Genomic DNA, 144,179 nt, shown 5'->3' with positions numbered 1-144,179 from the left:
GAAACATCTTGGACAAATAATCACTATGTAAACACTAACACTAGGAATAATTTCTAGAGAGAAGTGGTTCTCAAGCTTGGCTCTCATTGGAAGCACCTGGAGAGTGGAGCCAAACGCTGATGCCGACCCCTCCCCAGATACTCCAGTTCTGGGGCATCAGGACATCGAAAGCTCTGCAGCTGATTTTGATGTGTTGCCAAGCTTAGAAACCACGTCTATGTATAGAATGATCTAAAGTAAAATGTTGCTATTATACAAATATCTGGTTTTTTAATTCCCAATCATTAACTTTGCCCTTTGATGTTTTTTAAACCTTCATTTTAAAGAAAAAATATTTTTAAACATATATTCCTTCTTAGTGTCCAAAACCAGTCCTTCATTTATTCAACAAGTGTTTTCTAAACAGTGTTATGTGCTAAATGTACTTACTGGTCTGGCTACTCAGGATGCAGCAATGAATACAACATGTTACCGCCTAACCTGCAGGAAGTTTTCTCTGTTTGACAGTAAAGTTTGTAGGATTTGTCTAGGGTTGGACATTGTTTGGGAGGGAGGAGCCAGGATGGAGCCCGGGCACACCGAATGGTGGAGTTGCCATTAACTCCATCCAAAAGGTTCCAGAAGAGCAATTCGAGAGGGGGACTAGGAGCTCACCTTGGATCCTGTAAAGCTGGGGTGTCCAGCCCATGGCCCATGCATGCGGCCCATGATGGCTGTGAATGCAGCCCGACACAAAATTGTAAATTTACTTAAAACTTTTTTTTTTGCTCATCAGTTTTTATTAGTGTTTGTGTATTTAATGTGTGGCTCGAGACAACTCTTCTTTTTCCACTGTGGCCCAGAGATGCCAAAAGGTAAAACCTGGCATACCCATTAAACTCCAAGAGAAAAGGTTAAGTAGGCAGATGAATGTGAGTCCCCCAAGTTTAGGCAGGAAGTTTGACCTGAGAAATAAATTAGTGGTAGTTAAAGCCATAAGGCCAGATTGTGACACCATAGTGAAAAAGTAGGGAAAGTTCTGGGCAAACAGAGTAGGAAAACTGAGACAAGAACATTAAACAAAGCCAAACTGTTTAGACAACTTACAGCCAGCTAGTGAATCACAAGAACTTATCTTCTCTAAACAAGGACACTTGAGAGCAAGTGGTTTATACCTCTCCTCCCTAACCAGAGAATCACCCTGGGGGGGATGGAGAACAGAGACCGAATTAATGCTATTTATGCCAGCTAAACTCAGGACAGACGAAGTCAGAGAAACAAATAACAAACTCCCCTTTAGAGGTAGACAGACCCAAGATAAAAGTAAAACAATAAAGCAGGCCACAGAATAATCAAAAACTCCCTTAAATGCTCATTCTGATGCATCAACATATTAAAAATGCACCTAGAAAGCTGATGAATATTCTGCCAAACACCTTCCCTAACATTCTCACCTGCAAAACACACACACACACACACACACACACACACACACACAAACCCTCAAAATAAACACACTCCAGTGCAGACTCACTCTAGAGCAAGCTCATGCCCCTTGTTTGGCATGAACTTGTATTCCTTCCTAAACTCTCAGGGTCCCAAGGAGACTTGCAGCCAGGGGAGCAGTGGGCAGCGGCAGCTTCACCCAGGCTGACCCCCGATCCTGTTTCTAAGGCCCCTTTTTTCTCTGACTTCCCAGGGAGCTAAAAGCAGCCCCGCCTCAGCTCCCTGCTGTCACTGTGACCTTCACTTGGCAGTGAGCTGATAGCTGCCTAGCCTTGCCTCACCTTTTTCCTGTAAATATCCCTGGTCAGTCAAAGCAGAGCACAGCCTAGGCTTTCTCCTGTTGCTTCTTCTACTAAAAGTCCTTCCTTTGTTGCACAGTGCCAGCTCTAACAAATGTACTCTCAAAATTACCTGGACTTGAATTGTGAAATCTTTCCTACATGAAGTCAAGAACCCACACACTACAGGCCAGCCTGAGGCAGATGGCTCAAGAAGGCTGTAGAGATACAAAAAATGACCTTCAGGGGGTGAGCCCTAGGCAGGGTTAACAAAAGCAAAGAAATAAGGGGAAGAAAACTATCTGTACCAGAAAGGAGTGATCAACTGTATCGGATTCTGCTGCTTGCTCAAGTAAGATGAGGGCTAAAAACTAACCATTGGATTTAGCAACATTTAGGTTTGTTTTCTATTCCACAATCATCTTGCTAACTGACAGGCTTCCTTTCAGTAGTTGCCCATCTTTTTCCCCTCTGCCTTGCTTCTCAATATGAGGAAGAGAGAGATATAATGTTCCTGGGTTTAGTTCAGGGGTGCCCAACCTCCAGACCACATCTGGTACCAGTCAGTGCCCCGTCAGGAACCTGGCTGCCCAGCAGGAGGTGAGCAGTGAGGGAGGGGGCAAAGCTTCTCCTGCATCACCACCGAGCTCCCCCTCCCGTCTACCGCCCACACCCATCTTGGAAAGATCGTCTTCCACAAAACCAGTCCCTGGTGCCAAAAAGGTTGGGGGCCACTGATTTAGGGTCCCCTAAACTTCCTAAATTTAGGGAACAACTTCCCTAAGTCTAGAAATGTTACTTCCTTTTCTATGCCTTTTTTCTTTGAAGTTTCTCCTGGCTCGTTTTGTTTTTTCTCATTTTGTGAATAACAGCTACCAATTTGTAAAAATCAGTTGTTTTAAAGTTTATATTAACAATCATTTTAGAATAAAAAGAATATCGTGTAACAGACACTGAAGTAGAATTTGAAATTGTTCTATAATTTCTCAGAATACCATTACACACACAACCACGGGAAGTGGCTTGGGTGGAGGGCAGGACCATGGCGTGGTAATGCCCGTCAGAAAGGGCTGCGGGAGCAGTTTAGGACTGTCCCGCCATCCACGGGCCTCAGTCCCAGCTTCTCCCTAGGGGACTCGCTTTCTCGTGTTATCATGTGACATAAGATCAACAGAAAGTGCCGAGAAACACTCTTACCTCTCTGTACCCTCCGTGTCTCAGCTGAAATATCAAAATTAGGTCTGGATTAGATGAACTCTGATTTCTCTCTCAAATTTAAGAATCTACAAATGCTATCTATCATTTCATGTTTTATGGTCTAAAAATCCCTTCTTTTTAAAGTTTCAGATTCTGCTTAACTATTTCTGTCGTTGATGCTTGCCATCTCTTTGCCTTATGTCTTAAAGTTTAAAAGGGACTCACAGATTAATCATTTTTTGTTATCCTCGCTACTCTTTTGAGAGAGAGAGAAACATCGATGTGAGAGAGAAACATTGTTTTTGGTTGCCTTCTCTTACGTGCCCTGACCGGGGATCGAACCCACAACTTAGTTACATACCCTTGTAAGGGAAAAAGCCAAATGCCATTTTCTTAAAGCTGAAGCAATAACCCCTACTCTCGCTTCTGTGAGCCCGCTTGGTGTGCCGAAACCACAAACATCCACCTGCTCCCGCAGCCTTGGGCAGGAAACCCTGCAAAGGGGGCTGCTGAGCAAGCTAAAAACTGTTAGCCCCTCGTCACTCACCCTGCTTGTCCAGATGTATAAAAGGGAAATGAAACAGAAGCTTGGGGCACAGACTTTGGGAGCCTATTCCTCTGGGCCTGCCTGCATAATAAAGCTCCCTCCCTTACTCTCTGCCTCACTAAGTCATTCTGGCGCCTGGTTTTCTGCAACACCCCCGACTGGGAACAGAACCCATGACCTTTTGGTTTATGGGACTATATTCCAACCAACTGAGTCACATGGCCAGCGCTAATAAATTAATTTTTAAGTAAGACTTACACAGTTTTTTCACAATCCTCAGTTTTTTCTGACCAACACCAATGAGGTGTATTCTCCTTTGAATAGAACTCTATTTATTTATTGGCCAAGCATGAAATTATTAGCTACTATGTGCCAGATACAATGATAATATCAAACGAGGCAATTCTTATTCCCAGGGAGACCAAGATGGTGGAGGAGTCAGTGGAAGCTACACTAACCTCCTCACAGGACCAACTTGGAATTACAACTGAAGCGTAGAAAAAGCTTCCTGAAAAACCAACTGAACACTAGAAACCTTATAACCATGGACAGATAGGAGAAGCCACATCCCCACAACGTGATGTTAGGCCTGGAATTAGATAAAAGTAGCCAAGAGGAACCCGAGGCAGGCTCCAGACTGTCTCAGCAAAGAAGATAGAAAGTACAGAGAGTACAAAGAGTGCTGAACAAGATAAACTGCCTTGCGCATGACCTTGTCCTTGCAGAAAAGTATCCATTGTTGCAAGCAGAGAACATAGCCATGTGTGTTCTCTCGAGATAGCCAATTGCTAATAGCTACGTCTGCTTCTGTATTTGCTTGCTTGCTCACCCCAGTAAAAACCCCAGGCTGTAAGCGCCAGGCATGACTCTCATTTGCAGCCATTTTGGCACTATGTCTCCGGACACCCCGAGAGTTCACCCCTGCGCAGGTAAAACTTTGGCCAATAAAGTTCCATCTTAAACTCCTGAAAGCTTCCGACCATTTGTTGCTCGCATTGGTGGATGCTACAGTGACAGGTAGGGAGTGTGGAGGGACCAGGAGAGGGCTGGCTGGGCTTTTATGGGCAGCAGCTGAAGTTCCAGAAGGATATTTCAGCAGCCGCAGAGTGTCCCCTGAGAAGAGTTAAGTCCAGCCTCAAGCTGGGCTCCCCACCCTATATAGCACTAGAATCAGGACAGGAACCCAAATAACATCCAGGTGTGAAAAGAAGCAGGGTTTCTGTCCACCAGGAAGAGATGGCTAGAGAGACAGAAAGCTTCTTAAAGGGCCAATGCACAAAATTTCATTTGCAGCCACCCACCCTGGGTTCCAGCAGAGGGAGGGTAGAGTGGACTGGATACTCTTGAAGAGAACCTGGAGTGAGTGGCTCTGGGGAGAGAACTGAAGGAACAGTCACCAGGATGCCAGTGCTCAGTCATTCCTCGCACTGCAGGAGCCATCTTTCTCAGGCAGAGCACTCTCAGCAAGTGTCGTCGGTCTGAGGGGGAGCAATAGCCCTGCCCACAGAAATTGCATACACAACCACAGCTGAGAATAGCTGGAAGACTTCACCCTTTAAGCCTAATAGAAAGCTTGCAGGCAGAGGCAGATCTCTGGGAGCTCTTGAAACATTAGCAAACCCTCTTCTGGGCCCCATGCTGGTGACAGCCAGCCTTGGTGCACAGCCTGGTCTTTCTGCACACACCCAGTCCCAGCAGAGGGAGCCACAGGCTGTGGATCTCTCTGATAGCTCCAAACAGGTTGCCCAGGGCCAGTAACAGCATCTGACATAGGCCAGCACCAGAGTCTTTGCAGATCTACCTGGTACATAGACACAAACACAAAGAGGCAACCAAAATGGGAAGGCAAAGAAACAGGCCCCAAATGAAAGACCAAGAGAATTCTCCAGAAGATCTAAATGAAATAGAAGCAAGCAATTTATCAGATAGAGACTTTAGAGTAATGATTATAACGACACTCAACAGCATGAAAAAAAGACATAGAAATCATTTAAAAAAAGGATGAGTCAGAAATAAGGAATGCAATATATGAAATAAATAATACACCAGAAGGAATAGACAGTAGGTTAGATGAAGCAGAGGATCAAGTCAGTGATTTAGAAGACAAGGTAGAAAAAACACCCAGGCAAAGCAACAAAAAGAAAAACATTTTTAAATGAGGAGAGCTTAAGAAATATTTTGGACAACATGAAGCATAACAATATCCACACCATGGGAATCCCAGAAGGAGAAGAGAGTAAGCAAAGGATCAATAATCTACTTGAAGAACTAATGACTGAAAACTTCCCTAATCTGGTGAAGGAAAAAGACGCCCCAGTACAGGAAGCTCAGAGCCCCAAACAAGTTGGACCCAAGTAGGCCTCAAGAGGCTGACGCTGAGACACATCATAATTAAACTGACAAGACTTACAGACAAGAAGAGAATCCTAGAAGCCACAGAGAAAAGCAGGTATTTATATACAAGGGAGCACCAGTTATACTGTCATCTGATCTCTCAACAGAAACATTTCAGGCCAGAAAGGAGTGACATGAAATATTCAAGGATCTACAACTTAGGCTAATTAACCCAGCAAGGCTATCATTTAAAAGTGAAGGAGAAACAAAGAGCTTTCTCAGACAAGAAAAACCTAAAGGTGTTTGATAACGCCAAAACCAGTACTGCAACAAATGCTAAAGCGCTTGCTAGAAGGAGGAGGAGGGCAAGGAGAAAAAGAAAGAGAAGTGTTGTAGACCGCTCTGCCTAGTTTTAGGAATTGTATCTCGATCCCTTGTGGCTAAGGGCAAGAGACAACCTTTGGAATGCCAGCTACAGGAGACAAAGCCTGTCTCTGGTAGCAAACACTGCCTCAGTTCCTCTCCCTGCCCCCAAAGCTTGGTCGGAAGTCAATGACAGGTAAGACCCCTCACAGTGTGGGGGGGGGCAACCTAAGCCTGACTCGATCACTTGAGAGGCCTTCATAGAAGGCCTGGGGGGCTGCAACAAAAAGCAATGGATTCTCGCCCCCTGGCCTTGACATACCCCGAGTGCCCATGTTCTCTGGGAGAAGCGCTTCCTGGCTCTAATCCCCTAAAGCCTGAATGGGAAGAAGTGTAGCTCCTTGCCTTGCTAGAGCATGTCCAGGGGGAAAATCTGGCATCACAAAGATTTCCTGATAAACCTGTGAAATCTGCTCTGCTAAGAGTGCTTTCGTTCATATGATAAGGGTCCAAGAGGAAATGAGTATGTCTCCCAAAGTTTCTGCAACTCTCTTCCTGACAGACACTGACTTAGACTCTGAAGCCCTCAGATATCTTTGAAGTGTTATCTACTGTTTGATCTTTTGCCGCCCTGTGTTCCTGTGTATTGCAACCCAATAAAAGGCTATGGAAGAAGGTGCTGGGGGCCTTTGTCTCCCCTGAGAAACTGGCCACAGCCCACTCCTCCTCCCCAAGCAGATCACCACCATGTCTCAACCATACTTATTCACTTGTGTCCATGGCACCAGGGGGACTTGCTAAGAAGTTGCTCCCACAGAGAAGGAAAAGAAGAACAGAGGAATATAGTCTAACAATCAAACAGCACTAAATACGTATCTGTCAATAATCACCTTAAATGTAAGTGGCTTAAATGCTCCAACCAAAGAATATAGGGCAGCTGAATGGATAAGAAAACAAGACCCATATATATGCTGCCTCCAAGAGACCCACCTCAGATAGAAAGAGAAACACAGACTAAAAGTAAAGGGTTGGAAAAAGATATTTCATGAAAATGGAAAGGAAAAAAAGCCAGGGTAGCAATACTTACATCTGACAAAATCGACTTTAAAACCAAGGTCATAGTACAGACAAAGAAAACAGTACATAGTGACAAAGAGAACAATCCAACAAGAGGATATAACCCTAGTAAACATTTACACACCCAACAAAGAAGCACCTAAATATGTAAAGCAATACTTGATGGACATAAAGAGAGAGATTGATGGGAATACAGTCGTAGCTGGGGATTTTACACACATTCGACTTCAAGAAATAGATCTTCCAGACGGAAAATCAGCAAGAAGATAGTGGCCTTACATGACACCCTAGATCAAATGGACTTAACTTTATTTATGATATCTATAGTGTATTTCACTTCAAAGAGGCAGAATATACATACTTTTCAAGTGCACATGGAACATTTTCTAAGACAAACCACATGTTAGGACACAAAACAAGTCTCAATAAATTTAAGAAGATTGAAATCACATCAAGCATCTTTTCTGACCACTGTGCTATGAAACTAGAAATCAATCACAAGAAGAACATTGAAAAAACACACAAGGACATAGAAGTTTAATAGCTTGTTATTAAACATCGAATGAGTCAACAATGAGATCAGGGAAGAAATCAAAGGATACCTTGAAACAAATAAAAATGAGGACACAACAATACAAAATCTGTGAGACACTGGGAAAGAAATACTAAGAGGGAAATTCATAGCATTACATGCCTATCCCTATAAACAAGAAAAAGCTCAAATGAATGATCTAACTTCACACTTAAAAAAGAATAACAAAGTCCAAAGTGAGTAGAAGAAAGGAAATAATAAAGATCAGAACAGATAAATGAAATAGAGTTTAAAAAGACAATACAAAAAAATCAGTGAATCCAAGAGTTGGTTCTTTGAAAAGATAAAATTGATAAACCTTTAACCAGCTCATCAAGAAAAAAAGAGAGAAAACCCAAATAAAAAAAACTAGAAATGAAAGAGGAGCAACAACAACTGACACCAAAGAAATACAAAGGATTGTAAGACAGTATTATGAACCACTACATACCAACAAACTGGACAATCTGGATGAACTAGATAAATTCCTAGAAATGTACAAACTTCTGAAACTAACTCAGGAAGAAATCAGAGAATCTGAACAGGAAGAAGCAGTCATCGAAAAGCTCCCCAAAACAAAAGTCCTGGACTGGATGACTTCACAGATGACTTTTACCAAACATTTTGAGAAGAACTAACACCTCTCTTTCACAGACTATTTCAAAAAATTCAAGAGGAAGACAGTCTCCCAATTTCATTTTTCGAGGTCAGTATTAACTCCAAAACCAGATAAAGACACTACAAAGAAGGAAATTCCAGGCCAATACCCCTGAGGAACACAGATGCTAAAATTCCTCAACAAAATATTAGCAAACCAAATACAGCGATGCATCAGAAAGCTCATACACCATGATCAAGCAGGATTTATTCCAGGAATGTAAGGTTGGTACAACATTTGCTAATCAATAAATGAGATTCACCACATAAGAAATATGAAAAATAAAAACCACACGACCATATTAATAGATGCAGAAAAAGCATATGATAAAATCCAGATTCCATTTTTGATAAAAAAACTCCCAGCAAAGTGGAAATAGAGGGAACATACCTAAAGGTCGCGTATATGACAGCATCATACTCAGTGGGCAAAAACTGCAAGCCATGAAAGTTCTTAAGATCAGGAACGAGACAGGGATGTCTGCTTTCACCTCTGTCATTCAACATAGCACTGGAAGTCCTAGCACAGTAATCAGACAAGAAGAAGAAATAAAAAGGCATCCAAATTTGAAAGGAAGAAATAAAACTGTCTTTATATGCAGATGACTTGATACTGTACATGGAGAATCCCAAAGATTCCATCAGAAAGTACTAGAACTGATAAATGAATTCAGTAAAGTAACAGAATAAAAAAGTAATATCCAGAAATCAGTTGCATTTTTATATGTCAGTAGTGAACTAATAGAAAGGGAAATTAAGAAAATGATCCCATTCACAATTGCTACAAAAAAATACCTAGGAGTAAACCTGTCCAAGGATATTAAAACACTTGTATTTGGAAAATTGTAAGAAACTCAGGAAAGAAATTGAAGAAGATACAAGTAAGTGGAAGTACATACTATGTTCATGGATAGAAAGAATTAACATCATTAAAATGTCCATACTACCCAAAGCAATTTACAGATTCAGTGCAATTCCCATCAAGATTCCAGTGACATATTGCACAGAACTAGAACAAATATTTCAAAAATGTATATGGAACCACGAAATGCCTCACATAGCAACAGGGATCCTGAGAAAGAAGAACAAAGTTGGAGGAATCGCACCATTTAATATTAAACTATACTATAAAACCATCATGATTAAAATAGCATGGTACTGGCATAAAAACAGACTCATAGACGAATGGAACAGAATAGAGAACCCAGAAATAAACCCACAGCTTTATAGTCAATTAATTGCTTGATAGAGGAACAAGTGCATACAACAGGCTAAAGACAGCTTGTTCAATAAATTGTGTAGGGAAAACTGGAGAGATAAATGCAGAAAAATGTAACTAGACCATCTTCTTATGCCACACACAAGAATAAAGTCACTGGAATAAAGACTTAAATGTTAGACCTAAAACTATCGAAATCCTAGAAGAGAACATAGGCAGCAAAATTTCAGACATTGCTCATAGGGTTTTTTTTTTAATCAAATATACCTCCCCAGGGAAGGGAAACAAAAGAAAAATAAACAAACGGGACCTCATCAACTAAAAAGTTTTTGCACGGCAAAGGAAAACATCAATAATATAAAAAGACAACCCAAAACTACACTTTCAGGGATCATTCTATAGTTCAGTGAAAAGACAACCCACAGAATGGGAGAACATATTCACCAATATATCTGATAATAGGTTAATATCCAAAATTTATAAAGAACTTACAAAACTCAACACCAAAGGAACAAACAATTTAATTAAAAATGAGCAAAAGACCTGAACAGACACTTCCCCAAACAGGACATATCGATGGCCAATAGACATATGAAAAGATGCTCAACCTCACTAATCATCAGAGAAATGAACATTAAAACCACAGTGAGATAATATCTCACATCTGTCAGAATGGCTATGATCAGTAAATCAATGAACAACAGTGCTGGCAAGGATGCGGAGAAATTCTTTTGCACTGTTAGTGGGAACACAGATTGGTGTAGTCACTGTGGAAAACAGTATGGAGATACCTCAAAAATTAAAAATGGATCTCCCTGTTGACTCAGTGATCCCACTTCTGGGAATATATTCGAAGGAACCCAAACCCCAATTCAAAAGAGCATAGTCACCCCTATGTTTATTGCAGCATTATTTACAATCACTGATAAGAAAGCAGCCCAAGTGTCCCTCAGTAAATGAGTGGATAAAACAACTACGGGACATTTATACAATGGAATACTGCTCAGCCATAAAAAAGAAAAAAATTTACCCTTTCTGATAGTATGGATAGACCTGGAGATTATTATGCTAAGTGAAATAAGCCAGTCTGAGAAAGACAAATACCATATGATTTCACTCATATGTGGAATCTAATGAACAAACTGAACTAACAAGCAAAACAGAGACAGACTCACAGACAGAGAGCAGGCTGACAGCAAAAGCAGTTGAGGGGGTGGAGGGATTGGGCAAAAAGGAAAAACGACTCTTGCACATGGACCACAGAGTGATGATTGTGGCAGGGAGAGGTGTATAGGAAACTAAATGGTAATGGAAAAATACGATGAAAAAACTAGTCAAAAATAAAAAGAAAGTTCTTATTCTCAGTGGAGGCTATGAAGAGATGACCAGAAGGGGGTGATAGTCAGCCTTCAGGAGAGTGTGAGAAAGGGTGTGCCACAGAGAAGATAAAGGCATGGGCTGGGGGATGATGAGGACTTTTCTGAGTAGTCTAAAAAGGGACAGGCATTCCAGGCAGGGGACATGCATGTTGGTGTGAAGGAAAACAGCACATGCAGGGAAATTACGGACACTCACTATGGCTCGTCATGGCATGCACGGGGGGCCTGAAGTCAATAAGCAGGAGATTGAGGCAGGAGTGGAATATGGAGGACATTGTACACTGATCTAGGGAATTCGGGCTTTTGTTTCTTACTATAGGGCAGTGAAGATGAGAAGCAGCCTTCTCCCTGGCGTGAGTTAGGGTAGTGGTGTCTCTACCTTCAGAATCTCTAACGGCTGTGTGTATCGGCTAAACATTTGTAATACATTCTCCCTTTAGGTATTCAAATGTCCCCCCACCTCTCGCGCTCACACATCCATCCTTCTTTCCACAAGGACATAATCTTCAAAGACTGTAAAATGAGTCTTGTCCCTCACATGTCCTGCATCTGAGAACCACCGCAGGAGGCAAGAGGAAGCCACAGGCGCACTTCAGGAAGGAAAACATGATCCATTTAACCAATTTTTCTTCTCTTTCATCATTTTGCAGCCATTATACCATTAAAACTGAGATGCAGGTTTTGATCCATGTTAACTGAAGGAGGAGTAGCACAGTTGCTGCCCCCGTACTGCCCAGAATGCATTTCTGGGCAGACAAAAGGCTCTTTACAGTGTGTTAATCAGTCTATTTATTTTACCTAAAAACTTCATTTAAATGTGTTAAATGGTTCGCAGAAGTCTTTTAAAAAGTTACCCTGGAGATTTCATATGTTCTCTTCAAAGTGTGAAAGGGTGAAAATTTGCAAATGTATATATATGCTATATGAACAATTGGACTTAAATAGCAGTAACAGAAAATTTTCATTTTATAAGAAATTTATTATCTTCATAATTTGATGTATATAAGTTTAATTAAAAGACTTCTTTGAAACCTAGTCTTTGTGTAGGAAAGCTCTCAAATCCTTTAGAACCAGATAAGTAAAAAAAGATAAAAATAGAAATAATGAAAATATAGCCTTAGGAGTTCAGTTGGACAACAGAATCTTCTTCCTTTGGCATGAAGATGAGGTGCCTGGAAAATAACTTTTTACAACCACACAGTTGGACTATCCTGTCCTGCCTCCTTGCTCACACAGTAACAAGGCCAAAAGTGGTCAAACAGTAAAATGATGCTGCTGTTTGTTAAATTTATTATTGGTGATATTCTGGTTTTGAATTCCACATGCCAGGAAGTTAATGGAGTTTCTAGTTGAGAATCGTTTCTGGAGTAGTGTGTAAATACATGTGCAGCAATTGTGCTCTGGGGAGGAGATACACCTCCTCTCCAAGGAAAAGCTGAAGACGGCCTCCGGGTGACAGACACCATCTGGCTATGGATTGAGGTATTAGTAAATAAAAGTCAGGTCAGTTCTGCCTGAACAAGCTGAAGCTTTGCCTACACGAAAGACAGCACCACCTAGTGGGAGGAGAGTCACACAGGAATGGACGCCCATCAGGTTGCTTTCCAATTCTGCATTGTGATTTCTTTTCTAAGACTTAGGTGTGCATTGTGAATATATTGCTCTCTTTTCATAACAAACTTAACCAGATTTCTACTCTGAGCCTCAGCGCTGTGTTTTAGAGTGGTTTGTTGCCTAATCATTATAACGATGGCCAATGTTTATTGAGTTCTTTTTATAACCATGCTTTATGTTAAGCCCTTTCCGTTGGGCTTCTATGTACAGTTGCGCAGGTTCCGCCCTGCACAGGGATGCTTGGGTGAAGGGGCAGGGGGACTGAAATTCACTTTGCCTCCTCTCACTAATGTGAGTGCCCTGGTGAAGGGTTGTATCACCTGCAGGGGGTCAAAATTTTCTAAATTGCACAAAGATGCTGTCTAATGCAGTCTTGGTCATGTACATGCATTCAGTCGCATTTGATCCTCACAACATTACTAGGAAGTAGATGTGATGTTATCACAGCCTTTTTTTACAGGGTTAAATAAATCCCCCTAGGTGACTTGGCTAGTGAGAGACAGAGTCAGGATGTTAAACCATCCAGGTCTGACCATATGCTAGTGGCCTCCCAGAAGCGTGTGAGTGGATTTGCTTGTGGAATCACTGCCCTCCCCTCGTCTGTGCTGAAGTGAGACATGTTGCACAGTGTCTCCCCACTACAGAGTAGCCCCTGTTCAAATGCTCAAAGCAGAAGCAAGCTCAGCACCTCCCCTGTGCCTGGCAAGTTTGACTGTAATGCCTGCTCTGTTCTTTGATGTAAGCAACTCAACCAGGAGCCAAACAAAAAGCACATCAAGCACTGCATTGGGTGATCGGGGATCGCTGTGCACCTCAAGACTTCACCTGCTATCTCGGCTTAACCTGTCAGCTTTCTGAACAGGCTGTGCATGTTCTTCCTTCTGGGTCCTTTTCATCTGTCTCCTGCCGAAGATGCCTTCCTTGCCACCCCCATTTCTGCCTGTCCAAGTCCTTCTGCTTTTTTTAAAAGACTCTGCTTAAACTCTCCTTCTCCATCTCTGTGAAGTTTCCTTTTTCTCCTTTATTAAGTATATATTTTCTGTTTGCTTTGTATTGTAATTATTCCTATGCACTTCTGACATCAAATTTTATCTGGCACCTCTGAGCACACAAGGTATAACCCTCGGGGTTTGCACAATGCGGGCATTCAACAAATGTGAGTTGAACTGAGGGCCTGGGGACCTAAATGGAGAAACCTGCTGCTTCTCCATATGTTCGATGTTCTCGCTTGAACTAAATGTCTAAATAAGGATTTCATAACAGAGAGACAAGCTGGGATCTGAAGGCAAATTCAAAATGCATTCTATAACATAATACTTTTGTTTTTAATAAAGACCCAGCGAGTAATTTAATTAGTGTGATTTGCCATAATTAGTTCCCAGGAGCTGAGCGAGTGAGTTACAGATTTGCAAATCCCTTGGTACCAGGAAGGTTGTAAACTGGTTCTGAGTTAATTTTTAACTTTCATTTTGTCTGTGCTTATCTATTAAGCCTGCAGGTTCAAGTCCAGCAGATATTAAATAGAAGAAAAAAGAAATAGAGAAGCCATTCAGGATACTTCTGAAAATATTATAGGGTTTATTTTGCATAGAAGCAAATTAGTAATAAAAAAACTGAGAACAAATGTAACTATTATAACCTCTGCAAGGACTGTACAACAATCTTGAAATTTAACAATAGATATTCATTTAAAAAATAAATTTAAAATTCTATTCTTCAATCCTAAGAAGGCATTTTTTATCTAGAATTTTTCCCCATTATACTTCAAAATTATCAAGGGATAACTGTTGTTACTATAAAGTCATTGTATTTAAAGATAATTGGTAAAATAAATATGACCCACATTTACTATCGATGCTTGTACTTGATTTTACCTTTTCATATAAAATATTATGAACATAATTCTATCGTGGCTTTAAATTAACTAAGAAGCACAGGCCCTGGCTGGTGTGTCCAGTGGGATGGAGTGTCCCTGGAACGCTGGCAGGTCCAGGCCTGGATTCCCAGTCAGAGCCCAGACCTACATGGTGGGTGTGACCCTCAGGCAGGGAAAATACGGGAGGCAACCTACCAATGTTCCTCCCTCACATCAATGTTTCTCGCTCTAAAATCAATAAGCATATTTTTTAAAATTCAAAAAAGTAAAACAAGACTGACTATTTCACAGAGAAAATAGGAGATACAAAACTTCATAAAGCTTACAGATGGCAATGATTCAGTTGCTGGAATATCTACAACAAAGGAAGGGGTAGGTTCCAGGACATAAAATTCTAGCCACACATGCATAAGTTTCACTGAGAATAAAAGGGTGACTCACTAAATAAAATAACTGTGGTTTACATGTGATCATGGGCTCAGATGTTAGAAGGGCATAAATAAAAGATGGCAAAGGTCCCTATCTTAGGAATAAATGTAAAGACTAGAGAATATAGTGATAGGAAAGCTAAAGCCTCAAATTAACTGAGTTTCGCAAATGAATGAATGAATAAACAAGCAAGAACTAAAAATAGAGAGAAAAAATTGTAAAGGTCAAGAGAAATAGAAGGAGGAAAGAGCAGTACGTTAACAGTTTAGGCGAATTCCAAAGAGCACCTAGGTCAAGGCAAGGTACTTCCTTTTCTGTGACACATTTCTGATCACAGAAAGACTGTGGGTAGCAATTGAAGAAGATGGTGTGAAGGAGGCTTTGGATGGGTAAAAGATGACACGTTTTTTTTTCACCTGATGCAAAACATAAATGCGTAGTCATGGCCAGTGTGGCTCAGTTCCTTGGAGTGTCACTCTGTGAACTGAAAGTTCACGGATCGGACTCACATTCAAGGGCACATGCCTACCTTACGGGTTCAGTGCCCCATCAGGACAGATATAAGAGGCAACTGATTGACCCTTCCTCTTTCTCTGCCCCCCCCCACTTCATTTCTCTCTAAAAGCAATGAAAATATTGTCCTTGGGTGAAGATTAAAAAAATCATAAGCACATACTTTGTGAGCAAGCTTGTGAATAACTTTTATCATTTGAACCTTACTTTATTATTTAGATATCCTTTAATTCATTCAATATTTTAAAGGTAGTTTCCATGTGCAAGGTACTGTGCTTAGTACTTTTTTTTCACAAGCAACATTAGTCTAGTAAGTAGAGATAATGATTTCTACAGTGCCTTTGGCAGAAGCTCTCCTAGAAACCGTGGGGATAAGATAAAAAAAGAATGAAGAATAGTTCATGGGCGTAAGACTGAATAAGCACACCCATAGAAAATCTTAATAAAGGATTAACATCAATTTCACTCTGTATTGTTCAAGAAGTTAAACATGTTTATTAGCATTTTAAATCAATTGCTCTGAACATCAAATTTTAGGGTTTTCAGAACCTGGGAAGGAGAGAACTATTGCAGAAAGAATTACAGTTGATGTATGGTGATAAAAATGACTAAATTACATAAATTGGAATGTACCTGAATAAAAAAGTAGAGATAAAATTAAAGTGCATAGCATTGTGATGAGTTCACCTATCTGAAGTGAATAAAAAATTGGGTTTTAAGTTTTCTAAATAGCTTTCAAGAGAAGGGAAGGAAGGCCAGTTGCAGAAATACTTAATGTAAAACATAGTACAGGGTTCTAGAGGAGAAACAGTTCTTCTTGGTGTCAAAGTAATAATGACAAAGGCATCCACACAAATAACAGAACACAAGAGCTAATGCTTTATCAAAAGACATAGTCATGTCAATATGCTAAAATTCAACAATGGAATTTATCAAGGATATACTAAAATTCTACATTCCTCAATATATCAGTCATGCAAGTATATGAAGTAAAGATCTGGAGTAATAGTCAATAATATGAAACAGTCAGTGATTTCAGTTGTTGAATTAAATATGAGCTAGTCATGCAATAGCTAGTTTTACAACTACGACTACAATCTTATGAAATATTAATAAAAAATAGTTTTTGTGCCAGAATAGATAATAGAAAGTTTTCTGGTTTGAACATGAGTATTTCAATTTACATCTTTCTCTTTCTGGAAAATGTGCAAAAGCAACATGAAGAATTTTAACCAAAACACAGGCTCAGCTGCCTATCACAACAGAAGACAAACTTGTGAGGCAGGTGCTAACACAAAGGGTAAGATGTTTATTCAGGTGCTGTGACCTGGGAGAATTGTGAACTCGTGTCTTAAAGACCCTTCCTGCCCAAGCCTGTGGTTCTTACAGAATGGGGGTGGGGGGGAAGCTTTTTATTTTCTGTTCAATTATCTTGGTAGCTTTTGACACACTCAGGTCCTATTCATTTGTTTTTCTAGCTATCGATGTGCTTGGCTGTTATCCATTTATCTTTCTAAGCTCTCGGGGTGCTTGGGTCATGTCCATTCATCTTTCTAGTGTTTGGCATGCTCAGTGTAAGAACCTTCCACTGCACCATCTTGGCCAATTGGGAGACTCCCTCCCTGTCTATGGCAGTGGAGGGGGCGGGCTGCAGGACCCATCATCAGGCAGCCTAAGAATGTACAGCCCTCCACTGACCTCCTGACACTGAAAATGGAACCCATTAATCTGGGGGAGCTGGGTGCAATCCACGGACAGCCCTGGGTCCTGGTGCACTGATGTCTTCTGTGTGGCCCTTGCCTGGCCTGCACCCCTAAAGTGGCCAGCCAGGCCTGAAGTCCAACTGACAGCTGTCTGTGGTAATAATTCCCCCCTTCAAAACTCTGGACCCTTATAATCTCACAGGGGTAAATGAATGGAAGTCACATCTTCTGTAGTTTCTCCCTGCTGTCAAGGAATGTAGTCTTACCTATACCCAGGTCCAGAGATTATACTGCTCTCTACTAAAGGAAGAAGTGGGTCAAGAACGGAGGGAAGCCCTCGCGTGAGGGAGGAGTATTGCTGTCTTCAGACAGCAGCATACACAGTGTCTGGAGGATGGCCCTGCTGAACGAGCGAAGCTGGTAGACTGCTTCATGTTTCAAGAGACGGTGTTACAGATGGGCTTCCAATGTGAGACTCTGGGAGGTGCTGTTCCTTTCCAAAAGGGGATTTTTAAATTTCTTTCAGGAGTGTAGGTACATCTTTCCCTTGTAGTATAAACAGCAGCACAAGATCCGAGTCTTCCTCATATGGCACTCACTTTATATGTGTGTGGTAGACCCAAGGTTTGATTCCTGTGAGCTTTAGGGAAGAGTGATGTCAGCAGGACATCATAGGGACTGGCTCATTGTTTGGCTAACTGCTGTTCAGAACCTTGAGTCTTCCAAGTCTTTAGTAAGACTTGGTCTCCAGGCTGGAATGGGTGTAAGAGCTCCTAAAATGGATAGACAGACTTGCAATGAGCAAACTTGTGCAAAGTTGCTAGTGTTTGGTCTAAATGTTGTACATAACGATTTTTAATTCATGTTCTAAATTTAAAGGGAGTATTCCCAAAACAGAAACTTGCAAGGGTCTCCCATAACTATTTTACAGGGCTTAATTTCAGCCTGCTTCAGACATTAGACTAATCCGGAACAAGGCAAAATAATACTAATTTTGAGTTTCTTCAGTACTAATAGAATTCCCTCTATAGCTTCCTTTTTAAGGAAGTGCAATTTTTTCCCCCTGGGAACTGTGCCTCTTCTTTTAAGTGAATTTTTATGGGTTGGATGTTAACCGCCATACCTCAGGTTCCATTAGGCCAAAAGCTTAATCGACTGCTCATAGATCTTAGGTGGGAAAAGTTCACCTCTGGGTCATTCTGGGCAAGTCAAGAGCATCTGAAGCTGAACAGCATGTTCTGGTGAAACTCCTAAACATAACTGCTGCTCTCAGAGGAAAAAGTTATTTGTGCAGGCAATTTACAAAGTATATCTCAGCTCAACAATAAAATGGAGAGGTCTAGCACATAGAGAAAACTGTGTGTAAGGTTTTAGTCCTCAAGCTGGCAATCTAGAGGTTGACGGAATGCTTGCTTTTGCACTTGTCCAGTCACTCAGTAACTAACAATGCAGCTGAACTTTTCCTGGTTAGTTTTGATCTTAATACTAAGCATGCAGCTCCCATGTCTACAAGGAAGTCAATTAGCTTGCTCCCCACAGATGATTGTGCCCAGGGCTCCTATGAGTAAATAGTAATAGGCTGGGAGGTGTCTAGGAGAGCCCCTGGGCCTCCTCACTCATCATCAGAGTCATCACTCCTTTCTCACATTTGTCAGCGAGGGTTTCTATCTTTTTTGTTTTTCTTTTTTAATTTCAGGCAGCCCTTTCTCCAACAGCCTTCCTCTGCAGTAAGCACACTGATGGGTGCCCAGTGGGTTTTCCCTTTTCCTTTCAGGCACCCCTCCTTCTCGTGACCCTGCCCTGTTCCTAACAAAACAGCAGCTGGCTTTAGTCTCATTGTTTCCTGGGCCTGCCAAACTTTAAAGACTAGGTCCACCGGCTAGAAGGGATCCATTCCCAGCACCCCATCTAAACTTTGGAGCTTTCTTCTGACATCTGGGGTACTTTGCCCAATAAAAGTAAAAAATCCAGATATTTTGATAGATCTATAAATTCAGAAGGATCTTCATTTGGTTTCTGTCGTATGGCCTGTATCATCATATTCAGGCTCTTTTGTTTATGTATCCCTATCTTAAGCCCTTCTTATATGGACCTTTTGTAATGTTCAATGTTCTAGAAAGGCTAGGTCCCCACTATTCAGGTCCCAGTCGGACTCTGTCAAGGAAATTGCCCCAGCTGGGTTGGGGGAGGGTCCTGTTGGGATTCTCTTGATGGAGGTGATGAGCTAATCTTCCTTAGGCTAATCTATAACTACCCTCATCTTACCTGCCATTAGCAAGATGTTAAGGAGAGCCTATACATCTGCCCGGTTTAGATGGTGAGTGGCAAAAATGGAGATGAGAACATCTGTCATTTTTTCAATTGTTCATCTGCCATTTTTTGAGGATCTCCCTATATGAGGGGTTAGATTTCTTCTAGTTAGTAAATCTGAAGTGGAGTATGGAGTATGGGCACAACAGTAGCCAGTAGACTGGTTTTCCTGGTTTATTCTGCCTATAGAGTAGTGACTCAAAGGGAATTGTGCTGCTCCAGATAGGAAAGCTCCCTGGCCAAATTGGGAGCCCTACCATGTTTTAAGGGGGAAATGATTCCTTCATCATACAGATTGGGGCTATTACCCTCCTGGGCCCTATTTCAGGGGTATGTAGCAGTGGGGGTGGTGATGGAGGAAATCTTCCTGCTGCTAATCCTATGTCCTCCTGGTTCAGGACATTGGAGGGACTCATTTCTTCATTTTCCTTTTCTTCCTGTGTTTTACTATCAGGGAGGGGTTTTGAAGCCACTTTCCTTATCTCTCTCTTTTTTAAAAATATGTATTTTTATTTTATTGATTATGCCATTACATTTGTTCTATTCCCCCCTTCATTCCCCTCCACCCTGCACACCCCTCCCCTACCATTCCCCCCCTTTAGTTCATGAACTTGTGTCTCAAGTTCTTTAGATTCTATATTTCCCCTACTATTCTTACCCTCCCCCTATCTACTTTCTATCTACTGTCTATGCTACTTATTTTCTGTACCTTCTCCCCCCTTCTCCTTCTCCCACTCCCCTGTTGCTAACTCTCCATGTGATGATCTTCATTTCTATGGTTCACTCCTGATCTAGCTGTCCTCTTAGATTGCTTTTGTTTTAGGTGTGGTTGTTAATAACTTTGAGTTTGCTGTCCTTTCACTGTTCATATTTTTTATCTTCTTTTTCTTAGATAAGTCCCTTTAACATTTCATATAATAAGGGCTTGGTGATGAGGAACTCCTTGAATTTGATCTCAACTGAGAAGCACTTTCTTTATCTGTCCTTCCATTCTAAATGAAAGCTTTGCTGGATAGAGCAATCTTGGTTGTAGGTCTTTGGTTTTCATGACTTGGAATACTTCTTTCCAGCCCCTTCTTGCCTGGAAGGTCTCTTTTGAGAAATCAGCTGACAGTCTGATGGGAACTCCTTTGTAGGCGACTGTCCCCTTATCTCTTGCTGCTTCTAGGATTCTCTCCTTCATTTTAATCTTGGCTAATGTAATTATGATGTGCTTTGGTGTGTTCCTTCTTGGGTCCAAGTTCTTTGGGACTCTCTGAGCTTCCTGGATTTCCTGGAAGTCTATTTCCTTTTCCAGAATGGGGAAGTTTTCTTTTATTATTTGTTCAAATGAGGTTTCCACTCGTGGCTGTTTCTCTTCCCCTTCTGGTACTCCTATAATTCAGATGTTGGAGCATTTAAAGATGTCCTGGAGGTTCCTAAGCCTCTCCTCATTTTTTTGAATTCTTGTTTCTTCACCCTTTTCTGTTTGGTCACTTTTTCCTTCCTTCTGGTCTGCTCACTTGATTTTAGTCCCAGTTTCCTTTTCATTACTATTGGTTTCCTGTGCATTTCCCTTAATTTCAATTAGGTTAGCCTTCATATGTTCCTCTAATTTGTGACTAAAATCAACCAGTTCTGTGAGCATCCTGATCACCAGTGTTTTGAACTGTGCATCTGAAAGTTTGGCTATTTCTTCTTCGCTTAGATTTATGGGCTGTGGGGCTCTGAGTTGTTCTTGAGCCATGTTTTGATCTGTTTGTGCCTATTACATATGAGGAGAGGCGCCTTAGGCGTTCACCAGGGCAGGGCCACAGAGGGCGCTGGTTTGTGTCACTGAATGTGGGGGTGGGGTCAGAGAGGGAGCAATGGCGGTCCTCTTTGCTCATCCAGTCCGCCTCACTGCTTGCCCCTGCCTGTTTATCTGAGCACAAATGTGTGAGCCCACCACCCTGCACAGGGGTCTGCGCGGTCTGTCTCAGTGCTCGCCTCTTCACTGTTTTATCTGTGCTCAATTGCATGACCGCAGACAGCCAGCCTCGCTGTGCCTCCCCTGGGTCCGCCCGTAGTTACCCCGCACCTGGGATCCACACCCTCCGCTGCCTGTGTGCCGAAGGGGGGGGGGGCGGATCTTATTTGCCCAACCTGCTCCACTGATGGCTTTGCCCTTCTCACTGGTTTAGCTGAGCTGTTCGTTATTTTCGGACTCCATATTGTTCGATTTTCTGTGGTTTGATTGCATTTATTGTTGTTAAAACTTTATTGTTTTTAGATTTGGTTGTGGAGGAAGCAAAGTGTTTCCACCTATGCCTCCATCTTGGCGGAAGTCCTCTCTTTCCTTCTCTTTATCATTAGTTTGTTTCCTTTTCTTTGCTGAATCCTGATTGTGTAAAGATATAAATGTCTGGACATTAAGGATTTTGCTCCATTTCCCTGACTGTTGGCAAAACCGTACCAACTGTATGATGGTGTAGTAATTTAGGAAACCATTTAGGGGCCCTTTTTCATGTAGTCTAAAGTATACATAGGCCATCTGTGTTACAATAGAAAACCAATTTCTTCTTTGTCACTGGGTCATAGCTGTAGGATCAATCTGCTAAAATTTGGCCCAGTGGGCTCCCTTCAAAAATCAAAACAAAATAATCCCTGATAACACAAGAGTACAAACCCAAAACTATAATAACAGAAAGACCCTAGACAAAGTGGGAACATATGAACAAAACGTGGATCCATAATTCCATTAGTCCAAATGAGCACTCACGAGCAAGTCCTATCACCTTACTTCCTGCAAACTGATGCCACAAGCAGGCCTAACTAGACCCAAATGGCATGAAGTCCAAGTGGCACAAAGCCCAAGCAGCAGACATAGCCTACCAATCAGCAATGCAAATGGTCCCAACTGGACCCAAGTGACACCAAACCCACGTGGCAGAGACAGAAGACCCCCGGTATGCAGACCAGTTCAACTTACCCAGTCTTTCTGTGCCTCTGCTTCCCAGAAACCCATTTCCTTTCACCAGTCAAGCATTTCAGACAGCTGACACCTGGAGAAGGAATGCAGGGAAATTCCCTGAGAAAAGCTCAGCAGCTCCTGGGAAGTCCCCACAGTCCTGCTCCAGGGTTGGCCTTCCACAGGCAGCTGGGACCCCAGCCCGGTCCTGCTGGGAGTTACCAAGGTCCATGCTAGCCCATCAGCATTGCCAAAAACTGTAACTGAAACACAGTTTTGGCTACCTGCCACTACAAAAGCTAAAGGTGTGAGGCAGGTGCTGGTGCAAAAGGAAAGAGGTTTATTCAGGTGTGGTGACCTGGGAGAATGATGTACTCCCACCTCAGAGACACGTACCTTCTCCTCGCTCAAGCCACTGGTTCTTACAGAAATAGGGAGGGGAGGACATTTTTTCCTATCTAATTAGATTTCTAGCTTTTTGATATGCATGGGTCCTGTCCATTCATCTTCCTTTTTAAAATTTTTTTATTTATTTTTATAGAGAGGGGAAGGAAAGGAGAGAGGGAGAGAAACATGAATGGTGATGGTGGCTGTGTCTCCCACATCCCCTACTGGGGACTAGCCCACAACCCGGGCTTGTGCCCTGACTGGCAATTGAACTAGCAACACTTTGGTTAGAATGCCTGCACTCAATCCACTGAGCTACACCAGCCAGGGCCATTCATCTTTCTAGTTTTAGCACTCTTAGTGCAAGAACCTCCCCTTGCACCATCCTGACCAATGGGAGACTCCCTGGTGCTCCCTGGCTCTGTACAGTAGTGTGGAGGGTTGGGGCAGCAGGACCCACCGTCAGGAAGCCTGGAGATGATGCAGCCTCGACCCGCCTCCTGACACTGTCCATGGCACACACACATCCTGGGGAGCTGATTGGAGTACGCAGGACACTCCCTCCTGGATCCAGGCACACCTGTGCCCTCTATGCAGCCCCCAAGTCCACCCCTCCAGAGTGGCCAGTCAGGCCCAAGCTCCAACAACTGCCTATGGTAACAGAATGACAAACAATACAAAACAAAACATAAATTGCATTTTCATCAAAACTAGACTACTATAATCTGTAAACTCCTTACAAAAATAGCAAGGGCTACTAAAAACAGAAAGGTTAGAAATATTCGCAGGAGGATGTAAAAAGTAGTAAGTACAGAGTGATGAGAAGGCCTGGTGGTAGCAGATTTTTAAATACCAGCTAGTGTACAGAGTGAGGCAAAAGTAGGTTTACAGTTGTTCGTATGGACAATAATACAATAATTAATAAATAACACTACAGAATAAACCCTGTTTCAAGTCCTCACAACTGCAAACCTACTTTTGCCTCACCCCGTACACTTTCTAAAGGTGAAGAACTTGTGTTTAAAGTGAATTCTATAGGAAAAGCTATTACCTTTGATTGCAACGATCTGTGCAGCAACTGAAAAGAGCAAGGTGGCAGCACAAATGCTCTGGGATCTGCTGTGGTTTAGGATAATGGAAAAGAAGCTACACAAAAAATCCATATGACTTGTAGAAGCTATAAGAAGACTCTGTTCTATTCTGGACATAGTTGGCTCAGGAGAATTCAACTTATTTATGTGATTAATAAACATGAAATTCTTATAGCATAAAATACAAGTATGATGAAAGAAAAGAAGAGCAAACATTTCCAACAGATGGATTACAGTTAACTGGAAAATGCTGCCATTGAGCAGATAAAAATTATGATCATATATTTTGTCACTAGGTAAAACAGTGACATAAGTTCACCTATGAAGGAAGACTGCAAAGTAGAAATGCAAGCACTTAGTTGAAGAGATAAAAATAGGAGAAGATGAAATAAAAGCTTTCAGATTTCAGGGAAGAAGGGAGAAATATATAAGCTGTCACAGAGAGGAAGATCAAATTTTAAAGACTTATCAAGAGAGAATAGACCCTGAAGAGGGTACAGTAAAAAACCTTGGGATGAAAATGAGAAAAGCAAACAAAATGGAATGAAAATGAATAGAGCATAAAAAAGGATAGTAGAGTATATACCTACATGTCTACATATCTGTTTATAAAACAGTCAGATAAGCCCCAACAAATGCAGTGTGGGACCCTTAAAAAGGAAGCTAAAGATAGATGCAAGCATTGAAAGACATTTTTAAAAGATTTCTGAAATATAAGAAGATTTAAATATAAATTGCTACAGGACACGTGATTTAGCAGAGACATAACCTAGTCATATCACTGGATTTTTAACTACAAAGAAGGAAAACTTTGTGCTGCCATAGTAAAAATAAAATAATAAAATAAAATGATAAGCCATCTGACATAATATTTCTCTAAAGCAAAACATACAAGATATTCAAGGAAAGAAAATAAATTCGATTTTTTTAAAAACTAAAAGTGGGTGGGGAAATGCCAAGGAAATGAAAAGGAAGAAGAATTTTATCAACTTTCCTGGCAGAAAACTAACAGGTACTGTATAGAAAAATTGGAAATCAAGAAAGTTATGCAATGTTATGAATTTGAAGTTAAACATTAAATAAAAATGAAAAGCCTTCCTAAATATGTAAAGAGCTACATAAAAAAGTAAAAACAGACTGTGTAGAAAAAGGTGTTTTTAAAACTTCAAAAACCTGAATGTCATATCATTAAACATAAGTAAGCCTAACTAATTAAGAAAAAGAATCAATTTTATATATTCATGGTGGATTCTTACCTTTCTTTTCACATTTTTCTCCTTTGTGTGTCTTACAAAGAGATGCAAGGGAGCTGCAAGTCAGTAGAGTAGAATGTATATCCAATAAAGTCTTCAAAACTGAAATAAAAATCAAAGTAAAACAAAGAGTATATGGAGGAAAATGAGACTGAAAGAATTGTCTGTTGCTGAATAAAAAATAAGCTCATTCTTCAAGAAAAAATTGGTACAAGATTTTTTTGAAGAAAGTACAGTGGGTTAAAGAATTATCAGCATAAGTGTGAGAATGAGTTGCTAAAGTAAATAGACATTACTTAAAATTAAATAGTATATTTAATTTTAATGAATATTTAATAGTATATTTATTTCTAGCTCTGTAGAAAGTGCTATGGGAAAGTACAAGAAGTATACATTATGTTTTCTGCTCTCCAAATTAGCAAAGAGGAAGCAGAAATTAAACTATTTCTAAGTTGCATATAGTACTAAATTTGAATACAAAGGAAATCAGAAAAAATGAGAAATGAATGAGCTAAAGTTAGGGGTGTGCTGGTAATGCTGTTTCTCTTGGCTTGTTTTATTGAGATATGATTGACACAATTTTTATATTTAAATTGTACAATATGATGATTTGATATATTGTAAAATAATTACCACCATTAATCACCCATCATTTCATATTGTTTACTTTTTTGTTTGTATTTTGGTGAAAAAGCATATACAAATGTTAAATAAATGTGTGAAAAGATGCTCAACATCAGTAATCCCTTAGGGCAGTGATTTTCAGCTGGTGTGCCACAATAATTAAAAAACCATTTTTTTTTATCCTCACCCAAGGATATGTTTTGTTTAGTTTTTTTAACTGATTTTAGAGGTAGAGGAAGGGAGAGAGACATAGATGTGAGCGAGAAACATCAATCAGTTGCATCCTGAATGCACCCTTACTGCAGACTGAAGCCCCAACCTAGGTATGTTCTGTTTCCAGGAGTTGAACTCATAACCTTTTAGAGTATGGAGTAACTCTCCAACAAACTGAGTCACCAGTTAGGGCCTGCAAGAATTTTTAAAACATGCATAAACTCCCTGACTATTTAGTAAAGGGCACTGACCTCTTTTCCTTTAGACTGTCAAATAAAAAAATGACAATAGCCAACACAACAATAGCTGTCTGGTGTAATTGAATTAAAATTATATATATTTTTTGTCAGATTGTGAGAAATTATAATATATTTTTTGGTGTGCCACAGAATTTTTGTAATTAGTTTAATGTGCCATGAGATGAAAATGGTTAAAAATTGCTGCATTAGGGAGATGCAAACTACAACCATGAAGAGACATAGCTATTCACCTATCAGAATGACTAAAATTAAAAAAAATAGAGAAAACCCCAACTTCTGGCAAGGACATGGAAAACTCTATCATTCATTCATTGCTGGTAGGAATGTAAAATGATACCGCCATCAGGATATCAGTTTGATAGTTTTTTAAACACTTAAACATGAAACTACCATACAACCTAGCAATTACACTCCTAAACATTTATACCGGAGAAATGAAAACTTATGTTCACTCAAAAATCTGAACATGGATGTTCATAACAGCTTTGTTAGTGATAGCCAAAAACTGAAAACAACCCAGATGTCCTTCCATGGATGCTTGGTTAAACAAACTGTGCTATATCCAAACCATAGAATAATACTCAGCCATAGAGAAGAATAAACTATTGGTATATTCAATAATCTGGATGACCCTCCAGCGACTTTGCTGAGTGAAAAAAGTGAATCCCGATGGTTTCATACTATGTGATTCCATTTACAGAACATTCTTGAAATGGAGAACAGAGTTGTTGCTAGGGGTGAACAGAAGAGTGAATGATAGGGAAGTGGGAATAGTCATGAAAAGGCAATATGACAGATCCTATGATAAGGAGAGTGTTCTCCATCTTCACTGTATGAAGGTTAATCTCCTGACCAAAATTAAAAACAACTTAACATTAAATAATAGTCAAAAGAGCTGATGCTTTCTATGTACAGCTATGATAAACTGCTTCTAATTCATTTTACCTCCACTAACCACATTACATATTTATACCTGCTATGCAGTTGGAGGCTCTATATTTTTGTCTTAATGGAAAATTTCAAATATTTTTATTTATTACCTAAAACATAAATTAAAACAAATATATTGATCTGAACGCCCTGGAACACTATCCTGAACAGCTAGGGGTTCTTGAGCCACCAGTCCAATCATTGTGAGCTTTACAGATGGAGATATTGGCCAAGATCCAGAGAATTTGTAAGAGCCTCCCAAGCTATAAAGCTGGTAAATTGTGGAGCAATATCCCTGCTGACAGCTATATCTCTGCTGAAAAGCCATACAGGTGGGTATATATGTTAGCAGAAGGAATATATATATATATATTAGTGGGAATGAGAACTGGATAGGGCTGAGGAAGCAATGATATATAAGGCTAGTTGACTCTTCCAAATTATGAACAGAGAGACAAAAATTTCTCAGTGTGTTCCTTGCAACATGTCACTTGCTACTAATAGCTGTTTACCAAAGGACTCTTTAGGGTCAATGCCCTCAAGCCATATCTATCAAGGTCAGTGAATTCAAGCCTATGGAAAGAGATGAGCAGGCATAATTGCTGGAGTAAGTAAGGACACTGGAAGCCCATTTATTACTATTTTTGACTTTCCTTGCTCCTGCCAAGAATATCGCAGAAATAAAGAAGAGACCATTTAAGGAGGCATCACATGAGTGCTGCTGACTTGAGGGTGATCCCAGCAGCAGCCCCTACAGCCCTCTGTGGAAGGGACAATCAGGGAATGTGAGGGAACTGAGGTGGTCTAAAGAAAGGTGCTATGGCCCACCACGTGGCATAAGTTGTAAGCTTTCAGTATTGTTGATATGGATTTAATCATACCCATCATACTTCAGTTTTCTTAGACAAAATATAATCATAGCTATCATTATTTGCTTCTAATTTCTAATTGTCTAAATTATACTAAGGCATTTCTATCATACTGTAGTTCTCCACCCTCTTTCTTGTAATGTATCAGAGAAATGAATTGTGTTTAATATGTTTGCCTCTCAGTTTCCTCAAGTCTCCCCAGCATGTCCCATACAACCATCGCAGCTATGCTATGCTTTTAGGACATTATGTGAATTCCATTTAGCTTCTCTGTTTTACCCTGTTGACTGGTCCTGAGCTCCTGTGGGTGAGCTGGTTCTACTTCTTGTTCAGCTGAATTTTTAACTATATCTACCTTTCTCTAGCATTTTACTTTCCCCCGTCTACTCTTCTTCCTCCAGCTGCTGACAGCAACATACTGACTCCACCCACCCCATTCCTTTTTTTGCTGCCCTTTAAGTAAGTCTAATACATCCTTCAACTATTAAAAATGTATTCAATAGCATTTTATGTCAAATAAGGCCACATAATCAAAGTTTCCATATGCTGCTATTCCCTGATGTTAATAATGCCTTTTTACATGGCAGGTTGGCTCTTTTGGGTTCTAGCCACTCCTGGACTAGATATTTTTCCCTCTTGCATACACATATATGAGGTATTCTAGCTGAAACTCCTCTACATTTTACCCTTTATTATGTTTCTTACCAAATGAACTTGCCAGAACACCTAAAATAATACAGTTCTTCATCCCCTCCCTGGGATAATGTAGCCAAGATTACATTAACATCTCTTTATCACCACCTCCTGGTGACCTGACTGCATGGTTTATGAAGTCACCTTACCCAGCTTTTTATGGAAAACAGAGGCAATTTGGGATATTTTATGTATCTCTGTATTCTAGGATTACATTGTAATGGAGAAAGGGCAAAGTGAATGTATAAGATCCCCAGGAATATTTGTTACTACATTATATACTGCATGTTATATATATTGCATATAAAGGACTTCTTGGGAATTAAAGCTGTGCTAAGCATGAAATTTAGATGATGACTTCCGGCCAAGATGGAGACGTAGGTGGAAACACTGTACCTCCTTGCACAACCAAGTTTATGAACAACAAATATTTAAAAACCAGAACACAACCAAAACAGAGAGAAAATTAAACTGTACTGAAGTCCGACAACAAAGAATCATTCATCCAGATCGGTAAAAGGGGTGGAGTCAGTGGCTGGTGGAGAGGGGTCTCGCAGGAAAAAGCGACCAGACCGACCCAGGCATGCAGGGGGCAGTTGGCAGACCCCAGGTGTGGGGTGGCAACGGGCGGGCCCAGTAAGGGCACAAGGCAGCTGGCTGACCTTGGTCACACATTCGCTTGCAGATAAACCAGGCAAAGGAGTGAGCGCTGGGATAGAACACAGGCTAGGGCCCCAGTGATGGGAATTAAAGCCTAAAAGCACCAACTGGAAAAACTTTCGGGGGTTGAGGTGCTGGGAGAAGCTCCCAGGCTCACACAGAATTAGAGAGACCCACAGGGTTCTGGAGGGTGCACAAGCCCAGACATCTGGGAACCAGCACCAGAAGGGCCCTATTTGCTTGCGGGAAGCAGCAAAAGGGACCAAAATCCGAGAGAGCAGACAAAAGATGCCATTGCCCCTCTCTGACCCCGACCCCACATACAGCGTCACAACCCAGCAACTGGGTTGCCCGTCCCTGGTGAACACCTAAGGCTCCGCCCCTCACACCTAACAGGTGCGAACAGACCAAAACATTATGGCTCAAGAAGAAGAACAGCTCAAAGCCCCAGAGCCAATACTTCTAAGTGACTGAGAGATAGCCAACCTATCAGATGCACAGTTCAAAACACTGATCAGGATGCTCACAGAACTGGTTGACTTTAGTCACAAATTAGATGAAAAAATAAAGGCTTCACTAAGTGAAATGAAGCAAAATGCACAGGAACCAATAGTGATGGGAAGGAAACTGGGACTAAAATCAATTGAGTGGACCAGAAGAAGAAAGAAATGACCAAACAGAAATGAATGAAGAAACAAGAATTCAAAAAAAATGAGGAGAGGCTTAGGAACCTCCAGGACAGCTTTAAATGCTCCAACATCCAAATTATAGGGGTATCAGAAAGGGGAGAGGAACAGCAACAAGTGGAAAACCTATTTGAACAAATAATAAAGCAGAATTTCCCCAACCTGGCAAAGGAAATAGACTTCCAGGAAATCCAGGAAGCTCAGAGAGTCCCAAAGAAGTTGGACCCAAGGAAGAACACACCAAGGTACATCATAATTCTATTAGCCAAGATTAAAATGAAGGAAAGAATCCTAGAAGCAGCAAGAAATAAGGGGACAGTCATTTACAAAGGAGTTCCCATCAGACTGTCAGCACATTTCTCAAAAGAGACCTTACAGGCAAGAAGGGGCTGGAAAGAAGTATTCCAAGTCATGAAATCCAATGACCTCCATCCAAGATTGCTCTATCCAGCAAAGCTTTCATTTAGAATAGAAGGGCAGATAAAGTGCTTCTCAGATAAGATCAAATTCAAGGAGTTCATCACCACCAAGTCCTTATTATATTAAATGTTAAAGAGACTTATCTAAGAAAAAAAAGATAAAAAAGATGAACAGTGAAAGGACAGCAAACTCACAGTTAGTAACAACCACACCTAAAACAAAAGCAAACTAAGAGGACGAGAGGTCTAGATCAGGAGTGAACCATAGAAATGAAGAGCTCATGGAGGGTTAGCAACAGGGGAGTGGGGGAAAGAGAGGGGGAGAGAAGGTACAGAGAGTAAGTAGCATAGACAGTAGGTAGAAAATAGACAGGGGGAAGTCAAGAATAGTATGGGAAATGTAGAAGCTAAAGAACTTATAACACATGAACATGAACTGAAGAGGGGAATGGGGGGAGGGGATGTGCAGGGTGGAGGGGAATAAAGGGAGGGAATGGGACACCTGTAATAACATAAACAATAAAGCATATTAAAAAAGAAATTTAGATGAAAAGCTTCCATGATTCTAGTATTTTTCTCAGTTTTTAAAGCATATCAGTTCATATGTATAGCCCTAATAGAATATAAAAAGGAAGGTTTGAAATTTATAAACTAAAAGACATTTTAAAAATCTTACTGTAGTACATTTATAATAACTTCTATAGTGTTAATTAAAAATTTTTGCAGGTCCCTGCCCATCTTTCTTTCTGTATAGTCATTACTATAGTTGTTCAGGTTCATTTCCTCTTCTATCACTCCTGAGTGTAAGCAACTCTTTAAATTTATTCTTTCCTTACTCTCTTTCATTTTTCTTTGGGAGTCTTGCCCAGTGCTTATAGTAAAACATGACTTTTTCCCAGTTTGCTTTCTTCTGGAGGTGTCTTCTGTATAAGTGGGATTCGCCAAATTCCAGGGTAGGAGGGAAAAGCCACTGAAACAACCTAGTGGTCTTTTGTTTTTTAATTATCAAAACGGGCCCTGGTCCTGGCTCGAGGGGCTCAGTTAATTGGGTGTCATTTTATGAAGCGAAGGGTCACTGGTTCAATTCCCAGTCCAGGCACAAGCCTGCTGGTTTGGTCCCAGGTCAGAGAAGAGGCAACAAATGGATATTTCTTTCACACATCAATGTTTTTCTCCCTCTCCTTCTCCCTACCTTCTCCTCTCTCTAAATAAATATTTAAAAAAAAAACAGAAGCTGTATGGTCATATGCTTTTAGTCCTGAAATTACCCACACACCTTAGGTTCCCATGCATCTTAACACAGTGCATGCTAACTTCGGGAAGACTACAGATGGAATATCTGTTGGGTACTGAGAGCTGTTTTGGCCCAAAGACCTTTGTTTCAGCTTATGTGAGGATGTTAAATATTGGGCTCTGTGACTTCTGGTATTCTTTTCTATTTTTAAACACATTTTTTAAAAATATTTTATTTATTTATTTTTCGAGAGAGGGGAGGGGAAGGAGAAAGAGTGGGAGAGAAACATCAATGTATGGTTGCCTCTCATGCATCCCCTGCTGGGAACTGGCCTGCAACCCAGGCATGTGCCCTGACTGGGAATCGAACCTCGATACTGTGGTTCGCAGGCCCGCGCTCAATCCACTGAGCTATGCCAGCCAGGGCTCAAACACATTTTTTATTTGCTAATGTATTTCTCTAGTCTATAATTTGGTTAATATTTTACATTTACTTTAAACTTTGAAACTCATATTTTTAAATTCTTCTAAATGAATTTTTACCTGCCTTGTTGCTAAAGCCAGAGACCTGGGAGCCGCTCCTTCATTCTATCGTTTCCTTATCTTCTCACTTCAAATCTAACTGTGGATCTTGTTGGTTTTATTTTCAAATTACACAGTGAATCAGCCCACTTCCCTGCTGACCATTTAATTCAAATGATTATCTTTCTTGATCAGATTACTGCACTGGTTTCCAAAACATTTCTTTCTTCTATTCTTTTCCTGCCCCAATTTATTCTCCCAATACCAGCTAGAGTAGTCTTCTTTTTTAAAAAAAAGTTTATTTATTTATTTTTAGAGAGAGGGGAAGAGAGGTAGAAAGAGAGGGAGAGAAACATCAAGGTGGTTGCTTCCCACAAGCCCCCACTGGGGACCTGGCCTGTAAGCCAAGCATGTGTTCTGACTGGGATTCAAACCAGCGACCCTTTGGTTTGCAGCCCGAGCTCAATCTACTGAGCCACACCAGCCAGGGCTGGAGTAGTCTTTTGAAAGTGTGTTGCAGATCATGTCATGCCATACTTAAACCATCCCCATCGCATGATCTGTTCAACTCAGTCCTTGCCACCCTCCTATTCACCCTTCTACCTTAGCCACACTCTTATCACAAAACTTTCCCTCCTCATACTTTCACCCTCACTGTTCCCTTTGCCTTAGACAGTTTTTATGTGACTGGATCCTTCCTCCATATCTCAGAATAAATGCCACCTTTTCAGAATGTGTTCCTGCACTGTTAACCAGGTACCCATCTATCACATAGAATATTGCTCATTCTTTTTAGAAAAAAATCACATTTGGTCATTTTATTTATGAATTGGTTTACTTGTTTACTGCATGTCAAGCCACTAGAACAAAGCTCTTTAATGGCTGGGCCCTGTCAATCTGGTTTACTGACAGACCCTAGTACCTATTGCAGTTTCTGATGCAAAGTAGGCAACCAATATACATATGCTTAATGAATGATTATTTTAGTTTTTTTCTGCTCTTTATCCAGTTATTTAAAATGATTACATACTTCGCCTCCAAATTCTGAAGTTCCTTCTTTAATTTAGTTATTGTTTTCTTCTCCCATTTTATCTTGGTCATTTTATTTTACTTAATTTGGTTTTTTAACAGTGGATAAAACTAGTTGAATTACAATATCAACATTTATGATATTTTTTTAGCATTTTCAACTTTTTTCTTATACATAATTTTATCTATTTCTAAACTCTGTTATTTTTAAAATATTATTTTCCATTTTGTTAGTATATTATTACCATTTGTATAAATAAATGCTTATTTATTAGTCTCATAAAATAGTTTTCATCCCCTCAAAGAAACTACGTTATAGCCTAGTTTCGAATGAGGTTCTAAACCCCATAGGAGAAACATGGGGTTTAGAACCTCATGGGGTTTAGAACATTCGTCTGGTTATGGACATTTTTTGGAAGTATTCACAGCACACAGAGAGAAGACAGGGGAAAAAATCCAAATTGTTTTAAACATGCCTGAAACGAATGGAGGCACAATAGTTGGATAATAATCAAAGTATTTGAATTCTAATATATCAGTCTGTTCTAAGAGCTAACTTGAGCAAATTGATTTTCTTTGTTGCCAAGTTTGGGAGAGAAGAGAATACTCCCTGAGTGGAGATTATTTTCACCTCTGCTTCCTGATCATGAAAACTAAGGGAAAACTGGCCAAGGCAGTACTGTCCCCTCTAGATTTCCAGAAATGAGACCCTCATGTCCTGAAAATGGAATGCTTACTTCTTTTTCAGTCATTTGGTCTCATGCCACTTTCATTAAAGACTCCCTGAGAATAGCTGCAGAGCAATACATTCCAGGGAAACATTTTAACGGCTGACTTTGGTAAGATCCAGCCCTTCACAAAAGAGCCTTGTACAATTAAAAAAACAATGTAAGAGGTCTTAACTCTTCTAGGTACTCAGTTTTGGAGAAACAAGCTCTTTTTAATTGGATATGCTAGAAGTCCTGCAGAACAAAGTGTGTAAAAGATGAAATCCAGATTTTAGCTCTAAGTCACCTGGCTTGCTAACTGTATTAACAGAACTTCCAAAGATCTGTCTCCTTCCTGATGATTCAAACATTTACTCCTCTGGGAACTCTCTTCCAACTGAAAATATGGTACATTTGATGCTTCTGCTACTTACATTAAAACATTCCCAAAGCCCCTTCCAATAGCACAGATTCAAGGTTGATTTCCCTCGGAAGCTAATTCTACTGTCACCAGCCATTAGGACTATCTAGTCCCCTTCATACCAAGTCCCACCCCTCTGCATAGGAATTGGCTCAGAAAACCTACATATTTTCCCACCACATAGAACTGTTTAGCTATACAGTACCTTAGCCAGGATTAGCTAGGTCTGTTAGCTGTCATGTCTTTAGCAAATATAGTGCAGCAAAAGCCTGAACTCAAAGTTCCACCAAATGAAAGCACATGCTTCTTTTATAATCACATGATTCTGCATTCTAGAACACCCCCTACAATGACGAAAATTCTTAGAATGTGGAGGGACAGGGAACAAGGATTGTGACCTCATAAATTTCTATTCATCTAAATTCCAGAAATGATTTCAGCATTATCTGGCTTGAAAAATAGGATATTGCCCTAACTAGTGTGGCTCAGTAGGTTGAGCATCATACCACAAAGTGAAAGACTGCAGGTTCAATTCCCATTCAGGGCACATGGCTGGGTTGCAGACCAGGTCTCCAGTAGGGGAAGGGTGAGAGTTATGCCAAACAATTGATGTTTCTCTTGCACGTTGATGTTTCTCTCTTTCTCCTGCCTGTTCCCTCTCTCTAAAAATAAACAAGTAAAATCTTTCAAAGAAGAAAAAAATGAAAAATAGGATATTTTCTCTCAATCCTAATGTAGTTTCTTCTAGCTAATCTAGTGTGTCCAGATAAGTATGTCAACTTTGTAGAAGCAAATGGTGTATCAGACAGTTTGTTCTAATTCCATAGTTTCTTTAAATTTATATATATATACACATATATATGTATATATTACATTTATATATTATATATATATATATATATATATACCCATGCATATGCATACCTTTAAAATGCCATTAATAGATGGACATCTGTTAATACCCTTTTGTTCAGAATTGTCATTGTGGATGATTTAAATACTAGAAGTTGAAAATTATAATGGAAGTCATGGTAAAGTCTAATCCTTGGGTAATCTGAACTGGAAAGATTATATCCCATGGCTCGTGTTTCTAACTAAGGATGGCTATCCTAAATGAAGAAGAGGTGAGTACAGTGCAACTAATCTATTACTCAATGTTGTTTTATAGGGTTACCATAACAAAATACCACAAACTGAGTGGCTTCAATAGCATAAAAGTATTACTTCACCTGTTGAAGGCTAGAAGTTCGACATTAAGGTGTCAGCAGGGTTGAGAGAATTTGATCTGGGCCTTCCCCCTAATCTCTAGTGGTTTTCTGGCAATCTTTGCTGTTCCTTGGCTTGTAAAAGCATCATCCTGATCTCTGCCTTCAACCTTGCAGGCATTCTCCCTGAGTGCATGTCTCTGTGTCCAAATTTCCCGTTTTATGAGGACATCAGTCATATTGCACAGGCCCACTCTGATGACATCACTTCAGTGAATTACATTTGGAATGACCCGATTTTCTGTTAGAGTCATTTTCTGAGGTAGTGGGGGTTAGGACTTTATCATGTGAATTTTGGGGGAAACATAATTCAATCCATAGCACTCAGTTATAGGTTTTACATGTATTCAACTAACTATTGTAAAAAGTGATAATACCAATTCACTTCCACTGGTGTATGAGTGTATGAGTGTTCTTGTTCCTCCACGTCCTGGCTAACACTTGGTATTGTCAGTCCTTAGATTTTTTTGTCCATAAGATGGAAGTAAATTTACAATTAATCTCCATTTACTTAATTATTTGGGAGGGTAAGTCCTTTTCATATTTATTGAGTGCTCCTGTTTCCATTTTTGTCAATTGCCTGTTAGTTTCTTTTGCCTTTTTTCTATCATTTTCACTAAAAACAAATGTCCTGAGTGCCTGTTATGCACCATGTACTATTTTAGGCACTGGAGATATGGTAGGACATAATTTCCATTCACATATGGCTTATATCTGGAAAGAATTATACAAAAAAAACCCAACATGAGCTAATTGGCATATTAGAAGATAATAAGGGCTGTGAAGAAAACTGAAGCAGAGAAGAGGGTAAAGAGTGCCATTGTGGTGACTTGCAATTTGAAATCTTATGACCAAGGTGGGCTACATTAAGCAGGCAATCTTTGCAGAAATTCTTGTATGACATGAGAGAGCCAGCCATGTGTGCCCAGCTGGTGGAAGGGTTTTTCCATAAAAGGGTTAGAGGAAAACAGCTATCTGAGCTGGGGAAGGGGACAGGAGATTAGGTCTGAGAAGAAAGGGCAGTCTTGTGAACAATCATGGGATAATTTTGAGCGAAGCACTTGCTAAAAAATTAGTCCAGCTATTAGGTTGAGATAATAATTAAAAATTAATAATAATCATGTGTGTGGTGCTTTGTTCCCTGCACTGAGCCAGGCACTTTACATGTTAACTCACTTAAGATATTCCAATTAGGAAGGAAGGAATGGAAGCAGGGAGGCCTGTTCTGGTTATTCTTTTTTTTTTTTCTGTTTTGTAGAATTTCCTTATATATTCTAGGTACCACTTACCTTTGGTGATTGATTATATGTGCTTTCAAATACCTTCTTCCATTTTGTGGGTTGTTTTACTATTTAAATTATGAATGTTGCTATTTAGAATATATATTTCTTTGTACATGCGTTCTCTCTTGTTCAGGTTTTCCCTCATTAACTTTTTTAGTGAATGCCTTCTTTAACTCCAGTCACCCACAATTTCTGGTTAGTCGTTTCTTCTTCTCTGCTACCGTTACACTTGATAGAAACCTTTCGGAAAACTAAAATTGCCTATTAAATCATGTCTTCATCCTTGTTCTGAGAATTCCAGGATGTGATACCCTGTCTTACAAATGACGTCCCAGTCATTTGTGACTAACGTGCTCAATGTTTGTGTAGGCAGGTGGGGAAAAGTGGTCCGATATCACTTCGACTGGGAAAATGCGAAAATGGATGAAATTCAGTGAGCGAAACGGAAAAGAAAGGTGTCGCGATGGGAAATGCAATTGCATACTGATAATGCTTTGGCTCAATATACCGAGAATACGAACCTTTGCAGTTAAGAGCTCACCTAGACAACAGCTCCACCACCACTTTCATTGTACTGCGACTACACTGTGTAAAGCACATCAAGGAGTTCGCCACAGTTTAAACAAAGTGCAGGTTCCTAGAACGACTACGGCTAAGATTTGGGCAACTTGGAGTATTTCCGTCAAACTGTGGACAACCTGTCAGCGGTGGAAGGTATAGGAACGTAACAGAAGATACCTAACACGCAACCCCCTCCCCCAGTGTCCGGCTAGACACTGGTGTACTTATTGCGCGTGCGTCAATTTTCCCTTTTTTGGAATGGGCGGGGCAAAGGCCGGCAGTGCGGCGATCCTGAGGGGGAGGAGCCAAGCTGTTTCCAAGGTGATGTAGTGGCGGCCTCGGTGGTGGATTGAGCGAGTCTGAGCGAGGTTCCCAGAGGGCTTCGCGTACTCAGCTCTTCGGCGTTGTCATGGCGGGCTTGCTGAAGAAGGTGAGGGTAATGGAGGTCATCGGAATTTAGACTGTGGGGTAGAGACAGCCCGATAGCCTCTCGTCCCGCGGGTGGTGGCTAGAACCAGCGCGGCTTGGCGGTGCTTTGGGCGCTCGTTCTTTTCTGCTCTCAGCGGTAGAAAAAAGCTCCGAGCTAGCGGCATTGAAAGACCGGGAACTGGTTTCTGGCCACTGTTACCTGGGGTTTTGCTTTTTCTTTGCATGGTGGACGCGCCGAATTGTAAACAGCGTGATCGTTTTTGTTTTTGAACAGACTACTGGCCTTGTGGGGTTGGCGGTATGTGAGAGTCCGCACGAGGTAAGTGCCTCCTTTCTTCATTCCAGAGTTTCCAAGGAAGAATAGAACCCCGCGACCTTGTTCGTCGACAGGTCAAAGGAATACGGACATTTCTAGCCCAGAATTATCCCTAATTGTGAGCTCTAGACAAGGGTAGTCTACTTTGTTGATCCGGTGCCACATTTATTTTTCTTTTACTGCAGCCCCTTTTTTTGTTGACCTTTTCTGTGGCAGTTCTCGTGGCTTCACTGGTACTTCTGTTAGTGTCCCAACACTGTATTTTAACTTATCTCCCAAATCCGTATCTTAATTTTTCACCTTTTCACCTGCCTCGTCGCTTTTGCCTAGGGGCCCGAGATTCCACTTTGCCTTACCAAAGGTATCGCTCTAGCATTTGCCTTTTCTATCATCACTTTTCCTTTATAGTAGGTCTTTCCCTTCAGTATTGACGTGCTTCCACGTTTAAAAAACAAAACAAAACCCCTCAAAACAAAAATATCTCTGTCGATCCATTTCCTCCCTCCAGTTACCACACCATTGTTTTCGTTCCGTTTACGAATAACGCGTTATCTGTACTCCACAGTTTCCATTTTTTTAGTTTTACTTCAAATTTTAAAAAAATTGAGTTACAGTTTATAGTCAGTATTATTTTGTATTAATTTCTGGTGTGCAGCATAGGGGTTAGAAAATACACTTTACAAAGTGTTCTTCGCGATATATTACCCAATACTCACCTGGCATCATACCTATGGTATTTCCTATGACTATTCTGTAACTACCCATCCGTACTTCTTAATCCCTTCACCTTTTTCACCCAGTCCCCCAGCTCCCCTCCCCTCTGGCAACCATCATAAATTTAACCAAGGAGGTAAAAGACCTGTACTGAGAAAATTGTAAGACAGTGAAGAAAAATGGAAGATGCAAGTAAATGGAAGCATATACCATTTTATGACTAGAAAAAAATAACATTGTTAAAATGTCCATGCTATCCAATTTCTCTTATTCCCCTTTGAACACACTCCAGTCAGGCTTGGCCATAGTGCTGTTTTCTTTTCAAGGTCACCATGCTCTCGGTACTGCTAAATTCAGTGGTCATCTCACATTTCTCATCTTACTTGACCCAGTAGCAGCAGTAGACACATGTGGCATCTTCTCCCTCAAGCACTTTTTATACTGTGCTTCAGGACTCTCCCTGTTTTTTACCCCTGTTCTTTTTCCCTTCTCCCCTTTTGGTTATTCTTCATATTCCCACTTCTAAGTTTTGGTGTTCTAAGACTTAGCTTTTTTACCCTTTCTCTACTTTTATTTACTCTCGTGGTATCTGGATCTAGTTTAGTGGTTTTAAGTACTACCTTGAACACTAATAACTCTTAGATTTCCATATCAAGCACTGACCTCTCCTGTTGTGAGGGTGTTGTGTATTTAATTGCTTAGTGGACATTTCACTTGGCAACTCAAGCAGGCAACTCAAACTTAACATGTCCAAAATTGGGTTCCTAATCTCCTTAAAACTTGCTCCTCTCTCAGGCTTACTCATCTCAGTGAATGGCAGTTCCATTCTTCCAACCATTTAGGTCAAAAACCTTGAAATTGTCTTTAATTTCTTTTTCTCACACACACCACATTTGGTACTTCAGTAAATCTTCTGTGTTTTCCCTTTAATATATATTTGTATTTTGACCACTCACTACCACCTGTGCTACTAACCTGTTCTCAGCCACCATCACCACTGCTAAAGATAATTGCATTTGCTTTCTAACGGTCTCTCTGTTTGTCACTGCCTCCGTTTGGTCATTTTTCAATGACAGTAGAATCAACCTGCTAAAATGTAAGTTAAGACATATTACACCTTTCCTCAAAACCCTCCGGTGGTATTCACTATGGATAAGAGTACTTACTATGGCCCTCCATCTCACTAGTCAATAGACTGTCTCTTGTTTTTTGCCTGTCTGTGTTTTGAATGTAGGTTTTCATGAAGCCAGCAATTTTTTATTCTGTTCACTGCTAGAACACTGACTGGCACACGGTGTGTGCTCAGTAAATGTTTGTTGAGCTATTGTCATGTACTCATTATGAGTTCATAATGACTTTAGATTCATTACAGTTTAGATTCAGAAACCGAAGTCATGGTTTTTCATTTCTAAATGTTTCGTGCACTGTGGATTCTATTTTTCTTTCTTTTTTTTTTTTAAATTTAATCTTCCTTGTAATTTTTTCCATTACCATTTAGTCCCCTTATACCCTCCTCCCCTAGAAGTCATCATACTGTTGTCAGCATCCATGAGTCCTATTTGCTCAATCCCTCACCTGCCTCCCCCGCCACTAGCTGTCATCCTTTTCTCCATCTATGAGTCTGTCCCCATTTTCCTTGAGAATTATAGTCTTTTTACTCCCCAGGCTGAGAATTTGGACATCATAGTAGACATTTCTCTTACTCTTGAATCTTTGTCCATTCCAGTCATGAGTCCTGTTGATCTTTTTCTCTAACACCTCTCCAGTCTCACCTCTCTCTCCTTTCCCTACTATTATTACCACAGTTAAGTCCCTTGCTCTTGTTTAGAGAATTGCAGCAACCTTGCTATTGGCCTTTCTGTTGTTCCTTCATTTAATCCTTTTTACTCACTACTGCCAGATTATTTTCTGGAAGCACAGATCTAATCATAAACTATCCCTAAATGTTTTTATTGCCCACAGAATAAAGCTCAAATGCATTAACTTGGCATGCCAAACCACTTAAAATCTTTTTCCCCAGCCTTACCTTCTAAGCATTTCCTATGTGTCCTATATTGTATTCATGTGCTGTCCTATAAAGATACAAGTCATAAATATAAGAAATGTTATTTTCTAGGGGTCATGTTTTCCAATAAGAATAAGGTAAATTTAATATATTTTAATCGAACACACCGAGAATATTATCATTTAAATATATACTTAATATAAAATTTGATATTTTGTACTTTTTCTCATACTAAGTATTCAAGGTGCAGTGTGTATTTACACTTCTACCACATCTCTGTTCTGATTAGCCACATTTCAAGTGCTCAATTACCATATTTGGCTGGTAGCTACTCCATTGGACAACACAGATCAAGGAAAACAACTACATACTGATTACTTTATGTTCCCTGTATTTTCTATCAATTCAATCCTATATATATGTAGTTTGTGTGTAAAATCGCCTTTTTCAACATCTTTAGTTGTCCAAGGTCTATCTGCATTCTGCCTTTTCTGTGACCCCCTTCTCTGATACACGCCGAAGTGACTACTTCCCCTGTGGAATAACAATGCTAACATTTAATGAAACCTAATGAGTGCCAGGTACTGTTGTAAGTTAGAAAGAGTATATTAATGAAAGAGTATATTAATAACCTCATTTTAACCCTCAGGTCTCTTAAGAGGCCTTTCTTTTGTCATACCCTATGCTAAAATTAAGAAGAAATGTGGCTAAAAAAACCCAACACAATTCAGGTTATATGTTCTTCGTGACAGGCCCCACCTTAGTATAGTAAAACACCCTCTATTATGGAATATCATATTCAAATATAAAAATAATGTCTAAATATGCAGACCACCTTTTAAGTAAAATAATTCTTACAGGTCTTTAGGGTTACTTTGTGTGTGTATGTGTGTATGCACCTATTGATTTTATACAATTAAACTAAAACATTTCAAATAAAAAATAAACAATAAGGAAAAGTTTATTTTTCCTAAATTGTAAAAGAGATATGGCATAGACATGAAGAAATTACAGCAAAAGTTAAATGCTTTTTTAAAAAAACACTTGTCTTTTTTTTTTTAACCTGTAAGACTTTTTAAAGTGTTCCATTTAACCTTTGGTGGTATTTTAAAATGGAAATTTGTACGATTTATCTTTTCAGAGGCTAAGAATATTGTACACAAAAATACTTGATGTTCTTGAGCAAATCCCTAAAAATGCAGCATATAGAAAGTACACAGAACAGATCACAAATGAGAGGCTGGATATGGTTAAAGCGGTAAGTACCTGACTTAATTTTATTTTCTTGGATTTATGGTATCCAATGAAACTTTAACAGAATTCAGTTGCACTTTTTTTTTTGCATATTCTACATTTTCTTCTTATTTGTATTCTCCTTTCTTCTAAGCTTTTCTTTCATCCTTTTTCCCTTTCATTTTTCAAAGTCCTGTTTACTGAGTGCTTTCTGTGAGCAAGAGCCTGTTAAATACTGCTGTAAAAGAATAAGATCAAGTGCATTTCCTTCTCAGATACCCTTGAAGTATATTTAACTTGTTTCTATTTTAAAAGAAAAAGAAAACTGTATTTTTATATTTTTCTTTACTTTTGCCCTTTTTCTCTCTCTTCTCACAGCAATGTCAAATGAAGAATAGTTCACTGTCATTACTTTCACTTAATAGTCCTAAAATTCCTTTTTCTGACCTGTGCTATTTCAGTTGCCTTTGAACTGATTGGTCTATGTATAGTTCCATTCCACATCATTATGTCCTATACTGCTAATAGATGATTTTTTTTCAGTATGTAAATCATGGTGTCTTTCAGCTTTAAAATTTTACTGTGGTTTCCTATCTAGTGTTTTTCAAAGACCGAGTTTATAGATTTATGCTGAGCTGGCAGTAAAAAACTCACCTAGCTATCCTTACCTACATGACTTTGATGTACAATCAGGATTAGGAACCACTGGCTTACATGACAGAGTCAGCATGGATGGGGGGCTCTCCATGTTCTGGCTCTAGGTTATCTTCCCAATTTTGCCACTTCCTATTTTGTACCTTATACTCAGCAATATATGGAACTGATGACAGTTATGTGAATTCCACGTAATTTTTGTGTTCTTTTTTTTTTCCTCTCCTCTTCCTGGAATGCCCTTCCCTTATTTATGTATCTGGCAGTTTTTACTCAGTCCTCAAGATCCATTACCTTTTCTGTGAAATCTTTTCTTACATCCCTAAGTAAAGATTGACAGCTTCCATGCTTGTAATGTACCTATCACACTTTATTGTGTTTTATTTATGTCTCCTCTGGTAGTACGCAAGCTGCTAATGAATGATGATTGCATCCATCTTGTATCCCAAGAATTTAGAATAGTACCTAGCACTTATATAAGGTCTCTCAGAAATGTTTGATTATCCAAAAGGCTAAAAACAAATTGTTTTTAATAATCCCTTACACTTCATAATAATTATATTGCTTATTTCTGTTTTGGGTTAAATTATTACAGATTTTTAACCCTCCTTAGAGCTACACAGAGTTTTAGTGAATATTATTAATGATTGCAAAGTATCTATTGACTAAGCCTAAAATGGAAATGAAAAAATTTTTTTTCAGATTAATCTAGGGAGACAGTAATAGCATTATTATAAAGCACTGGTTTGTAGCCTGTCCAAAGTTTTCATCTCAGTTCTTACACTTATTTGCTAAATTACTGTTGGCATTATCGCCCATTTCTCTTTCTCAATTTCCTTATCTATAACTTGGGGGTACTGATACCTATCTTGAACATTTATTGTTATGACCAAATGAGGTGATTTATGTGAAATGCTTAACACAGTTGCAAGCATATATTGAGCATTCAGTACATGGTACCTTGTTTAGCTTAATGGCATTATGCCATTGGTAAATAAAAGTCACATTATTGACTTACCTTCAGTAAGAGAAATTTTGAATTGTTTTTCTAACACTGACTTTTCTTGAGTTGAAAATATTTTGAACATTCTTTGGATTCATAACCTTCACCCTCCTGGGTCTCTTATAACAGTGACCAGCTTCCCTCTTTTGTTTTTGATTTGGCTTCATAGCTCAGTTAATTTCTGAATTAAACAGTCTTTCTCAAACATGTTTATCTTCTTTTTCCCCCCTTTCTCTATAACTCTTTATTTATTCCAGAAATACTGAATGTTGGTTGTATGCCACATGTTCTAGGCATGAAAGCTAGTGCTTACATGACAATGAACCAAATATCAAAATCCCTGCCTTCTCATTAATGATGGGAGACAAAAATAAATAAATAAAATAAGTAAGTGAATAAAGAAGTACATTACATAATATGTCAGAAAATAATAAATATCGTGAAGGAAAATTTAAAAAGGAAGAAGATTTTGTTCCAGGGTAATGAGGGATGTTATAATTTATATGTTTCCTATGGCTGCTGTAACAAATGAGCACAAACTTCGTTGCTTAAAACAATAGAAATTTATTCTTTTACATTTCTGGAAGCCAGAAGTCTAAAATCAGTATCAGAGGCCCAAATCAAGGTGTTGGCAGGGTTGTGTTCCTTTTGGAGGCTCTAGGGTAGAATTCATTTCTTGTCTGGGCCAGCTCTGGTGGTTTTTGGCTTGTGGCTGCATCACTCCAAACTCTGCCTCTGTGGTCACATTACTTTCTCCTCTTCTCGGTGTAGTTTACCTCTGCCTTTGTCTTATAAGGACACCTATAATCATATTTAGGGTTCACTCAGATAATCTAGGAAAATCTCCCAATCTCAGGATTCTTAATCATACCTACAAAGTCTTTGCCATCTAAGGTAACCTTCACAGGTTCCAGGGATTAGTTCAGGTACAACCCGTGGGGCAGTATTCAGTTTACCACAATACAAGTAGTCCTCCCTAAGGAGATGATATATATACAAGGGAAGACTCGGATAGAAGTGAAGGAACAACAAGCCATGCAGATATTCTGGGTCAGCCAGCAGATGCCTTGAGGCAGTAGCATACCAATTCCTGTAGAGAATATCTTTTTTTTTTCCTCCCTCTTTTTTATTTCATTTATGGGCCCAAAACCCACCCTACTTACATATATTTATATATATCTATATATAGGATATGGTTTTGGCTTTCAAAAACTCGGTCTACTGGAAAATAGGTAAATATATGTCATTGGATCTTCTAGGTACTATATTAGCATTTTTTCTTTTAAAAATAGCCATTTATTGAAGAATAATATACACAAAGAAATGTGCAGAAATCATAAGTATAGAGCTTGATGAATTTTCACAAACTTATAGCACTTGTGTTAACAGCAAATCAAAAGAGAGGACATATCCAGAATGCCAAGTCCTTGTTTCCTTCTGAGTTACTACCTCCTAAGATAACAGCTCTTCTGACCTCTGACGGTTTTGAGTGGAACCATCTGTATCTACTCTCTTCTATGTGGTTTCTTTCGTTTAATATTACATTCGAAAGAATCATCTATGCTATTGTTTATAGTTATAGTTTGCTGATTCTCATTGCTTTATAGTATTTTACTATATTCAAATACTGTAGTTCATTCTATTAAATGTGGTCATTTGGACAGTTTGTAATTTGAGGCTGATTTGTGCTGCTTGGAACATTCTTGAACATGTCATTTGGTTAACATATAATGCATTTCTGTTTGGTATATACCTAGGAGTGGAATTCTGGGTCATAGAGTAGTTATTATTTTTAATGCTGATGGTATCAGAAGGAAATATAAGTAATACTAAGAAAATAAAGTGGTATTTTAAAATCTGTATTTTAGACTGAATTAGGCATCGTATTTCTTCTCTTAATAAGCATGTAAATATATGTTTAAATTTTTTAAAATATTTTGTTTATTTGTTTTTAGAGAGAGGAAAACAGGGAGAGAAAGGGAGAGAAACAGTGATATTCGAGAGAAACACCGATTGGTTGCCTTTCTCATGCCCCCAAGTAGGACCCAGCTGTAAGCTGGGGCATGTGCCCCAACTAGGAATCAAATTGGCAACCCTGTGGTTTGTGGGATGATGCCCAACCCACTGAGCCATACCAGTCATGGCTATGTTTAATACTTTTTAGTATTAAGATAGAAAAGCAATGAAATATACAGATTGAATGGGTTTCTACCAAATACCTGGTAAAAATTAATAAGGATATGATGAAAGAAAAATTAATTATGTTTGTTGTAGCAAGTGTATTTTTTGTATATGAGTTTTTAAATTATAGGATATTAAAACATTCAGATACTGTGTTTCTTTGTTTAAATATTTTCTGTTGTTTTTTTTCCCCCTTAAATTATAGGAACCAGATGTTAAAAAATTAGAAGACCAACTTCAGGGTGGCCAAATAGAAGAGGTGATTCTTCAGGTAAAAAAACTGAATAATTAGACAGTTAGCTTCAAAAGTTCAGAGACACAGTGAATACAGGCACAAAACTGACATTCCAGAAAGAAAAGAAAACTAAATTTCTTATATCAACTCACCAAATGTAGTCTAATCACATGTAGAAAGTATTCCTAATGTGTATGTAAGTTAAATATCATTGATTATAATTTGAATTTACAAGGCTTCTGTTAGAAGTTTGGAGTTTGATATTCTTTGACTATACGGGGCATGTTCTTATTAGCCTTACCTTAGTTAAAATGAATAACAATATTACTGTTATTTCAATAATTTTATCTTTTTAGATAATTTAAGTTTTAATGGCTTGGTAAGAATGCTACAATTTTTCATTAAATTGCGGGGAATGATGCTCCCCCTTTTTTTAGTTGTGCATTTGTTTCCCCAATTATGAGTAAGGTTACACTTTAAAATGTGTTCTTATAAATTAATATTTCTATTCTATTAATTTGTTTTTAATGTATTTCTTATATATTTCTTTGAGTGTTTTTTTTAATAATCAAAGTAGTGCTAATCTTAATCTTTTGCCATATTGCCTAAACATTTTTTTTAGTGTGTTCTTTGCTTTTTGACTTAAATTAAATTTTTTTATAATAAATTTTATTTAGTTACTTTTCAAGTACATTTTTTTATCTATTTCTCTCACCCACCCCCGCCCTGTCTCCCCCCTCCCTCCAATTTCCCCTCCCCCAGTCCTCATCCCTGTGTCTTTCATACTTGTTCCTCAATTGACTTAAATTAAATATTTTGTCCCATATGTAGAGGTTTTTAGATTTTTTATTTGGTCAAATAATTCACCCTCTGTGTACCCCTATGTCTTCCTTTTATACAAATATGACATATGTTTAGTTGTATTTCATTTGATTTTTACATGTTTTTGTATTTTTCAAAAATGCATCATTTTTTCTTGCCTTTTTTCAAAGCACAAATAAAAGGAACTATTATAAATTATCGTAGATGAGGGAGTTATTTCACCAATAGATGTGATGTTCAAAAGAATTGAGAGGTGGCTCTGTTAAAAGAGGAATAGGGCGTTTAGACAGCTTTTGAGGAATGTAGACTGTTTCGGTCATTCAGAGGCCCGTTTTCTTGGTCTTGCTGTTCATTTGCCATATTGACTATGGTATTGGATACAGTGTTATGGGAACTTATTGCAAACTTCTTATTATTGTCCTCTTATTACTCCTTTTTCATTTCTACCTGGTTTCACTTTGATTATGCTTTAGTTGGTAATTTATTACAAATTGTAGACTCAGGGTTCATTAAGCATTTTTAACTCAGCCATTCAGTTCTGTACCTTTTTATGGGCAAGATAAGGGCAAAATATACAATAATGTTTTATATAACCCAACATATCTAAATTATTATTGGAACATAATCAGTATAAAAATTGAGATATTTTACATTCTTTTTTACACTAAATCTTTAAAATTTGGTGTGTGTTTTATACTTGTAGCACATCTGAATTTGAGCTAGGTACATTTCAAGTGATCACCCAGTAGTCATATTTAGATAGTGGCTACCATGATGGATGGTCCATTTCTAGAGGGAAAGTAAGAGAGGAATGAGGAAAGGATGGTGTGTTAGAAGCTAGAGATGAGGGAGGTAGTGGGCTACAAGGGCCACATGTGATAGGATCCAGCTCCCTGAAATAGGGCTGGTTTCATTTATTTTCAGTACTAGAACCCTCCCCACCCAGTACAATGCTTTGGGCATAGAAAAAGCATGAGTGTTCAAGAGACCCAGACCAGAAGGCTGGCAAATGGTCATCCTAAGGGATATTTTTATTTAGTATTGCTACTGTTTTCTCATTAGCCTTAGTAAATACCTCTGCCTCCAGATTTCCTTCAGTCTACTCTTCAACTCGTTGTTGATGCACATTTTAGATTGTTGCTGCTAAACGTAGATTGCCTATTTTGAACCACTGGCATAAATGGGACGTTGTCTTTTAATTCTAAGTTTATAATTACAGCTTTTGATGAAATCTAAGCACTTACTTTGCGTTTGAATTCCTTTTCTGATATCCTGACAAATGTTCAACAGCATTCTTCTAAGTTGGCCAGAGTTGTATGTCTCTTTGTTCAAGGAAAAATGTGAAATGATAAGATAACCTAAAATATATTTGTTAAATGTGTTATCAGTTGCGTTTGAAAGGAAAATAAATGTGTAACAGTCTGATTAAGGAAATGAATTGAATCAATAAATCATCTTTTGCAGCTATTGTAGTCCTACATTCCATAGATCACTGTTTAATAAAGGGGTCTCAGATGATTATGGACATGAAATCAGAGAGGTGGCTTGTGACTAGCACTTAAAAAAATACAATAGAAAACAGAGTGCATTGTAGTAAAGGTAATTTTTTTTGTTTGAGTTATATTTGTATATTATGGATCCCTTAGTAAAATGTTTTTTTTTTTCTTTTACTGTGGGCCATGGTAAAATAAAGTTTGAAGGCCATTGACATCAATGAGGAGACATACTTTTCATCCTCAAAGAATTTGTAATCTAACGGTGAAATAGATGATTAAGATCGAACTCACCAATTAAACAATTTAATAGCAAAATTTAACCAAACAGAAGAAATCAAAATCTTTGTTACTCATGATAATTGCATAGCTGTGACAATTAAGGTAATTCAATTAATATTCAGTATTTGGTGGTAGAACAGTTTATTAGGTATTAATACAAAATTAGTAGCTCCAATTAGTTATATTTTACTTATTAACTATGATAAATATCTATTACACAGTATAATCAAATGATTTTTTAAAAAATTTTATTAACAGGCTGAAAATGAACTAAGTCTGGCCAGAAAAATGGTACGATGGAAACCGTGGGAGCCGTTAGTGGAAGAGCCTCCTGCTGACCAGTGGAAATGGCCAATATAATCATCATCAAATGACTTGTGTGTTGAAGGGAAACTGATGTAATTAAATGTTCTGTTATGTCAAAAATATGTCCATATTATTGATATCTAATCAAGAAAACTGATGCAGAATATATTTAGGAGACTTGTTAAAACTGATGATTATGATAATAGGGACTTAAGAATTAGTTTTTGTTAAAGCATTCATTCAAATTATTTCAAAGTTTGGTATTTTATAAAGTAGAGGTTCTATAAGTTTTGAAAATTAATAGGAAAAATTTCTATGTTGCAATGCACAGGCCATATATTTGATAGGTTAAATATTTTTAGTAGTATCTCTGACACATTTGATTGTTTATTCTGACAAGATCAGGAAGAAATCTATTATTGCTTAAACAAATGTATAGGTCTTTGTTTGAAGTGAAGTAAGAGAAAAACCATTAAATTACAATTCATTTTATAGTTGAGGGAATTGATTTTTGTATTTGAAAGAAAGATTTCGTATTTACAGTGGTAATTGGGAAACTTAAACTTTTTTCAAGTTTAAGGAAGTTAGCTTTCTGGCCCTTAATTGAACTATACCAGGAGAGAGAGTATCTGTGAAAGAAGACATGATAAGAGTTCCTAAAGTTTATCCGGCGTATGGATAGGCTTTTATTCAAAACATCCTACTTGTGTGGTTAAAACTTCCAGGTGGAGCCACTAAGTAGTTTTCACTAAGTTTTCAGTGAGTGTAACTGGGTATCAAGATAAAGCTGTTAAAGGAAAGAAACAATTGACAAGTTTAAGGTTAAACAAAAATAAAATTAATTTTCAGGTGTCCTCACCTTTCTAGCCCATATCATTTCTAAAAACTTAGTTAAATTTGGTATTTCTTCAAAGACAGTATTTCAGGGTTTGTGTGTTCTGCTGTCTCTGTGACAAAGCAGAATCAGAATGAGAAAGCAAATTGTATTTTTCTTTTTCCCGATGAATTTCTCCCATTATAGACCTGTAAATTGAATGCTAAATGATTATGTAAATGAAGTGGATTGAGTTACATTTTAGCAGCCAGACTGTAAAGAGAAAGCTTCTGTGGGGGAAGTAGGAAAGACATTAGAGAGTCAGAAGTCCAGGGGTTCTCATTGCCATGGTTCTGGCGCCATCATGAACTCAGTGACTTAACCACAGGCAAGTTGTCAGCCTCTCAGAATGGCCGAATCCCTGCTCTGTAAGAGTAGAATTTGTGATTTATAACTTTCTTTTCAATTCTAAACATTTGCTTTAGTATATATTTGTTGATAATGAAAATATATGGTGTATCCTAAAGCATGCTTATATAGATGCATTTAAGATAACCTTTTAACCAAGCAGAGAAACAGAAAGTTGGCTTGATGAGCCTTTGTCATATTTTCAGCCTCACTTCTCCCATGATTCTTGGACATCTTATATATTGCACCAATAGAGCTCCAGTGGCAGTTGATAAAAGGGGACTTTATTGATGTTTGCATTAGAAATGCAAGTTGTAGTTTAATAGTAGTTGTAATAAAAATAGCTAATTTGTTAATGTTTGCTAGGCACCAAGTACTTGACTGATTTCACTCATTAAATCTGCGCAACTCTCAAGAATGAAATCCTGAATATTATCTCCATTTTCCAGACAAGGAATCCAGAATTCAGTGCAAGTAGTGCTCCCCTGCACTTGGGCAACATGGGGATCCTGGAAAAATTGAGGCAAAGAGACGGTGTAATAACATACCCATGGTCACATACTAGTAAGATATGGAGCTACATTTTGAATGTAGACAGTCTTGCTGCCATGCTCCTAACCATTATATTATTCCTTATGAATGCTTGAGGTGTCACTCTTGCTTGTACTATATGGGCTGTACCAGAAGAACATAGATCCTGGTTTCTTGACTTTGGGGAAGTATAATCCATGTAAAGAATAAATATGAACAGAAGTAGTACACTGGATTTTATGCAAAAATCTTCATAGATCATAGGCTGATAACTGGTAGGTATCTAAAAGGCATTGTGGTGTGAGCCGTCATGTCTTTTTTATGTTTCATAACTGCCATTCTAACTGCCTGTACAACCTTATGCCTCATTGTTTTTACTCTTTCAGGTGTTTTCCAGTTTCTTCTTACATACTTTCAGATTAAGATTTCTGGAAGCGCTGACCAGTTGGAAATCATTTCTTCTATTTAAAGACATTCATGCTTGCTTAGGGGCAACTAAACTAGTTTGAGTAATTTTTAGAATGGCCCATTTCAGTTCTTAGACTTCTCATGTGTTATTTAATTACTATACTCCAGACACTTCATAAGAAGCTAATCAATTTGAGCTTTGCAAACAAGAAAATGGCAGCAAAATCCATTTCCCCTTCTATCTGTGGACTGAATGCAGAATGTTAAATACATAGGCATGCTTTCCTTGGGGTGAAAATGGCTTCTGATATCTGCATCACCATATGATTTTTCATTGAACCTGTAATGCTTTTGAGTGAAAGGAAGTTATAAGGATGATAGATATAAATCATTATTGCCCTGGACAAACAGGATAATGCAGTACCCACATAGAGTAAGGATTAGTGCTCAGAGTTGCTATATTTGCTACACCAGGAGAAGCTGGAGTAGTTTGTCATCTGAATAGGAAGAATATAACTGGCAACCATCATGTGTCACGGCTACCAGGCTTCACTCTTCATTATTCTCCTTCTACCTTTCTCTCAGAAGTGGGGGATAGAAGGAGCTTATTTTGATTGTATTTCTTTTTCTAGTTCTAAACTGTAGTTAGGTGAAGCTATGGGAGTTTGTTTTGTTTTTTATAATGCAAAGCAGGCTTATTGGCAGGCACAAAAATGAGTATTAGGACTATAAACAAATAGGAAAGAAAGCAGTCAAGTGGAGATCAGCATTTTTAAGTAGATGACTTTGGGACTTCTATTACAACGGGAAGACTTGCTGAATTGCTTTTATGATTTCACTGATACGTGGTCTAATGAACAAAACAAAATAAAAACAAAGTCATAGATGCAGCAAACTGACGTAACAGCTGTCAGGTGGAGAGCTGGGTGAAAACGCTCAAGGGATTAAAGTAACTACAAAAGGGGAAGGAGGGTGGAGGGAGGTAGAAGAGGGTACAGGAGGGGTAAATAGTTCAGAAAGACTGGATGTTGAACACACAAGACAGTATACAGATGACACTACGGAATTTACAGTTAAAACCTATATAATTTTATTAACCAATGTCACTCCAGTAAGTTTAATGAAAAAAAGTTGTCTCTTGCCCTGGCTGGTGCGGCTCAATGGGTTGAACGCTGGCCTGTGAAGTGAAAGGTCGCCAGTTCAATTCCTGGTCAGGACACATGCCATGGCAGAGTCCCCAGTTGGGGGCAGGTGAGAGGCAACTGATCGATGTTTCTCTCCCTCTCTAAAAAATAATTATAACCTTAAAAAAAAAAGTCTCTCTACCTGATGCTTGAGCAGGCTTTTCAAATAGGCCTTCCCAGCTATAATTCCTTTTGACAGCCAAGATGATATATTTCTGTTTATTCAGAAACTCCCAAGAAATCTAGTTTGGTTTGACTACTCTCAGAAGCCAAGGATTCAGGTCTTACAAGGCATTGCTTAACATGTTATCCAACTGTAGAGTGGACTTTTGTGCTCCTGTGCCATTTCTCCAGTCTTCTATATCGGGCCTCATATTTTCTTTTTTGAAGAGAGACAATCAACAATGTTGTGTTTAAGAAAATTTTCACATGTAGGTAAATAATGAGCTTTTTTTTCCCCCAGTCTCTATAGTTACAAAAAGAAACATACTCCCTCTGCAAGGGTATTCTGGGGTGTAGGGTAAAGTACTATTCGCTGAATGTACCATGAGTATTTTGCATCTGTGTGCAGAATTTCTGTTAAAACTTGATAATGGAATTGCAGCCTATGCTACAATAATAGTAACACTCAAAGAAAAAAGTAAAGAAGATTGGAGTCTCACTTAGAGTATAAATAGGTTTATTTTAAGTAGAATTAACAAGAATCAAAATGGGAATATGATATGAGATTTTGTTACCGAACAAGAGGTCCGAGGGAGGGTCAATACAATATTTGGCCCACCTAGGGATGTCTAAAACTGCTATACAACAGGGGCCCCTCCCAAAAACAAGATACTAATATCTACTGGGCTCTTCTGTCCGCCGCCAATTGGAAAGACATCTCTCAATGCCAGAGATTTGTGAAAAGGAAACAACATGTTTATTTAATGCTATTCAGGCCTAATACCTCCACTAAAATATCAAAGTCCTTTAGGGTATACACCTACACCCACACAGCGCTGCCTTCTCCCACTGTCCCAACTCCGGGTACTGTAAATCAGGAAAAGAGCACACGTCTGTGTTGCAGGCCGCTGGCACCATCAGCTGTGTCACTGTGCAGGCAGGATCTCTCTCTAGTTAATCCAAAGTACTGTGGTACCCTCTCATGGCAAGAGTCCTTTGTACCCAGTTCCAGTCAAAGTCTCTCTTGCTTTTCAGGCCCTGCAGCCAAAGGGGGCACCCCAAAGCCGCGTGGGCCTCTTCTACCAAAGCTGCAGGGTTTCTCACTCCACCAAAAGCATGTGGCTTTCTTCTTTACCTGGCTGCAGGTATCTCCATTCTGGCAAAGCTGCGTGGTTTTTCCCTTTCACCTGGGAAAGGGGGTCCGCACCCTGCCAAAACCACGTGGCTCCCTCTTTCACCTCACCAAGAGGGGGTCCTCACTCTGCTGAAACCGTGTGGCTCTCTCTTCATCTGGCCAAGCGGGGACCCTTCATGTCTCGGAGCCAGTCTTTTCCAAGCTCTCACACAGGCCTTCTCACTCAGGAGTGCAGACCCTAGTTACATCCTGAGTCCCAGCCACTACCTTCTCCCCGGCTCCAAACTTGGCCACAGCTATTTAACATATCTATGAAACCAGTAAAAGGTTATAGATATGTTAAATAACTATTCCAGAGGTTAGCTGCAAAACTGTTGCTATGCAAAACAGCTCTCAATGGCCTTGGCTCTATTCATCCCTTCCCCCTGGAGGGGGGGGCGGCGGTGAGGACATCCTATATGTCTCTCCAATATTCCTATACACTGAATTCTGGATACCATTCCAAATCCCTTTTTTTGCCTGCCCCCTTGGCTGCGCCGTTACAATATCAGCAGCTAATTTTTTGCAGTGTGCCCAAATACAATTGGTGGATTAGCCTCTTTCTGTATATAACTCTGTAAATGAAAAGCATTTCAGAGATTCTTTTGGAGGGGATTCTCATGATCACAAATACGGGTGGGGTTTTTTTAGGTGAAACTTTTAGGCATTTTTTTCTGTAGTGGAAGGGCTTATTATTTTTCTCAAGGTAAATTAGTTCCAAAATTCCCTATCTAAATTCCAAACTCCAAAAATTTTATAATTTATTGGAAGCCATATCTGACTGGTATTGACATAAGGCTATTTGTGGGCTTAATCTCTCTTTAATGTGAATAAGAATATATTTTTCTACAGAAGTATTAATGTATTTGATTCTGTCTCTCTGATTCTATATCTCCAGACCCATTGAATTGTCACAGATTATACAGTACATGCCCATATTACCTTTCAAAAACAGGAAAAATCCTGAATTTCTAACATATCTGCCCCTTATTAGAAAAGGGACTGGAAATACTATGTGTATTTCTAGCCTCTTCACTAGCTCACAGAGGTGTTATGACCCAGATTTAGTCCATATAGGTGATTTCTAAAGCATAATTTTAAGACATGGGTATTCTTCTAATTTTTTTTCTAGTTCAATCACTTGTATTAAAATACATTTTAGCCTGAAGTACCAGTGGTAAATACTTTGAAATGCTGGATTTCATAAAGCCACTAGGTGGCATCTTTGTAAAAATAAAGCCCCTTTTAAAATGTTTTATTGTATAATAAATGCTGAGATAAATAAAGGTAGGTGTTTCATGAAAAATAAAGATAAGTCATTAGGGGCAATAAATTCCCCCGAAGTATAGGTTTATTGTGGAAAGTAAATGGAAAATAGTGTAAAATTATTTTTCTACTTTTAGAATTGAGTCCCATTGCTTATTTTCACTTTGCATTTACATTTATTTTACACAACCAAATAATTACTGTGTGTGTGTGGTTTTGATGTGCTTATAACCTTTCCAACCTGAATAGAATGGAGTTGCCTGGGAAGCCTGCCAATTATGTTAGACTCATGTGGTTGTGTAAGATCATCTCTACAGTAAAATACTAATAGAATATGTACATAAAGTGACTATCCAGTCACATTTAACACTGTGAAGTACTCGATCTTCTCTACTACCAGGTTTTCTTCCCTCCATATCCTACCTCTATGATTAAACCTAGTTTTTTTCTTACACTGAATGATACATTTTAAAGAGGAGAGCCAGAAAGGTGAGTGTTTAGAACCAGTGGAATTCTCATTATTAGTAAAATTAAGATATACTATGATTTTGGAGGTGGAAGTGGGGGAGTATTTGGAAGCACTTGTCTGCACACCTCCAATTACCCTGGTTTACCCATGAAAGACTAACTAGTGGTTTATGAGTGCTCCTTCTCCCCTTTGCTCTTCATGAATATGTGGATTCGTGTAGTTAGTGGTTTAAATGCATTTGCTTTTATTGAAAACCATTATTAAAGCAATTTTAATCTGAGAATATAATACATATTTTATATTGCACTAGTAATAAATATATATTTTAAAATAGGGTGAGGACTAAAAATGACATTGGACATTAGGAAGTTATTAGGAGATGAGAATGCAATTTCAGTAGAATTATATAAAGGAATGAAAACATTGAACATTATGAAGGAGGAATGAAGTGTACTATATATAACAAACATTTTATTACTTCATTTTATATCCTTTTAAAATAGCAAAGCGTGTTAAATCAAATAGTACCATAGATGATTGGTTTAAAGTACAGGCTCTGGACTGATACTTGCTGGGTTTAATCCTGGCTCCCTCATTAAACCTCTCTAAACCTTAGTTTCTTCACTAGTGAAGTGGAGCTAGTCACTGCTCTTCCTTAATTAAATCATTGCAAGAATTAAATTAGAAATATAAAGTACTTAGTAACAAATAATAACGTTAGCTATTATAAGGCAGCCACATTATTACATTTGCAATAGTAATGTAAATGATCCTTTCCTCTAATTCTTTAAAACTTTCTCAGTTTAAAGAATTTACAGTGATAGACACACATACACACACACAAAACCCTTTACAATTTAGTGATTAACAAAAGCTTTGCTTCTTCTGACCTAAAAAGGGTATTATGTAATAGCTTCTGTCTCCTTTTACTCTGGTTGCCAGGAAGCTAAGAGCCAAGTTCTAAATTTAACAAAAGCAACTAGGCACCTACTGTTGAACAACTGTGTTCTCCTTTGGTAAGTTCTTCATTCTCGTCTCATATTTATAGTTTCTATAATCCTGATTTTTGTGTTTATAAGCGTACATTGCTTCCAGTATTTGGTTTGGAGAACGGTGCTCTTCCACGAGTGTAAAAGGGACTTGGAAGAGTGGTTAGAGTCTGATTCACTTTCAAATCTAACCAGCAGGTAACCACTGTCCCGCCCTTGCCCCGCCTCTGGTGCCCCTCCTCTCGCCCCGCCCCCGCCCCACCCCCGCCCCGCCCCCGCCCCGCCCCTCAGCCCTGCCGCCGCTCCGCCCCTCCGCTGCCATCTTTTCCCGCTCCAGAACTTCTTCCCGCGGGAACTGTGCGCAGGCGAGAGGAGGTGGTGCGAGCGTTGTTGCTAGGATACTGCGGGCAACAGACTCCAGCTTGGGTTGCTGCCTGTAAGGATCGTGAGGAACCACCTGGACCTGAGTAGCCAAGTGTCTTAGGTAGGAGGACAGGTTCTGGTTGCCCTCTCCAGGCCCAACCCTTAGACCGCCCCTGAGTCAGGTACTCAACCGGCGCCGGACTCAGGACTGTGTGCCGGGCGCTTGTGCGGACCCGGCTCTGGGTCTGATGGGCCCGTCTGGAATGTTACACCCTTACTTCAGAAACTGTGCAAAGCGGCCCTTTTTCTTGGGTTCCTTTTCTGGGTCCGAGTCTGTGATGTAGGATTCAGAAGCAGCAGCATCTATCTAGGAGGTGTATTTCACCTCCCAACCCAAATGTCTTTTTATATTTTTTTAACGGTAATAGTATAGACACAAGATGGAATAACATCTAGTTATCCATGGTGACCACTTTCAGTCTTTAGTAAATAGAGGGCTTACAGACCGTTCTCTCTGGCACTCTCACTCCTTTCCACCCATGCTTTTTCTGTGCCTTTAAAAAAAAACTTTAATACTCAAGTCTATTTGGTAGAAATCAAAACTGGATTCCTGCCTTACTACTTACACTGCATTCTAGATCTGTCATGCCTTGTAGGTGAAAGGTGGACTTTTTTTGTATATAATCATAATAGAGATTGTGTTTTTCTTTTAAACAGTTTTTAAGATTAAAATATTTACTTCTGAATAGATAGTACATAAAAATGACAAACATTTAAACAGTAAAAAGAATAAACAGTGAAAACTGCCTGGTCCTCCATTGCCCCTTCTAGAGGTACTCTCTGCATATACAAATATGTAGTTATAAATGTAAATTGTACCTACCAGTCTGTGCTCTTGTAGGAGGTCATCAAGAGGACATGACTGTCGGTTGACCCTTGAATTGGACAGGGCAGTGGCAGTTTCTTACCCCCTCCACTATCCTTGAAGGTTCTGCCCACTGGTCCCTTACTGTTCTAGGAGCTGCTTCTAGGAGGAAGCCTTTAGAGCAGGGTGTCAAACTCATTTTCACTGGGGGCCACATCAGCCTTGTGGTTGCCTTCAAAGGGCTGAAATAATTTTAGACTGTATAAATGTTGAAATTACATTTGGCCCTTTGAAGGCAACCTGGAGGCTGATGTGGCCCCCAGTGAAAATGTGTGTGACACCCCTTCTTGAGAGATATATGTGTTGTTGAGACCATCTGGTCTGTATATATGACTCAGCTGGATTAAAGCCTTTCTACAAACTCCTAAATTTTGGTGGGTGATTGGAAAGATCTACCCCTCTTTTCAGCTGTCCAAGACAAACCTTCTATGTAAGTTCTCTTGCTTATTAAAACTGCCCTCAACTGCCCTGGCCCAGTAGCTCAATTGGTTACAGCATCATCCTGATACACCGAGGTTGTGGAGTCCACCCCTGGTCAAGGCCTACGGGGAAGAATCAACCAGTGAATGCATGAGTAAGTGAAACAACAAATCAAAGTTCCTTTCTCTCAAAAAAAATTAATAAAAACCCCTGCCACCTACCATACCAACTGGTGAGGTTTGCCTCTTGTTTCTGTTTGTTGCAGTTTTGGACTTCACCTGGGAAACTCTTCAGGTTGTTAACCAAGAGCTTTACTTTGCCCTTAAGTAAATCATACAGTATGTAGCCTTTCAAACTCTCTTCTTGCTTAGATAAAATAAATTTGATATTTATTCATATTATTGTATGTACCAATAGTTTATTCCTTCTTATTTATAAGTAGTATTCCATTTATGAATATATTACAATATATGTATCCATCAGCTAAGGAACATTTGTGTTGTGTCTAGTCTTTGGTGATTAAAAATAAAGCATCTATAAACTTTTGTGTACCAGTTTTGCGTTTTATTCTACTTGGGTACAGGACATAGATTTCTGAGTTATATGATAAGTATGTGTTTAATTTTATAAGAAAACTGACAAATTATCCCAAATGTTCCAATGTGTCTTTTTACCATCAAGTTATAAAACCCACTTGTCTTCATACTCACTAACCCTTGATATTGTTGGGCTAAAAAACCTAAACAAACATATATTAATACTTTAAGGTGTGCAGTGAATTTTCATTGTGATCTGAAGTTGCATTTCTCCATTGACTAATGAATGACATTGAGCATCTTTTCATGTGCTTGTTCTCAGGGCCAGAAGTAGAAGGAGGTGATTGAGGCAACTAAGTCCAAAATTTAATTCTCAGGCTTAAGTGCAAGTGTAGAGCAGTGCAGACACCACACTGTTGTGGACCGCTCTGCCTGGTTTCAGGAATTGTAACTCGACCCCCTGTGGCTAAGGGTGAGCAATGACCTTTGGTATGGGTTCCGTGGGAGCCACAGGAGACAAAGCTTGTCTCTGATAGCAAACGCTGCCTCAATTTCCTCTGCCTGCCCCCAAAGCTTGGTTGGAAGTCAGTGATGGGTAAGACCCCTCACAGAGGAGGGGCAACCTAGGCCAGACACGACCACTTGGGAGGCCTTCATGGAAGGACTTGGGAGGCTGCAACAAAGAGCAATGGACTCTCACCCCCATCCCCAGTCCCCATGACCTCAGGGAAGAGCGCTTACTGGCTCTAATCCCCTTAAGCCTAAATACCTGTTGGGGAGGGATGCAGCTCTTTGCCTAGCTAGAGTGAGTCCAGGGGAAGAATCTGGCATCACAAAGACTTCCTGATAAACCTGTAAAATCTGCTCTGCTAAGAGTGCTTTCATTCATATGTTAAGGGTTTGAGCAGGAAACTCTAAAACTCTGTTCTTGACAGACACTGACTCAGACTAAGCCCTTAGATTTTTTTGAAATGTTATCTACTGTTTGATCCTTGCCGCCCTGTATTCCTGTGTATTACAACCCAATAAAAGCACTTGGAGGAAGGGGCTCCATCCCTTTTTCCCCTGAGTAACTGGCCACTGCTCAAGGCCTTTTTCCTCTGGGAATCTGGCCACCTCTCCTCCCCAAGCAGATCACATCATGTCTCAGTCATGTTTACTCTCATCTGTGGCACACTGGGGGACTTGCAAGGAAAGTTGCCCCCACACCACACTTGGCTTCACCCTAGTTCTGGCCCTGCTTATTTGCCTTCTGTGTGTATTCTTTGGTGATATATCTATTTAATTGTTTACTCTTTTGTTTTTTACTGTTATTATTATCTTACTGAGTTTTGAGAGTTCTCTATATATTTTGAATATAAGTCCTTTATTGGATAAGGGTTTTGCAAAAAAGATATCTCCCAGTTTATGGTTTGCCTTTTTATTACTTTAGTTGTGGTTTGTGGAGAGCAGCTCTTGGTTTTGTTGTTGTTCCTGATTTAGAAGGTGCCACAATTAGGGGATGACCCACCAGATAGAAACAAGAGTCTCTAAAACAGTGGATGAGTATGCTGCTAGGAGTTAGAGTTGGTTTAGATGATCTCTTTCTAAGCAGGACATTAAGCTCTGTTATGGGAGAAAATGATCAAAAGGAAGACTTTTTTTTTGTGGGTGAGAGCCTAAAGAGGTTTGTTAAATTTTTTAAAAATTCAGTTTTTGTTCAGTTTGACCTCAGTTTATGCTTTTCCCTCTTTGTTGTTTTGAAATTTTAAAACTTTGTTATAGTTATTTTATTTCTATCCTGGAAGCTTAACCAGGTATATTTAATTTAACAACATCTAGGATTAATAATATCAGATCCCTCAATTTTTAAACAGTAGAAGGATTCAGGAACAGTTTATTCTTATCTTTCTCTTCCCAATACCGTATTTTGTTGTCTAATATTTCAAGGTTTTGCTATTTGTTTGTGTTGACTGTATTTGTTTGGGTTTACCCATGTTTATTATTTATTTGCTCATCTTTCCTTCTTGAACTTTGTGCTTCCATTGGGTCCATTTTCCTCCTTTTTCAAGTGTATACTTTAGATACAAATTTTTTTGAAGATTTTATTTATTTATCTTTAGAGGGGAAGAGAAGGAGAGAGGGAGATAAATATCAATGTATGGTTGCCTCTTGTGCATCCCCTGCTGGAAACTGGCCTGCAACCCAGGCATGTGCCTTGACTGGGAATCGAACTGCAATCCTTTGGTTTGCAGGCTTGCACTCAATCCACAGCTACACGAGCCAGGCCTAGATAAAATTTTTTTAGAGCGGGTATCTTGTGATGGTAACTTATTTGTAAATAAACCTATTTTCTTTCTGGAGAGATAGTTTTGCTGGATACACAATTCTAGGTTGATTGCTCTCTTATTTTAATTAGTACATTGTTGACTTGGCTTCTATTTTTCTGATGAGCAATCTGCAGTGATTTTACTTTTCTTTCCTCTTTATTAATGTCAGCAAATTAATATGATTCAAAACAGTAGGTGATATGTCCTATATGTCATCACTGTTTGCTTTCTGGACCTTCCTTGTTTCTCTGTAATTTAATTACGGTGTGTGGCTATCAACTATTTTTCTTTATCCTGTTAAGTATATATTTATGTTGTGCTTCTTGGATCCATTATATATGGATCTATACTCATCACTTTTAAAAATTCTGTCAACAATTTTTAAGATCCTACATTTTTTTCTATATTTCTTCATTTTTTTTTTTTCTGGGACTTCAATTTGACATATGCTAGATCAGGGCCTGGCAAACTTTCTGCAAAGGGCTTCATAGGCCACATACAGTCTCTTTGTATATTCTTTGTGTTTGTTTTTTTTTTTATGTTAGCAATGCAAACCTATTCTTAGCTCACAACAAGGTATATACTTAGCAGAAAATACTAGACTTTCTTTTTCTTTTTTCCATGGCTCCTAAACTCTCATATTTTTTATACCCTTATCTCTTTGCAGCACTTTGTGTGTAAAATCTCTTTATTTATCTTCCTTAATTCCCTCTTCAATTCTAATACTATATTCACTGGATTCGAGAAATACACAGTTTTATTCCAGATATTTGATTTTTTAAAAAATTTGTCAGCTAGTAGCCAGACAATTTAGCTGACTCAGGTTAATTCCTCTCTTTATAAGGATTTCTGCTTCAAATGGAAAGCCCTATCTCAGACTTCCCATGTCACTACTGTTCCCTATTTTAATCTTCCCTCCTCTGGGAAGATTAGCCTCAGGGTCACCTCCTCCGTCTCTCCTTCCTGACTGCCAGCCTCTGTAGGTAGGCTCACTGCTGACTGGCCCCTTACTACTCTGAACCAGCTCTTGTCTCTGTTGCTTGGCTCTGGGCTGCCCTCCTCCACCCTGACCCAGCTCCTGGATGCTATCAAACTGTTTTCTAGGCCAAAGCTTGTGGTTGCAGTAAGGAGCTCAGGCCCCTACTTCTTTGTTGATATGTTTGTTTTGGGAGTGAGTAGAGGTCTTTGGAGACCTCGGCTACAACTTTTGAGATCAAAGCTGCCACCATGAGTGTACTATCCAGGTTATAGTTGCCTTGTGAGTTGGCAGGTTTCTTAGAGTGTCTAACCAATTGTAATGCCAGAGCATAAATCCTATGTTAGTTTTGTATTTAGGAAAAAAGTTATTCAGAAAGTCCTTTCACAAACATTGATTATTGAATGAGGAAGAGATGATAATGTATTTCAAAATATTTTTCAATATATTCTTCAAAGATTTCTTTTAAATTAATTGTGCTTGGAGTTTCTTTTTAATAATACATTTTTACTTTCTGTGGTGTTTTTATTAAAAATTCACTGATGTTTCACCTGATGTCATTACCAAGATAATCATTTTTTTTTAAAAAAAAAGCTAATGAGCAACATTTGAGTATATTATGAACATTACTGTATACTAGCAATGAATTTGATATTTGGTAGATAAATTTTTATGTATAGTAAATGTATTAATTTTCCTGAATTCAGGAAGATGTCTGAACAGGAAGAAGAATTGGATGCTCAGGATGTTCTTAATGCAGCAGAACAAAGTGACAACACTTATGAGGCTATCAGTATTCCAGTTACATTAGAAGACCTTCCGGAGTCAGAAGACAATGAATTAGAACCACAGCCATCTGCTGGTGGCCATGTTAGGGAGCAGAGTGCTCAGAGTTCTTCAAGCCCACCATCGACCGATGAAGAGCAGCTCATGGAAAAGGCTGTGTCACCTGAACAGGTTTCACAGTCTCTAAGACATGAAGAGCACTATTTAACTGAATTTGATAATGCAACACAGTCAGCCAATGAGCATTCGAATGATTATGTAGCATTTCTGGAAAAAATAAAGGGCGTAAAGGAATCTCTGAAAACACCAGTGATCGATTCTTCAGCAACAGGTATTACCTAAGGAAGATAGGACATTTCCTATCTTCATTTTGAAGAATCGTTACTTTTTCTTGTTTTTGCTTAAAGATTCGTTTTATGTTTGATGTTAGTTCCCTTTTCCTGTCCACTGAACTTCTCTAGCTACACCGCTGGAATGGCTTAACTGTGTGTGAAGCTTCTCTATTCTGCAATATCTACTTTCCCCAAATAAATGAACATCTTTAAACTTTAAAGATATTTTTCCCAAATACAGTATATTTTTTTAATGTTTAGAAATCTTGAAAAATAGTAGACAAATTCTTGAATATAATTGTAATTTTTTTGCATGCCAATTTGGAATTAATTGTATGTAGATAGCAAGAGGTAGGATGGGAACTTGACCCAGATTTCTTAGTTTCCTATTCAATGCTCACATTATGTTGCTTTTAAGTATGCCCAAATTTCTGTGTAGTTTTAACATTATATTGAGCTTTAGAAAAATTGTCTTTCACTATAGTTTAATTTTAAAGATATAATATTGGTGGCATATAGGAGATATTATTACATTGTTGATAACAAAGCAGAGGGGGGTAGCAAGAAAGTGGTTACACAGAGAACCTTTCTACTGGTGTGGTTCACTGACCGCTGCTTCTCCCCTTAGTCCACAAGTTTTGAGAGTTTTCATCCATAGGGTGGAAAACACCTGCTGTCACTTAATAATAACTACAGCGGTGTAGGGTGGCTGGTGACATTTAGCTTTTGCATCTGGCGGTGTAGTTCACTCTTATGTGGCGTGTCCACATAAGCATAAGCTAAGAATGGAAAGGAAGAGGAAATTAACTGAGTCCAATTACACCTAATTGAAGGTGTTACTCTTCAATGTTGTGATTTCATTGTAAATTTGGGGTCCATTTTTTAATATTTTTTGTGATTCCCTGATATTGTAGCTTATAACAAACACATGGTGACTTTAATAAAATGTTTTCTTAGTCCCAAGGCTCACAAATTCCTTAACATACCTCCTTTCCCAGAATTTAGGAAGTTACTACTAAGAAAATTTTTAAATAAATTTATCATCGAATTTTCAATCCATAAAACAATTAAAATATCCTTCTGAGAATTTAACATCTGTGGAAATGTTCTCTTTGCTAGCAGATAACTGTGAAAACAAGTTTTAACAGGCTCGAACAACCTTAGCATCAACAATGCCTAGTTGAATTTCATCCTGGGATTACTGATGTCTCATTTAGAGTATGAAAACTGTCATTTCAGACACCTAGAAATACACAAGGCTTTTGTTGGCTTACAGTATGCACTCTGTCTTCCATCTTATTACATGTTCTTCATTAAAATTTAAAATCTGTATATGTAAAAGAAAAAAGTTTACCCGATAATGGTTTTTAAATACTGTATTTCCTTCCTGTAATTGGTAAACAGATAATCCTTTTATAATAACTTTTTTAACATGTCTTGATTTTCTGTTTATAAAGTGGAAAATGAGCCACATAATGTCTGTTTTTGTGAAAAGTAGGTTTGTGCAGTTATTTCAGATATTTGTGTAGTTATTTCAGATATTTATAAAGCCGTGATTTTCTGTTTTGTGTTTTGGCAACTATAGACATAAATTGTGGGAAGAAAAATGGACTTAGTATGAGATACCTTTTGTAGTTGCAAGGTCAATGAAAATTTTCTTTGAAAATATATTAGTTTTTTTTTAATTTCATAAATATGCACTGATTTAGTGATGTATGATACCAATATCTAGTCAAAGCATTGGGACATTCTGTGAATCTGTCAGGGTCTCTTTCCAATACTACACAAAAATGCTTAATTTTCCAAGCTTTTTATATCTATAGCTGAGTAACATAGAGCAGATGCTGGGAATTTTCAAAGCAGTTTAGTTTTATTTTCTGTTTCTTGTGGTATTCTGAGCAAGGAGGTAATCCTGAATGGGCACTAACCTCCTGCCAGGGAATGGAAGAGAGATATGAACTTTGAGCTGGTATTGAGGGAGCAGGTATTCATCACTGACACTAATTTTTGAGATTCTAAATTGAGTTTCAAAGGAAAAGGTTGCAATTAAATGTCACTTCTCATTATTGAAAATGTAAAGTAACTTATTATGGAAGTGTAGTGGGGGAACATGACAGACGCAACTGCATCTATGTGATTTAAAATTGTTCCATGATTTTCTGTCTGCTTGTAGACTGTAGGTTGCTGACCTTACTTTTGACTATTAATTCTTTCTTTTTTTATAATCTACAGTAAAAATTGTACTTCTTCCTGTGGGCCAGGAAATTATAATATCTTTTAATATTGACAGCACTTTAAAGTACCTCCGGGATCATTTTTCGTACTTACTAAATGTGCCATCTGATGTACTGCAGCTAAGATGTGCAGGTAAGCTTGGAAGTTAATAAAATTTATCAAGACTTCTTTAGTGTTAATAATTTAATTTTTTACATGTAAATATCAAGATCTTTGGTTTGTTAAACTAAGTATCTTGATATTTACTCTTTGGGCATTATATTGTGATTAGGTATTCATTCAACACATTTGTATTGAGGACATACTTTATTCTTGATACTTTACCAAGAACTGAATATATAAACATGAAACAAAATCCCTGTACTCCAGTTGTTTATGGACTAGTAAGAAAGATGCATGCAGTAGTTACCATATAATGTATAAATGTTTGAATGGAGATATGCACAAAAAGCTGTGAATACAGAGAGGAAAGAAACTGGGAGATTCTAGAAGGCTTCTTTTAATAAAAATGATAATGGTAATATGCTGAGTGAAATAAGCCAGGTGGTGAAAGACAAATGCCATATGATCTCACCTATAAATGGAACCTAATCAACAAAACAAACAAGTAAGCAAAATATAACCAGAGACACTGAAATAAAGAACAGTCTGATAATAACCAGAGGGGAGGAGTAAGGAAGATAATGGGGTAAAAAAGGGGGAAGGGATGTGAAGAAACATATAGAAAGGACACATGGACAAAGCCAAAAAGGGGTAGGATCCAGGGCTGGAGGTGAGCATGGGTGGGGCTGGGAAGAGTGGTGAGGAGAAAATGAAGATGACTGAAGAACAATAAATTTTTTTAAAAGTCATAATACTTGTGCTAAGTCCCCATGTGGTGAGAAAAAAACTAGGACTTTTGGAAAGTGGCTTACCACTTTTTAAATTGGTAACTTAAGTTTCCAAACTTCTTAAGTTTAGTGTGGCAGGGGAGTGGGAAGAAATGATGTTGAAAAAAATTGAGGAGGAATGAGCATGTATAGAATAAGAAGAGAGCTAAATGTGGTTTATCTGTCTGTCTTCCATATATTGAGGTCAATTCACAATCCCTTGATTTTCAAGTTTATTTATATTTTGTGGGCAATACTGAGCAACCCGCTTTACATTAGCTTTGTGTCAGGAGAGGATGTGGTCTTTGTGGTGCAGTTAACCAGACCCACATATCTAAATACGTGGGTCTGGTTAACTGCAATAAGGAAATGCTTGTGTAGATATGTCTGCACAAATAATATTTTAGCTTAAAAAGTTCTGCATTAACTTATAAAGGGGCTGCAATAACATTTCCTTGTGGAAAAATTCTAAGCACTATAAAGTAGTTAGCTATACCTATCAAGTTTCTCCTTGCTAAGTCAGAAAAAATCAGTTCATTTTCAAAGTTGTGGAGACTTCCGCCAAGATGGAGGCGTAGGTGGAAACATTGGAGCTTCTTGTACAACCAGGTTTAAAGACAACAAAGTTTTAGTAACAAAAAACGTAGCCAAGACACAGAAAATTGAACTATATGGAAGTTGGACAACAACGAACCATTCAGCCAGACCAGTAAGAGGGGTAGAGCCAGCAGCGGAGCTGTCCAGCAGAAAAGATCCCGACCTAGGCGCTCAGGCAGCCGTGGGTGGATCCCAGGTGTGGGGTAGCAATGGGCAGACCCAGTGAGGGTGCAAGGTGGGAGGCTTACTGTGGTCACACATTCGCGTGCAGATAAACCAGCGAAGGAGCGAGCAGTGAGACAGACCTTGCAGGCCTCAGCTGCAGGAAGCAGCAAAGGGGACCGCTATTGTCCCTCTCTGACCCGCCCCCACATACAGCGACCTGGGTGGCCCCGCCCTGGTGAACACCTAGAGCTCTGCTCATAGGTAACGAGCACTAACAGACCAAAACATGGCTCAAGAAGAACTCAAAGCCCCAGAGCCCATAACTCTAAGCGACCAAGAAATAGCCAAACTTTCAGATGCACAGTTCAAAACACTGGTGATCAGGATACTCATAGAACTGGGTGATTTTAGTCACAAATTAGAGGAACAAATGAAGGCCAAACTAATTGAAATGAAGAGAAATGCACAGGAAAGCAATAGTGATGGAAAGGAGACTGGGACTTAAATCAAGGGAGTGGACCAGAAGGAAGAAAAAAATGACCAAACAGAAAAGAATGAAGAAACAAGAATTCAAAAAAATGAGGAGAGGCTTAGGAATCTTCAGGACATCTTTAAATGTTCCAAAATCCAAATTACAGGGGTACCAGAAGGGGAAGAGGAACAGCCACAACTGGAAAACTTATTTGAACAAATAATAAAGGAGAACTTCCCCAATCTGGAAAAGGCAATAGACTTCCAGGAAATCCAGGAAGCTCAGAGAGTCCCAAAGAAGTTGGACCCAAGAAGGAACACACCAAGACACATCATAATTACATTAGCCAAGATTAAAATGAAGGAAAGAATCCTAGAAGCAGCAAGAGGGGAGACAGTCACCTACAAAGGAGTTCCCATCAGACTGTCAGCTGATTTCTCAAAAGAGACCTTACAGGCAGGAAGGGGATGGGAAAAAGTATTCCAAGTCATGAAATCCAAAGACCTACAACCAAGATTGCTCTATCCAGCAAAGCTTTCATTTAGAATGGAAGGGCAGATAAAGTGCTTCTCAGATAAGATCAAATTCAAGGAGTTCGTCGTCACTAAGCCCTTATTACATAAAATGTTAAAGGAACTTATCTAAGAAAAAGAAGATAAAAAAGATGAACAGTGAAAGGACAGCAAACTCACAGTTATTAACAACCGCACCTAAAACAAAAGCAAACTAAGAGGACAGCTAGATCAGGGTGGAACCATAGAAATGGAGATCACATGGAGGGTTAGCAACAGGGGAGTGGGAGGAGGAGAAGGGGGGAGAAGGTACAGGGAATATGCATAGATGGTAGGTAGAAAATAGGGGGGAGGGCAAGAATAGTAGAGGAAATATAGAATCTAAAGAACTTGAGACATGGTCATAAACTAAAGGGGGGGAATGGTGGGGGAGGGGTGTGTGTAGGGTGGATGGGGAATGAAGGGGAATAGAACAACTGTAATAGCATAATTTAAATATACTTAAAAATTGTTTTTCTGAAACTATTACAGTGAATGTGCTCTAATAATGTAATGGTTAGTGTAATGTTTGTGTACTCGAAAAACTGATTATCAAAGCTTGGTTGGGAAACAGCTAAAATTTAAGTGGTGATAGTGATACTAATGATTATGATTGTGTTGGTGATGATGGCTAATATATTGAGCATTTACTACTTGATAGTCCTTTTACAGAATGTTCTGCTTACATTATCACATTATTATTCAATTCTCACAAAAACCCTTGATTATGATTTTTATTGAGAGGAAAACTCCAGCTCAGGGAACTTGTCCAAATTCACATAGGTAATAAGTGGCAAGTTTGAACTTGAGTATACCTATAACTCCAAAAATGAAATTTGAAACTCTGTGGCATTAACTATAACATGAAGTTCAAAAGTGGAGGAGAGCATTTTGAGACTGAAGTGGTTGACCACTGGTACCTAAGGCTCTCTTTGTACTTCATGATCTATATTTTTTATGTGTAAGTACTTGGAATCACCACTGGGTAACAGACTTATGTCAGTAGCAATAATAATGAAAGAGCTGGATTTTATGTCAACCAACCACGCTGTAAGAAAGGTGCTTTCTTCTGGTACTAGACCTAGAATTCGTGTTTGGTGGGACTCAGCCTACTACAGAAACAAGTAGAGGAATGAAGAGGGCTCTTGGAATCTCTATTAGGTTCCTATGACTGTTGTAACAATTAATCACAAGTTTAGTAGCTTAAAGCAACACATTATTTCCCTTACAGTTGAGAAGGCCAGAAATCCTAACTCATTTTCACTCAGACAGAGCCAGGGTGTTAGCAAGGCTGTTTTCCTTCTGAGAGTTCTGGAAAGAATCTGCTTCCTTGCCTTTTCCAGCTTCTAGAATTGCACTCCTTGCACTCGCTGGCTCAAGGCCCATTCCTTCATCATCAAAGCCAGCAGCTTTGCATCTTTAAATCTTTCTGCTCTGTCATGTGTCTTTGCCTCTGTAGTCAAATCTCCCTCTTCCTTTTGGTTATAAGAGCACTGAGATAATCCAGGATAAACTCTCCATCTCGAAATCCTTAATAAAATCTATAGTCACTTTTGTCATACAAGGTAGCATTTCTAGGTTCTGGGGTTTAGGACGTGAATATTTTGGGACCATTATTTCAGTGTATCACAAAAATCCATGAAACATTTATTTTAATTGTTTAAATTAAGAATTTAGGGTGAGATATTGAAATTCAAAAATTTTGTGTTTCCTCGAACTATATATGATGCCAGGTGGATACTGGAAATATTAGGGGAAACGCTTTGTAAAGTATATGATTGTCTAACCACTATGCATACATATGAAACTAATACAAAATAATATTGAATGTAAACTGTAATTGAAAAGCTAAAAAATTTAAAAATATACATTGATAATCATCAAATGTTAAAAAAGGCTAGTGGTATCTGATATATTTCTAAGAACAAATATAAGAAAACATTTCCTGTGCTCAAATTATTAATTGTAATTAGGATGATCATACATTAGAAAATTGATATGGGTTCTATCAATAAAGTTTTCATGATACAAAATAGCAGCCAGTAACATACATACTTTTGTATGCCTTAAAATAGCCTAATCAAATTACAATCAATTTATAGAATAAACCAATGGGGAAGGGGTAGAAGTTGAAGCAATACAACCAACATAAAGTGATATATACTTTTTCAAGCACAAAACTGAGCTTTATACCTTGACATTAATTAATTTATATGAGTTTCTGATTATAGAAACAGAGAAGGGAAAGAATTCTTTGGAATTCTGACTATATGCTTTTCTGCTGGAGAGAAAGGCAAGTATTAAAATAATCAAGTTTTACCTAATATGGTATGCCCTGTGCTTACATATAACACTGTCATTTTTAGAGAGTATTTAGAACATGATTTTGCTCATCGTATCAATAGATTTTTAAATTTTTAAATGCTTACAGAGTTGTATGGTTACTGTATTTCTGCATTTCTGATGAGTTGAGAGTTGTAGCTTCACTTACAATGCTGAGTTTTTGTCAGGAGTACCACCTTAACTTTCCACAGTGTGGAGCTTTCTGTGGTAACATACACATAGCAGGAGGTGAGCGCCATTAATATTTGTTACTTGATACCAATCAATATTTTAGTAATCAAACATGTGTATATAGAAATCTGTGATATTTTTCATCCCCTTGAAATGAGTACATATAGTCATTTCTTTGTTGTAACACTTCTTATAATTTTATCTCATTTTTAGGAAAGATTCTTAAAAATAATGAGACTCTACTACAACATGGAGTTAAGAGACAGGATATCGTACAAGTGGAAATCTTTTCTACACTTCCAGATGTATATCCAGTCAAAAGAATAAATAGGTCAGATGATGCCTCTCAAGTCATAATTGTCAGAGTACAAACTGGTTAGTTATTTGATGTCTTTCAGGTAAAGTATTTTAAAGTTGGTTTATAGTTGAACTTCCATTCAGTCTTGGTTTTATCTCCTCAGGCACTGATCAGTACCAGCAGGTAGCTGTTGAGATTATAAAATCTGACTTTCACAAGCCATTTCTTGGAGGATTCAGACATAAAATAACAGGAATAGAATATCACAATGCTGGAACACAAACTATACCTAAAAAGATTTCTGAAAAACACAATGTATTTTGTAGGGATACCCAGGTAATATTTCAATTTTTCCCTATAGGTTTTTGAAGTTACAGAATCAAATGTTATGCTGTATACCTCTCTAAAATAAAAATCTAAGGAATTATATGACAATTAAAATAAAACAAATATTAAGTATTTAGAAAAATGTGCTCTTATATGTGTATAGAGTAGATATTTAGTTAAAATTTTTATATTTTTATTTTAGACAGTCTTTCAGAGAAGAAAGCTCCAACAAACTGTAAATACAACATCCACACAGATGACTAAAATTGGTGTATATGTATCAAATATAACTGATAAGCTGGTAACTCCAGGAAAGTATTTTTCAGCAGCAGAATACCACGCTAAAAGATTAGCAGCGGTAAGATAACTTTTATTATGTGTAAATACTAAAAAGTAAATATGTGAGTCAATTGAGAAGAATCCACATCAGTGTTGTTAAAGAAAAAATTATAACACTTGTTGAAGATGGTAAGGCTGACTTGATTCAAGAGGAGTTACTACAATGGGGTTTTTTAGTAAGAGAGATTAGGCATAACTCCAAATACAAGAGGAAAAGTGGGAATTTATAGCTAAGGAGCAGGGCAGGGGTCAGTGAATGGAAAATTACTAAGGGGTGAAGGGGTTTTCAGCCTAACCAACCTAAGAGGATTTTTTGCCAAAGGCAGGCCAGAGAGATTAGGCATCATCTGAAGGATGGAGGGAGATGAGGAACCTGATCAAACATCAAGGGTGACCAGCTTGAGGGTGAGGATTTGGGTTAAATTGAGTTAGCAAGATTTAAAAAATTTTTTCATATTGGTACAATATACTTTTTATTAGAGTTCAGCAATTTAGCATCTTCTAAAATTATTGTTTCAATCAAATGTATAACTTACATTTCTATTTTTAAAATTATCACACTTATCATTTAAATTTTATATTTACTTTATAATTAATTCAACATTCATGTTTTAGACTTATGACAAAAGAAATTTCCTGGGGATTTTGAGTCTGTTTATGTAAAATATTTTTCTTTCCTTTTCCATTTAACTCTAAGGTGACTGTCTTTATTTCTCCCTTTTTCATCTCTTTTAAAATTTATTTTTAATGATATTTTTTCATTACCATTTATCCCTCTTGTACTCCCTGCCAATCATCACACTGTTGTCCGTGAGTTATTTTTTCCTTTTTGCTTTGTCCCTCTACCCGCTAACATTCCCCACCCCAGAGCTGTTGGCCTGCTCTGTAGCTAATGAGTCTGTCTCTATTTTACTCTCTATCTAATGAGTCTGTCTCTATTTTACTTGTTAGTTCAAGTTTGTTCATTAGATTCCAGATATGAGTGAAGTCACACGGTGTTTGTCTTTCTCTGACTGGCTTGTTTCACTTAGTGTAATGTTCTCCAGGTCCATCCATGCTGTCATAAAAGGTAAAATTTTCTTTATTTTTTTAAGGCTTGAGTAGCAGGATTCTTAATAAAATTGAACAATGCAAAGATGAACACAGAAGCCCAAATGTCAAGCATTGTTGAAAAAGAGCTCAGAGGAGCCTGATTAGAGTTTCATTAAGGAGAGAATCTTTGTCAGTGTGATTAATGTTTTATTGGTAGTAAAAGCAGCCTTTGTCATCAATCACCACCAATATAAGGAACCAGAATCCTAAATGCTCCTAATTCTTTCCTGTCCCTTAGTGGGAATCCTAGGGTCTGTGTATGTTAGTTACCTTTGGCCATGTATTAGCTTTGTACCCCTATCCCATGGCCTTAATCCCTGTGACAGAGTCACCAAGGGAGGTTTCCACACTAATTGAAACCAAAGAGATATTAAAATCTATTTCCTCTCATATTTAATATAGCCATTCCAACTCTTTTATGTTATGTTTGCATAGTCTATCTTTCTTCATTCTTCTCCTTTCAACTAATTTGAGACTGAATCTAGAATATACTTCTTGTAGACAGCATATAACTGGAGTTTATATTTTTATCCAGTGTGACAATCTCCCTTTTGACTGGAATGTTTAATACACTTATGTATTAAACATTTTTTTGTTTTATAATTATTTTAATAACATACCCCTTCTGTAAAACACAAAAGGTTGCCTTTGCTCTATGTTCATTTCTGTAGTTTAAATTACATACTTCTATGACTATGCTAATATATTATACACATTTTATTTTATTTTTTAATTTTATTTTAATTGTTGTTCAAGTACAGTTTTCTGTCTTTTACTCCCATCCCAGCCCACCCACCCATCCCTCCCCAAAATACATTTATATTTAATATAATTACTGATAAGGTTGGATTATATCAGCAATTTTGCTATAGTTTTTTTATAGTTGTGTGTCTCCCTGGTTCTTTTATTCTTCCTTTACTGCCTTCTTTTATGTTAAATATTTTCTAGTATGCCATTTTAATGATTTCATAGTTTTTTAAATTAAAAACTTTATTTTTAGTACAATTTTTTCAGTATCCTTTTTCAAAAAAAGTGTACAGTTAAAAGATTTTTACTATATAAACAGTTATTCAACCATGAATACAATCAATTTTAGAACATTGCCATCATACCAGAAAGGAATTCTGTATCCAATAACAATCCTATTTCCTGCCACTCCTTTCTGCCTTAGGCAACGACTAGTCTACTTTCTGTTTCTATTGATTTGCCTTTTCTGGGTATTTCATATACATGAAATCATACAATATGTAATCTTTGGGACTTTTTTCTTAGCATAATGTTTTCAAGGCTCATTCATGTTGTAACATGTATTAATACTTCAATTATTTATATTGAAGAATGTTACATTGCATATATCTAATTGTATATATACTATATATGCAAATGTATATACCACAGTTTGTCCATTTATCAGTTGATGGACATTTGGACTGTTTCCACTTATTAGCTATTAGGAATAAAGCTGCTGTAAAATTCATGTATAGTTTTTTTTGTGTGGACACATACATTTATTTCTTTTGTGTATGTGGCCTGGATTATAATTGCTGCATCATATGATAAGTCAATGTTTAAACTTTTTGGGAAACTGCCAAACTGTTTTTCAAAGCAACTTTACCATTTTATGTCCACTCAGCAGTGCGTGAGGATTCCAGTGTCTCCACGTCCTTGTCAACTGTTGCTGTTTTTTGATTTTAGCCATCCTAACAAGTATGAAGTGGCATCCTATTGTGCTTTTAATATGTATACCCTGATGACTAATGATATTGAATATCTTCTCATGTGCTTTTTAGCAACTTGTATGTAGTCTTAGGAGAAATGTATATACATATCCTTACCCATTTTTAATTGGGTTATCATTTTTATTATTACCTTATTGTTTTTTGAAATGATTTTTGAGTTATTTCCTAAGTGATTATCTAAGTGTAAGCTAGGGTTTACAATATACATCTCTATTTATAACAACGAGGTCTGTCCAGAAGGTATCCAGCCATGTAATATGAAAAATAGAGACATTTATTGAAGATGATACAAGATACAGGAAACATTATACATGGGACAGGATGCCTCAGTCCCTTTCAAAGTGGGCACCTTGGGATGTCACACAGTTCTTCCAGTTGCCATCAACTGCCCCATCATCTTTTCCTGAGTCTCATTGATGGTGTGAAATCTCTTCCTTTTCAAAGGTGATTTTAATTTTGGGAAAAGCCAGAAGTCACGGGGTACCAAATTTGGTTTTTAGCGGGGCTAAGTCACTTAGGTGATTTGATGTTTTGCCAAAAATCTCTGCACGAGACACGATGTGTGAGTGGGTGCGTTGTCGTGATGATCATCAGTTGCCCATCACCAGCTACAGCCTTCTGAATCATCTGAATAGTTTCCATGGAGAAATGTTCAACTTTAATGCAAAATTTGATGCAGATTTGGTGTTCTATTCACTCATTCATTTTGAATGCCATGCCACAAGGTACACATGCTGACTCAGTGGTATCTGTCACCCCCACTGACTAGTACAGTGAAGTCATCATTGTTCCTGCATGCGCATTCCAGTCCACTCTCCTTGGTTGCCTGGTTACAGTGATGTTGCTCAAACTCTTCTTGTTCCATTAACAATGGCTTGACTTTTCTTGACAGACCTTACATACACAGACCTCATTTCACATTAACACTGAAATTCAAAAAATATCGAATTCTTGCTGCAGCAGAACTCCAATTTCACCCTTCCTTTTTTGTGCTATCATTATCATACAAATTTGTACATTCTTTGTATGTTCTAAGCCCTAAAATTACTTTTATAATTATTATTATTTTATGCAGTTGTCTTTCAAATAAGAGTAGAAAAGAAGAAACTATATTTCTATAGTCATATATTTAACAATGTAATTACCTTTCCTGCTGCTATTTTGTTTTGGACCACTCTGTCTGGTTCTAGGAATTGTAACTCTACCCCCTGGGGCTAAGGATGAGCAAGTGACCTCTGGAATGTGAGCCACAGGAGACAAAGCTTGTCTCTGGTAGCAAATGTGGCCTGTTTCCTCCCTGCCCCCAAAGCATGATCAGAAGTCCTTGATGGGTAAGACCCCTCAGAAGAGGGCCAACTTAGGCCAGACACGATCACTTGGGAGGCCATCATGGAAGGACTTGGGGGGCTGCAACAAAGAGCAATGGACTCTCGCCCCCCTGCTTTGAGATAGCCTGAGTCCCCATTGTCCTCTGGGAGAAGCACTTCCTGGCTCTAATCCCCTTAAGCCTGAATACCTGTTGGGGAGGGGTGCAGCTCCTTGCCTTGCTAGAGCGAATGCTGGGGAAAAATCTTGTGCCACAAAGACTTCCTGATAAACCTGTGAAATCTGCTCTGCTAAAAGTGCTTCCATTTATATGTTAAGGGTCTGAGAGGAAATGAGTATGTCTCCCAGAGTTTCTGCAAAACCCCTTTTTCTGACAGACACTGACTGAGGTTAAGCCCTCAGATTTCTTTGAAATGTTACCTACTGTTTGATCCTTGCCGCCCTGTATTCCTGTGTATTATAACCCAGTAAAAGCCCTTGGGGGGGAGGGGCTCCATGCCTTTTTTTCCTGAGAAACTGGCCACTGCTCAAGGCCTTTTTCCTCTGGGAAACTGGCCACCTCTCCTCCCCAAGCAGATCACATCATGTCTCTGTCATGTTTACTCTCATCTGTGGCACATGGGGGGACTTGTGAGGAAAGTCGCCCCCACACTATTTGTTTCTTCATTTTGGTTAAAATGATCGTCTAGTGTCTCTTACTTTCAGTCTGAAGTATTCCCTTAAGTGTTTCCTAATGGTATCAGTGATGGTCTTTAACTGTCTGTTTATTTACTTTCTTTCCTTCTGCTTCACAGAATATAATATGTAATGATCTATCATCTAGTTCATTATTTTTTCTAATTCTTTTTATTTACCGGCTATGCTTTATTTATTATTTAATACAATATTTTTTAAAATTTCAGCTACAGTTGATATATTAGTTTTACTTATACAACATAGTGATTAGACACTTGTCTAACTTAAGAAGTAATCACTCTGATAAGTTTGGTACCCATCTGACAGCATCCATAATTCTTATTGATACAGTTTTATTGACTATATCACCTGTGCTGTCCTTTACAAGTCCATGAATTTTTATAACTGGCAATTTGTACATTTTATTCCCTTCCTATTTTTCACCCAACTTCCCAACCCCCCTCCCATCTGGCAGTTATCAATTTGTTCTCTGTATCTATGAGTTTGTTTTGGTTTTATTTGTTAGCTTATTTCTTTTTTAGAGTCTACATATCTGTGAAGTTATATGGCATTTGTCTTTCTCTATCTTACTTATTTCACTGAGCACAATATCCTCTGGGTCCATCCATGCTGTTATACGTGGTAAGATTTTATTCTTTTTTATGACTGTGATGTTCTTTTGTATATGTAATAAAAAGGGTCCAGCAGAAGTAAGGCCTGTGGTTGGTAGGGTAATAATATGGGTGTGTTAATCTATAGTTTTAGTTTGAACATTTCACCTAAAATGCCATATGGTGTGCTTGAATGTGATATTGTTATGTTACAGAGTTACATGCTTGTGATTTTTATAATAAGAGATTTTGTCATAAAAAGGAGCGTTATTTGTGCCAGACCCTGCGTACCACCTCCCTTTTATTTATTTGACTATTGGTGAACACTTAGGTTGGTTCCACATCTTGGCTATTATAAATAATAAACATAGGGATGCATATGCACTTTCGAATTAGTGTTTTTTATTCTACTGGATGAATGCCCAACAATGTAATTGCTGGGTCATGTGGTAGTTCTGTTTTTAAGTTTTGAGGATCTTCCATATGGATTTTCATAATGGCTGCACCATTGTACAGTCCCTCAGTGGTACATGAGGGATTCCTTTTTACTACATCCTCACTAGTATTTCTTGTTTGTTGATTTATTGGTGATAGTCACTTTGACATGTTTGTTGTGAGGTGGTATCGCATTGTGGTTTTAATTTTCATTTTTCTAATGATTAGGGATGTTAAGCATCTTTTCAAATGTTCATTTCTTATCTGTGTATCCTCTTTATAGAAATGTCCATTCAGTTCCTCTACTTGTTCTTTTTAATTTTTATTTATTTTCATTTTAATTATATTTTATTGATTATGCTATTACAGTTGTCTCAATTTCCCCCCCTTTGCTCCCTCCACCCAGTACCTATCACTCCTTCAGGCAATCCCTATACCCAGGTCATGTCCATAGGTCAAGCATGGGTTCCTTGGCTACTTCCTTTGCTATACTGTATTTTACATCCCCATGGGTAATCTATAGCTACCTATTTGTGCTTCTTAATCCCCTCACCCTTTTACCCATTCCCCAACACCACCCTCCCATCTGGCAACCATCAAATGTTCTTCATATCCATGATTCTCTCTCTGTTCTTGTTTGTTTTTCAGATTCAACTATTGATATATATGTATTTTTGTCATTTTATTGTTCATAGTGTTGATCTTCTTTTTCTTAAATAAGTCCCTTTAACATTTCATAAATAATGGTTTAGTGATGGCAGTCATCTTTAGTTTTTTTCTTTTCTTGGAAGCTCTTTATTGGCCCTTCCATTCTAAATGGTATCTTTGCTAGGTAGACCAAAAAACAACCAATCAGAACAACAAGAAGAAAAAAGAATAAAAAACGTGAAGGTAGTGTAAGAAGCCTCTGAGACAACTTCAAACTATCCAACATTTGCATCATAGGGGTGCCAGAGGAAAAGAGAAAGAGCAAGAAATTGGGAATCTATTTTAAGAAAATAATGAAAGAAAACTGCCCTAATTTGGTGAAGAAAATAGACATGCAAGTCCAGAAAGCACAGAGAATCCCAAATGAGATGGATGATAAGAGACCCACTCCAAGACACATCATAATTAAAATGTCAAAGTTTAAAGATAAAGAGAGAGTTTTCAAAGCAGGAAGGGAAAAGCAGTTAGCTACTTACAGGGGAGTTCTCATAAGACTGTCAGCTGCTTTCTCAAAAGGAACTTTGCAGGCTAGAAGGGATTGGCAACAAATATCAAAGTCATGAGGAACTTTCAAACAAGAGAAAGGAAGAAGGTAAAATGGGTAAGATAAGGGAGGGACAAAATATGTGAATTGAAATAAACTGTAGCATAAAATCTAGTGACTTAATATGCACAAACTTGAAGGACATGAAATGAATGTTAAAAACTATGCAGGAAAGAAAATATCACAAGTCATGGAGAAGACCATGGTGGACTTTGTCTTGGTAGCATATAGTATTTACCACTGTTTTTTCTTTCTGGATTTTCCTCTGGTGATGTCAGATGGTGACTCCATTTGAGTTTTCCATGGATCTACTATTGGTGGCTGACTCCTTCAGTTGTTAATCTAGTCACTCTGTACTCAACAGTCAGGCTTAAGCACCACAGGGCAGGGTAGAATCCCTACTAGGCTCAGGTCCATTGTTATCCCTTAGGCTGCTGCCACTTGGAGGGGAGTGGTCTGCCTGAGCAAGATGGCTGCTGCCTTATGAGGGATGACTCAGCACTGAGATCCTGGTGGCTAGTCTCTCTCTCATTTCTGGCCCCAAAGCCTCTGTCCCCAGTCTCTTCTCAAGCATCTGTAATGTACTCTGCCTCCCTGACCTTTGCCAGAGCCCTGGATAAGTGGCTGCAACTAAAAATGTATGCCTTGGCCCTTGAATGGCTCTTTGCATCTTTAGCCATCTGTCTCTGGCAGAGAGCAACCCTACCACTTTTCCCTATTGGTTGTTAATCTGTGTACTTTTGGGGCTCTGGTGCTCTAGGCTAGGGATCCTAGCTTAGGGTTTAGACCCCATACCTATCAGGGAGATTCAACTGGCCACTTAAATGTCACTCCAGCAAATCAGCTGCCACCTATGGGTGCCCAGCCAGCTCTCTTGTGCCTCCACCACACTCCTTACCAGTCATGTTGTGCTGATGCTGATTGTTCTGTCTGTCTGTGGTTATAAGGCTTCTCTCTCTGTTCAGTTGTTTGTTCTGGGTGATTTCTCCATAATTAAGTAATAATTCTAGATTGGTCCTGGAAGAAGGTTAGTGTAACTTCTACTCGCTTCTCTGTCACCTTGTATCCTCCATTTTATTTCTTTTTCAATTTTAACTGCTTGCTTTGCTGGGGAAAGCAGTCTTGGTTGTTGGTCCTTGCTTTTTATCTCTTTGTATATTTTGTGCCAATTCCTTCTGGCCTCAAAAGTTTCTGTTGAGAAATCAGCTGACTGTCTTCTGGGAGCTTCCCATGTAGGTAACTAATTGCCATTCTTCTGTGCCTTGTAAGATTCTCTCTTTGGTCTACAGCCATACCACCCTGAATGCACCCAATCTCATCTGATTCCCTCTTTGTTTTTAATTTTTGGCATTTTAACTATGATGTGTCTTAGTGTGGGCCTCTTTTGGTTCATCTTTTTTTGGACTCTGCTTCATCAACTTGTACATATATTTCCTTTGCTAGGTAGGGAAGTTAGGCCTTATTATTTCAAATACATTCTCTATTCCTCCTTGCCATCTGTTTTCTTCTGCTCCCCCTATGATGTGAATGTTGCTATACTTGATATTGGCCCACAGGCTCCCTAAACTATTTTCATTTTTATATTTTACTGTTTTGATTTGGTGTTTTCCCCTACCTTGCCTTTTAAATCACTGATTTGATCCTCTGCTTCATCTAATCTGCTCTTGATTCCATAGGATATTCTTAATTTTAGTTATTGTATTCTTCATTTCTGACTGGTTCTCTTTTATGGCTCCCAGGTCCTTTTTTATGCTTACTATCTCTTTGTTGAAGTTCACACTAAGTGCCTTGAGCATGCCTGTAACCACTGCTTTGAAATCTGTATCTAGTATATTGTTTGCCTCCATTTCATTTGGTTCTTTTTCTGGGGATTTTCTTGTTCTCTCATTTGGGACATGGTTCTTTGTGTCCTCATTTTCATTGTTTCTCTGTGTTTGGTTTTTGGTATCAGTTATATCTGCTACATTCTCCCAAGTTGCCAGGGTAGATTTACATAGTAGGCATCCTGGCAGCCCAGTGGCTCAGTCTCTTTGGTCATCTGAGCCAGGTCTCCAGTAGTGTCCCTTGGGTAGGTTGTGTGTGCCCTGCTGTTGTAGTTGTGCTTTGATTATTGTTGGCATATCGTTGGTTGAGGTTGACCTTCAGGCTGAGGGCTGTGAGTATTGATATGACCAAAGCGTTCTAGTTGGAACGCTTTGTACAGCATGTTGGAATGTATGCTGTACAGTGGGATTCATCCCAATGTGCTCTTTTGCCTGCTAAGATCACCCTTTTGTTGTGCTGTTTGTGGAGCTAATTGGGTGGTTCTCTGTTGTCTGAAGCTGGCCACCAAATTTGTTGATTCTGAGGTTGACTGGGAGTGGATCCAGAGTAGGCCAAGTTCAGGCACTTGCGATCTGAAGTGGGACTCTTGTAGGCAACATATATATTGGTCTTGTTTTTCTATCCATTTGGCTATCCTATGTCTTTTCATAGGAGCATTTAATTTATTTATATTTAGTATGGGAAATATAGAATCTAAAGAACTTGAGACATGTGGTCATAAACTAAAGGGGGGGAATGGTGGAGGAGGGGTGTGTAGGATGGAGGGGAATGAAGGGGGCAAATAGAACAACTGTAATGGCATAATCAATAAAATATATTAAAAAATAAAAAATAAAGTAATTATTGATAGGTATGTAGTTATTGACATTTTATTATTTTCTGATTATTTTCATAGCTCTCTTTCTTTTTTTATTGTTGTTCAGTTACAGTTGTCCCACATTTTCCCCCATTGCTCTTCCCTTCCCACCATCCCCCACTCCCACAGTTAATCCCCCACCATTGTCTGTGCCCATGAGTCTTCTATTCATGTTCCTTGCCTTGCCTCTTCCCTTACTTTCCCCCATTATCCTCCTCCCACCCCTTTGGTCACTGTCATTTTTTTCTTTATTTCCAAGTCTCTGGTTCTATTTTCCTCATTTGTCTGTTTTATTGATTAGGTTCTACTTATAGGTGAGATCATATGTTGTCTTTAACTGCCTGGCTTATTTCACTTAGCATAATGCCTTCCAGTTCTATCCATGCTGTTGTGAAGGGTAGTTCTTTCTTTCTTTCTTTCTTTCTAATGTGTGGTATTCCATTGTGTAAATGTACCACAGTTTTTTGCTTATTCTGTTGTTCTTTTCTCTTATATGTTGATGACTTTCTATACTATTGTGTTTGGATTCCTTTTTCTTATTTTTTGTATATCTGTTAATAGATCATTGGTTTGTGGTTACCAGGTGCTTCCTATAGACCAAGTTATGTTTGTAGCAGCCTATTTTAAGTTGATGGTCACTTATGTTCAAACACATTTAAAATCTACAATTTTTACTCACACCTTCCACGTTTATTTTTATCATTACATTTTACTACTTTTGCGTATGTTTATGTGTATCCCTTTATTTATTGTAATTATATATGATCTTCCTACTTTTGCTTTTTAACCTTTGTACTAACTATAGAATTGCCCGATTCACTGCTTTTATTGTGTGCATGCATTTGTCAGTGAGAATTTCTTTCTTTCCCATGTTTTCTTGTAGTTCTGATATCTTCTTTTCTTTTTAAGGAAGACCCTTTAAATTTCTTATCATAATGGTTTAGTGGTGATGTACTCCTTTTTTCCCTCTTTTTTTGGTTTAGGAAACTCTCTCCTTTGATTCTGAATGATAGCCTAGGGGGATATAGTAATTTTGGTAGGTTAATTTTTGCTTTTCATCACTTTCAATACTTCATACCAATTTCTTCTGTCCTGAAAAGATTCCCACCAAAGGAGAAGGGTTTCCATTTCTTCACATCCTCATCAATACATGTTGTTTGTTGATTTATTGATGATGGTCATTTTGATAAGTGGGAGGCAGTATCTCGCTGTGGTTTTTAATTTTCATTTCTCTGATCGTTAGTGACACTGAGCATCTTTTCATATGTTTATTGGCCATGTGTATGACTATCTGAAGAAGTGTCTATTCAAGTACTCTGCCCTGTTTTTTAATTGTATTGTTTCTTTTTTTTTTTTTTGGTATTGAGTTATATGAATTTTAAAAAATTTTAGATATTAACCCCTTATCAGATGTATCATTGGCAAATATGTTCAATGTCTTCTTCCATTCAGTAGATTGTCTTTATTTGGTTGGTAGTTTTCATTGCTGTGAAAGCCTTTAGTTTGATGTTTTCCTTGCATGAGGAGATATATCAGAAAAAAATATTGCCATGAGAAATGTCAAGAGATTTTACTCCCTATATTTTCTTCTAGGAGCTTTATGGTTTAGAGTCTTACATGTAAGTGTTTAATCCATTTTGAGTTTATTCTTGTATACGGTGTAACAAGGTGGTCTAGTTTCATTTTTTGCACATACTTGTACAGTTTTTGCAACCTACTTATTTAGTACACGGTTCTTATGTCTTTTCTTATAAATAATTCATCATATAAAGATGGGTTTGTTTCTAAACTCTTTATTCTTTTCCATTGATCTATGTGTCTGTTTTAATGCCAGTACCATGCTGTTTTGATTCCTATAGCTTTGTAGTATAGTTTGACACCAGGTTGCATGATACCTCTAACTTTGTTCTTCTCCCTCAAGATTCCTGTGCCTATTCTAGATCTTTTATGGTTCCATATAAAGTTTTGGATTATTTGTTCTAGGTCTGTGAAAAATGCCATTAGTATTTTGATAGGAATTTTATTGACTTTATAGATGGTATTTGGTAATATAGATATTTTAACAATGCTAATTCTTCCTTTCCATGAGCATAGTATATGCTTCCACTTATTTATATCTTTTTCAATTTTTCTTCAATGTCTGTTTACTGTTAACTTCTAGCTGACTTCATTAGCAATTCTTATTCTAGCCTAATAGATTTTTATTTTCTCAGTCCAAACTAATTTTTACTGTCTTATTTGTAAAAGGGATTTAATAGTGGCCCTGTAAAGATGCTGTAATGTCATAAGGTACCTAAACGTTTTTACATTTCCTTTCCATCAATCTTACTGTCAGATTGTTACCATTTGATGGTAAAGTGGATAATTAACCTTTAGTATAAAGTCTGCTTCCTATGCAGAAAGAAAGGAGAAGTCTAGGAAGGTAGCATGTCCCATGTATGCCACCTTTGAGAGCTTTCCCTGAAAGCTCCACCGAGTGACTTTCACTTGTGTCTCATTGACCTGAGCTGTGTCATGTGACACTCCCTGCTTCAAGTATGTTATAAATACTTTTTAAAAGTTTCATATTGTTGCTCCTCAGTAAGACTGAGGTTTCATTAGTAAGGAAGTAGGAGACAATAGATATGAGGCGGGGAAAGGAAAATCTTTAAAATACTTTCCAAGTTCCAATAAAATGATACTAAAGGAATAAAAAAAAGTATAAATGTATAGGAACAAAGAACACATGAGAAGAGAGAAGAGTAAATGTCAGTTGGTTTTTTAAAAGTTGTAACTCAGGGAAGTGTTAACTTACTTCCTTGAGAAGAAGTGAAAATCTAAATGTCTGCTGAGGGGGATGGAATCGAGAACTAAGTCAACTTACCCCATAAAATCTTGGAATGTGAATTGGAGGTTTTGTGGGAGATGGAAGTGAGATGTGAGCAGTAAACAGAGGGATTAGTTAAAAGCCAGTATAAGGAGTCAGTTTCCCTTCAATAAGTTCCTTTTAACTTCCTTGATTCCTTTCTACTTGTATAATGTTTATGTTATTCTTGTTTTTTTAATTTTAATTTTTCTTTTTAAAATTTTTTATTAATTATGCCATTACAGTTGTTCTACTTCCTCCTTCACTCCCCTCCACCCTGCACACCCCCTCCCTCGCCATTCCCCCCTTTAGTTTATGACCACGTGTCTCAAGTTCTTTAGAGTCTATATTTCCCCTACTATTCTTACCCTCCCCCTATCTATTTTCTACCTACTATCTATCTACATATTTTCTGTACCTTCTCCCCTGTTCTCCTTCTCCCACTCCCCTGTTGCTAACCCTCCATGTGATCTTCATTTCTATGGTTCTGCTCCTGATCTAGCTGTCCTTTTAGTTGGCTTTTGTTTTAGGTGTGGTTGTTAATAACTGTGAGTTTGCTGTCCTTTCACGGTTAATCTTTCTTATCTTCTTTTTCTTAGGTAAGTCCCTTTAACATTTCATATAATAAGGGCTTAGTGACGACGAACTCCTTGAATTTGATCTTATCTGAGAAGCACTTTATCTGCCCTTCCATTCTAAATGAAAGCTGTGCTGGATAGAGCAATCTTGGATGTAGGTCTTTGGATTTCATGACTTGGAATACTTCTTTCCAGCCCCTTCTTGCCTGTAAGGTCTCTTTTGAGAAATCAGCTGACAGTCTGATGGGAACTCCTTTGTAGGTGACTGTCCCCTTATCTCTTGCTGCTTCTAGGATTCTTTCCTTCATTTTAATCTTGGCTAATAGAATTATGATGTGCCTTGGAGTGTTCCTTCTTGGGTCCAACTTCTTTGGGACTCTCTGAGCTTCCTGGATTTGCTGGAAGTCTATTTCCTTTGCCAGATTGGGGAAATTCTCCTTTATTATTTGTTCAAATAAGTTTTCCACTTGTGGCTGTTCCTCTTCCCCTTCTGGTACCCCTATAATTCGGATGTTGGAACGTTTAAAGCTGTCCTGGAGGTTCCTAAGCCTCTCCTCATTATTTTGAATTCTTGTTTCTTCATCCTTTTCTGTTTGGTCATTTTTTTCCTCCTTCTGGTCCACTCCTTTGATTTGAGTCCCAGTTTCCTTTCCATCACTATTGGTTTCCTGTGCATTTCTGTTCATTTCAATTAGTTTAGCCTTCATATGTTTCTCTAATTTGTGACTAAAATCAACCAGTTCTGTGAGCATCCTGATCACCAGTGTTTTGAACTGTGCATGTGAAAGTTTGGGTATTTCTTCATCGCTTAGATTTATTGGCTGTGGGGCTCTGAGTTGTTCTTGAGCCATGTTTTGATCTGTTTATGCCTGTTATGTATAAGGAGCAGAACCTTAAGTGTTCACCAGGGTGGGGCCACCCAGGTCGCTGGTTTGTGATGCTGCATGTGGGGGCAGGTCAGAGAGAGGCCACCCAGGTCGCTGGTTTGTGATGCTGCGTGTGGGGGCTGGGTCAGAGAGGGACAATGGCAGTCCCCTCTGCCGCTTCCCGCCACTGGGACCTGCACGTCTCACTGCTCGATACTTCACCAGTTTATCTGCTCTGGAATGTGTGACTGCGGTCAGCCCTCAGTGGGTCTACCCGCTACTCCACACCTGGGCTCTGCTCACGGCTGCTGGCGTGACTGGGTTGTGCACCCGGGTGGATCCAGTGGATCTTTCCTGCTCAACCCTGCTCAGCTGCTGGCTCTGCCCCTCTTACCGGTTTGGCTGAAGGGTTTGTTGTTATCCGATTTCCGTATAGTTCTATTTTCTGTGGTTTGGTTGTGTTTTTGTTGCTAAAACTTTGTTGTTTTTTAAACTTGATTGTGCGAGGAGGTACAGTGCTTCCACCTACGCCTCCATCTTGGTGGAAGTCCTATTCTTGGGTTTTTTAGTTCAATGCTTAGTATTTATTTTAAATTTTTCTTGTTTTAGTCAAGATAGTGTGTGACTATTGATATTTTTGTATTTACTCCTGCCATCTCATTTTGGTTTTTTTCTTATTACTCATTCTTGTTTTTTATTCTATTACTAACCTTCCTTATTTTTCTTGGCTTGACTAAACTTCACACTTTTTGTTCTTTTATAGTTCAATCATAGATATTTATTTCTAACTTCTTAGTGGTTGCTAACAAATATTTTTATTTTTTATTATATATTTATTTTTTAAATTATTGATTTTTAAAATTAATTGGTGTTAGAGAAAATGGAAGACAAAGAGAGAGAAAGAAACATCGGTTGTTGTTCCACCTGTTTATGTGAATCCGCAACCTTTGCACATCAGGATGATGTCCTAACCAACTTAACTACTCAGTCAGGGCTTCATAAAAATTTTTAATGCACCTAATTTTTTCATACCAAATGTATATTTAATCAGGCTCTATATCTTGTCCATGCACAAGTCAAGGACCTTAGCAGGCCTTTTTTCATTTCCTTCTGTCCCTTTCTCATTCTTCCTATCCAGTGAGGATTTGATCTAGAATTACAATTTTACATAAATACATATATATGATTTATTACATATTTATAATTTACTGTATTAGTATCACTTCAGATTGTTTTTATATATTTACACTGATAAAATATATTTGAATTTTTCAAATAAAATGTATTTAACTTAATAACTTTAAAAAATTTTTTGTTCACTCTTTATTACCCTTTAATTTCTTCTTCTTGCTAGAACACATTCTGTAGTAATTATTTCAAATTATGCATGGGAGGTATACCATCTAAGTCCTATCGAATGACTCTCATTCTTGGGTTTTAATTTGAATGGGTTCACTCACACTTATTTTTAAAGTTAATTTTCTTTATAATTTTGAAGCTGTATTTGATTAAAAGTCTGATGTCGATCTGATTTCATCTCTTTATTTACTCTTTCTGGAAGCCTTTAGAATTTTTACTTTATCTTCAGTAATCTTTTTTTAAAATTTATTTTTAGAGAGAGAGGAAGGGAGAGAGAGAGAGAGAAATATCAATGTGTGGTTGCCTTTCACGTGACCCTTGTTGGGGACCTGGCCTACAACCCAGGCATGTGTCTGGACTGGGAATCGAACCAGCAACCCTTTGGTTTGCAGCCTGTGCTCAATCCACTGAGCTACACCAGCCAGGGCTGGTTTTAGTAATCTTACTGTCATGTGCTTGAGACTTGATGATGGACCCTTTCTGTCTGAGAGCTCCTGTCTTTTTTTAGTTTGGAGAAATATTATTCTTTTTTTTTTAAGTGACTTTATGAAAGTATGGTTGAAATAAGACATTGTAGTTTCAGGTGTACAACATAGTGATTCTATGTTTATATACCTCACAGTGTGATCACCACGATAAGTCTAATGACCATCTGTCAGATGGTTACTAGACTCTACAGAGTTATGATATTATTGACTGTAGTCCCTGTGCTGTACATTACAGTCCCATGGGGTATTTATTTTTTAACTGAAACTGGGTGCCTCTATTCCCTTTCACCCAGCTGTTTACTCCCCTCCCTCTGGAAACCACCTGTTTGTTCTCTGTATCTACAAATCTATTTCTGTTTTGTTTGTTTATTTAGCTTTTTTAGAGATTCCACATATAAGTGAAATGACATAGTGTTTGTTTTTTCCTGTTTGACTTGGTTCACTCAGCATGATATCCTCTAGGTTCATCTATCATCTATATTTTGAGTAATTTTAAAAATCAACTTCCTTCATTCTGCCTGGAACTTGTATCTTTTATCTTACATGTCTCTTAATTATTGCATTTATGCTACATGTCTCTTAATATTCTTTCATTCTTTCTAATTTTTGACCATTTACCCTACATCTGAAAATATTTTCTTGCTAAGTTTCATGCTTACTAACTCCCTCTTAGGTGCTGTGTATTCTGCGGATTAGCTTATGATAAACTGCTAGTTCTCACCCAATGTCCATTCTTCCCTTTGAGGTAAAGCTTTGCTGGGCTCATGGCTGCACCACTGAAGACCACATTTCATGACCTCTTTCATGTATTGGTGAGCCCAGACACTAAATGTGAGGGGAAATGATGTGTGGCACTCTCAAAGTGACTGGGTTGCAATTCTTTTGTTCTTTTTCCCTTATTTCTACTGACTTGAAAATGATGAGCAGTGAACCAGCCATCCAGGACACACAAGTGGGAAGCCATTTGTAGAATATGTCAGAGTGTACTTCTAGTGCTAAACTGCTTGCCAATCCCTGGATTTTGATGTGAGTGGGGAGACCAACAGTGGAAAAGGTGGGACAACTGTAACTGAACAGCAATAAAAAAAAAACCTTCTAGATGGTTTAAACATTGTGTTTTGGTGTCTTAAATAAGTTTAACAAATTTAATAGCACTTAAGCTAATGTTTTATTGATTTGTAAAATTTCAAAAATAAAAATTTTGTCACAGTCTTTCTTGATTCTTTCATAGTTATTTGATATCCTTTTCTTCCACTCTAAAATGTTCATCTAGTCTGGTCTTGTTTATTGTTTTGTTGTGTTTTGTCTTACCTCTAGCAGAGTGGTTGTAAAACTTTGGCACTGATCAGAAATACCTGGAGAAATTGTAAATATATTTCATCCGTGCTCCACCCCAGATTTTCTGATTCAATAGCTGGGGGTGGGGCAGCTGAGAATTTGCATTCCTAACAATTTTCCCGATGATGTTGATACCACTGGTTTAGCCATCATGCTTTTGAGACCCATTGTTCTAGTAATTCAGTTTCATACAAATGTAAATTCTTCTCTGTTGAATGAGCCATCTTTTATTTTTTTGGCTTTTCTCAAATGTTTGGTTTTGGTTTTTCTTAAGCGTGTCCTCAGAGTATTTGAGATTTTCTATGTCCAGTATGTTATATTTGTTTACCACATTCTTGCCCAGTGGTATTAGAGGATGGGCAAGGCTCAATTCTGGGAGAGAGCTAGTTTTCTGGAGAGGGGGCTTCTTCTATTTATCCTGGGTGTCACCAGCCTTCTGGGACACTAACTCCCTTTGCCTAGAGGCAAATACCTCTGTTGCTCTTTAACTAAGTTTTTTTGGAGGAGTGTGTCCCTTTTGCTTTTTCAAGCAGTCACCTTGTTAGTTGCCCTAAGGACCATTCTGCACCCAGATCTGCCAGTTTTGGGCTTGAAGCCGTGTTGGAATCACTCCTGTAATTTGTAGTTTGCCTGTCCAGTGTATGGTTAGACTCCGTCTGCAATTTATTCCACCTGTCTCCTTTCTTCAAATTTCTTTTCCTTTGGAGGACTCCTTGGGTATGATCCAATCTGGCTACTTATTTTTCCTTGTATAATTGTCTTTAATTGTCAGGGATTAGGATCAGGGAAAGGAATGTATCAACATATTCTCTGCCTTCCATCTTGATCCAGCCTCTCAACATTTTATTTTTATTTATGAATTTAGTAAATAAAATAAACTCAGCTATATTGCAGGGTTTTTTTTTTGAGGATCTATTACTGCAATAGACCTCAGGCATATTTAGATTTCTCCCAATTTAATAAATACTTGTTTGCTCAAGTCTCCCTTTTATCTCACCTGCCTTTGGTGATTTCTGCCATATTAACCTACAGGTATATGTTTAGGAAATAGAATGTTGTTTTAAATATGAGCTTATGCTAATGACAATAAGATCAATTAGAGAGATTTACCACTCAATAATACTAGAGATAATTAATATAACAAATTATTAATATAATTTAAATAATAGTATTTAAATTGAATTTATTACATTACATTGATTAATATACTTATATAGGTTTTAGGTATACAATTCTACAATAATTGTATTCATTGAGCACTTGCTATGTACCAGGCTTAAGCTAAGCACTTTCCATGTATACTGTTAATATCACTGTTTTGCAATGAGGGTACCAAAGCACAGAGACAGCAAGTAACAAAACCAAACAGCTAGTCAATAGCAGAGGAAGATTTAGACTATGTTTTACTTAGAGCCTGTGCTCTTAAGCATTATACTGTCTGCCTCCTATGAAAGTGCATTTGCTAGATTTCAAAGTCAAATAGCTGACGTGCATTATCCATGCTATGATGCACTTGTATGTGAGAATATCTGCCATGGAGCTAAAGCTAGACTCAGAGGTTTTTAGTAGTGATTGAATTGGAGTAAAAATAATCAATGTTGCCTTTCCTTATTGACTGATGAAGTTGATGGTAGATACCTTTTATTTCTTTTTAATTTAACTACAGGTGATAGTGTTACAAACTTACTATAGACAATGGCATGCAAAAATGGTGGTGAAGAACTTAAGAAGACAAAAGATGTTAAGGTTAAAATGGGAAGAACAGGAAGAAAGAAGAAAGATAGAAGAAAAAGAAGAATGGACGACATTGGACTATTACCGGAGGCATAATCCTCAAACAAAAGAAGATTTTGAACTTCTGTATAATGCACTAGAGTGTAAGTTTGAAATAGGCTTGGTATAAAATGTTAATTTTATAATTTTTCATTAGGAGGAAAAACAGGTCTATTAAAGACAAAAGGAAAACCTTACTATTTTAGGAAAATGTCTTGGGAATCTGTGTGAGACAATTTGAAATGATGAATAGGGTCTTACATTTGGGACACGATAAAGGCTGAAATGAATTTGGAAATGCTTTTATATTAACAGTAGGTAAATTATACAAGTTTTGTATATTATTTCATTTGATTGTTATTACTGTGAGATAAAGAGAGTATTGTTTAATACGGTTCCTTGACAGTTCAGGAATTTGTGAACCCAGAGTTGAACTGCCTCCAGTTCCTCAGTCCGGCATCTTGTCTCTGATTCTGCTCTTTAGGTGAGGGGCTGGCCAAAGCCTTTGATTCCCTTCCATTAATCATAATATATAAATGTACATTTTCTACCCATTTGAATTTCATGCCTCTTTTCTTTCATACAATGTGTGCTAGTCATTGACACAATTAGAAGGTTCAGTTCCTCAAATAAGTGAAGTATTAGGGCATTAGAGACACTGTTCTTCTGAAGCCTGTCCCTTGCCTGCCTTCCAATCTCAGCTTAAATGTCATCTACTCAGAGGCTTTTGTGACTTAGTACAACTTGTCTATCCTATTGCACTCCAGACTTTTTACTCATAACACCATCAGTTATAGTGATACACCTTTTGTTTAAAATTAACTTTCACCCTTGGTGTGTAAGTTTTGAGAGAAACTGATTTTTTTTAATGATCTCTGTTTTTCTGTGCTTAGCTCATATTGCAACAGATATTTGTTGAATGAGTGAATAAATGAATGCAGGGGAAACCTAGGAATGTACCAATGCAGCTATTCAGGCTTCTGCTTTGTCAGAAGTGACTTGATAAAATGAAAGTAACTGGAACAGAAGAAATTTTCTATTGCCTTAGATGCTAGAAAGTAGAGAAGTTGGCCTCATGTGATCACAGAAAAAATTTTAAATGAAAAATAGCTTTAATTTTTTTCTTCTTGTGGAATGGGGTTTTTAACCCCCCCAAAATAACAGTCTTTGACTTCTATGATGGCTTATAACACTAACTTTAAGCAAAATTTTATTTTATTATAATTTTGTTTATGTGCTATTTGTGGATATTATTATGTTTTCTGTTACCCAGGTCACTTTTTCTTCTCTAGTTGAATACAATTTTAGATGTTGGGTACTGGACATATTTCAATAGCTGCATGAAAATTCACTATTTACTAATGATGATACAATTCAACACTAGGTCCAACCAGCAAAATTAGTGACTGTACCTCACATGCAGATTTGAGTGGCTTTAGGAATGCAGCAGTGTGTAACAGTTAAGCTTGCTCCCTACACTTGTACATCTGCCTCTTCTTTCTCCTAATTATTGACCTATACTTTGTTTTACTTTAAATTTTACTTCTTCCATTTGCTCTGTCAGATGAAAACAGAGGTTATTTCTAACTTTAGTTTAACAGAGAGCAGTGTTGGCAAAGTGTCTGTGAAAGATCATACTCATAATTATACAACTATACAGCAGAGTTTTATATAATAGAGTTCTGTTACAGCAGAACTCTATTCAAATAATAATTCAAGTTCATATGTGAATAAGCCAAAGGATACCATTGTTTTTCTGTTTGATTAAGGGGTAAATATGCAAAATAATAGGAAATACGCTAAATGAGGTTCTACCTTTACTATGTATTGGTAGTATTAACTTTATACAAGTTACTTATTTTTTTAATGTATTTTACTGATTATGCTATTATAGTTGTCCCATTTTTCCTCCCCTTTGTTCCCCTCCACCCGCCTCCTACCAGCATTCCCCTGCTTAGTTCATGTCTATGGATCATACATACAAGTTCTTTGGCTTCTTCATTTCCTATACTATTCTTACCCTCCCCCTATTTTGGACCTACCATTTATACTTCTTATTCCCTGTACCTTTTGCCCTGTTCCCCCATCCCCTCCCCATTGATAATCCTCCATGTGATCCCATTTCTGTGATTCTGTTCCTGTTCTAGCTGTTTGCTTAGAAAAGCAAAAAGCCTCTAGTTTTTTTTTTTTAGGTTCAGTTGTTGATAGCCATGAGTTTGTTGTCATTTTACTGTTCATATTTTTTATCATCTTTTTTCTTAGATAAGTCCCTTTAGCATTTCGTATAATAAAGGTTTGGTGATGATGAACTCCTTGAACTTGACCTTATCTGGGAAGTACTTTATCTGCCCTTCCGTTCTAAATGGTAGCTTTGCTGGATAGAATAATCTTGGATATAGGTCCTTGCCTTTCATGACTTCAAATACTTCTTTCTAGCCCCTTCTTGCCTGCAAGTTTTCTTTTGAGAAATCAGCTGATGATCTTATAGGAATTCCTTTGTAGGTAACTCTCCTTTTCTCTTGTGACTTTCAAAATTCTCTCTTTATCTTTTATTTTGAGTAATGTAATTATGATGTGCCTTGGTATGTGCTTCTTTGGGTCCAACTTCTTTGGTACTCTCTGAGCTTCCTGGAAGACTATTTCCTTTGCCAGCTTGGGGAAGTTCTTTATTATTTTTTTAAAGTAAATTTTCAGTTTCTTTTTCCTCCTCTTCTCCTTCTGGCACCACTATGATTCAGATGTTGGATTGTTTAAAGTTGTCCCAGAGGTTCTTAAGCCTCTCCTCATTTTTTGAGTCCTTGTTTCTTCATTTTGTTCTGGTTGAATGTTTATTTCTTCCTTCTGCATTAAATTGTTGGTTTGAGTCCTGGTTTCCTTCCATTCACTGTTGGTTCCCTTTGTATTTTCCTTCACTTCACTTTTCATAGCCTTTACTTCTTCCTCTACTTTGCAACCATAGTCAACCATTTCTGTGAGCATCCTGACTACCAGTGTTTTGAACTGTGCATGTGATAGGTTGGCTTTCTCTTCATTGCTTAGTTCTGTTTTTGGAGCTTTGACCTGTTCTTTCATTTGGGCCAATTTTTTTTTTGTCTTTCTGGCCTGTTATGTGGTAAGGGATAGAGCCTTAGGTATTCACCAGGGTGGGGCAACCCACTTTGTATTTTGTGATGCTCTGTGTGGGGGAGCAGTCAGAGAGGGAACAATGGTACTTAGCTCCCAGCTGGCTTTCAGTTACTTCCGCTGCTACCCACAAGCAAATTGGGCCCTTTTGGTCCTCATTCTTGGGTGGTAGGTTTGTGTAAATTCTAGGACCTTGTGGGTCTCTCCAATGTGAGAGTCTCTCTGCTGTGAGACTGGGAGTTTCTCCTGCCACCACAATTCCCACAGGTTTATACATCTGGAGATTGTGAAGCTTTATTTCTCTGCATTGGAACTCTGGGTTGCATGGTCTGTCTCACTCCCCAGTTGTTCCTCCCTGTTTATCCGCATGCATGTGGGACCGCCTGGTCCTCCAGCTGCCAACTTGCCACATGTGCATCCTCTCTCCCTGGCTGCCTATTTTTGCCCCTCCTACTGATCTAAATGAATGTTTCTTCTTTAACTACGTGGTTGTTGGACTTCCATACAGTTCGATTTTCTGGCAGTTCAGGTAATTTTTTTTTAACTTTATGGTTGTCCTTTTGTTTGTGCAAGTAGGTAAAGTGTATCTACCTATGCCTCCATCTTGGCTGGAAGTCAAAGTTACTTATTTTTTTCTAAGCCTCAGTTTTTCATCTATAAAAGAATTTAATAATTTCTGACATATCGACTTCACATGGCTATATAAAGGGAAGAATATAAAATATTACATTCATGAAAGCACTTTAAAAAGTACAAAGATCTATGCATGTCTTAGTTACTGTTATATGGTAAATTATTTTATACAGATTTTTCATATTAAAATAGAACAAATGTATTTTTTATTTCTACACATGATTTATATGGAAAATAAAAGTGAAATTTCTTGTATAAAACACATTTCTCAGTTTTCTTCTAGTCTTGCAATTCTAAATTTAAACTCTCAGGTTCATAATTTTTAAGTCTGTTTTGTTGTAGTTAAAATTTCTTTGTTCACAAGCTCAATAATTTATACCACTCTTCTATTTAATGTTCTTAACACCAGTATTTCAAGCTGCTGACCTCTTGTGGCCAAGCGTGTCAATTGCATAGTTTGAATTACATTGCCTAATCTGAATTTTAACATTTCCTTCGAATAATCTGTCCCTTGGTTATTAAGTGAAATGATATCAACTTAACAAATGGATTTAACTGCATAAATTAACATAATGAGTTAGATATAAGACTATATCCATGCAAACATGTTTGATTTTTGTCTTTTAAACTTTTATTTATTATTCATTCATTCATTTACTTATCCATGGACCTGAATTTTCACTTTTATCTCAGACTCAGCATAGGGGCCGACATCATTGAGAAACCTCTCTCGGCAGCATGGACACACCTCAGAGCTACTTTTCCTTGCCCTGTTATTCTCTGTGCACCACACTCTCTTAATTGTTTACCTTTTTACCTATGGCATCTGATAGGGCCTTGCTCAGTATGTCTAGTAAATGTGTTGAAATGAATCTTCTAATTTCTTTCTTTGTTTTGACTTGAGTTAACCATGTTTTCTGACTATAATTTTTTTTTTATCTTAAGGTACCTTGACTTTTAGCTTCTGGAGACTTCATGGGCCCAGTTCACTGATATCTGGCCCTGAGATTCTGACTCTTTTTTGGTTCTTGACATTCAGGCTTCCAGTCTGTGATGAGAAAAGTATTTATTTATTGGGGTTTGTGTTTGTTTGTTTGTTTGTTTGTTTAGTAATGAGAATTTTAAAAAGAAGATGCATATGAGCTGGCAGTGGTGGAAAAGATGTTGTACTGTTATTTTTTAATTTTCAGATTGTAATTAGATCTTAGAAATTTTAAAATGTGTATGGACTTTAAATACTGGTCTTGTACTTCCATTTTGTAATTGAACTTCTGAATCTGGACATTAGGTCATTTGCCAAAGAAGATAAGGAAATAAATGTATTTTTTCAAATGAACCAATTTATTTAATATCATTTTCTTTAAAAAATATCGATAGTTAATTGGCATTTGTTATGGGCTGAATTTTGTTCCCCTAAAATTCATATGTTGAAGTCCTAATCTCCAGTGTATCAGAATGACCGTACATGGAGATGGGGCCTTTAAAGAGATCATTAAGAATGAGTGAGGTACTCTGAGTGGGACATAAGCCAATTTGACTGGTGTTCTTAAAAAAAGAGATCAGGAAACAGCCATGCACAGAAAGAAGATCATATGAAGACACCAAAGAAGACGGCCGTCGACAAGCCTTGGAGAGAGGCCCTCAGAAGAAACTAGCTCTGCCATCATATTGATCTTGAACTTCTATCCTCCAGAACTGTGAGGAAATAAACTTCTTTTGTTTAAGTCACCCATCCTGTGGTAGTTTATTATAGCTGCCCCAGACAACTAATATATCGTTACATTGTTTAAAATCACCCCTAAGGAATTTATTTTATGAAAAGAGGGACAAAATCTCTCTTGTTTCCCTCAATGTCTTCTATGTACAGTTCTGGAAATGGTCAAATGAGGTATCAAATTTATTTTGTCTCGCTGCTCCTGATTCCTGTGCTTTTCTATTTCTTATCAGTAGCTGGAACATGGTCTATTTCTGATGCCATGTTCCACCCCTCATAACAGATTTACAGGGAGGCTGTTCTTCTGATGGAGAATATCTTGCTCTTTGAGGTTGGCAGAATACCTTAAATAATACCCTAGTGGCCTAACTGTATTGCTGGGCTGAAAGGTTTCTAATGTAAAACTGGGAAGTAAAATAGTCTTACTAGTATCATTTAATTGTTTTCTGCTTTCTGGGAATTTCCATATAATGAAATAAATATTTTCAGTTATTATTTCCACAGGCAAACACGTTTTCTCTTCATATACTACCTTTTGATATATGGAATTTATTCAATATTTAAAAGTTCCTTTTGATTGCTACTGTTAAATTATAAACTCATCAATTATGGGTTTCCTGCACTTGTATAACATTTTTAACTCTTTAATTTACAAATCCTCTTTAGGACAAACCAGGCCATACAGTGTTTGAATAATGTATTCCTGGTGAGGAACAGAGTAGATCCTTATAAGAAACATGACTGGCAAGTTTTTACTGGATCAGGATGATTTCGAATTGAAGTTTAAGAGAAAGAAGAGATGGTCTGATAATACTGTAAAACAGGATGTCGTGAAAAGCAGTGGTTAGCAGAAATAACACTACGACTTCAGATACATACTTTTCAATGCAAGGACTGGTGTTTAAGTAACCTGGCATTTTAATAGCAGAAAAATATAATTTCTAATTATATAAATGATATATAAATATAATTGATATATTCTGCACTATCCCTGTAACATGCTGGAAAACTAATCATGTCTGGAATATAACAAAGAAAGAGTACATTTTACTTGATTGAATCATATCTAATGGCAGATAAGGGAAAGTAATCTCATATGTCGAGAAAACATGTACCCAAAGGAAGTCTGTAAGCCTAATGGTGAAAGAAAATGTCAGGCTTTTGGGTAAAGAGAAATGGAAAGAGAAGCAGACATTCCGTTCAGGGCTTTACAAGTCTACCCAACTGGGAAGAAGCAAGGACACGTGTTGGTTCCTTCGGTAAGGCATGTGTCTTTCTCACATTAAACCTTAAAGAGTTCCTTTCACATGATAATATCTCAAAAATGGTTATTGGGTATTATGAACTGGGAAAGAAGTGATAGAATTTTCGCATGTATAATAACCAGATATGAGAGCTAGTTTGTTTTTTTTTAAGTCCAAAAAAAAATAGACTTGATTCTATGGCCACAATACACAGTTCATGAGTGTCTGAAACTTCATCATTCTGGCAATGTAATTATGAATTATTTTTATGTAACAGGACAGAATTAGATGGCTAATTAAGTAAAGGTGGCTCTCCAGAATAAACTAACAAGTAAGTTTGCATTGAAAAGGACTGTACAAATCAAAAGATGACATACTTTTGAGAGACAGCAGTCAAGGTTATGGAGCATGGAGCCACACTGCCAGGGTTTTATTCCTGGCTCCACCTGGACAAGTTACACAGGCTCTCTTCCTGCTTCCTTTTGTATGAAATAAAGGATGATAGTAAGACCCGTTCACTGGTTTGTCAGAAGAGTAAATGACTTCATACACGCAAGAAGCACTTGGGACAGAGCCTGGCACATAGTATGCAGCTGTCATTTTTGTGGTCTCATTTAATTAGGAAGAGAGGACTAGGGATTATGAGGAAACAGGGGATGAAGTAAATAGTATAGTTAAAAAGCAGGTTTTTCTGCCAGTGCAGCCATAAGAATAGAAAGGAAATTAAGGCAACGTCTAGCTATAGCTTGAAGGCATGGTTCCTGTATGGATTAGGAGAGAAGAGAATGAGACTGTAAAAAAAAAGGCTGATTTGTGGGGCCAGACCATGTTCCGATGTGTTCAGGGGTGAGGGTGTCTTGGGTGAGGCTGAAGTTAGGTAAACCTGCACGGATGGAGGACACACCTGCCGCCTTTGGGGAGGAATCCGTGAGCGTGCTTACCTGGGGGCATAAATTGCCATCATCCGCATTGCTGTCCTTTGGCTTCTGTTCGTTTGACTACTTTTATTGTGTAGTCTCTCAGCTTCTGGTTCACCTCATTTTTTCATATATCAGATGCACACTATGGATGATTCCATTCGTATATAATTTTATTTAAACTGATACAAAGATAAAATACCGCTTGTCAGGATGTGGTGGTAAAACAATACTCTGTAAAGATGTGGGATTTTAAAACGTGAGTCTTTCATGTTATTCCTCTAGTCTGGCAACAAGAAGAACTGGCACGAATTGACCAATCTTTCACTGGAGCAGAAAGGAAAGCTGCTTTGTGTGAACTTCTGGAAAAAGAGAGCCAAATTATTGCTTCCATTGGGAGACATAGGTACATTGCTTCTATAGCAAACCAGGAAGCAGCGATACAAGCTTTTTTGAATAAGGTTAGTGAATTTTTGAATAAGGTTAGTGAAGTACCAATTATTTAAATATCAATATAGCCTTAGTTTAAAAATGCAAAGTAACTAAAAGATTTACATTTTAAGAATTTGCATGAATTTTGTTTAGCATTTTGGTGACATAGTTTAAAAAATTCTCCCTGTATTTTTTCTTTTTTGTGATACACCTTTAGATGTTAACTGCAGCATGCAATAATGATTGACAAGTAACATGAAATTAACATGTTCATTCTCAGCTAAAGGGACCAATGAAGGAAGAAAATGTAGATAATGTCCTTGTAACTGTTCATTTAGATTTAGTCTGGCTATAGAAATTAGGTGAATCGCCCACCCTGATAAAATGAAATATTAAGTTCACAAAATGTCTTGTCTGGGGTGCCACTGTAGTGAGCAACCTGGGGAAAATAGCTATCGATTAGTATTTTTTCTCTTGCTTACCAGGTCATTAACTGATTGGAAATTTCTGACCAAAAGGATAGATGGTTATTGAAAACCATGAAAACATGTAATTTAGGGAAACACTAAAGTAATTACCCTTTTGAAATGAAATTGCCTGTTTGATATTAAATAGCCTGTTTCCATAGTGACCACTTTCCTTTTATAAACCTGATCTTTTCCAAACAATTGAAAGCCAATCAGCTATAAGAAGAAAAAGAATGGGGTTCTTCAAGCTATTCGCCTACAGGGATTCCAGTTGTAGGATTCTTGTTTGAGAGCATTTGTGTTAAAAAACTGTACATTTTTTTTTACTAGAAATGCCCTCCTGTTATCTCACCTGTACGTCCTTGTTTGATCTCAGTTTTTCTTATGGTTTGAACTACTACCTAAATCCTGGAATTACCTATAGTTCCAGGCTGGACCTCTCTTAGAAGCTTCCAAAATCACATATTCAAATGCCTACTGTCATAGCTCTTTGGACATCCTAGGAGTCCACCTCCAGTCAACCCTGAAACCATATCATCTCACCATTCCTTCATCCCTCACCTCTAAACTTACCCTGTTCCATAGCACTCACGTAATTTATCTCTGCTAATTTTTCATCATCTACTCAGTTGCTTCTGGCAGAAAGCAGGGTATTATTCTTGATGTCCTAGGAGCCACCAACCTGTTTGTTCTATTACTTTAACAATCTCTTTAATTCTTTGTTTCTTCACGTCCAACCCCCCTGCTACTGCCAGTGAGGAAGTAGTTCTGTCATGGTAGTCTGATGCTTCACATGTATCCACATAGGCCTTGTAGGCAAAGACATGAACTGCAGCTAATCTCTGTCTTGGTGGAATGCCTTGTGATCCTACTGGAACTTGCAAGGAGGGGAGGCTTCTGAGGATTTGCAAGGGGCAGCTCCTCTCTCTTGACCCCTTTCTCCCCTGGGAGGCTGTCATGAGACAGGGCTTATCTTGTATGTGTGAGCTTGACATTGATTTGAATAATTCTGGGTATCTCCCTCACCTGGGTTACTTTACATCTCCAAATTAGGCTCTTGGCCTCCAGTCTCACTTCTCAGTTCCCTCCTCCATACTGTTGCCATTGCCACAGTGACCTCATTAAATACTGCCTGCCCCTGCCTCTTCTCACTGCCCTCACGGAACAAAGATTTTCATAATTGACTCTCAGAGCACCTGCCCCACCCCACTGTTGTCTCCTTGCACACTACAGCCACACTGCTCCAGCCGTGCTCAATTCCTACTTGTACATCCTTGGAAAGATCATGTGCTCTTGATGCTCTTCCATCTGGTCTTACCTCTACTTGGAGCATCCTTTCCTTCCTGCCTCAGTCGCCAGTTACTCATCCTTCAAACAAGCCCAGTCACCCTTTGTTCCAGAAAGGATCCGCTTATCCCTCTACTTTAGCCTGCACTAGATGCTTTTATGAGACTGTCTCACTTCTCTCTGAGTACATCTTGGTCAGGTTTTATTATATCTGTTTAGATGTCTGAATCCTTCCTAGATTCTGAGCTTCTGAAGGCAAGAGCTATTATTATCTCTGTACCCTCAAATCTTAGCGCAGGGCTTATCACAGGGTATATATAAATTCTTGTGAAAGAAGGCGGTGAGGAAAAATGAGGGACAGAAATGTTGCTGTATAATTTTATGTTTCAGATATTATCAAGAAGTTACACAATGTAGATACTGTCATTTCAAATTCTTGAATATCTTCATTTGAGAGAAGATGAGTCGTAACTATATTGAAGCCATCCTGTTCATATGTCTCCAGATTCAAAGTTTAAACAAACTTACTCCTTTAGCAAGTTGTTTTATGCTGAAACCAAGTTCATCACTGGGACCTGTGTTCCTTATGTGGCTGATAGTTAACCTTACCAAGGAAGAGAGCATGGACCCAGGGCGCAAGAGTGTTTGACGGTGCCTGAAGCCTCTGAGCTGCCAGTGGACGGGGAAGGGGCATTGCGCCTTCTGTAGGATTTCCCACTTGTGCTGCCTCTGCTGCTTTGTTTCCTGTTAACTATTTTAAATTCTTCTTGTAAATACTTTTATAATGTCTATTATCCTTATGCCTTTTTACCCTGCCCCCTATCCCTACCCCAGTACTAAACATTTTTAAATTTTAAAGAGTCCAAAAGTAGATTAAGTCCCAACATATGATAGTGACTTTGGAGCCAATTGGTCTAAAGACCAATGGCCATAGCGACTATGGAGCCTATGAATCATGTCACTCCAACACAAGGCCTAACAGCAACAACAACAAAGACGAGATCTGGAGAATTTGGACACAAGAATTCCTATTAGGAGTGACATTTTTTTTGTGTGTGTCTTATGAATAACTGATAAGTTGTTAGGGTTGAATCTGAGGTCCTGAAAGATCCTCAGTGTAGGGAGAATTGTTTTCTGCCAGTAAAATGGAGGGGTTTTTTGTATTGCTAGGAGAAAAAGAGAGTGAAAAGACATTTGGAAGGTAATGGAGTACAATGTGGCTTCTTGTGACTTCTTAAGTTATATTACTAAATAAATGACATATTAAATGCAAGATGGTATTTTTTTGGTAAGAGGAGAGGGAATGGGAGAAATGACCAGGTCTTAATGTCCAGACTGACTCAGGGCAGCACACAAAGGTGTGAGACCAGAAGAGTGAAGGAAGGGTGGAAAAGTTATGCAAAAGGACTTGTGGATATCAAGGGTCATGGGGTTTTTTTGTAGGTCATAGGTTTTAGAATTATGGTTTTAAATCTGCAGTTACCTCAGATGATAAACCAGTTAATCTCACCAATCCCAAGTCTAAGACTTAGAGGAAATGGACGTTTTGGCTGATACAAGGGAATTTTGTCCTCAGTTTTGACCAAAGTGTATAGGACAAGAAAAGCACAACCACAGAGTGGAGCAGCTACTCTCCAGGTCAATCCACAGTCCATTATGTAACCTGATCAGTGCAGTCTTTGGAAATCTTGAGTAATTGTGGCTTTGGACCTGCTTTTAACCTGTTACAGTAAATTATAAAGTTGTTGTTGTTTGAATAAAAAATCATTTTAATCATCTTTTTGTATATGATACCATAGTAAACATCACAGAAAACAGTTAAGGTGGATTTTATAGTAAGTTTTTTTGCAAATATTTATACAGTGTCTACTCTTTTTAAAATTTTTTATTTAGTTATTTTTCAAATACAATTTTTTGTCTATTTTTCCCATCCCAGCCTCCCTCGCCCCTACAATGTCTACTTTTGTTTCTGTCCGTCCACGTTACCACCTCAGCGCCTCCATGCCTGACATTGTCTCTGATATTCAGGAGGACTCAGTGTGGAGTTCATAAAACTTGAAGTGATTTATTAATCTGCAGTTCTTTTGATTGCTAAAGAAAAATATCTTTTAATTAATTCCTGAAGGTAGACAAGGTTAGAGTTTTTCAAATGTCAAAATTAACAACCAGAACCATAATACAGTTTTTAAGACCCACATTTTGCACCATAATACATAAATATGTAAAGAGAACATTTTCTTTACTATACTTAACTTTGGAGAATAAAATTCTATGTTGTGGTTTTGGTTGAACTTCACTGAATCTAAACAGTATGTAGATTATTGAACTAATATTTTATATCTTTTTATCCTGAACATAGACTTTCTCTGAACAATGAATATGATTTTAAATTAGTCCAGTCAAGGCTCTGAACCAGTCATCTATTATTAATTCTATGCTGAACCTTCATTTTTCTTAAGAGAATTGATATAAAGATTTTTAAAGCATTAATTCAATAATTTATACTCTTAACACAACAAACATTGACTTCTACTTGTTATCAAATGTTAAAAACTTAACAGGTTCACAGAGATGAAGAAATTCAGGTCAAGAAATCTGAACAAAAAGTCATCGGCCAGTTTCTAATATATCTTGGATGCTTTTTACCCAACTGCGTAAAGAGACCACTTGCATTTTTGTAGGAGGCTTTCTTTAGAGTCAAGGTCATTTATTACTTTGATTCTCTTTGAGTTGCACACCACTTCTCATAATCACAAGAACCCAGGTGGCCAACACCTAACGGGGCAGAAAAATCAACACTCTTGCCTTTCTCTGAGCACCACACTACACCAGGGTGTCCTCTGTACAGGAACAAAACCCCTTTGTTATGGAAAAGAAAAGTTTATCACTGCCCAGTAGCTTTGGGTGGGTTACAATTATTCTTAATTTGTGCCTTCAGGGACTTGAGTATTAATTTAGGAGGAAGAAAAGCCCTCCTCTCTCAATGTAGTCATTTCTTCTCTTGTGGAAGCCTGGTGCTCTCAAGATTTGTGTTCTCTCTCCGCCTTTCCTTCCCTGAAATATGTCTTCCTGTGACTCTCCTGTTTCCCTCCTCCAGACTCTGTGCTGTCTCATTTGTTGGCAGCTAAGTGGAATTTATTATGTTCCTGTTTTCTGAATCAATTTTAAGAACATGATTGCTGTACATCTCTTAATACCACCAAAGCATTCAAAGAAAAGAGGAAATAGGAAAGAAAAATCAACAAAGTTGACATTTTCCTGCATCATGTAAAAAAAAAATCTTAAGGCCTGAAATTAAAAAAGCCTGGATTTGGAGACCAGATTATCAGTGTTGGTAAAAATAAATCCAAGTATAAAAAGCTTTGCCAACAGATTTTTAATATCTTCTCAGTGCTAACATTAAGGAACTTGAACTTCAAATCTACGGTTCTTTTGTATAACTCAGTTCCTTTTCCTCTGGCTAATGCCTAGTTTTTCTTCAAGTTTTATCTTAGATACTATTTTTTTTCACCAGTTAACTGCTTCATAGCAACCTATAGTTACCTATTTACCTGCAGTCATCAAACATAATTACCCATCTTTAGTTTCTTATTTTCTTATCTTTACATCCCATTAGATCTGAGAGTTCTTGAAATCAGGATACTATTTTATCTACTAGGTACCTAATGGTACATTTAATAGAGCCAACCCTGAGGAAAACTGCATGCAAAATTAGACTTTTGAATATTGTAGAACAAACTTAGTTTAAGATTGCTTGTTCCTTAAAACTTTTGAAAAGAGCTTTGAAACAAGCATTAAATTTTAATAACATTCTGAGGCTGACCCCAAACATAGGTCAGCCTCAGAATGACATGGCTGTAGTCAGTTTAAAACAATTTTTTTTATTTCTAAGTGATAATTATTAAATGATAAAACACTTTATTATTGAGCTATTTCCCTTTTTTGTTTTAAAGGTTTTATTTATTTTAGAGAGGGGAAGGAAGGGTGGAAGAGAGGGAGAGAAACATCAATGTGTGATTGCCTCTCATGTGGCCCCAACTGGGAACCTGGCCAACAACCCAGGCATGTGCCCTGACTGGGAATTGAACTGGAGACTTCCTGGCTCACAGGCTGACACCCGATCCACTGAGCCACACCAGCCAGGGCCTCCCTTTTTAATTCTTAATAACTTTTACTTAATTCTGCCAGCCCACTAACATTACACTATTTAATATTAGATTTATGCTCTAAAATATAAATTAATTATAGGGCTGAAATTTCTCACTTGCTGAATTAAAACTAGAACTGAGAATCTAAAGTTTATGATGCATTTTGGCTTTCCTCAGAAAATGATACCATTACTTTGAAAGCATATGAAATGTAGTTGCTTTTCAAGTTTACTTTGTAGTTCTCAATATAATTTAGCTAATATGTAATATAAAAAATTCAAGGTAAGTTGATGCTTAACTAAAAATTCCTCATAACACTGTCAATCCAAACACATCTTTACATTATTTCTTTATTTGGCTAGTCTACATTCTTGATGATTTGTCCCTATACATGGTCTTCTACTTAAATTTTAAATGAAATCAAATCTGAGATTGAAATGGTTGTAAATATGGAGTGAATTGAACTACAGCTCTCCAAAGGAATTACCAAACAGCCTCCAATATTTGAACAGTTAATAGTCATGATAACATAGCCTTGTTTGAAAGGAACCGGGCAGCTTTATACTATAAAGTGGAAGAGCAAATAGACCGTGAGTTTTCATGGGAAAGTTTCCAGGTGAATGCACCTCACAGGAGGGAACAGAAGCAGTGGCAAACAGACTAATCGTCACCAAAGACTGTGCTGATGTCTCAGTCTGCAGAGCACCTGTTCCATCTCCTGCCTCTGCGTCTGAATTCCTAACCTGGAAGTACTCGGAGGAGCTTCAGGGCAAGCGAACTCTATTTTTAACCCTCAGTTCAGGGGGCGAGCTAGTTGGGAGGTACCATGCCAGATCCGGAAATAGAAAGTGAGAATCTTAGCCATCTTCAGGGAGTGGGGGACAACAGCATTGCTAAGATAGCTCAGTAAAGCTGTTTCACTATGGACATCTGCTGTGGGAAGAACTATGAACTTGTTATAGATTGATTAGGAAACAGAACTATAACTCACACAGTTCTTTATATCTTTAGGCTTAACACATTGAGGATTGTAACAATTACTCCACAAATGTTGTCTTCAATTGGCAAAGCATGATCAAGACACATTTCTACAACTCACTATAATTAAACCAAGCAGATAACTTTTAAAAACATTCTAAATAGCATGCTTCTTCCCAACGTGGTTAATGAGTCATTTCATGTGCCCTTCAAGCCATTCAACATACTTGGTAGTACAAATTAGCAAATCCTGAATCCTATAAATGTGTCTATATTTTATACATTGAAGAACTCTCTCATATTTTGTTTTTCTCTCAAATGCCTTACTCTCCCATACTGTATACATTTTTCAGTTAATTTTCTTTTAGTGATACTTTTATTTATAAAGCACATGATATTAAAGTAAACAAACTTTTATCAGAAAGAACAAAATTATTTTTTAGCCTTTAACTAACTGATAATTATAAACATATTATTTTTAAGTGTTCAGCTCCAAAGAAATGGAGAAGATTAGACGGCAAAATAATTGAGATGGATACACAGTTCACTATCAGAGCCAGGGAGCTACAAAACATCTATAAATGCATTATTCTAAAAAATCTCTCTCAAGACGAGAGGCTGGATGTACTGTTAACACTTAAACATACTGTGAAGGTATGTTACCTTTCTCTTACTTTTGGGTTATCCATATCACTATGAATAAAAACTTAAATACTAAAATAAGCAAGATGTTTGTATTAGGTGGTTATAAAGATGATTAATAAATGTTTATGTATATTTTATTTTGTCAACAACTATATTGTTTTGGTATATTTTGGGAATGGTATGGTTTATGCATTAATATATATTTAAAAGTTCTCAAGGTATATATTACTACATAATGTAAATATGCATAATTAATATTCTAAATGTAAATATATTTTATATATGAGCAGTGAAGCAAATATATGCACATATATTGCATGGGATTAATACTCAATTTAATAAAATAGCAGCTACTATCTATATATTTTGACAAAAATTTTATTTTTGGCAATTTTAAAGCAGCATCAGTGTAAGCATTTTTGTCTTTGTTCCCCTCAATTATTTATTTTCTGTGTTTTAGTCTTGCTTTTAAGGACAATGAAGCATATGTCATAGGTCAAGTTTCCAAGAAATGCAGGGATTTGTGTGCAGGAAGTTTCTTGGAGAGTTCTCTTAAGAGTAACTCTTATGAGGAAATAGAGAAAGCAGATTAGTTCTCTTTTTTTGGGAAAAAAGAAAAATTAAACTCTGGTGCAGTCTCAGCAATGATTTCGGCCAGTCTCACAGGGACCTCTGAAACTGCAGACTTCTGAGTTGTCCTGAACTGAGGTGGGGGCTGGAGATTTACTCTCACACTGCCCATTTACCAAATGTGGCTTGCCCCCAGGAAAGAGGTGTGATTTTTGTTTGTTTCATTTTCACTTCAGTCTTATATTTGTAACTTAAGTGACTTTTTTCTGAACAGTTTAGAAAAACCAAAACACTCTATTACCATGATTCCAGGTTGTGAACATATTGGTGTACTGACTACACACACATCACCGTAACAGTCACTCAAGTCAAAGCAGTCCGTGTTTAAGAGTCTAGGGAACAAAGGGCTGCACTGGCCGAAAGCCCTCAGGGAAGCTCACATTTGCTGCCAGGCCTACCCATGGTTGGAGTCCAGTGAACATTCCTCTGAACAGCCTGGGTTGGGCTTGAGTGATGCGGGTTTGTGGAAGGTGTTACTTTCCTTGGTACCCAGAGGTCTAACCCTCTCTGCTGGTCTTTTCCATCAGTGTCCAAGAAGGAAAGGGGATAGAGGGAAGGAGACAATTTAGAGTACTGTCTGCTGTGCTCATCCTTAAATGTGACTTTGAATGAGGCATCTGTCTTTACCAGAAAGCAGTTGTCAGAAAGGGACTCTGTTGAGAGTGTCACTCAGCAGTAAACCAGTAGTGGGGGGCATGATTATGGCAGGTCTGAGCACAGCATACACTGCACAAGCTGCTGTTTGGACCCACTGGCTTCATGTTCTAAGTTTTGGGAGCATCTCCTCTGCATCGGGGTAGGCCCTTTTTTCCTGGGGAAAATTGTAAGAGCAAGGTGGGTAGGTAACTACAGCTCCTATTGCCATTGTCCTTAAGGCCGTGACATATACACTTGTCCCTTTCCCCTACTATCTGTTTTAGATTTCCCCACCCTCAAGTAGCACCTTTACTGGTCTAGGTGGCCTATCTGTTGGAGTGACCCACACTTTGAGAGATCTAGACCATAGATCACAATGTTCTTTTCAGACTGAGGCTACTAGACTTCCATTTATTGTCAGAATTAGGCAGGGGTGTACCAAGAAATGCCCATAACCCAGGTGCCAAAAATATTCTTCCTTGTTTCCATTGGGTAATAACAGCCCTCCTACCTTTGAAAGATCAAGGTTGATTACCTTTATAGGCATGTAGCACTTTTCTTGTCCTAGGTCCTTTGGCCTAAGGAACCCAGGCATTAGATGTAGTTTAACGTTTAATAGGACTCTTGTGTCCACTGCTAGAAGCATTTTTCCCTCCAGGAATTAAGACTTCCAACTTTAAAGAGCACAGAGTTGCAGGAACAGGAAGCAAAAATTTCCCAAGTAGTAAGTGGAGCCACTTCTACTTCCATCCCCTTGGTTTCCAGGGTGGAGCAGTTTCAGGGGCTTCTACTTAGTCTTCCTTATCACATTAGCTCAAGAAGTCAAGAGAAAGGGGGGCCTTGGCAACTACCAAGTATTCCACTCCAGTAATCTTTTTAAGAATTAGGGAAATGAACACTGGGTGGGTCTCTGAACCCAGGGGACCCATTGTGAGTTGAACATGGGTAAGGATTCTTTTTATTTATTCATCTATCTATTTATTTGGTTGGTTGGTTGTTTTTATTCCCATATACCTTCATTCAGGGAGCTGGGCCTTTATTCCCCCACACTGAGTTGTCATTTCATTCAGGGTATTCCAGTAAAGAAAGCATGACCTCGAATGAGGAAGTTATTTTAAATTGTTGGCAGCTACTTTCCAGCCAATAGGGCTTTCTCTAGCTGAAGGCAATGTGGAGGGAGGCTCAGCTGAGAGTGGCCATCGGCCAGCCCCATCAGCAGCTCGGAGCCTGAGAGCATTGGTTCTGAAGTGGGGGTAATCCAGATAGCAGCACATCATAGCATTCACTGTAATGAATGTCTTCTGTGTTCCTAATTAAAGGAGGAAAACCCAAGTATCATTAGGACCACTGGTGTAGCTCTTATATCTTATAGCTCAAATTGAAGGCAATATTGGGCATACGTTATTGTCAATAAGGGTAAATTAAATGGGCAATTCAGCTAAAAATATTTGGCTTCTGAAAAAGATTTCGAGTTCACTAAATTTATAAGATGCTTGCCAGATGCCACCTTCAGTTTATGGCATAAAAATATAAGTTGTTTCTGAATTATTGTCTGTGATAACTATTATAAAGTTTGTACATAGACAGTAGATTGGGTACTGCATGGTGCATCTATTTTGGTCATCAGTAGGAGCCACATTGCTAGAACATATAGATACAGCTGTCCAAATGATAATCAGCAGCTCACTATAAATAACAACTGAGAAACTGTCAGCCATATACAGATCTATCTATGAGAATCTTGTGATTACAATCTAAGAATTTCATGAGTGTAACTTTTAGATACCTCATGTGGGTTCTTTGCTTCGTAATTGCATAGAACTCTCATTCTCTTAAGAAACGAGCAAAACACATAAAGTTCTTAAGAATTAAGTAAATGAGTAAAATGGTTCTTGTTGGGAGACAAGTCTCCTGCATTTCTGTCCATCTTGAGAGCAGAGGCATTGAGTGCCTTTGTCCTGGACCACCCTTTCAAATACGTTTGTGTAGTGACTAGCCTTGGGATATAGAGATGGTCAGGAAGAGAGGGAGAAACAAGATCCAGAGGTGGAACATAACATAAGCCTGGTGTCTATAGAGGGCAGTAGAAAGACCATTTGGAAAAAAGAAAGTGCAGGTAGGGAATGTGGTAGAAATATTCTTACCTGCCATAATTATGACCGTTATCTGGTTATTTAAAAACCCAAAGGCAGCTCATAAAAGATAAATGGTGCATCTCTTAAACAGTATATTTAAGCTGTTATATCCACATGTATTCACTTATGGTTGTACAACCTTAAATAAGTAATTTAATATTTCTGAAAATCAGTTTCAATTAATTTATAAAATTAGTTGCATTGAGGCTATAAATATGTGTGCATACATGTGTAATATCAAATAAAAATCTCTATTATGTTTCAGTGCTTATAAATAGGGAGCCCTTAATAAATAACACGTATTATTTTGATGACAATTACTAATACAGACCATTGAATTTTAAACCTGAGTACATATTCAAATTACCTGGACAGCCTGAAAAAGAGAGAGACAAAGAGAAAGACAGATCCACACACATACACATAAATTATGAGAATAAATGATTAGGAATAGTATCTAGGTGCCACTTCAGAGCAGTGAGATTAGATGCTCAAGTGTGAGAGTGATGCTAAAATCACCCCAGGTCCTTCTAATGTGCCTTCAGGGTCAAGGACCATTGATGCAGACTCATGTATTAGCTATGCCAAATATATATTAAAATGTACAGAAGAGTATTATTTTATTGTTACTGACTTTACCTTTTGACTCATTCATTCACACTATCTTTCTCATGGTCCTCTGTCGGGCAGTTGAAACAACTTCTATTTGACTACTTATAAATCCTTCTACCTTAATCACTTTACTCTTACCTGGGTGTTCTAACTCAAACACACTCATTTCTATTACTTTATTAAAACTACTGTGAATTATAGTAACATACAGATGATATGTGTGATTTTGTGCCTTGATTCTTCTGCTTGACATTACTTTGAAAGATTGAAAATGTAGTTCATTTATTTCCTTACATTAGATAATATTCTGGTATATAAACAGGCCATCACTTATTTATGTTATTGATTTATTTATGGCTATTTGGTTGTTTCTAATTTGGGGCTACTGTGAACAATGACTCAACCTGCATGTTTTTCTAAGCACATAAGAGTGGAATTGCTGGATTGTAGATTTTGCATATATTAAACTCTACTAGATATTGTCACCTCTTCCAAATTAGTTGTGCCAATTTATACTTTTATCAGTGATGTTTCATTCTCAGTGATATTTTCTTCTAGACTCGAGTTTCATTTCTTTGTGTGGTAATTTTGAAAACTGACTGACTTTTAGAATTCTATACTGAATATTTTGTGTCTTGTATAGGAACATGAATGTAAACTGACTCAGGAAATTCTAGAATTGATTGACAGAGAGGTTGACCTTATGATGAGAGGTGTCAAACAAGAAAACCTTGAGGGACTCAGAAAAAGAATTGCAACGCTGTTTTTTCATTACATCAAAACACCTCTGTTTAATCCAGAAGTTTCAAGACACCTTAAGGTACTCTATTTTTTCTCTATATTTCTTTCTCAAAATTTTAATACATGCTTTTTAATACATGCTGAGATGAATAAATTCAAATTTTGCTTTTTTTTTAAAGACTTTATTTATTTATCTTTAGAGGGAAAGGGAAGGAGAGAGGGAGAGAAACATCAATGTATGGTTGCCTTTTGTGCGTCCCCTGCTGGGAATTGGCCTGCAGGGAACTGGCCTGCTGCAACCCAGGAATGTGCCCTGACCGGGAATGGAACCTCGATTGTCTGGTTCGCAGGCCCATGCTCAATCCACTGAGCTACACAAGCCGGGGCCAAATTTTGCTTTAACATTTCACTTGGGGTCCATGAGGAAGACCATCTTATTGTGAAATGTCTTTTGAGTGATTATTTTTTAGGTTGATGTATTAAACTTATTTATTTAACTTCTTCTGTGTCTGCATTTCCAACCTTCAATTCTTTTCTAATCTCTGAACCCAATTTCCACTTGAATAATGCTCTGTGTTGAATGTATTGTGATCTCTCACACCTTCATGCTTTTGCATGTACTGGTGCGTTCCCCTGGAATGCTGTCTCCACCCTTCACCCAGCCAAATCCCATACTGTTTTCTAAGACTGATCCATACATCTTCTCCTTCATGAGGCCTCGGAGATCCTGGATCTCTGAGATTCTACATGCTCTTGTTTGTGTCCCCTTAGAATACTGACAACACAGTTTTAATTATTACTAGACAAATCCATGTAGCTATCCTGAGAGAAATTCAAATGTAACATGTGTTTGAATTAAATTGTCTTCTTCAACTCTACCATGTTTGGGCTTCACTAGGGATTTTGCTCTTTGTCCTTATTGTGTTTTTTAAATTATTGTTCTATTACAGTGTCCCATTGTTCCTGTTACTCTCTCCTGCCCTGCCTCCCACTCAGTTTCTACCCTGTTGTCCATGTTCATGGGTCATTTATACTGGTTCTTTAACTAGACCCTTCTCCTTCTTTTCTCCCTTTTACCCCTCCTCCCACATCTCTGGTCCCTGTCAGTTTATTTCTTGTTTCCATACCTTTGGTTCTATTTAGCTCGTCTCTTTGTTTTGTTCATTAAGTTCCATTTACAAGTTATGTCATAGAGTATTTGTCTTTTGCCACCTGGCTTATTTCACTTAGCATAATGCTCTCCATTTCCACACATGCTCTCATAAAAGATAGGAGTTCTTTCCTTCTGCTGTATAGTATTCCCTTGTGTAAATGTACCACAGTTTTTGATCCACTGATGGACACTCAGGCTGTTTACTTGCCTATGGTAATTAATGCTGCTATGAACATTGGGGTGTGTAGGATCTTTTGAATTGGTGTTTCAGGATTCTCAGGGTATAATTCCAGCAGTGGAATTGCCAGGTCAAAAGGCAGTTCCATTTTTAGTTTTTTGAGGAAATCCCATACTGTTTTACACAGTGGCTGCACCTGTCTGCATTCCCACCAACAGTGCACTAGGGTTTTCCTTTTTTCTACATTCTCACCAGCACTTGCTGTTTGTTGATTTGTTAGTAATGGCCATTCTGACTGGTGTGAAATGGTATCTCATTGTGGTTCTGATTTGCATTTCTCTGATGGCTGGTGACATTGAGCATTTTTTTAAATGTCTATCAGTCCTTTGTATGTCCTCCTTGGGGAAGTGCCTATTCAGGCCCTTTGCCCATTTTTTAATTAGATTGTTTTGCCTTCTTGGTGTGGAGTCGTGTGAGTTCTTTATATATTTTGGAGAGCAATCCCTTGTCTGAGATATTGTTGGCAAATGTTTCCTCATGTAGTTGGCTGCCATTTCATTTTGATGATGTTTTCTTTAGCCATACAGAAGTTTATAAATTTGATGTAGTCCCATTTGTTTATTCTTTCATTTATTTCCCTTGCCCTAGGGGTCATATTGGTGAAAATATTGCTGTGAGGGATATCTGAAACTTTCCTGCCTATATTCTCCTCTAGGACTTTTATGGTGTCACAGCTTATGTTTAAGTCTTTTATCCATTTTGAATTTATTCTGGTGTATGGTATAATTTGGTGGCCTAGTTTCATTTTTTTTTTTTTTTTGCATATAGCTGTCCAGCTCTCCCAACACCATTTGTTGAAGCGGTTATTTTTACTCCATTTTATGCTGCTACCTCCTTTGTCAAGTATTAATTGACCATTAAGACATGGGTTTATTTCTGGGCTCTCTATTCTATTCCATCAGTCTACGTGTCTGTTCTAATGCCAGTACCAGACTGTTTTGATTATAGTGGCCTTGTAGTATAGTTTGATATCAGGTATTGTGATCCCACCTACTTTGTTCTTATTTCTCAAAATTTCTGAAGCTATTGGGGTCATTTTTAGTTCCATATTAATTTTTGAAATATTTATCCTAAATCTGTGAAATATGTCATAGGGATTCCATTGAATCTATAGATTGCTTTGGGTAGTATGGGCATTTTAATGATGTTGATTCTTCCAATAAATGATCATGGTATATACCTCTCTTTGTTTGTATCTTCCTTGATTTATTTTATCAGTGTTCTGTGGTTTTCTGAGTACAGGACTTTTACCTCCTTGGTTAAATTTATTCCTAGGTACTTTACTTTTCTTGTTGCTATATAATAAGTGGAATTTTCCCCCTAGTTTCTGTTTCTGATATTTCATTGTTGGTGTACAAAAATGCCTTCAATTTCTGAATATTGAGTTTGTATCCTGCTGTTTTGCCAAATTCATTTACTATGTATAATGTGCACCCACATAACTGACCCAAACTTTCAGGAAAAAATCTTTCATTTTAATTTTTATATTCAATTATTTATTTATTTATATTTAGATACTTGTTTTTGTATTAAAATAATTTTAGCATTGATTTTTAAATATATTATGGTACAAAAAATTTTATGTAACAAATAATTACAAAACACAAGAACAGATATAAGGTATTTAAGGTACTACCAATGTATAACGCACATCCTTATTTTTCCCTCAAAAATTTGGGCAAAAAACTGCACATTACAGGAATATATGGTATTAGGTTGAGTAGCTTTTTGGTGGAGTCTGTAGGGTTTTCTGTGTACACTGCTATGTCATCTACAAATAATGACAGTTATACTTCTTCCTTTCCATTTGGATGCCTTTTATTGTTTTTCCTTTTCTGATCACTGTGGCTAGAATTTCCAATACTGTGTTGAATAAAAGTGGTGAAAGTGGACATCTTCCTCTTGTTCCTGATCTTACAGGGAAAACTTTTAGTTTTTGCCCATTGAATATGATATCGCCTACAGGTTTCTCTTATATGACCTTTATTATTTTGAGGAATGCTCCCTCTATTCCCTCTTCGCTGTTTTTATCATAAATGGGTGCTGTACTTTATCAAATGCTTCTTCAGTATCTACTGATATGATCATGTGATTTTGTCTTTCATTTTGTTTATGTGGTATATTGTGTTTATTGATGTGTGAATGTTATACCATCCTTGCATCCCTGAGATGAATCCCACTTGATCATGGCGTATGATCTTTTAATGTATTGCTGGATCCATTTCGCTAATATTTTGTTGAGGATTTTGGCATCTATGTTCATCAGTGATACTGGTCTTTCATTTTCTTTCTTTGCTGTGTCTTTACCTGGTTTTGGAATTAAGATAATACTGGCCTCATAAATAGAGTTTGGGAATCTTCCATCTTCCTGAAATTTTTGAAATAGTTTGAAAAGGATAGGAATGAACTTTTCCTTAAATGTTTTGTAAAATTCCTCTGTGAACTTGTCCAGTCCAGGGCTTTTGTGTGCCAGGAGTTTTTTGATTATTGTTTCAATTTCGCTAATTGTTATTGGTTTATTCAGGCATTCTGCTTCTTTTTGATTCAGTTTTGGAAGATGATATGTTTCTAGAAATTTGTCCATTTCACCCATGTTTTCAAATTTCTTAGCATCTAGTTGTTTGTAGTAATTTCTTCCAAACCTTTGTATTTCTGTAGTATCAGTTTTAACATCTCTTTTTTCATTTCTGATTTTATTTGGGTCCTCCCTCTTTTTTTCTTGATGAGTCTAGTTAAAGGCTTGTCAATTTTGTTTATCTTTTCAGAGAACCAGCTCCTGGATTTATTGATTTTTTGAATTGTTCTTTTAGTCTCTATGTCATTTAATTCTGCTCTGATTTAAATCGGACTTAAATAATTTATCTGATTTAAATAATTTTTTATTATTTCCTTCCTTCTACTTGCTCTGGGCTTTGTTCATTGTTCCTCCAGTTTCTGTAGATGTAGGTTTAGGCTGTTTATTTGAAATGTTTATGTCTTTTTTAGGTAGGCCTGTATTGCTATAAACTTCCCTCTCAGGACTGCCTTTGTTATATGCCATAGGTTTTGAACTGTTGTGTGTTTATTTTCATTTGTTTGCAGAAACTTTTTGATTTCTTCCTTAATCTCATTGTTAGCCCATTCATTGATTAATAGCATGCTATTCAGTCTGTATGAATTTCAGTGTTTTTGAGTTTTTCCCTTGAGCTTGGTTCCTAGTTTCAAGCCATTGTGATCCAAGAAGATGCTTGATATGATTTCAATTTCATTGATTTTATTTAGGCTTGTTTTGTGACCTACCCTGTGGTCTATCTTTGAAAATGTTCCATGTACATTGGAAAAGAATGTATATTTTGCTTCCAGGGGGTGAAAGGTTCTGTATATATCTGTTAAGTCCATTTGATCTAGTGTGTCATTTATTGCCAGAATATCTGTGTGATTCTTTGCTAAGTAGATCCATCCATTGTTGAAATGGGGTGTTAAAATTGCCTACTGTTAGTGTGTTGCTGTCAGTATCTTTCTTGAAGTCCTCCAAGATTTTCTTTATATATTTTGCTGTTCCTATATTGGGTACACAAATGTGTACAAGGGTATATCTTCTTGATAGTTTGTTCCCTTAAGTATTATAAGTGTCCTCCTTTGTCTTTTTATGGCTTTTGTTTTTATTTTGTCTGATATAAGTATTGCTGCCCTACCTTTTTTTTCATGTCTGTTTCCTTGAAATATTTTTTCCATCCCTTCACTTTCAGTCTGTGTAGATCTTTTGTCCTGAGGTGAGTCTCTTGTAGGCAGCATATTGGGTGTCATGTTTTCTTACCCATTCAGCTGTCCTGTGTCTTTTCATTGGAGTATTTAATCCATTTATATTTAAGGTTATTATTGATAGGTAGTTATTCATTGCCATTTTCCTCTTTGTACTTGTGTTCCTCCCTCTGTCACTCTTTCTCTTCATCTTCTTAAAGCAGTGCCTTTAGCATCTCTTGCAGTGCTGGTTTGGTAGCCCTGTGTTCTTTTAGCTTTCTGTTGTCTGGGAAACTCCTCATTTCCCCTTGATTTTTAATGGGAGTCTTGCTGCTTAGAATAGTCTTGTTCACAGGCCTTTTTGCTTTTCATAAGTTGAAATATTTCTCACCATTCCTTCCTGGCTTGTAGTGTTTCCGTTAGCAGCTGATAGCCTTATTGTGGCTCCCTTGTATGTTACTATTTCTCCCCTGGTGCCTTTAATATTCTTTCTCAATCTTTAAATTTTGCCATTTGTATTATTATGTATCTTGGAGTGGGCCTCTTTGGATTCATATTGTTTGGAACTCTCTGTTTCCTGGACTTGTATGACTTTTTCTCTCATCAAGTTAGGGCAATTTTCTGTCATTTCTGTTTCAAACAGGTTTTCTATCCCTTGTGCCTCTTCTTCTTCTCCTGGTATTCCTATGATATTGATATTATGTTTCCTGTTGTTCTGTAGCTCCTTTAAACCCTGTTCATTCTGATGCTCTGTCTGGGAATTTTTTTCTACCTTGTCCTCCAGCTTGCTGAGTTGATCCTCTGCTTCATCTAGCCTGCTTTTAATTCCTTCCTCTGTGTCCTTCAATTCAGAAATTGTATTCTTAATTTCCTTTTGGTCTTATTAATAGTTTCTATGCCCTTTTTCTGCTAATGTAGTTCGCAGTAAGTTCCTTATAATTTCCCTGTAGTTCTCTGTGGTTCTCGTTGAACTCATTGAGCTTCCTTATAAACATTATTTTGAAGTCAGTGTCTGATAGTGTACTTGCCTCTATTTCATTTAGCAGTCTTTCTGTGGATTCCTCCTTTTCTTTCAACTGAGGGTTATTTCTCTGTCTTCCCATTTTAGCTATTCTTGTTTGTTTTTGTTTCTCAGATTTATCTGTGTTAATTCCCTGTCTTCATGGTGTGACCTTATATTGTAGGAGACCTGTTGGATTCAGTGATGTAATTTTCTTGATCTCCTTAACTTGATGCCATTTGGATGCCCTTTGTGCTGATAATGTTGGCTCTCTGGTTGTAATTGGGTGTTGATTGTTGGATTGTTCTTTGGTGGGTCCTTCCCTCTGCCTGACTCTCATCCTGCCCATTCCACCCATCACATCTTGTATGCCGTTGTCCAGGTGCACTCTTTTTCCTTTGTGGATCTGCCTCTGGTGATGTCAGTTGGGGTCCCAGTCTGGCCTTAGGCAGTCTGTTGGAGACTACCAGGGATCCAGAGTTTATGGTTGCCTCCTTCAGTTGTTAATCTAGTCACTGTGTTGCCTTATTGCTTTCTTACTGTGCAAAACTGTTTAAAATACATTTAGTAAAGTATGGATGGTGTACTTATTAAAGATTTCTAAATAGTATTTTATTCCAATAATTATTTTTAAGAGTTATAATTTACTTAATCTGGCTAAACATTAATTTTTTGGCAAACAAAATGATTAATATTTAGTCAGACTTTCATAAAATAAACATTGTTTACAAAATAAACATTGTTTACTGTTTATAGTTATATTTTTATTTTTTAACTATTTTTATTAATTATGCTATTACAGTTTTCCCAATTTTCCTCCTTTATCCCTCCTCTGCCCTGCCCCCCCAACCCTCCAGCATTTCTCCCTCCTTAGTTCATGTCCATGGGTTGCACATATAAGTTCTTTGAGTCCTCTGTTTCCTATTTCATTTTTATCTCTCCCTGTCTATTTTATGCCTACTAATTATGCTTCTTCTTCCCTGTACATTTTCCCCGCTATTCCTCCCTTCCTCCTCTCCACTGAAATCCCTCCGTGTGATGTCCATTTCTCTGATTCTGTTTCTCTTCTGGTTATTTGCTTAGTTTTTGTTTTCATTGTGTTTTTTTTCCTTTTAGGTTTATTTTTGATAGTTGTGGGTTTGTTGTCATTTTACTGTTTGTATTTTTGAACTTCTTTGATTTCTTACATAAGTCCCTTTAACATTTCATGCAATAACATTTCATACAATAATGGCTTGGTGATGATGAACTCCTTTAACTTGACCTTATCTGGGAAGCACTTTATCTGCCCTTCCATTCTAAATGAAAGCTTTGCTGGATAGAGTAATCTTGGATGTAGATCTTTGCCTTTCATGACTTTAAATACTTCTTTCTAGCCCTTTCTTGCCTGCAAGGTCTCTTTTGAGAAATCAGCTGATAGCCTTATGGGAACTCCTTTGTAGGTAACTCTCTCCTTTCCTTTTGCTTCTTTTAGGATTCTCTCTTTATATTTAATCTTGTGTAACTTAGTGATGATGTACCTTGGTATGTTCCTCTTTGGGTCCAACTTCTCTGGGACTCTGGGATTCCTGGACTTCCCTACCAGATTAGGGAAGTTTTCCTTCATTATTTATTCAAACAAAGTTTTAATTTCTCGCTGTTGTTCTTCTCATTCCGGCACCCCTATAATTTAGATGTCGGAACATTTCACACTGTCCCAGAGATTTGTAAGACTCTCTTCACTTTTTTTGAATTCTTGTTTCTTCATTTTGTTCCAGTTGGATGGGTTTTTTTTTCCTTTTGTTCCAAATCGTTGCTTTGACTCCTGGTTTCCTTCCTGTCACTGTTGGTTCCCTGAATATTTTGCTTTATTTCACTTTGGGTATCCTTTTATTTGTTTTTTCATTTTTTGACCAAGCTCAAGCAGTTCTATAAGCATTTTGATGACAAGGGCTTTAAATTCTCCATCAGATAGATTGGCTATCTCCTCATCACTTAGTTCTCTTTCTGAAGTTTTGCTCTGTTCTTTCATTTGGGCCATATTTTTTTGTCTTGGTGCACCTGATAAGTTGTGAGGTCATGGGGCCTTAGGTAGTTACCTGGGCAGGGCAACCTTCCTTGCTGTGCTGCAGTGCTGCCTAGAGGGGGAGGGGCCAGAGAGGAAATGGTGCACCCTGCCTGCTCTAGTCTCTAGCACACTTCTCAAGGAACTCTCATGTGAGACTGGGACCTTCTTCCACTGGGGCAATCGCCACCGTTATCCACAGTCAACTCCTGAGTCTCCATTTTACTTCAGCCAGCCCCACCCAGCCGGTCCACTGCCTCACTACAGTTTTTCTGAGTCTGCCCACACAGTCTGCTGCCTTACGGGTCTGTTTGATTTTTAATTCTTTGGTTGTTGGAGTTCCATGTAGTTCGATTTTCTGGTGCTTTTGGTTGTTTATTGATTTTAGATTGGTTGTTATTCTCCTTTGGTTGTGCAAAGAAGTAAAGGGTTTCTATGTATGCCTCCATCTTGGCTGGAACTGTATATTTTTATTTTTAAATGAAGTTTTAAAATCTAATTATATTGCAAAAGAATGCTAATATATAACAAAAGTACAAGAGAAAAGTTTCCCATTTTGTATTGTGGATTTGAGACTTTTGGGGAACATCACTTTGTAAGTTATATGATGTCTAATCACTGGAGTGTATGCCTGAAACTAATATAATATATGCTAACCATAATTGAAAAGTAAAAATGATTAAGACATGGTTCTAGAAATAAAATAGTTTTCCTAGGATATAATTTACATGTCATACAATTTGCCTATTTAAGGGAAATTACAGTTTGGTGAGTTTTAGAATAGCCACAGATACATGCAGCCATCACCACAGCAAATTTCAGAACATTTTGGTCACCTCCAGAAACAGTTTCTTTCTTTTACTCATGTACTCACCCATCCTCCAGCTCCCCCACCCCACCACTGCCCTCCATGCCTAAGCAAACACTGCTTTACTTAGTGTCTCTGATAGAGTTGCTCATTCTAGACTTTAATATCAACACAATCATGCAATATGAAAAATAAAAGAAAGAAAAAAGTAAAGTTCCCATATTATTTTTTTTGCATTCAGATCAGTGTTTCATTTTTCCAGGTTATCCTCTAGTGCTTTTGTGTAGATTTACTCAGTTTTTATATGTTTGCAGTAATATAATACAATTTTATATCTTACACATTCACATAATACTAGATCACTTTATTCATTTTGTAAACTACCTTTGGTAAAATTCTCTCGTTTTGGTGATTTTTGACCAACTCAGAGACTCATGTAGCCAGCAGCACTATCAAGATTTGGAAAGTCTTATTACCCTCCCACACACCCTCATGCTGCTCCTCCAGCCAACCCTTTCCTTTAACCCCTAACCTTTGGTAAGTACTGACCTGCATTTCCTTTTTATAGTTTTACCTAACCCAGAATGCCATATAAATGGAATCATAATATATGTAGTCTTTAAAAAATTTTTTTAGAGAGATGGGCAGGGCAGGAGAGAAATACACATGTGGGAGGGAAACATTGATCAGTTGCCTCTTATATGCACCCTGACTGGGAACTGAACCTGCAACCCAAGCATGTGTACTGACAAGGAATTGAACTGGCAACTTTGCTTTGCAGAACAATGCCCAACCAACTGAGCCGCACTGCTCAGGGCTATATTTATTCTCCTGAGACTGCCTTCCTTCATTTAGCAGGTTGCATTTGAGATTCACCTATGTTTCTGAATGTATCGGTAGTTTGTGTTTTTATTGTCTGGATGTACAAAGTTTATTCATTCACAGTTGTAGAACAGTAAGTTGTTTAGAGTTTGGGGGGTTTGTGAATAAAAGTCACTACAAGAACTTGATTATGAGTTTTTATGTAAATTGATTGTTACAGGTTAAATACCTAGAAAGTGGGATTTTGAGTTGTGCTAAATTCATATTTACATGTATAAGACACTATGAAACTTTTTTTCTAAACTGGCTGTACCATATTGTATTTCTGTCTGCAACATATGAGAATTCAAATTGTTCTGCCACCTGGTCACCACTCGGTATTGTAAGGCTTTACTTAATTTTGGAATTCTAATAGGCATAAAGTAGTACCCCATTATATGTTAATATCCACTTTCCTAATGACTAATATGCATTTTTTACTCAGTTTTTTGCCATACATATATTGTGATACTACCCCCACCTTTTTTTTTTCAGTTCGGCTGTTTATTTACTTGTTATTAAATTTTAAGAGTTCTTTATATATTTCATGTTAAGCCCTTTGTAAGATACATGATTTGCAAATACTTTCTCCCAGGTTGTGGCTTGGCCTTTCATTCTATTAACAGTATCTGTAAGAGCAAAAGTGGTTAATTTTGATGAAGTTCAATTTATCCATTTTTAAAATGGATCATGCTTTTGGTATTTGTTTGGCATTTAATAAATCTCTTTGGATTAATTAATATTGTTAAAATGACCATACTACCTGAACTGACCTACAGATTCAGTGCAACAACTATCAAAATTCCAATGGTATTTTTCACAGAAAAGATTCATAGTAGCCAAAGCAATTTTGAGAAAGAAAGCTAAGCTGGCAGGATCATGCTTCATGATTTCGAATTATATTACAAAGTTCTTGTAAACAGAAACAGTATGGTATTGCTCAGGAAAAAAAAGATGCATAGATCAATGGAACAGAATAGAGAGCCCAGAAATAAACCCACACATATGAGGTCAACTAATATTTGACAGAGAAGCCAACAACACACAATGGGAAAAGGATAGTCTCTTTAATAAAGTGTACTGGGAAAACTCGATAACAACATGCAGAAAATGAAATTGGATTCTTATCTCCCACCACATATAAAAATCAACTCAAAATGGACTAATGATTTAAATGTATAACCTGAAACTGTAAGAGTACTAAAAGGAAGTAGAGAAAAAGCTTTTTGACATTGGTTTGACAACAATTTCTTTTCTCATGACACCAAAAGCAAAGGTAACAAAAGCAAAATTAGACAAATGCGATTGCAGGATTGCATCAAACTAAAAAAATCTTATACAGCCAAAGAAACAATCAACAAAATGAAAGGCCATCTATAAAATGGGAGAAAATATTTGCAAACCATATATCTGGTGAGTTAATATCTGAAAAAGGAAGGGGGAAACTCATACAAGTCAATAGCAAAATAATTTTAATCCATTTGAACAATGGTCAAAGGACCTTAAAGAGACATTTTCCCAATGAATAGACAAATGGCCAACATGAACATGAAAAAGTTGCTCAATCATCAGGGAAGTACAAATCAAAACTGCAGAGAGATGACACCTCACAAACATTAGAATGGCTGTTACCAAAAGACAAAAGTAAGTGTTGGCAAGGATGTAGAGAAAAGGGAATTCTTATGCACTGTTGGTGAACATGTAAATTGGTTACAGCCATTATGGAAAACAGATGGAGTTTCCTCAAAAATTAAAAATAGGACTACTACATGATACTGAGTTTCAAATTTTGAAAATTGATCATTGAGCCATCCAAATTTATTGTTAAGATGAGTGAATAAGGACACTTGGTTTATGGGCCTTTATTTATATGTCAAACTAGCTGTTGCCTGTAAGATTAATTAATGAACATAACACAAAAAAAATCTAAATTCTTCTTAAAAATAAGTGCCAAAGCACTTGGAAGTTTTTCTTCTTTTTTAAAGATTTAATTTTTTTATTTTCAAAGACAGCAGGTTGATATTTTGGCAGGGTACATGAATAGTGCTTGAAATTTACATTTTGTATACAATACAAGGTGAAAGGGAAAATATAACTGACTTTTAAAAAAATTTTTATTTAGTTATTTTCAAGTACAGTTTTCTGTTTATTTCTCCCATCCCAGCCCACCCCTCCCCCATGCACCCCACCTACTTCCCATTTCCACCCCCCTTAGTTATTGTCCCTGTGTCCTTTATACTTGTTCCTCTAAATCCCTCCCATTTTTTCCCCTTAAATTCCCTCCCCTCTCCCCGCTGGTCGCTGTCCCCCTGTTCTCTATTTCAGTGTATTTGTTTTTATTTTGCTTGCTTGTCTGTTTTGTTGTTTAGCTTCCTGTTAAAGGTGAGATCGTATGGTATTTGTCTTTTAACACCTGGCTTATTTCACTCAGCATAATGCTTTCCAGTTCCATCCATGTTGTTGCAAAGGGTTGTAGCTCCTTCTTTCTCTCTGCTGCATAGAATTCCATTGTGTATATGTACCACAGTTTTTTGATTCATTCATTTACTGATGGGCACCTAGGTTGCTTCCAGCTCTTGGCTATCGTAAATTGTGCTATGAACATTGTGGTACATAGGTTCTTTGAAATTGATGTTTTGGGGTTCTTAGGATATAATCCTAGCAGTGGAATTGCTGGATCAAAAGGCAGGTTGATTTTTATTTTTCTGAGAAAATTCCATACGGTTTTCCATAATGGTTGTACCAGTCTGCAATCCCACCAACAGTGAACTAAGGGCCCCTTTTCCCCACAACCTCTCCAACATTTGTTGTTTGTTGCTTTGTCTATGATAGCCATTCTGACTGCTGTAAACTGGTATCTCATTGTGGTTTTAATTTGCGTCTCTCTGATAGCTAGTGATACTGAGCATTTCTTCATGTGTCTCTGGATCTTCTGTATGTCCTCCTTGGGGAAGTGTCTGTTCAAGTCCTTTTTCCATTTTTTAATTGGGTTAGATGTCTTCCTAGAGTGGAGTTGTGTAAGTTCTTTGTATATTTTGGAGATTAAACCTTTGTCTGAGGTACCATTGGCAAAATATGTTGTCTTTTTAATTTAATACTGTTTTCTTTAGCCATGCAGAAATTTTTTATTTTGATGAGATCCCATTTGTTTATTCTTTCCTTTATATTCCTTGCTCTAGGAGACATATCAGTAAAAATGTTGCTGCGTGGAATATCTGAGATTTTCCTGCCTATGGTCTCCTCTAGGACTTTAATGGTTTCGAGGCTTATATTTAAGTCTTTTATCCACCTTGAATTTATTTTGGTGTATGGTGTAAGTCGGTGCTCAAGTTTCACCTTTCTGCACGTAGCTGTCCAGTTCTCCCAACACCATTTGTTGAAGAGGCTATCTTTACTCCATTTTATGTTATTGCCCCCTTTGTCAAATATTAATTGACTGTAGAGAGTTGGGTTTATTTCTGGGCTCTCTGTTCTGTTCCATTGGTCTATGTGCCTGTTTTTATGCCAGCACCAGGCTGTTTTGATTACAGTGGCCTGTAATACAAGTTTATATCAGGTATTGTGATTCCTCCTACTTTGTTCTTCTTTCTCAAAATAGCAGCTGCTATTCAGGGTTGTTTATGGTTCCAAATAAACCTTTGAAGTGTTTGTTCTATGTCTGTGAAATATGCCATTGGTACTTTAATAGGTATTGCATTGAATCTGTATATTGCTTTGGGTAGTATGGACATTTTGATGATGTCAATTCTTCCAATCCATGAACAAGGTATATGTTTCCATTTGTTTGTGTCTTCCCTGATTTCTTTCTTCAGTGCTGTGTAGTTTTCTGCATACAGATATTTTACCTCCTTGGTTAGCTTTGTTCCCAGATATTTTATTTTGGTTTTTGCTATATCGAATGGGATTTTTTCCTTGATTTCTGCTTCTGCTGATTCATTGTTGGTATACAAAAATGCCTTTGATTTCCAGATATTGACTTTGTAACCCACTGTTTTGCCAAATTCACTAATTAGTTTGAGCAGTTTTGGGGTAGAGTCTATAGGAGTTTCCATGTACACTATCATGTCATCTGCAAACAGTGACAGTTTTGTTTCCTCCTTTCCTATTTGGATGCCTTTTATTTCCTTTTCTTGCCTGATCTCTGTGGCTAAAAATTCCAATACTATATTGAATAGAAGTGGTGAGATTGGACATTCTTATCTTGTTCCTGATCTTAGTGGAAAAGATTTTAGTTTTTGCCCATTGAGTATGATGTTGGCTGTAGGTCTCTCATATATGGCCTTTATTATATTGAGGAATGCTCCCTCTACTCCTACTTTGCTAAGTGTTTTTATCATAAATGGGTGTTGTACCTTATCAACAGCTTTTTCTGCATCTGTTGATATGATCATGTGGTTTTTGTCTTTGCTTTTGTTTACGTGATGTATTACATTTACTGATTTGCGAATATTGAACCATCCTTGCATCCCTGGGATGAATCCCACTTGGTCATGGTGTATGATCTTTTTGATATATTGTTGGATGCAATTTGCCAATATTTTGTTGAGGATTTTAGCATCTATGTTCATCAGCTACATTGGCCTGAAGTTTTCTTTCTTTGTTATGTCTCTATCTGGTTTTGGAATTAGGATGATGCTGGCTTCATATAAAGAATTTGGGAGTTTTCCATCCTCGATTTTTTGGAATAGTCTGGAGAATAGGGGTTAGCTCTTCCTTAAATGCTTTGTAGAATTCTCCTGTGAAACCATCTGGTCCAGGGCTTTTGTGTGATGGGAGTTTTTTGATTACTGCTTCAATTTCTTTTGCTGTTATTGGTGTGTTCAGATTTTCTGCTTCTTTTTCACTGAGTTTTGGAAGATTGTAATTTTCTAGAAATGTGTCCATTTCCGCTAGGTTCTCAAATTTCTTGGCATATAGTTCTTTATAGTAATTTCTTACAATCCCTTCTATTTCTGTGGTATGAGTTGTAATCTCTCCTCTTTCATTTATGATTGTGTTTATTTGTGTCCTCTCTCTTCTTTTCTTAATGAGCCTACTTAAAGGCTTGTCTATTTTGTTTATCCTTTCAAAGAACCAACTCCTGGATTCACTGATCCTTAGAATTGTGCTTTTAGTCTCTATATCATTTAATTCTGCTCTAATCTTGGTTATTTCCTTCCTTCTGCTTGCTCTGGGTTGTCTTTGTTGTTGTTCCTCTAGTTCTTGCAGGTGTAGGGTTAGGTTGTTTGTTTGAAATGTTTCTATCTTCTTTAGGTAGGCCTGTATTGCTACAAACTTCCCTCTCAGGACTGCCTTCACTGTGTCCCATAAGTTTTGGGTTGTTGTAAGATCGTTTCCATTTGTTTCCAGAAACTTTTTGATTTCTTCCCTAATTTCATTCTTGACCCATTCATTGTTTAATAGCATACCATTCAGTCTCCATGATTTTGGGTGCTTTGGGTTTTTTCCTTTGGGATTGGTTTTCAATTTCAGTCACTTGTGGTCAGAGAAGATGCTTGGTATGATTTCAATTTTCTTGAATTTTTCGAGGCTCGTTTTTTGTCCTATCATGTGGTATACCTTTGAAAATGTTCCATGTGCATTTGAAAAGAATGTGCATTTAGCTTCTTTGGGATGAAGGGCTCTATATATATCAGTTAAGTCCATTTCATCTAGGGTGTTGTTTAATGCCACAATATCTTTGTCGATATTTTGTTTGGAAGATCTGTCCATTTTTGACAGTAGGGTGTTAAAATCCCCTAATATAATTGTGTTGCTGTCAATATCTTTCTTGAAGTCCTCTAAGATTTTCTTGATATATTTGGGTGCCCCTATGTTTGGTGCATATATATTTATGATGTTAATGTCTTCTTGGTGGATTTTTCCCTTGAGTATTATTAAGTGACCTTCTGGGTCTCTCTTTATGGCCTTTTTTTTGGAGTCTATTTTGTCTGATATGACAATTGCTATCCCAGCTTTTTTTTCTTGTCCATTTGCTTGGAAAATTTGTTTCCAGCCTTTTACTTTTAGTCTGTGATGGTCTTTTGTCCTGAGGTGGGTTTCTTGTAGGCAGCATATGTGTGGGTCATGCTTTCTTATCCATTCAGCTATTCTGTGTCTTTTGATTGGAGCATTTAATCCACTTCCATTTAAGGTTATTATTGATAGGTACTTATTCATTGCCATTTTTGTACCTGTGTTCCTCTCTGCCTCTCAGTTTTCCTTCTTTTCCTTAAAGCAGTCCTTTTAGCATTTCTTGTAGAGCTGGTTTGGTGGAGGCATATTCTTTTAGACTTCTTTTGTCTTGGAAGCTCTTTTTTTGGCCATCTATCTTGATTGAGAGCCTTGCTGGGTAAAGTAGCCTTGGTTGTAGGCCTCTGATTCTCATTACTTGGAATATTTCTTGCCATTCTCTTCTTGCTTGGAGTGTTTCCACTGAGAAGTCAGTAGCTAACCTTATTGGGGCTCCCTTGTATGTTACTTCTTTTTTCTCCCTTGCTGCCTGTAAGATTCTCTCTTTGTCTTGGAATTTTGCCATTTTAATGATAATGTGTCTTGAAGTGGGCCTCTTTGGGTCCCTCTTGATTGGGACTCTCTGTGATTCCTGGATTTGTGTGACTTTTTCTCTCATCAAATTGGGGAAATTTTCTCTCATTAGTCTTTCAAATAAGTTTTCTATCCCTTGTTCTTCTTCTTTTCCTTCTGGTATTCCTATTATTCGGATATTATTGCGTTTCATATTATCTTGCATTTCTCTTAATCCCTCTTCATTCTTTTGGAGCCTCTTTCATTTTCTTGCTCTTTCTGTGAGATGCTTTCTACTTTGTCCTCCAACTTGCTAATCTGATCCACCGCCTCATCTATTCTACTTTTGAAACTTTCTACTGTGTTCTTCAATTCAGAAATTGTATTCTTCATTTCCTCTTGTCCCTTGCTGATAGTTTCCATTTCCTTTTTCATGTTAATGTAGTTTGCAGAGAGATCATTGTAGCTCCCCTGTAGTTTCTGGTAGTTCATTGCGAGCTCTTTGAACTTTGTAATAACCAGTGCTTTGAATTCAATATCTGATAGTTGATTAGCCTCTATTTCATCTAACATTCTTTCTGAAGTTTCTGCTTTTTCTTTCATTTGAGGATTGTTTCTTTGTCTTCCCATTGTTTGAGACTCTTCTTGTTAGTCTCAGCTTCTAAAATTGATCTGTTCTGACTCCCTCGATTTATGGTGCAAACTTCTATGGTATAATACCTGTGAATTTCAGTGGTGCAGACTCCTTCAGGTATCTTGATGTTCTCTGTCTCCACCTACTCTCGCACTGGTCCTCGCGCCAGTCACCTACCACTTCTGTGTGTCCCGGATCCTGTAGCTGACTCTGCTGCTGTCTGGTGTTTCAGTGTCGGTCACAATCTCTGGTCTTTTAATTTTGTATATGCTGGGTAACCGATTGTTTATTGCACTATTTATCTGTAGATCTGCCAGGATTTTCACCCGGGAGTACAGGAGCTAGAGTCCGATCCATCCTACTCCATAGCCATCTTCCCAGCATCCCTATAACTGACTTTTTGTCTCATTCTAAGATAAGTTACACCTCACTGCTCATGTCAGATAGTATTTGGCCTGGCTTTTGTACTTTTCTCTTGCTGTCTCTATATAAACATAAATATATGTATACATGTTTACTGTATAGGTCCCTCAAGACCCACTGAAGTTTTATAAGAAGATTTACTATTGCCACAGTTGCCAGCTTTATTTGCCTTCTACAGAGTTTGCTATATCATCCACCTCACACCACATAAACCGGTGTCGTAAGTGCATTAGCCTTGACAATGAGTCTCAACAACGAGAATCATTCTTGAAGTACAAATGTTTACTTCAGCGGCTCTACTCTTCAGAAGCTGAGTATGAAGATGATTCTAAAATTGCTTTCCTGATGCAGGTATAGTCACTAAGAGTTGTCAGTCATGGATGAAATTTCCCACTGATTTCTTGCTTTCCCACACACACTTTTTAAACTGATGGATTTCCCTCCCTATGCTTACACTTTGTGAAGCTCGCTCTTCTGGCACTTTTAAGTTTGTATGTGTAGACTCCTTGATAAAAAGTTGTTTCAAGAGTTTTAGCTATTACGGTTTAAATAAAAAAGTTTTAAGAGGGAATAATTATTCTATTCCCTCTTCCCTCTTTTTCGTTAAAACAAGAAAGTCTTTTAAATAATACTAAGCAAATTGCTTATTTTTAATTAAATTTCAATTTCCTCATTTGTAAAATGGGATTAAAATGACAAACAGTAACCCTGAAAATAAGATGATGGTTACTAATACATTTTGAAAAGTACTTAATACCATATCAATAAATGTAAAGTAAAATTAGCATTTTGGAAGACATGTATACAGATTACTCTGGGTCAAGGAAGTAGTCATGAATGTGAGACTGATAACATAATTTGGTGGAAAATAAGGAGCAATGTGGCACTGAAAACCTCACCAACAGAATTTCTCTTTTAAAAATATAGTCAGTATAATATAATCATTTTCTTAAGTAATATAATAATCTTAAAGAAATTGCATGTTTATGAGAAAACATTTTTCAAACTTATTTTGACATGCAGCTGCAAGATATTCAGTACCTGATTGAGAACATCTGGGTGTCCCAGTCAGCACTCAGTGCCTGGAATGACCTCAATGACCTGGTCATGGTCAGGTGGGACAAGTCCCTGGAGTGGTCCCCCTGGAACTGCATTCTTCTCACCAAGGATGAAGGTGTCGCTCATCTCAAGCTAACAAGTATTGAAGAGGTAAGAAAGTTGAACTTTTGGGGGGAAATTAACTTAATCTTCAGCATTACTAGAGATAAATTGACTGCCTTTTAATATATTCCATACATGATTTAAATACTTCCATTGGATTAAGAAACAGAGAACCCATGCTTAACAGTAACAAAATATGTAGATGGCAGAGATTAACATTAAAAGGAAGACTTGGCTTTCTTTTAATAAAAGGCACGTAAAAGATGAGGATAAAAGATCTGAAGATCTGTACAAGTACCCAAACATGATACTACTCCCTTCTAATAGTAGCAAGTTTAGGCATGTTAGTTCTATGGTAAGTTCTACAAGGGCAGAGATTTTGTTAGGCTGTGTCTATAGTGCTAATACCTACAGCAGCAGTTCCTGTCCTGCTGTAGGGTTTACTAAGTATATGTTGAATGAATAAATGAATATTACCACTAGATACGTATTGTGGAACTAAATCTATTTTGATTAATCATCATGAAGTCTGCCTAAAAACACATTCAATCCTAAAATAAATTTTGTTCATAATTTTGTGCTCTAAATGGCATGGGGTATAGTTTTGTGGCTCCATTTTCTTTGCTTCCAACTAAGAGTGGGGGAAGCACTTTAAAAATTAAACATCATTTAATTCCAGTAATTCACAAGATGTAATCTGTAAAGCATTTCAATGAATGGAATTGAGGAGTCCCTGACAAGTTTGTACATTTCCATTGACACTAAGCAAGCCTAGAGTTCTTACTGCTGATACTGATTCTCTGCCTTCTCTTGATTAAATTGATGTATTTAATTTCATGTAAGATGTCAGCTAAGAGAAAATATAGAAATGACTTCAAATATAATAGTTATTTTGAATGGTGCCATTCACTGCCCATTTTTTATTAGGGAGAAGGAAAGGGTAAAGAAGAGAAACTACTTAAGTTTTTAGCTTTTCTGAATAATTTTCCAGTAGAAGCTAGGCTATGGAAAATTTTTCTTCAGATATTGAAAGAAGGAGCAGTGAGAAATTGAAGCTGTGCTATATACATTGTATTCAGTAAAAACTCAGCACCTCATAAATATTTAACCACTGCAAGCACGGCCAGTGCTGCAGTCATTTCATCCAGCACCCACTTCAGGACTGAGGTTTGTTCCCAGGGCTGATACTATACTGCTTCTTCAATTAATCCACACAGCACCCTTTGTGTATTTAATTAAATTACTGCTGTATCAAATTAAATGTTCTATCCACATTCAGGATGCTGAGCTTATTGAATTTCTGTAAAGTAGCTAAGGTTCTCAACCAGGCAAACTCAAAAAATATTGCCTCCTTTATAGTTTTGGGCTGGTGTAATCTTTTAAGTATTAATGTTTAACCTAATTAAAGAATCATTTTGTCTTGCAACAAGTTAAAGCATTTTGAGAATTTCCTTAATTCACAGATATTTGCTTTCACAGGAAATAAAAGAAAATACTCAGAAGTTAAAATAATCTTGACTCTCTGTAATCATGACACAGTTGTAGAAAAAGCAGGGGAAAAGATGTGTTCTGAACTGTAAATGAGGCAGATTGATTTCTCAGGGTGTGCGCAGTGGCCAAAGCAGGAACTGTAGTGGGTTCAAAGTCAGGAGACCAGACCCAGTATCCCCATTCCTGTCACTAATTATATGAACAACCTAAGGCCTACTCTCTTTGCTTCATCTATTTGTATAAAGGTCACCTGAAAACAAGGAATTAGTACAAAGAATCGGAGTGCCCTGATTTTGAATTCTGGCTTTATCACTCATCAGCTAGGAGAAGTTGGGCAAGCTTGTTAATGCCTTGCTGCTCTGGTTTTCTCATCAATAAAAAGAAAATAACAGAAAAAGTGGGTGATAAATATTGGCTATCTTTTTTATTGTTCCTTAAGAGCTGCTTATTATTCCTTTAATTATATGAACCATAATACACTTATGTCATCTTTAAGAATTACTTTCAGGCTCTGTAAGGTACTTTGAGAGCCTGTAAAGTCCCATGTATGTATAATTTAATGCTGAATAACAGAAATGTAATAATTTTCCTTGAATAAACATGGGCAAAGAAGTGATGTGATGAAGTCAGATTAGTGCAAAGGATGACCATTTCGACCTGTTAAACTTGTCTGTAGAGAAGGAAATTTAAAATAAGCCCAGGATACTCCTATCTACAGCTTTCTGTGAAAATATTATATTTTTCAGCTTCTTTTATCTAGAGCTTTCTTTACTTTTGATTGACAGTATAGAGGGATCTTTAGTGAGGTGTTGTCTTAACTCTCAGAAAACAAATTTTAGGAGAAGGTACAGGTAGAATCGATCACTTAGTTGAAAAGAAGGGTCAGTTAATATTAATAAAGAGAATAGGTGGTATTTATTAATTAAATCAGAATTTAGTTTTGAATGTTCCACATTCTCTGCTAAGTGCTTAGAGAAAAACAATTCTTTATTGTTTTAGTTGCACAAATTCAGCTGCCAATAATGAACTAAGCATTTATAATGACCTAACCAAATAGGAGATGAGTTTCCTTATGTAACAAGAAGTGCAGAGGTTGGCAGGCCGGGGCTGGTTTGGTGGCTCTGCAGTGCGCTCTCCGACCCAGGTCCTCGCCCTGTCCCCCCAGCCACATTTAACCTCTGCTTTCATTTTCATGCTTGCAGACTATAAGAGATAAGATAGCTACTTTATCTCCTGCATTATATCCACCTCACAGGTATGGCAAAAGCCTAAATATGCTGGACAAGTGAATCTTTTCTCTCTCAATAAGCTTTCCTGTCAGCACTATCTAATGACTTCTAATTATACATGTATGTATAATGACCAGAAACTTGTCTCATGGCCATTTATAGCAAGAATAAATGCTAGGAAAGCTGAGCATGATGTCACAAAATACAAAATCAGGCCTCTAAATATAAATGGAAGAGAGAATGCCTTGGGGTTGGCAACTAGAAGTCATTAGAAAATGGATTGTCTTATAGTCATGTAGCCAGGCTACATAACAGAGAAAGTTCAAAGTGCTATTGTAGCTGTGGGAAGACCAGAAGCCTGATAATTGAAAAGAAATAAAAGTAGAAAGGCACAAAGCCTTGATAGGGTGGGAACATTGCTTTCTGTTGAGAAGCCGGAAGAGAAAGAATGCAAGGATTCATAAGGTGGGAATCAGAGGCAGTTAGAGGGGTGAGCAAAGAGAAGTTTGCATTGTTACGACACCAGTGTGATCCTTCTTTTGAACTTTGGAGATATGGGAAGGACCAAATTCGGAAAATAAATTCTTCAAGTTGGTAATTGTATCAGTGTTGAAAGAGGCTTAAGAGAACCAAGGTGATGCAAGTACATTCATTCAAAAATGTCCTCTAAGTATTTACCTTATGGCGCCAAGAGATGCAGCTACGAAAAAGACCCAGTTTGAGCCCCTCAAGTTTTCTTTATCATGGAAGAGACTCTCAGGAATATAGTGAATTTCAAGGCAGAATGACCTAAATATTACAATTAAAATACATAAAAGTGTTTGCAAATATGGAGGCAAGAGAGTTTAGTTTGGAGTCAGACGTCAGAAGAAGAACCAGGAAAGTTGCAGGTTAAAGCGCCATAGGAGCTGAGCCCTGAGAAATGATTGGCCAAAGGGGGAAAATGTATTCTGGGCTGAAAGAACTAATAAGCAAAGGCACTGAGGTATGAATGTGTTTTTACTTGGCAAAATATATCTGACATGTAATAGAATTTGATTTTCTTTTTTTTTCAGGGATACAAACCCTTGTTTATTCACAAGATCAAGCACAAACATTTCCTGGCTAAGAACTATTTTTCTCAAATCCCACTCCTGGCTTCATTTTTACTTGAGGATCCTGAAGTAGAAGAGATTAGAAAGAAACATCACCCAGAAACGACACCTAAGATTATAGAATCCACTCGGCCTGCTCCTTAGAAGACCCAGGAGTATTGTATTGGTTTGAGGACCAGTGTTTTTATCCACTGCTAATCCAATAATACAGAGGTCACACAATATAGAAATAGAATTTTTCAACTTGATTTTAATTTATTGTAATAGTATCATAAGTTATATAAAGAGAAAATATGTTTATATAAGTGCTTTATTGTGGAACCATTAATGTTAAATTGAAATATGATTTTGTTACTAAAATCAGTACTTTGAAGAGAACATTTTACATATTTTCACATTAAAATTTTTTAAATTTTCAGGTACATTATAGTTAAAATTAATAGATAAAAGCTAGGGTTAACATTGTACCCAAGAACTTATTTTAGATAATATGTAGTTACAGATGGACAGTCAGTATATAGGTGGGTGAGAGGAAGCATTATAGAATTACCCTTTCTGAAAATCTTTACAGGTAAGATAAAAGACACTATGTTTTAATGTAGGGATTTGAATCTTCACTTTTTATCTTCTACTTTTCACCTTCCATCCATCTCAAAATCCCAAGAAAACAGCGGAAATGATTTATAAACAAACAAGCAAAAGGTACGTTCCATGCTGGAAAAGAAGGTAAAGAATGGAACTATCTTTTATCCTATAGGAGAAAAACTCCTAGTCAGCCAATAATGAAAACTCTGTAGGAGGAATAAACTTGATCAAGGAACTAGAATAATCCCTTTCTCCAATAAACTGAAAGAATAACCTTGACCACATGCATGTTAAGGACCTACAAGGATGAACAAGGGTTTATGAGTCAGTCTTAACAGGAGATAGATGTACACTCATTTACAAAGGAACTGATAAAGTGTGGGCAGCGTGTAAGGAAACTATGGTGTAGTGCAGGAACCCAGGGCCAGTGTGAGATGAGGTGTGTCTACCCCTTATTTTGAATGCACCTGGTGAGGGAGAGTTCTGGAAACCCAGAAAGAGCATGTGAAGAAGATGACCGAGCAGACCAGAGACCAGCCCTAGGGTGGCCTCATGAACTAGAGAAATAAATACTTTGATCTCACACCTGTCCCTTCCTCCAGTCTCCTCTCGAATTTTTCACTGATGGAACCCCACCTCCCCCCAAAAGCAGAAGAAATAGAAGTCTGATGACATAATTTATATAGCTTCGGGACAAAGAGCAGAGTAGAAAATGGGGAGAGTGGATCTGGATGGCTAAGGAGAAGTTATCAAGCTAGAAAGAAAAAAGGGAAGATCTATAATTCAAGTAGCAATATTTCACACACTGCAACATAATTATATAAATGTATATGTAAGGTTAACAGCAAGGAGGTACATACGAGAGAAAAACAAGATTAAAAATATCACAGTGCATAATTTTAAACAGGTTAAAATTCTCTAGTAAAGGCTAGTTAGTCTCATACTGTATCAAGAGTGAGACATATGCTGTGTACCAGATATATACCCCAAATCAAATAACTTGTGAAGGTAAAAAATTGCCAGTCATATGCAGATAGACAACAACAAATGGTGGCAATAATATTAAGGATGAAATTAGGAAGATGAATTGCAGAGCAAAGAGTTATTTATCTTAGCAAATTATAATTCACAATAAAAATGAATAATTAATCTCTGTTAGATACAAATGTTAGTTTAAAAAAGTCAGTTGAGAATTTTCCATAGGCTTCTCATGTTTCCGCATGAATTTTTGAGCTGAGCCATTATATCTTGTGCAAGAATCATTTTCAAGGGTGTCTGTAAACAGTCTTGGAAGGCACACTGTTTGTATGGTTTACTATGCAAGACTCAGAATATCCAAGCCCAGGATTCCTAGCCAGTACTGCAACTCCCTGGGTGTGCAAGTGTCACCTGAACTTTGTGTCAGTCCGAAGGAATTAGGACAAAATTCTGATACTCTGCTGCTATTTCTGTGAACAATAAATTGTGCTTTATCTCTGACCCAGGAGCCTCCTGTCTCCTGTCATCTATGAAATTGTGTCAGGTAAACTCATTAGCCTGCAATTAGGATAGCGTCTCCAGCCCTTCACAGTTCTCAGCACAGATAACCTCATAAATAAAAAAAGAGGAGCTAAGAGGTAGAAAATGCCATTTCTAATCTCTTTCCAGGAACGCTGGGTGCGTGATTACAATTTTCCACCCTCCTGAAGTGAAGCATGTTTTGCCCAACTTAATGCAAGCGAACTTTGTCACTTTAGAGCATTGAAGAAACAAATAATTCTAATGCTATAGATATTCTTCTAAGGAATAGAAAAAGAGTGAATACTCCCCAAATCATGAGGCCAGCATATCCTTGATAAAAAAGTTCGCAAAGATAGTACAAGAGAGAAAACAATAGATCATTTTCATAATGAATATGGATGCAAAAACCCTAAAAAATATATTAGAACACCAAATTAAAAAAAAAAGTAAAACAAATGGCTTTGGCTGATGGTCCTCAGTTGCCTTTTTAGGTCTATCTCCCTGCCTCGCCCTCTCTCTGCTCTGTGCCCTTGGAGTCTGACCTTGCACACCGTGTCAAGGACGTCACACCATCCTCTGGCTGCGTTGGTCAGTGGGAAACATCAGCAGGAGATCTGAGGTCTGAAAGGAAGGCGACAATCACAGTGTCTTCCCCTGGCTTCTCCCATCTGATCGTTGGTCTGTTGTCAGTGACTGCGTTCATCTGCCCACAGCCACATCTGTGGGTGGGTGGTCATTCCTCACACTTACAGCTCTGAGTTCTGGGACTCATTCCTTCTGGTACTTCGGCTTATGGGTGACAATGTCTTTCTTTTGTAGGTAAGTTTAAAGTGATTCACTTTTTATGTTGATTTTCTTAAACAGTGACCTCATAAACAGTCTTTTCACTAAATACTTCTCAAATTAACTAGTCTGAGTATGTCACTGGGTTCCTGCTGGGCCCTGGCCTCAGCAAATGGACTTTAAAATGGAATCCTAGGCTTGAACGGCTCATATATTTGAAGAGCATATGAATAACCTCCTTGTCCAGGGGACATGGGACACTGAATGTGTGCGGCGTGTGGCAGCATCATGATCACTCAAATATCCCAAGCAGGAGCATAGAATGGGCTGCCCATGGAGGCTGAGCATGGGGAGACCAAGCGGCTGAGCCAGTTGTTCGCTTTGAGGACAAATGTGGCACAGGATGGTATTTCTTACCCTAGGCAGGGTTCATAAAGGAGAAAATAAGTTGAAGGCTCTGAATGATCAACACAAGGCCCAGAAAGATATTTAGAGAGCCTTTATTACTCTAAAGAAAGTACTTACCTCCTGTATATACAGGACAGATGTGACTAAGAATTAAGTCTAGAACCTGATTTGGAAGTAAATAATGTAACCAGAGATAGATTCAATAACTATTATGACGCAAGTCTCCTAATTTGGGGGGCCAAGTAAAAAGTCTTTATTTGTATGAGGGATAATTTATCTTGTTAGGTGGAAATGTAGGAAGTTCAGATATGGAGAGAGGGTTGCATAGAGGAGCTGAGTAGCCAGAGAGGTCAGCTCGGCCGGTTCTCAGTTTGTTGCCTCAGCTCTAAATCCTCAGCTTCAGATCCTTCATTGCCCTACTTGTGATACTGAAGCTGGACTCACACATATTTCTCCTGGCACCATGTTAGGTATTTTCAATGGAGGTGGCTGGAGACATGATGCAGTGGGGGACTTAGTTTTCTGGTTCTTGTGTGCTTTTTCATGCTTATTCCTGTAGTGTGTAGTGAAGAGCAGTGAGCAGAACACCCAGTGGTACTTACCCTCCAGCCAGTTTCGCCAGCACCTCTGTGGGTGGCTGGAACATCCAGTGAATATTATCAAAACTCCAGGAGTTGGCTTCTCAGGGAATCTTGCCTGACACGTGGTGGGCAACTTCCTGCTTGCCAGATCAGGCTTGCAGCACCACAGCAAACTTCCCTGCCACACCTGCACCCTCTTAAATAAAGTCTCACTCTTGGCTTCGTCTTGAACATCCATCCAAATTCGTTTCTCCCTTGGGTGATCTGCCTCCACGTTAGAGGAAGTGACGGTTCCCTACATCTGCTGCACCTAAATTCTTCATTCACTTCTTGTGGTAGTCTCTTGTTATCAGACTAGAATTCTTTATATTAAAATTTTCCTGCTTGAATTAGAGTGTTGCCTTTGCCTCCCGACTGGACCTTCACTGACACAGTAAGGAATGTTCAGAGTCTCTCTCTAAAGTCAGACACTATTTGCTTGCTGCACATTGTGTCTAACCCACCATAAATAGACACAACGTTGAATGGCCTTCTGAGATTCTAGAGGCAATGTATCACATTTGGGCATGCTGATCTGACCCATTTTTTGAGTAAATCTTAAAGCTGCTGGGTTTCAAACAAATAGGCCACAGGATGGTGGCAGAGTAGGAGGATCTTTCTCACGCCTCCCAGAACCAAACAAAATAAAAATAAAGAGGGAAACAACCACCCAAAATAACCAGCTGATGTCTACCTGAAGAGGAGACTTTTAACCATGGATGGGCAGAAACCACCTAGAGATTGGTAGGAAGGGCAGGACACGAAAGGGGCTGGCCCTGCCCCAACGGGCGGAAGTTCAAAGTTATGGTACAGCTGTAGGGGCTTCCTCCTGAGACGAGTGAAGCCTGGACCCCAAACTGTGCTCCAAAACAGAGCACTAGTGCTGGGGTCAGCTGCCCATGTAGCATCCAGTGGTGAAAGGCCATGGCGTTTTGTCTTCCAGGGAGAGATGGGGCCCGCTGGAGACAAAGCCACTATTTTTTAAGGGGCCAAAACACAGGTTTTTCAGTCACAGCCACTGACCTAAGGCTCTGGCGAAGGGAGCGCAGAACAGACTGGAGTCGCTGAGGAAGGTCTGGAGTGGGAGGCACTGAGGAGAGATGGGGAGTGGCTGCTGGGACTCCTCTGCTGGGGCATCCCCTACCTCCCACCCCTAGCAGCCATTTTTCTTGAGAAGAGCAAGCCCCTTCCAGGGGAAAAACAATTACCCCACCTGTGGGATACCACTTGCCCCACCCTCTGGAATCCTGCTTGCCCCACCCTGCATCTTTTTCTTCCTCCCTACCTTGCATCTTTAGTCCTGCTGAGGAGACAACAACAAAGGCAGACTCGGGTGTTGGAGACTGGCTTTAGGGCATGGCCATTCCATATACCTTCTGGGGAAGTGACTGGTGCTTACCCCTCATGGGAGAGCCATAGAAACCCCCTCCTGGTTTCTGGCAGACCTGAACTCTGGGCTCTGGAGGCCCCACCCACTTGCCTACTAAGGACTCTGGCCTACTGAGTTCAGGGAAATAATCCAGGACAGACAGAGATGTGTGGCTCCAGGGCGGGAAACACACTCACCATCTTCCTTAAAGTCTGAATGCCACCTCCCCTTCATGGGAGACCCAAAGGTCCCCATGCTCCTGATTCTGCCAGAAACCCTCTTAGAAACAGTAGGGTCTGTGATCAGACTGGGACAGATAGCACACTGACAGGCAGAGGCAGATGCTGCAGTGTCTCGGGACAAAAGATTTACACAGGTGAAAGTCAAGGGGTGCCCAAAAATGTCCCATGCAAATGAAGATGAAAAAAAGCAGGGGTAGCACTACTTATATCTGACAAAGTACACTTCATAACAAAGGCCATAAAAAGAGACAAAGAAGGTCACCACGTAATACTACAGGGATCAATCTAACAAGAAGATATAACCCTTATAAACATATATGCACCCAATATAAAAGCACCTAAATATAAAAAAAACTGGTGAATTTTAAGGCAGATATCGACAATACAGTCACTTAAGGGGATTTTAACACCCCATTATCACAAATGAATAGATCTTGCAGACAAAAAAAAATCAACAAGGAAACTGACATTAAATGACACACTAGATCAAATGGTTTAATTGATGTTTACAGAACATTTCATCCCAAAGTGTCATAATACACATTCTTCTCAAGTGCACATCAATCAACAGGGATCATTCTCAGAGACAGATCACAAAGTAGAACAAAAAATAAGTCTTAACAAATTCAAAAAAATTAAAATTATATGAAGCATTTTCTCAGATCACAATAGCATAAAAATATAAATGAACCACAGTAAAAAAAACCCCTCAAAATCATTCAAATACACAGAGACTGAATAACATGTTATTAAATAATGAATGTGTCATCAGTGAGATCAAGGAAGAAATAAAAAATACCTGGAAACAAATGAAAATGACTACACAACAACCCAAAACTTGTGGGTCACAGTTAAAGAAGTCCTGAGAGGGAAGTTCATAGAATTATAGGCCTACCTCAAGAAAATGGAAATAAACAACCTAACCCTATACCCAGAAGAACAAAAAACAATAACAAAGCTCAAAATAAGTAGAAAGAAGGAAGTAATCAAGATCAGAGCAGAAATAAATAACATAGAGACTTAAAAAAAAATGGAAAGATCAATGATTCCAGAAGCTGGTTCCCTGAAAAGATAAACAAAATGGACAAACATTTAACTAGACTCATCAAGAAAAAAGAGAGGACCCAAATCAATAAAACCAGAAAAGAAAAGGGGAAAATATCAATTGATACCACAGACATACAATGTCTGATTGGACTGTAAGAAAATATTATGAACAACCATACCAGGAAATTGAACAACCTGGGCAAAATAAATAAATTTCTAGAAACAGGAATAGAATGATAAAAGTAATGAAATCGAAGCAGTAATTAATGCCTCCCCCACCTGCAGCAAACAAAAGCCCTGAACAAGATGGCTTTATAAGTAAATTTTACTAATCATTCAAAGAACTAACACCTGTCCTTCTCAAACTATTCCAGAAAATTCAAGAAGAGGGAAGACTTCCAAGCTCTTCTTACGAGGCCAGTATTATCCTAAACCATAACCAGGTAAAGACACAACAAAGAAAGAAAATTATAGGCCAGTATTCCTGATGAACATAGAAGCTCAAATATTCAACAAAATCGCAAACCAAAACAGCAATGCATCAAAAAGCTCATACAGCAATAAATCAAGTGTGATTTATTCTAGGGATGCAAGGATGGTACAGTAATTGAAAATTAATAAATGTGATATATTGCATAAACCATATGAGAGATAAAATTCACATGATCATATCAATAGATGCAGAAAAAACATTTAATAAAATCCAGCACCCATTTATGATAGAAACACTCACCAAAGTGGGAATAAAGGGAACACACCTCAATACAATAAAGGCCATATATGAAAAATCTACTGCCAACATCATACTCAATGGACTAAAACTAAAAGTGTTTCCCTTGAGAGCAGGAACAAGACAGGATTGTCCACTTTCACCACTCATTCAACATGATACTGGGAGTCCTAGTGATCAGATAAGGAGAAAATAAGGTATTTAAATTTGATAAGAGGAAGTGCCTCTGCCCTCGAGGCAGTCAACGGGGTCCGCCGATATACCTGTAACGGATGAAGGGGGATGGGACAGGAGGCACGAAGAATGGCAGCAAGACAAAGGATTCTGATCAAGCTGCAAATTTTATTTCAGAATGGAGGGAGTTATATAGAGGAGGGCAGTGGAGGAAGTGCAGTGGATAGGTGGCTTCAAAGCGTGCTCTAGCCTGCGATTGGCCGGGGGGTGCATGGCGGGCGCGTGATCAAGGCACTGATTGGTGTGCCACCCGCATGTCCAGGAGGGGGAGTTCTATGGCTCCTAACCGCAGCATCCTGTTATTCAGGCGCAACCTTCAGGTTGGATTGTATCAGCCTGTTTCAGGCTTATCCCAGCCCCCAACAAGGAAGTAAAACTGTCATTCACAGATGACATGATATTGTACATATTGTAAAAAACTTTATAGGCTCTACCAAAATGCTACGAGACTTAATAAATGAATTCAGCAAAGTATCAGATACAAAATCAATACTCAGAAATCAATGACATGTTTATGCACCAATAATTAACTATCAGAAAGAGAAACGAAGACAACAATTTCATTTGCTATTGCAACAACAACAAAAAATAAGGTACCTAGGAATAAATTTAACCAAGGAGGTAAGAGACCTGTACTTGGAAAACCCTGGGGCAGTGAAGGAAGAAATTGAAGAAGATACAAGTAAGTGGAGCACATACTGTGTTCATGGATCGGAAGAACTAACTCCATTAAAATGTTCATACTACCCAAAGCAATCTATAGATTCAATGCAATTCCTATAGGATACTAATGGCATATTTCACTGATCTAGAACAAATATTCCAAAAATTTACATGGAACAAAAAGACACTGAAATAGCCTCAGCAATCTTGAGAAAGAAGAACAAAGTTGGAGGGGATCACAACACCTGATATCAAACTCTACTACAAGTTTACTGTAATCAAAACAGTCTGGTACTAGCATAAGAACAGACACACAGATCAGTGGAACAGAGAGCCCAGAAATAAACCCATGTCTTTATGCTCAGTTAATATTTGACAAAGGAGACTAGAGGATGCAATAAGGTAAAGACAGTCTGTTGAATAAATGGTGATGGGAGAGCTGCACTGGTACATGCAAAAAATGAAACAACTCCACCAACTTACACCACACACCAGAAAAAAATAAAAATGGATAAAAAACTTAAATATAATTTGTGGTTCCAATAAAATCCTAAAGGAAAACTATATTTTTGCTGATATATCTCCTAAGGTACGGGAAATAAAGGAAAAAATAAACAAATGGGACCACAAAAGCTTCTGCACAGCTAAAGAAAACATCAAAATGAAAAGGGAATTGACTGCACAGGAGAACATATTTGCCAATGATGCTTCAGACAAAGGTTTGATCTCCAAAATATATAAAGAACTCACATGCTTCAACACCAGGAAAACAAACAATCCAATTTAAAAATCAGCAAAGAACCTGAACACATACTCTCCAAGGAGGACATACAGATGGCCCATAGACATATGAAAAATGCTCAACATCACCAGCCATCAGAGAGATGCAAATTAAAATGACAGTGAGGTACCACTTCACACCTGCCAAAATGGCTACTCATTATCAACCAACAACCAAGTGCCTGGGGGGATGTGGAGAAAAGGGAAGCCTGGGGCACTGTTGGTGGGAATAAAAACTTGTGCAACCACTGTGGAAAACAGCATGGAATTTCCTCAAAAAGTTAAAAATTGAACTGCTTTTTGCCCAGTCATTCCAGTGTTGGAAATATACCATAATACCAAAATACCAATTCAAAAGAATTTATGTGCCTCCCATGTTCATAGCAGGGCGATTTACAATAACCAAGATTTGGAAACAGCCTAAGTGCCCAGCAGTAGATCAGTGGGTAAAAAAGATGTAGCACATTTACACAATGGAATACAAAGCAGCAGAAAAAAGAAGGAATTCCTACATTTTGGAACAGCATGGATGGAACTGGAAACTATTATGCTGAGTGAAATAAGCCAATCGGTGAAAGACTAATACCATATGACCTCACTTTTAAGAGGAATCTAATGAGCACAGTAAACTAACATGCAGTATAGAACCAGAGACGTAGAATCATGGGAAAGACTGACAGCTGTAAGATAGGAGTGGAGACTGATTGAAAGAAGATGAAAGGATTAGTCAAAGATCTTGTTTGAAGGACCCATGAACATGGACAATGATGTGGGCGCTGCCTATGAAAGTGGGGTAATGGGCTGGGTGGAGGGTGACAAAGGGGGGAAAATGGGACAACTGTAATAACATAAAGATATTTTAAAAGATACAGAAAATTAAAATAAGAAAAGGAATTTAGCAATGTTTAATCATCGCTGGTTCATGTGACTTAGTGTGAAGATGAATATAAGGATGCAGAAAAAATTATTTTTTAATCCTCACCTGAGGACATTTTTTCATTGTTTTTAGAAAGAGAGGAAGGGAGAGAGAGAAGTATTGATGTGAGAAACATTGATTAGTTGCCTTCTCATACACCCCTTCACCAGGGATCGAACCTGCATCCTGGGTATGTGCCTGAGTGGGAATTGAACCTGTGACCCTTCAGTCTAGGGGGTGAAGCTCCAACCAACTGAGCCACAGTGGTCAGGGCAAAAGTAAATCGCTCTTGAACAGGATATAAAGGTTTTGCATAAGGCAGAAGTCTACATTTTTCTGACTCTACAACAAAGTAATATACTGGTGTTTGGTACTTCATGTCAGTATTGGATTTGTGAATTGAATTAAAAACAAGTAATGAAAGGAGATTGGGTTATCTCCCTGTTTTGTTTTGTTTTGTTTTGTTTTTCTTCTGCCTTCACTCTCTGGCTTCTGTTTATCCTATGCATTTTTCAAGGTCGACCCAACTATATCTTTCTTATTTCTTCTTTATTTATTTATTTGTTTATTCAACAGATATTTTGGGTTTAATATGAACTAGTTATTATGCCTTGGAGCCACAATGTCTGATAAACTACTATCTATTCTTTCAGGGAAACTGTGTAGACAGACAGACAAATAATTACAAACTGTGTGTCTCCTTATCTATAAAGCGGAGTTGACAATTCTTCAGCTTCAGGATTGCTAAAAATTAGAGTGTGTAGGTAAAATATGGAACACAGGAGGTGTTAAGCGTTTGCTAATCAGGGGTTCCAGTCTGTGGCCTGTTAGGAACGGGCAGCACAGATAAAGGTGAGCTGGTGAGGG

General features: G+C 37.9%; 2 protein-coding genes across 2 annotated transcripts; both read left to right on the top strand.

The window, feature by feature from the left end:
* Positions 1 to 37,924: 37,924 nt before the first annotated feature.
* On the top strand, positions 37,925 to 50,840 carry NDUFA5 (NADH:ubiquinone oxidoreductase subunit A5). Its single transcript, XM_037149858.2, has 5 exons — positions 37,925 to 38,017; positions 38,291 to 38,335; positions 42,193 to 42,309; positions 46,325 to 46,390; positions 49,210 to 50,840. The coding sequence occupies exons 1-5, from the start codon at positions 37,997 to 37,999 to the stop codon at positions 49,309 to 49,311; spliced, it is 351 nt and encodes a 116-aa protein (XP_037005753.2). The 5' UTR covers positions 37,925 to 37,996; the 3' UTR covers positions 49,312 to 50,840.
* Positions 50,841 to 58,110: 7,270 nt separating this feature from the next.
* IQUB (IQ motif and ubiquitin domain containing) lies at positions 58,111 to 133,594 on the top strand. Its single transcript, XM_053669954.1, has 13 exons — positions 58,111 to 58,524; positions 62,899 to 63,308; positions 65,542 to 65,676; positions 70,926 to 71,087; positions 71,174 to 71,346; positions 71,540 to 71,695; positions 90,627 to 90,837; positions 98,650 to 98,825; positions 106,160 to 106,330; positions 110,978 to 111,154; positions 128,563 to 128,811; positions 129,484 to 129,669; positions 133,397 to 133,594. The coding sequence occupies exons 1-13, from the start codon at positions 58,517 to 58,519 to the stop codon at positions 133,577 to 133,579; spliced, it is 2,397 nt and encodes a 798-aa protein (XP_053525929.1). The 5' UTR covers positions 58,111 to 58,516; the 3' UTR covers positions 133,580 to 133,594.
* Positions 133,595 to 144,179: the final 10,585 nt, after the last annotated feature.

Source organism: Artibeus jamaicensis, unplaced genomic scaffold (assembly GCF_021234435.1).
Source record: "Artibeus jamaicensis isolate MK-2021 breed Jamaican fruit bat unplaced genomic scaffold, CSHL_Jam_final contig_540, whole genome shotgun sequence".
Lineage (NCBI taxonomy): Eukaryota > Metazoa > Chordata > Mammalia > Chiroptera > Phyllostomidae > Artibeus > Artibeus jamaicensis.
The sequence above is the reverse complement of the archived record's forward strand: the minus strand, read 5'-3'. Positions and strand labels throughout refer to the sequence as shown.

What these genes read in the sequence shown, in the direction of transcription:
- IQUB (XM_053669954.1), top strand. An exon ending in GATCGATTCTTCAGCAACAG is followed by an intron (nt 63,309 to 65,541) that starts GTATTACCTAAG and finishes TATAATCTACAG; the next exon opens with TAAAAATTGTACTTCTTCCT. An exon ending in ACTGCAGCTAAGATGTGCAG is followed by an intron (nt 65,677 to 70,925) that starts GTAAGCTTGGAA and finishes TCTCATTTTTAG; the next exon opens with GAAAGATTCTTAAAAATAAT.
- NDUFA5 (XM_037149858.2), top strand. Translation starts at nt 37,997, where the DNA reads ATGGCGGGCTTGCTGAAGAAG. An exon ending in TATGTGAGAGTCCGCACGAG is followed by an intron (nt 38,336 to 42,192) that starts GTAAGTGCCTCC and finishes TTATCTTTTCAG; the next exon opens with AGGCTAAGAATATTGTACAC. An exon ending in TAGAAGAGGTGATTCTTCAG is followed by an intron (nt 46,391 to 49,209) that starts GTAAAAAAACTG and finishes TTTTATTAACAG; the next exon opens with GCTGAAAATGAACTAAGTCT.